The sequence below is a fragment of the Oncorhynchus mykiss genome, chromosome 22, assembly GCF_057628025.1.
Source record: "Oncorhynchus mykiss isolate SJ-2025 chromosome 22, ASM5762802v1, whole genome shotgun sequence".
NCBI lineage: Eukaryota > Metazoa > Chordata > Actinopteri > Salmoniformes > Salmonidae > Oncorhynchus > Oncorhynchus mykiss.
In genome coordinates, this window is record NC_143043.1 from 32,539,850 (window position 1) to 32,677,237 (window position 137,388).

Genomic DNA, 137,388 nt, shown 5'->3' on the forward strand with positions numbered 1-137,388 from the left:
CACCTGCTGAGACCATGAAACTCAACCTGGCCGTAAAAGCAGCCCTCTCTCAGCTCCAGTGGTGTTGCTGAACCTGGCGCTCCCTGATAAACACTGAAATATGCTCCAAACCTGCTTATCTCTTGCTCAACTTTCTTTCTTTCTTTTCTTTCTTTCTTTCTCACTCTTTCTTTATTTTCTCTTCTGTCGTTCTCCGATGGGAGGGTATCTGGAGCGGATGTCGACGCAACGGTTCTGACGCTGTGGGGCGGAGGTGGGTGCTTTCCTAGCAGTCAATGCGAGGCAGCCCGGCCCGTACCTCGGGAAACCTATCAGTGTTGTTTTTTTATGAGGAGAGAGAAGGATAGAGCTGTACTCTATAAAAGTTATTTTAAAAGGTTTTCCCCCTTGTCCCTGGCATGTACGACCTGCACTGGAGCGTGTAATCGTAACACCATGTCCATGGCTGGAGAGGACACACAGGCCAAATTGTCTGTGTCATCGCCCGCGTCTGGCTGTGAAATACAGGGTCTGACATCATCGCCCCTCATCGAGAGGGAGGCAAGGAGGGACTCTGGGTGGGTGGGGGGAACCGTAGGGGAAGTGGGGGGGCTGAAGCTGCTGGGAATGTTGTATCTGCTCAAATCATTACGTTGTATCCCCCAGGTAGACATCTAAAATTATTACCTGGTTCCTTTCTCCCTTTAAATGTTGTTTCCGCTCTCTCCCCAGCTCGCCTCCTCTGTCTCTACCCCCCCCCCCCCTCTCTCTCTCTGTCACTTCCTTCTCCTCTCTTTCTTTTTTTTCATTTGGATGAACTGCAGTTGTCTGTGAGGGAAACTTGTCCTCCTTCCACCCAGCTGTATATCAGGACCTGGACAGACAACCAGAACTGACTGGGCCCTCTGCATCTGAAATCAGATCTGTCACCATCAAAAATGTCATGATCCTAGAAAAGCGGTGCTAAAATTGGTGGTAGAAACGAAAGTGAACGACATCTAATCTGACGGGCAGGATCTTTTGATGTGCAGTGGTGCAACTGTGCCCACTATCCAGGCCTGCTTTCATCTGATGTTTTGTAGATGGACGGCAGCTGCAGCCGCCAGAGAACCAACACGAGGCGAGAGCTGACCTGCCAGCTCCTCAGGACTTTTTTAAAAAGTGTTTGACAGATGACATAGGACAGAGCTTTTCTGCCTTGGCCCTCTGGGACCCGTCCAGAGAGAAAAACATTAGCCATGACCTTGACGTTTCAGATGCAAATACATTTCAGAGGAGACATCTAGTCAACCACCGGATGACCCCTACGCTTCCTATTTACTACTACTTTACCACACACACATGCATACACACAGTACACAAACTCAGTTTGTGAAATCACACCTAATCCAAATAATCACCATGTATATTTGAACTTATTCAGGCTGCGGACAAAGAGAATAAAAACATGTATTTATAAAGCCTCAGTGTTATACAGTATATTTGAATGGGTATGACTCATGGAGGAGTGTCTCAGTTAGCCGCATGGTTCAATTTCAGCAGGAGGGTTCTGTATAGAGCTCACATCGGGAGTGTGCATCATAGCTACATAGCAGTGAAGATGTGTCTATTACATTTTGGATGACCCTCTCGATACCAAATGTAGTCAGCCTCGCTCCTACATCTCCATGTATTCTGCCCCTGCTTCCTGCCCACCTTTTACAACTCTCCCTCCCTCTCTTCATCCCTCCCTCCACACCCCCATGCAGAAGGGTCCTTTTGGTTGTGTACAGCTCCTGCCCCAGGCTCCGTTCACAGGCGCCCAGGGACAAAGAGGTGCCTGACCAGGGAAGCATGGGCCTGTAAATTCAGTCCCCTCTACCCTTAACTCTGACCCAGACCACTAAAACACACAGGGTAGGAAACACCACCCTTTAAGACCCTCGGCCCATGTTCGGAAATGATAGACAAATAACCTACTAACGTTGCTTTTAAGAACTCATTCAACACGTTTATAATGTTCAGTATCTGTAGTATATCATTGTGTTTATAACATACTATATTAACCCCTGATTAATTGTCCCTGGGCTAATGCCTAAGCTTTAGCTTAGCGGGCTAGTACAGTTTTGTGGTGTTCAGTCTCAGTCGGTCAAACAGAGAACCCTATTGTGAGGTCTGGGTCTTTGGACCAGAGTGAAGGCTGTGATTTCAGGTGGGCTGGTTCCTCTGAACAGGTGGTCCACACGTGCTGAGAGCCCTTCACATACTCATATTATTTACAAGGAGGACCTCTCTGTCATCGGACGACTTTTATCAATTGGGGCATTTTGAGGGTTTTTACTTGGGTAGAGGGTGGCGAGTTGTGGAAAAGGGAGGTTTCACTCACTTTTATTTCTATCCCTCTACCCCCTCCATTCCCTTCTCACAAAAATACACATCTGTCAAGATGAATTTTATAAACATGTCCTGTTACATCAAGCTGCTGCTGAGGCACTTTTAACATTTTTTTTAAGCCCCGAAATAAAACATAGAGGAGAGTACTATCTGAAGGAAGAGAACAGGGAACGGTAGGGACCACACGGAACCCACACGGAACTGTTGCCTGCTGGGATCCTTGGGGGAACCCTCAGCGATACAGTGAGGTAATTCAGACCATCTGCAGTAGAGAGGGGCCTTTCTCTTTTAGGAGTATCTATAAACCAGGTTAGGCTAGTGGACAGCCCCGGACAGACAGACAGGCAGACAGACAGGCATGCAGGCAGACCTGATATTTACACAGCACCCTCATAACACTGACGGCTGCTCCACCACTTCAGCAGTATCCTGTAGGTCGACATTCATCACTGTAAAGAGGAGTGGAGCGGCTCCCCATGCTTTTGATACTGTTACACACACACACACACCTACGTACAGTACACAGACACAGACACAGACTAAGAGAATTACACAGGCAAGGCCCCATACACTACATGCCCAGTATAGAGTAGCTGTCACCAGGGTCTGAAGATACGTCCTATTCTGTAATCTATGTGTTGTGTAATTTCAGATAAGGATATGTACAGCAAATGCTTGCTGGTGAAACGTTAGAGAACCCTTTCATCTCATTATTTTCAGAGGTATATCAGTAAGGTTACCGTGTCAAATTATCAGACCACCTGATGTGCCGACATCTCACAGAAAATTGCTTTTTAGGGTACTGCTGTGGACCAAACTCCACAAGGGAGACAGAAAACCCCCCTGCAACCAAGAAAGCAGCCAATCACACACACTACATGATGAGCCATGGGGAGATGTGGCGCAATGTAACTATATATGCACTCGATATCACTGCCATCACTACTTTGCACTTCTCTAAATATATGCAAAGGTTCACATTTATGTTCATTAGAGGTGGGGTAGGAGACCATTTCCAAACACCTTCGCTTGCAAATCTGACGTGGGCGTCTTGAGATGTCCACTATCAAATGTCGGAAAGAATCTTCATCAGTTGTTTAAAAACACACACCTGACTCAATCCATCTCAATTCATTACAGTGTGTAATACTACAACTGTCAATAAGTTCACGCTCACCTCTTCAAGCCCGGCGATCGAATGCTTTTTTTTATTGTCTGTTCATATTCATCCGTATTACCTAAACGATTCGCCTCAGAAAAAAAATACAATTGAATTCATCAGAAAAAAAGAAAATAAGTAAAGAATTGACTAGAATCCAAGTGTTTTAGCACCTGAACCCTAGCGAGTATAATAAACGTCACTGGGATATTTATAGCGTAGTATATGGAGAATGTCCAATTCCCTTCGCAATAACGAGAATGCATCTGTTAACCGTATCAGAGCAGCCCCTTAGCCTGAAGAAAGATCGGGTGAAAATAGAAAAGTACACTGTGTCAGCCCCTCGACGTGCCACCGTACACTTTCTATTAACTTACACTTTAAGCCCCCCGTAACCCAAACCCTACCAACTGCAGCCCGCTTTGCCCTGTTGGGCCCAGGAACCAGGCTATATATAACCTTCAACAGAGCCACGAGAATACAGCACTGAGCACACACAGTCATATCAGCCACATGACCCTTAGCTAATTGTAGCTATAGGCTAATGTATGTTTTTTACTGTATTAAACTGTGGTGAGAAGTTACCAAAAAGTTATATGATAATAGTATAATGTAGATAATATAGCAGTCGTGAACACATTTTACGTAACCCATCATTGGATATAAAACAATGTTGATTTGTAATTCAGAACAGCTCCTGTTGAGGGAGTTGAGGTGTTAGTGATGACCAGTGAGTTTACAGTCAGGCGGTTTCTAGTGTTGTGGAGAAGGAGTTGCTGTAAGGCCCTGGCAGAGTAACACTATGGCAGAGCGGAGTGTGGACCTGGTGTGAAGCTGTTGTTCGGCCACAGTGACAGATCCCTGTGTCCTCACGTCCTCACGGTATTCTGTACGTTTCATCTGTGGCCACAGACTCTCTTCTCAGCCATGAAGAGACACTAAAATAAATAACCATACTGTATAAGTAAATAACTACACTGTGACAAACCAACAGCAACTGCCTGTCTGAGACACTTGAGATTCACACACCCACACATAATTTACACAAATACAAGTTCACATAAAGATACAAAGACTGGCCTACACCAACATTATCAGTTGGGCCGTTCCACCAATTCAATGTCTTTTGAGATATGTATCTTGGCGGGGAATTTTGTTGTTGATTTCATCAACATAAACAACACATGCTCCTGTCATAAACAGCACATACTCCTGTCATAAACAGCACATGCTCCTGTCATAAAGAGCACATGCTCCTGTCATAAAGAGCACATGCTCCTGTCATAAACAGCACATGCTCCTGTCATAAAGAGCACATGCTCCTGTCATAAACAGCACATGCTCCTGTCATAAACAGCACATACTCCTGTCATAAAGAGCACATGCTCCTGTCATAAACAGCACATACTCCTGTCATAAAGAGCACATGCTCCTGTCATAAAGAGCACATGCTCCTGTCATAAACTGCACATGCTCCTGTCATAAAGAGCACATGCTCCTGTCATAAACAGCACATGCTCCTGTCATAAACAGCACATACTCCTGTCATAAAGAGCACATGCTCCTGTCATAAACAGCACACACTCCTGTCATAAACAGCACATGCTCCTGTCATAAAGAGCACATGCTCCTGTCATAAACAGCACATGCTCCTGTCATAAACAGCACATGCTCCTGTCATAAACAGCACATACTCCTGTCATAAAGAGCACATGCTCCTGTCATAAAGAGCACATGCTCCTGTCATAAACAGCACATGCTCCTGTCATAAAGAGCACATGCTCCTGTCATAAACAGCACATGCTCCTGTCATAAAGAGCACATGCTCCTGTCATAAAGAGCACATGCTCCTGTCATAAACAGCACATGCTCCTGTCATAAACAGCACATGCTCCTGTCATAAACAGCACATGCTCCTGTCATAAACAGCACATGCTCCTGTCATAAAGAGCACATGCTCCTGTCATAAACAGCACATGCTCCTGTCATAAAGAGCACATGCTCCTGTCATAAAGAGCACATGCTCCTGTCATAAACAGCACATGCTCCTGTCATAAACAGCACATGCTCCTGTCATAAACAGCACATGCTCCTGTCATAAACAGCACATGCTCCTGTCATAAAGAGCACATGCTCCTGTCATAAACAGCACATGCTCCTGTCATAAACAGCACATGCTCCTGTCATAAACAGCACATGCTCCTGTCATAAAGAGCACACACTCCTGTCATAAACAGCACATGCTCCTGTCATAAAGAGCACACGCTCCTGTCATAAACAGCACATGCTCCTGTCATAAACAGCACATGCTCCTGTCATAAAGAGCACATACTCCTGTCATAAACAGCACATGCTCCTGTCATAAACAGCACATGCTCCTGTCATAAACAGCACATGCTCCTGTCATAAACTGCACATGCTCCTGTCATAAAGAGAACATGCTCCTGTCATGAAGAGAACATGCTCCTGTCATAAACAGCACATGCTCCTGTCATAAACAGCACATGCTCCTGTCATAAAGAGCACATACTCCTGTCATAAACAGCACATGCTCCTGTCATAAACAGCACATGCTCCTGTCATAAACAGCACATGCTCCTGTCATAAACTGCACATGCTCCTGTCATAAAGAGAACATGCACCTGTCATAAAGAGAACATGCTCCTGTCATAAACAGCACATGCTCCTGTCATAAACAGCACATGCTCCTGTCATAAACAGCACATGCTCCTGTCATAAACAGCACATGCTCCTGTCATAAACAGCACATGCTCCTGTCATAAACAGCACATGCTCCTGTCATAAACAGCACATGAACCTGTCATGAACAGCACATGCTCCTGTCATAAACAGCACATGCTCCTGTCATAAAGAGCACATGCTCCTGTCATAAACAGCACATGCTCCTGTCATAAACAGCACATGCTCCTGTCATAAACAGCACATGCTCCTGTCATAAAGAGCACATGCTCCTGTCATAAACTGCACATGCTCCTGTCATAAACAGCACATGCTCCTGTCATAAACTGCACATGCTCCTGTCATAAACTGCACATGAACCTGTCATAAACAGCACATGAACCTGTCATGAACAGCACATGAACCTGTCATGAACAGCACATGCTCAGCTTAATAAAAACACATTTTCCCATCTCAAGAGGTTAAATAAAACAAATGACAAAAAAAAAAGCAACAACGTTTTTCGTCATGAATCTTGTTTTGGAGGCAGCTCTGCGGAGTAGATACTAGCTGGCATAGCCACAGTCATGAAATGTTAAACCTAACCTTAACCCTTAACTTAACCGCACTGCTAAGACTAATGCCAAACCCTAACCTTAAATATTTACAATATAGCCAATTTTGTCTTTGCAGCTGGCCTATCTAGCAGAAATCGCTCAGTTCTGCCTCAAGGACAAGACTCATCCCAATAAATGTCAACCTGCATATTAAAACAAGAGTTCAGTTCAAGTAACTGGGTTGACCTTAAAATGAGGGACAGGTTTTTTTTCTTCCTTAAAATGAATCATTCATCACATGAAATAAAGAATAATCTTCAGAAATGACTGTGTCAAAGCAACACAATAACTAGGGCTTTATAATAATGGTGAAAAGTTGGAGAAATGTTGGGGTTACATGGGGTAGAATCTTCCTGGATGTCAAAGAGGGTGCACATAGGGACATGTCACAATGCAGAATTTGGGCACTTTAGCAAGTGTCTTGTTCATATAAAAAATCTGATTTATTGAATTCATAGAAAATAACAATATAATTATTGTGTGTGTGTGTGTGTGTGTGTGTGTGTGTGTGTGTGTGTGTGTGTGTGTGTGTGTGTGTGTGTGTGTGTGTGTGTGTGTGTGTGTGTGTGTGTGTGTGTGTGTGTGTGTGTGTGTGTGAGTGTATGCATGAGAGTGTGAGTGAGAGAGCATTTGTAGCTTGGTGCCCATATAAATCATTTCAGCACAGCTGCGCCCTGTCCCTCTATCTATCCTCGGATAAGCCTTCTCAAATCTCCCCCCGACATCAGCTGGCCTCGCCTTGCTCACAGGCTGGCCAGCTATCAAACCTCTCTGTGTGTGTGTGTGCATGTATGTGTGTGTTTACTAAGCTCTCAGATGATGAGTAAGCTCCCTATCTTTCTCTCCATCAGCAGCTTCTCTGAGGACAGAAAGAGGATTGATTAGGACCCTGTCTGTCTATACACTCTATGAGTTTTTCAGGACACTATCTGTCTGTCTGAACGAGGCCTATCGGTAGGCTGGACAATAGTAAGAGTCAAAATTCACCCAAGGCTGAAAAATGTCAAAACAACGTTGGCTAAGCTGGAACACTAGTGCGTGCCCATAGCAAATGAATGGAATTGAACATTCGCAGAGCCTATTTTGACTGGAGTGATGCTCAGAATTCCATTTCGCCTAAATGGCATAAAAAAATGCATCCCTTTTTATTTACCACCACAATCTGTTCGTCGGACGAAACTGGGAAAAAAAACTACTCGTGTAGAAAGTAAACATCCGCACCTCGATGGTGTCAACTGTACTTATGTCTGCGTAATGACTAAGTAGGGAAAAAAGGAAAACTTTGTATTATTTATGGTCTAGTGATTGATCACAAGCGAGCTTGCTGCCCAGACTTACATAATTACAAAGAGGAGATTCTCCTGATTAAAATGGTGCCTGACTTGAACAATTCTAAATATACACGTTGCGAGATATTTGGTGAAATAGACCGGCATGCCTCTACAATGTGGGGCGCTCAGCGTTCCAAGGGCAAAAATTATTTTGGTGCTAGCGTTTGATGACAACTGAGCTTGCTGCCAGACTTACATAATTAGAAAGAGGAGATTCTCATGATTGAAATGGTGTCCGACTTGAGAAAATCTAAATATATACTTTGCGAGATATTTGGCAAAATAGACAGACATGCCTATATTTCTCTGACAGGAAACAATGGGACAACCTCAGAGTTCTATGAGTATTTTTTTGTTGTTGTTTACATTTTAAACTATCAACAACGTGAGCAGGTCTCATTGTCAACAATAGCGAAGCAGGCATTGTGAACAATAAGCTGGGAATAGAACGTTCGGAAGGCGAGTGTTGGTGCCACGGTGCTCAATACAACTAATAGGAGCTGGCAAGGTGAAAAATGCCCTAAAATAATTTATTACTTCAAAACGACTGCAAGCAGCTGGGAAATATGGTAATATTATGAAACTGGGCTCCACGGCAGATGCAATGAACTAGTTTTCATCAGAAAAAAGCATTGTTAAAAATGTCATGTATCCAGCCTACTATAGGACTAGGAGATGAGATGAGAGGGGGTTTAAGAAGGTCCTAACATGGAAACTACCTTTTAACACTCCTCAATCAGGTGGAGCAGGGTTGTATGTCCATCATAATGCTTTATGAAGTAGACTTTACAGAAACGTTACAGAGATGTTGTAAAGACTTAATTCCACTGCTGTACAGTATGTTGAACAAAAGCTAAATTTTGGTCACCCTCATTATTTATCCTCCCATCCTCCATTCTCTTCTCACTTTTCTTTTCTTTTCTTTCTTTCTTTCTTTCTTTCTTTCTTTCTTTCTTTCTTTCTTTCTTTCTTTCTTTCTTTCTTTCTTTCTTTCTTTCTTTCTTTCTTTCTTTCTTTCTTTCTTATTTGTCTGTGAATCAGACAGAGGGGCCTGGTGAGCCAAGGCAGTCAGGGCGGAAAGTATGACTTTTACATAAAACTAAATGCACCGGACCCGAGGGAGGGAGAAGAGTAAAGAGAGGGATCGAGAGAGAATGCGGGGAGAAAGTAGAAGGTAGAAAGGGGTGGCGAGAGGGGGGAAGATGGAGGGATTGAGAGAGGGAGTGGTGAGAGAAGACAAGAGGGGGGTAAAGAGGGGAGCAGATGGAGTTTGAATCAGACTCCTGGTGACTGGGCAGTCAGATTTCATATTTCACATCTACTATGTCTTGCTTACACAAACAGAAACACAAAAACACACACACACATCTGCGCACTAGAAAGTCCCCCAACCATATGAGGTCAGTACAAAGTGCAGCAGTTCGAGTGATTGAGCTTCTTTCTCACTGAAATGACCTTTGTCGTCAACCAAACCTCTCCACCACCACCCAGGACAAAACATACTGTTTCTTGAAAATCAAATCAAATTTTATTTGTCACATGTGCCGAATTCAACAGCTGCAGACCTTACTGTGAAATGCTTACTTACAAGCCCTTACATTTCAAGAAACAGAGTTAAGAAAATATTTACAAAATAAACTAAAGTAAAAAATAAATTGAAAAAAGTAACACAATAAAATAACAATAACAAGATTATATACAGAGGGTACCGGTACCGAGTCAATGTGCCGGGTAACAGGTTAGTCGAGCTATTTGTAAATGTAGGTAGGGGTAAAGCGTGACTATGCATAGATAATAAACAGTGAATAGCAGCAGTGTAAAAGCAAGGGGGCGTCAATGTAAACAGTTGTTTAATTGTTCAGCATTCTTATGGCTTGGGAGTAGAAGCTGTGAAAGAGTCTTTTGGACCTAGACTTAGTGCTCCGGTACCGCTTGCCGTGCAATAACAGAGAGAACCGTTTATGACTTAGGTGACAGGCGTCATTGACAATTTTTTGGGCCTTCCTCTCTGACACCACCTAGCATATACTGTAGGTCCTAGATGGCAGGAAGCTTGGTCCCAGTGATGTACTGGGCCATATGCACCACCCTCTGTAGCGCCTTTTGATCGGATGCAGAGAAGTTGCCATACCAGACGGTGATGCAACTGGTCAGGATGCTCTCGATGGTGGAGCTTTATAACTTTTTGAGGATCTGGGGACCCATGCTAAATATTTTCAGTCACCAGAGGGGGAAAAGGCTCTGTCGTTCCCCCTTCACACCGTCTTGGTGTGTTTGGACCCTGATAGTTTGTTGGTGATATGGACATCAAGGAACTGAAACTCTTGACCCACTCCACTACAGCCCTGTTGATGTGAATGGGGGTGTGTTCGGCCCTCCTTTTCCTGTAGTCCATGATAAGCTCCTTTGTCTTGCTCACGTTGAGGGCGAGGTTGTTGTCCTGGGACCACACTGCCAGGTCTCTGACCTCCCCACTATAGGATGTCTCATCCTTGTCGGTGATCAGGCCTACCACTGTTGTGTCGTTAGCAAACGTAATGATGGTGTTGGTGTTGTGTTTGGCCACGCAGTGGTGGGTGAACAGGGAGTACAGGAGGGGACTAAGCACGCACCCTTGAGGGCCCCCCGTGTTGTTGATCAGTGTGGCAGATGTGTTGTTGCCTACCCTTACCACCTGGGGGCGGCCCGTACAAGGAAGTCCAGGATCCAGTTGCAGAGGGAGGTGTTTAGTCCCAAGTCCCATAGCTTATTTATGAGCTTTGTGGGCACTATGGTGTTGAAAGCTGAGCTGTAGTCATTGAATAGCATTCTCACATAGGTGTTCCTTTTGTCCAGGTGGGAAAGGGCAGTCTGGGGACTATGGTGGTCTGCTTGAAACATGTAGGTATTACAGACTTGGTCAGGGAGAGGTTGAAAATGTAAGTGAAGACACTTGCCAGTTGGTCCGCGCATGCTCTGAGTACACGTCCTGGTAATCAGGATGTTGATCTGTTTAAATGTCTTGCTCACATCAGCTATGGAGAGCGTGATCACAGAGTTGTCCAGAACAGCTGGTGCTCTCATGCATGCTTCAGTGTTGCTTACCTCGAAGCAAGCATAAAAGGCATTTAGCTCGTCTGGTAGGCTCGTGTCACTGGGCAGCTCGCGGCTGGGTTTCCCTTTGTAGTCGGTATTAGTTTACAAGCCCTGCCACATCCAACGAGCGTCAGAGCCAGTGTAGTAGGATTTAATCTTAGTTCTGTATTCACGCTTATCCTGTTTTGATGGTTTGTCTGAAAGCCTAGCTGGATTTTCTATAAGCATCTTGATTAGTGTCCTGCTCCTTGAAAACAGCAGTTCTAGCCTTTAGCTCGGTGCCGGTAATGTTGCCGGTAATCCATGGCTTCTGGTTGGGATACATACCTTTTGTCACTGTGGGGACGACGTCTTTGATGCACTTATTGATGAAGCTGGTGACTGAGGTGGAACATATTCCAATCTGTGCTAGCAAAACAGTTCTGTAGTGTATAATGCATGTCATCTGACCACTTCCGAGTCACTGGTACTTCCTGCTTTAGTTTTTGCTTGTAAGCAAAAATTGGAGGATATAATTCATATTTGCCAAATGGGGTGTGAGGGAGAGCTTTGTATGCATATCTGTGTGTGGATTAAAGTAGTTATTTTCCTCTGGTTGCACATGTGACGTGAGATGAAACAGATTTAAATTTGCCTGCATTAAAGTCCCCGACCACTAACAGTGACGCTTCTGGATTGAACCTAGTATACTGTTAGAAAATTAGGTTGTAAACTACCAGAAAACCAATTCAACGGCATTCTCACATTTTCCTGTTCCTGCGTCAGAACATAATGAGTAGACATAGAAGGTGAACACGTTCTCATCAATATTTTCCAGCCAAAGGCCAATACGTTCAAGGGGCTATGCTGCTGTATGAATCAGTCATCACACCCAGGCCAACAACACACACACACACACACACACATGCACACACGCACACACATACGCAAACACATACACACACACACCCAGCTCGACTGCAATCAGCCAGATGCTGCTCGAGGAAAGGCTTGGGTGAGAGCGAGTGTTTTTTGGACTAAGGCCTTTTGCATGTGTAATATAGCGCAATAAGGATACATTAGCCATTACCTTCTCAGCAGAGTGCCTTAATGATCTGGAGAGGCAATAGCATGGAAAGCCAGACTCACACATCACCCACCCAATAAATGTAGGGAGGGAGAGAAAGAGAGGAAGGGAGAGAGAGAATGAGATTGAAATGAAGGGAAAAGTAGAGAAATGGAGGGAGAGAGAGGAATAAACTGGGAAGTGGTGACAAATGGTCTATAGGCTAAGAAAATGTACAATCAATTTAAAGGTCAGTGCTAGGGTTAGAGCTAGTGGGGTTAGGGTTAAGACCAAGGCTAGGGTTAGAGCTAGTGGGGTTAGGGTTATGGTTAAGACCAAGGCTAGGATTAGAGCTAGTGGGGATAGGGTTATGGTTAATGCCAAGGCTAGGGTTAGAGCTAGTGGGGTTAGGGTTAGGGTTAAGACCAAGGCTAGGGTTAGAGCTAGTGGGGTTAGGGTTATGGTTAAGACCAAGGCTAGGGTTAGAGCTAGTGGGGTTAGGGTTAAGACCAAGGCTAGAGTTAGAGCTAGTGGGGTTAGAGTTATGGTTTAAGACCAAGGCTAGGGTTAGAACTAGTGGGGTTAGGGTTAAGACCAAGGCTAGGGTTAGAGCTAGTGGGGTTAGGGTTAAGACCAAGAATAGGGTTAGAGCTAGGGTTAGGGTTAGGGTTAAGACCAAGGCTAGGGTTAGAGCTAGTGGGGTTAGGGTTAGGGTTAAGACCAAGACTAGGTTTAGAGCTAGTTAGGGTTAGGGTTAAGACCAAGGCTAGGGTTAGAGCTAGTGGGGTTAGGGTTAAGACCAAGGCTAGGGTTAGAGCTAGGGTTAGGGTTAGGGTTAAGACCAAGGCTAGGGTTAGAGCTAGTGGGGTTAGGGTTAGGGTTAAGACCATGGCTAGGGTTAGAGCTAGTTAGGGTTAGGGTTAAGACTAAGGCTAGGGTTGGAGCTAGTGGGGTTAGGGTTATGGTTAAGACCAAGGCTAGGGTTAGAGCTAGTGGGGTTAGGGTTAGGGTTAAGAACAAGGCTAGGGTTAGAGCTAGTGAAGTTAGGGTTAGTGTTAAGACCAAGGCTAGGGTTAGAGCTAGTGGGGTTAGGGTTATGGTTAAGACCAAGGCTAGGGTTAGAGCTAGTGGGGTTAGGGTTATGGTTAAGACCAAGGCTAGGGTTAGAGCTAGTGGGGTTAGGGTTATGGTTAAGACCAAGGCTAGGGTTCGAGCTAGTGGGGTTAGGGTTATGGTTAAGACCAAGGCTAGGGTTAGAGCTAGTGGGGTTAGGGTTAAGACCAAGGCTAGGGTTAGAGCTAGTGGGGTTATGGTTAAGACCAAGGCTAGGGTTAGAGCTAGTGGGGTTATGGTTAAGACCAAGGCTAGGGTTAGAACTAGTGGGGTTAGGGTTAAGACCAAGGCTAGGGTTAGAGCTAGTGGGGTTAGGGTTATGATTAAGACCAAGACTAGGGTTAGAGCTAGTGGGGTTAGGGTTAGGGTTAAGACCAAGGCTAGGGTTAGAGCTAGTGGGGTTAGGGTTATGGTTAAGACCAAGGCTAGGGTTAGAGCTAATGGGGTTAGGGTTATGGTTAAGACCAAGGCTAGGGTTAGAGCTAGTGGGGTTAGGGTTAAGACCAAGGCTAGGGTTAGAGCTAGTGGGGTTATGGTTAAGACCAAGGCTAGGGTTAGAGCTAGTGGGGTTATGGTTAAGACCAAGGCTAGGGTTAGAACTAGTGGGGTTATGGTTAAGACCAAGGCTAGGGTTAGAGCTAGTGGGGTTAGGGCTATGGTTAAGACCAAGGCTAGGGTTAGAGCTAGTGGGGTTAGGGTTAAGACCAAGGCTAGGGTTAGAGCTAGTGGGGTTAGGGTTAGGGTTAAGACCAAGGCTAGGGTTAGAGCTAGTGAGGTTAGGGTTATGGTTAAGACCAAGGCTAGGGTTAGAGCTAGTGGGGTTAGGGTTATGGTTAAGACCAAGGCTAGGGTTAGAGCTAGTGGGGTTAGGTTTAAGACCAAGGCTAGGGTTAGAGCTAGTGGGGTTAGGGTTAAGACCAAGGCTAGGGTTAGAGCTAGTGGGGTTAGGGTTAAGACCAAGGCTAGGGTTAGAGCTAGTGGGGTTAGGGTTAAGACCAAAGCTAGGGTTAGAGCTAGTGGGGTTAGGGTTATGGTTAAGACCAAGGCTAGGGTTAGAGCTAGTGGGGTTAGGGTTATGGTTAAGACCAAGGCTAGGGTTAGAGCTAGTGGGGTTAGGGTTAAGACCAAGGCTAGGGTTAGAGCTAGTGGGGTTAGGTTTAAGACCAAGGCTAGGGTTAGAGCTAGTGGGGTTAGGGTTAAGACCAAGGCTAGGGTTAGAGCTAGTGGGGTTAGGGTTAAGACCAAGGCTAGGGTTAGAGCTAGTGGGGTTAGGGTTATGGTTAAGACCAAGGCTAGGGTTAGAGCTAGTGGGGTTAGGGTTATGGTTAAGACCAAGGCTAGGGTTAGAGCTAGTGGGGTTAGGGTTAAGACCAAGGCTAGGGTTAGAGCTAGTGGGGTTAGGGTTAAGACCAAGGCTAGGGTTATTGTTAGAGTTAAGGAGTACTTACACCCCTTATATCCCGGTTTCTTCGCTTTCCTAATTATGCAACACTGCTGTTGAGGATGGGATCCTCCCGTTATTACATAATGTGCTGATTATGAGATTTTTAATGTGATGTACTGTGGCAGATTATATTATGTAATGCTGAACCACTGGTCTGTATTCTGATACAGTCCATTAGGTCCCACCATGGTAGTTGTTAATTGCTTTTTAGGACAACACCCTGGCAACAAAACTATTAAATTGAACCTATATTGAAACCAAACTATTTTAGGAGGGGGGCAACAGAACTAGGCAGGTGGAGGACGTCCCATCATTACAATAGTGGGGGAAACACCACTTCTAAGAGTGTTTCCATCATCTTTAGCTGAGAGCCTCATATTTTAAAGACTTGCCTACTGTTGCATTCTTCACCAAACATGGTCATTAACACGTTAGTTAACCACCGCCGATCCTTCACATCTTGCTCACTGACACACACACGCACACGCACACACACACACACACACACACACACACACACACACACACACACACACACACACACACACACACAAAACACATGTAAGACAGGGAATGCCACTGATCAGCACGAAGTCACAAGTCTTATCGCCCCTCATATTTAACCACTGCGAGATCTGGGCTATTTTGTTCCTTCCCACAGGTGTTAGGAGTTAATGCCACTGCTCATGTGATCGGCGTGGCCTTAGTGCAGCGGGATGCCAGGGAGGCCTGAGGGCTGTGAACAGGCCCGACAGCCTTCAGATGGGTTAGGAATAACAGTGTTAACAACCTCTCTCAGAGCATAGAACAGTGGTGCAGCTTTTCAACAAAACGCAACCCAACATAGTCTTTCAACACAACACAACACAGCTCCTCAACATAACACAATGCAATGCCACAGCCTTTCAGAGACCTGGCACTACTACAACACAACTTTAAGGAGTTAGAACAGTGTAACAAAACACAACAGTAATACAGAGATAAACTGGGCAATATAAAGAAACCAAATTGGTATGACGGTAACACCAGAGAACATTCTCTAACATTTTGTGTTACCTTCATTTTGCCAAACAGTAAGCCATTTAGTGTAATACACCTGAATATGAGGCTGGTGTGAAATATTATTAAGATGGTATAATGGTGTTCTCTGAGTATCAGTGACAAATCAACAGGAGAGGCTGTTTTCCATAGTGTTGCCTTACTGATTGAAATCTAGATCCCACTGGCTCCCCAGGAAGCCTCAGGCTCTGTAGCTGGTTGTGGATGGTTGTGGCACGCGCGCGCGCACACACACACGCACGCACGCACACGCACACGCACACACACTTCTGTAGAGGTATCCAGTTCTTCTTAATGGTGAATTCCCACTCTGTTGGGGGTTATAATGGCATTTCCAGGCTAAATTGAATAACATGTCTTCAGCAATGAGGTGCAGAAACACTGAGGGCGCGGTTTGGCTGAAAGATAAAAGACAAGGAGAGAAAGTGGGAGGCAGAATCAAACTTTTTTCCCCCTATTAAAACGAGGCATGGAAAACAATAGAGTTGGAGGTCGCAAACGATAGCCGGAGGACACAGAGGCGCCTTACAGACACTGGGCTATAAAGGAACTCTGTGATTGGGCAGGATCCACCACTACGACCAAAGGTTTCCCCAGCTCTCCGATAGGGCAGGGCTGATGATGACCTTTGACCCCAGAGTTGGTTGTAGTCCAGGCCAGCAGTATCTCTAGAGAGACAGGGGAGGGATGAGTGGCTGTCTGAGACTCCCCCTTCTGAGATCCAGACTACTCCACATTGCTCTCAGTCCTCTGTGATTACTGTTTAATGTATTCAGGGCTCTTGCTCTGTGTGTTTTATACCTCTCTTTAAGTATAGACTTTGGTATCCTCACTACATCTTCATCCTGAGGTCCCTGGAGAACCTGAGATAGAGACAGATCAACGGCATACAGTGTGCGAGAGGGAAAGTGTTAGAGAGAGAATGTGAGAGAGCGAGAGAGAGAGACTGCCTGTGCAGCATGTTGTTGGAAGATGGGGCAGACAGAGAGACAGGAGGGAATGGAGTGCTGTTCTTCAGTTTGGCTTTATTGAGATGAACACGTGAGGGAACTGGTAGAGAACAAAGGCTTTCTGCTCATGTCGTAACAAACGCACACACGCTGGGAGTGGACAGAGCACTTTTTCTTGGAGAGCCTTTCATACATAAAATGATTATTTGCTTCACAGATGGCTTCATTTTGTGTGTGTCATTATGTCATCCAAGTTCTGAGAAAAATTAATTTCCTTTGCAAAAATGAGAAAAGCAGGAAAACTGCTTTATAAAAAGAGAAGAAAATGCTGGGCTTTTCTCATTCCACAAAAAGGGAAAAAATTGGAAAAGGGACTGCTGAACCATTTACTTACAAGACAGCAATTACCTGTATGATACATTAAGTAAATTAAAGAGAGGCTGTTCTTGTTTTCTGATAGTCAAGTAAGCTGCTTGCTTTCTTGACTTGAATTAATATAGTATGACTTAGATAAATAATATATCATTATATAGAATAACGTTGACTGAAATGATTATGGCGTAAGATGGCCTTCACTGCTGCTGGTATAAAGAGAACTAATGTACATCCATCCAGGAATTTGAACATGCTGCAGCACCAGCATCCACCAGGGGGGAGCTGTGAGTCTACTTTCTCCCAGAGCAGTCTTCATGTTTGCAGTTTATGATACATTTGGCTCTGAGTGCATGTGCCCATAATAGCCATTAAAGGTTTGGACCAGTGATATTGGAATGTTACATTTCATTTCCACAACTCCCAACATAACAGCTTGTCATGGGTGAGGACTGAGTAGTCACAACTCCCAACATAACAGCTTGTCATGGGTGAGGACTGAGTAGCCACAACTCCCAGTGGCCCCTGACCCCTGGGCCTAGAGTACCAGTAAGTGTCTAGTTCTGTTGATAATACTAACCCAGCTAATTAACCCCATGCCAGGCCTTTAATTTGAACTGTTCAGTTCAGCGTCTCATCCAATGCTTGAGGAGCTGGGGATAATGAGAGACCAATAAATTTGACTGGATTTAAGCTCAGGGAGGCAGAGATTCGGTGCACCTGTCACAGCCAGATAGCAGTGAATGCAATTGATGGGCTCGACAAGGTCAATTTTGATTGCCTAGGGCTCCATGCAGCCTCCTCGGATCTCTGGCGCAATGCCACAGGGATTGTTGGACACCTGTCAATCAGCCTGGAGAGAGAGAGAATATCCTGACTTGGCTACAGTGCCTCTTCTGTAAGACGGATAAGCCAGCACAAGGCTAACTCATGATATTCTCACGGAACCCATGTAACAAGATAATGATCTTACAATAATACACCAACATTGAGAAACATATTGCACACTAGCCCATTATGAAGGGTGAATGTGTAACATGCTGCAATACTACATTACGAGGACTGTGTGTGTGTGTGTGTGTGTGTGTGTGTGTGTGTGTGTGTGTGTGTGTGTGTGTGTGTGTGTGTGTGTGTGTGTGTGTGTGTGTGTGTGTGTGTGTGTGTGTGTGTGTTGGAATTAATGTTCACAGCCAATGGAGAGAAATATTCGCAACAGAGCTATTGCTTACTGCCCTTGGTGACAACTTGTTTGTTGCAGGTCTGGAAAAGTCATCATCCAATTCAGGTCAGCGTGTTGAGTTCAATGTCTCAACACTGATCAATGTAATACATACTAGCTAACTGAAATGTGTCTCACTACTACAATCTTTGTGTCATCATAAAAGAAATCATGTCCCCTCTTCATCAACAACAGTAAACATTGTTCCTGATGCACTGTATTGTAGCGTGTGTCAGTCTCACAGGGGGATGAGATGAAGGGTTTAAGCTGTGCTCACATTCGCACAGGTGAGGTCTCAGTCCCACTAGGAAATGGTATGTGTTCAAGGATAAGACGGGACGTCCCGCGAAGCTGAAGGTGATCCCATCTGGGACTGACCTCTGACCTCTGACTGAGAGTGGGGGAGCAGGGGGGGGGGGAGAAGAGAGCGAGAAGGTCACCAAGATTTAATTTTGTTTTCCCGTCGAAGGAGGGTTTGAGGATTTAGGGAGGAATAAACCCCTCTCTCTCCCCTGGCTCTTCCCCCATGGTTCAGGGCCTTGCAGCTGTCCCCTTTCCCTCACATTTTTCTCAGTCAGATTTCAATCTATAATTAGCAGAAAGACCTCTAACTCCACACACACGTGAGTGTGTGACTGCGAGTGCGGCCCGAAACTAATCGACTAAATCCACTCCCCCCCTACCCCTCCCAATGGCTGGAGTGGCAGGTTCACATGTAGAGACTTAAAGCAACTTCTTTCTCAATGGCTGAGGGAGGCAGACTTAAAGGGCAACCCCTTGGCGGTCTCCTCCACCATGCCAGAGCGTCACTAAGCCCCCACTGAGCCTCAGTCCTCCTCGGTTCCCTCAGCATTCCAAATGTGGCACATACAGACAGACCCACCTGCTTCCCATCGCTTTTAATGATGAGTTTTATAGAACACTTGACGATTGTAGATCTAGATTGGAATCTGATCTGTGCTGACTGATGAGGTCACAGGGAGAAGGAAGGGGGCCATTACTCCACCAGGCATGCTGTCTATAGCAGGAAGGGAACACTGACAACTTTTCCATGACATCCCCTTACAGCCCTTCATGCTTTGCCTGGTTGTTTAATCCAAGAGCAAGGTCGTGATTTTATGGGTCAGCAGTTCCCCTCTGGACTAACTAACGTACAGACCTGTTCCCAACGCTGTGATTGGTCACCAGAGCCTTCCCACAAAGCCTTCGACCTCATCTTGATTTAGCCACCTGTTATTATTCTACTGCCCTAAGCCAGGGGAGGTAACAGCACAAAACCAAAAATAACGTTTGATGTAATTTTAGTAAATCTCAACCCTTGGATTATTTTATTATTGTTATTAGAATGTCAATCTTCCCCTCACCAGTAAGTGATGATTCCCAGTGTTCTTCATGTTCAAATGGCACCTCCTGTTGTTGAGGAGAATTTACCTAAGGCCTTTATTAAGCTCACATAAGCATTTTGTGACAGCTTACATTGGTTCTCAAAATACACTTAACATGTATTGGTGTTTAAAGGTAGACTCAGTGATATGACATAGATGCTGCTGAAAGTAAACAACATAGTGGGTCAATTTTCCGCAATAAGCGTGAGGCTCAACTTCTCCACTTGGTCCCGTAGCTACCACGCTGTAACAGTATGAAGCGAACCTGTGCACATGCGCAGATACTGTGTGAGAGCGAAGTCTTGCATCTTTCTCAACTCACTATCTCCAGTGTTGCTGGTGGCTACCTTTAAATACACAAAAACATGTATCAATACTGTACACACCACTAGATGAAGGCACATCAGATTATGGACAGGGTTCAAAAAATAAATATGAATTTCAGTACTTGAGAATGCATCTTTGACATTTTTGTATTTTCAAATAAATAACGAACTACACAACTTAATATCACATTAATTGAATCCTTTTCCTTTGAAAATACCAGACGATATGAATAACAGTCAAATAGAGTAAACAACAAAGGTGACAGATGTCTTGAAAGGTGGGAATGGCCATTACAACGATGCAACAGCTTGAAATTCAAGCATGAGTATTTCCAGTTGAATACGGTGTAAGTCAGCGTGGAAAATGTGACAAATTCTGCATGCATTTCATACTGAGCAATATTTCCGATGAAACATGACACTTATCCTAGAGTAAACTGTGTCGTTAAAGATTTGACAAAGTTATTTTCTCAGTTTCTCACACTTCATTTGGGCATTACTCAGGGTTATGGAGGCTTTCTGTGGTTTATCGAGTTTTTCTGGAGTTTCACTCTCGACTCGCAATGCTTCAATCACACATTATCTCCAAACAGATGTAGTTACCTGGCATGGCGTACAACCCTTACACCTTACATGCTAATGTAACAGTTTTATTGTTTCACTACTGCGCCAGGTGGTACTTAGCATCGACCTACTGGTACAGAATGGTCATCTGACTTTGGGGTAGGATTCAGAGAAGCTCATTTGGTTGGCATCTGACCCCTGGGCTTGTGTTTGTGCGTTTAGTCACGTCAAGTTCTGCGTTACAGCCTTGTTATTGGAGGAGCCAAGGGCACACATTTTCAATCATCATCTAAATTTAGTAATGAAAGGTTGTAAACCGATAAATACTGTTAACTTGGCATGGCAGCAATACCGCCACAACGAGGGAGAATAAAATATTGAATGCGGTCTAGTGAGAAGAAAAAGTTACGCCCATTCAGTTTGATTGACAAATTCATATGGGGAGAACTTTACCATAGACCTTTACCATAGATGGGCCCTCTGATTTTCCGCAGTGACCGACAGTATGAGAAGGCATGTTGGGGGGAGGTGGCAGGGAGGGGGTTTGGAGGGCAGGATGGTCTTAGATCTCCATGTGCCAGTTGACTGTGAGCCTACTGAAATGACTTGGCACAGGGAAAATGTATTCAATTCAGGGGGACAAATAATTAACTGACATCAGCTGATGGATCCGGACCCTCCGGGGAAAGGTTACGGTACAAATATAGCACCTTTTTTCCCAATAAATCGTATGTGGGGCGCGGGATTGACAGAATATGTAGAATGGTAGGCACAGCGACATTGATTAATGTGACGGATGGGGTCTTTTAAGTCTACGCTGAAATAGATCATCAAACGCTTATCTCAAACAGCAAATCACCCTCCTGCTACCAGCTATGAGCCAGCCGACAGTTACAACCAACACGGAGGTTGCGTGTGTCCCTTTGTCGTGTGAGATGAGTTACTGTACAAAGATCAAAGCAACACTGCTCCTATGTTTGGATCAACAAAAAATACATACAAGAAACGGAGAAAGAAATGATCCAATATTTTTCCTGCTCCCATGCACCTGTGGTTGTATTGGATGTGCTTGCTTTGTAATTATTATTGTATTCTTAAAATGTATTTCACCTCACTGGTAATCAGGTAATCAGTTATGTCATGTAAACAATAGAGACAAGTCCTAGTGTAAACAACAGCTGCACTAAATACATCCAGGAAGTAGGAGCAGACTAAAACATAGTTGTGAAGGTGTGGCTATGATAGACTGCACCAGTATAAAACACTGTGAAGGCTGTCCGTAAACACCTTGGCGTAATGTATTAAGGTGTTGAGAGATGTACAGGAGTATACAGTTGACATTACAATATGTCTTTTTATCTTTCTCTCTCTCTCCGTTTCAGCAGCTGGAATGGCTTCCCGTGGGCAGCGTAGTGGTTAAGCGCATTGGGCCAGTAAACAGAAGTTAGCTAGTTCAAATCCCTGAGCTGACTAGGTGAAAAATCTGTCAATGTGCCCTTGAGCAGGGCACGTAACCCTAATTGCTCCTTTAAGTGTCTCTGTATAAGAATGTCTGCTAAATGACTACAATGTAAATAGAGGGGGAAAAATTACACAGTGTTGTTGCTGATTGGACACAGAATTGGCGCAGAAAACTTTTAGCATATCTGCGGGTTCAAGCCTTCCAATGTCATAAAATTAGCACCTTTCCGGAAAGATGGTGAATGTCTGGACTGGAACCAGCCAGAGCATTGGGGGATATTTTGGCAGGTGCTGGGACAGTGGTTAATGACAGAGCAGATAATATTTCTGGTTTTATTGACCTGTCAGGTCTTATCAGAGACTTCCTCTAAAAGCAATCCAAGGTGAGCCTGAGATGCTATCCAGAGATTCAATCTCCAAAAATAGGAAAAATAGCCCAATGCTTGTGTTTACATCAATGCTAAAAGCTTCCTAAATATTCCCTGAAATATAATACAAGCATTTGGCCGACATGCTTTACTCATAAACCTGTGGCCTGTAATGTTGGCTTTGGCAAACGTGTTAACATTCTGGAAAAAGATTAACATAGATATACATTCTCATAAGGTGTAATGTAAATGTATATACACATATTCAAGCACTGACATACATGTTCATATACATTCACACACACAGACAAGCACACAAATGGGTTATGCTCTGCAAATAAGGTACAAATCCTGACAACTTTGCACACAAAGTTGAGCTCACTTTTAGCCTCCAAAGTAAACCATGGTTCTTTGGCCAGCCCTTGGACTTCACAAAGACCCAGTGTAGTTATCACCTAAAGTGTGAACGGACTGCTCTCTCTGCTTTTTATAAACAACGTGGCCAGCCAAGAAAAACACACAATTCACTTGATTTACTTTAAGAAGATGTAATCTCTGGCGGTGGATGTCTCAGAGTGTATCTTTGGCCAAAAAAGGCTGAACTCTGGTACCACTTTTACATTCTTTCTCTTCAACACTTTTATTTAGCTTCCACATTTCTCGGCTTGAAAAACGCTCATAGGGAACGAGATGTTTTTGACTCTGAGGAGAGAGAAAACCGAATTCATACACGATATTAGTGGACATTATCTGTCAAAATGTTGACAGTCCTCAAGGGCAGCGGATTCACACCTCAACAGCTCCATGTCACTCATGGAGATCCACTAGTTCAAAATGGCTGACAAAAACACACCAGCCGTGTTCAAGAGGATCAAAACCGTAATGCATTATGGGTCAGCGCAGTCACCTGCAATGTCGGCTGCGATGTCGTACAAGCCCACTGACTACTCCTGAGATGTAAAGAACCAACCAACCATTTCTGACACAGACAATGCCTATTCATTATCATCATTTCTAGGGGGGTTTTCCTAGCCACCGTGCTTCTACACCTGCATTGCTTGCGTTTTGGGGTTTTAGGCTGGGTTTCGGTACAGCACTTTGTGACATCAGCTAATGTAAGAAGGGCTTTATAAATACATTTGATTGATTGATTTGACATGCTTACAGATGTCCTCACCAACCAAACAGAACCTAACTCCAAATGTACCCCCTCCCCATCACACTCTGCCTCTACTTCAGCACCCCCCTCGTCCCCCAACACACACAAGTACTTACTGTATACACACACATACCATACCCCCCGCCGCTATGCCATCCAGCACAAACACACACGCACACACTAGCCGGGTCCACTCCCTGTGGCGAGGGTGGCTGTAAAGCAGCCTGAGGAGAGATTGATGTGTGCGGTGTGGAATCTTCATGTGATGTGACGATATCTGGAACACATATATGCAGCGACGGCCCACAAGCATGCCTGGAGAGTCTCTAGGTCCTGCTTTTAGATTTCCACTCACCCAGACTTTTAATGTGAAAAGACCCTGCCACTGTAATTTGTGGTCTGCTAAAACTTTGAGGTGATTCAAAGACAAAACATGTGTGTGTGTGGAGGGGTGGAGGGGATAGGACAAGGGGGTTTGTTGTGAAATGTCACAGGGGTTTAGTGAATGTGTTGTAAATGGAGTGATATTTTTCATTGGATTCTTCCCCTCATTACATTGTTTCAACTCAGCGTACGGTTTGCATATTGACTGTGTAGTATTTGCTACAGAGGAGGGTTTGAAAACACCACATGCCTTCATCAATTTAGATCTATTATAATTACAGGACGCATCATTAATCATAGGTTCAAATCAGGTATTCTGAGAAGAGCATACCAAGTTATTTTGGCCACTGCTACACACTGTTACTCCAGCATACTGAACAACATCCCATCACACTGCTACACACTGTTACTCTAGCATACTGAACAACATCCCATCACACTGCTACACACTGTTACTCTAGCATACTGAACAACATCCCATCATACTGCTCAATTAACCTTGATTTTTAATCATGTTCAGTTACTCAATCAACATCAAGCGGATACATTTGCATGGGTCTCTGTCTTCACTCCCATGCAATAGGTTAAAATAAAGCTTTATGCATACGGTAGTTTGAGTGTTCTTTAGATGGTGGATGGATTACTTTATTTGTAGGCAAATACTGGATATAGAGACCGATTACGCTGTTGCTGATTTAATCATTAACCATATAGTTAGGTCTCATCATGGATATAACCCATTTTATCATGGCCATTGCCATTGAGGGCTTTCACCATTTTAAAGCAGTCAACTGGGTGGGGATTCCTATGAGTCAGGTAATGAAGAAGATGAAAATGTACTACTTTAAAATGGAGATAGCATTGATAGTGCCATTGAGGCTGTCACAGACACTATGATGGCACAGATACAAAAATGAGTCCTCTATCTAGCTCTATGTCACAAACTAACCACATTCACAGCCATACATCTGGCAGATTTGATTATGCTGAGCCGCAGGGCGCCGAGCAAAGGCCGGTCGCGTCACTGGGTGAAAGCAGGGAGGGAGGAGAGCCATTCTCAAATCGAACAGTAGTTTGAGCCGCTCAGTGATTTTGTCAACAAGGCACTTTTGCATGGTAAAACAGAGAATCTTACTAATTAGTACACATCCTTAATTATGTAATTTTGTTTTGACCCAACTTTTCTGTCGGCTTTGAACGGGGCACCTGGCTCACGCCCGGGAGGCAGTCCGGATCCAAATCAAATGCACTCAACTTTCAGCCAAGCAAAACACGCCTACATGGGCACTCGGTCAAAATTAATCAAACCCCCTCATCAAATACTTCCTGTTCTCTTCCAACAAATACTAACATCTGACCAATCAGAATACAGCAAAGTAGTTGCTAGGTAGATAATTAATTACAGTTACAATTCCAAACAACTGTTTCACTATATGGTAGAAGTACACAACATTGATTTAGAAAATAATAATATCTCTCATAAAATTAATCTACAATAATGAATATCCATTTCACAATTTGTTTCTGATCTGATTATAAAAAAGATTGTAATCTAAATAGTTTTGAATAACGGATTTGCATAATACCTGTCTGAAAGTCCCATAGAGTTATCATAAAACCATCAATGAAACTCACTTGCTGATGGGTAGATTTGGTGTGATATTTAGAATCATGAATTGCACTAATTAACACAATGCCATCAGACTGGACAATGCCATCAGACTGGACAATGCCATCAGACTGGAGCCGTCCGAAATAAACATAACGACATGGTGACATGATGATTGTAAACTATCAGGAATGTGGCGCCAAGACAGAACCAGGCACCAAGACAGACAGAGAGAGTGAGACTGATCAGCGGACCTTACACTACATTAACCCAATGAAAGAAATGGTCAGATTTATGTTTCTATCAGGGGCCTTGGAATGGGTCTTTAAACCCATAATGATGTCTTGTTTTGGTTTCATTGGAGAATACACAGTCCAAGAGAACATTGTGACCTCTTCTGGTAATGTCATCTACTGGTTTATGCGATTAAAAAAGCTCTGAGCCAACTGACTGACATAAAATCTCCAGGAATGTTCCACTTGACCATCCAGAGGATACCAAGTGAGGACAAGGGGACTGTTTAGGTTACACGGTTCATTACATGAACTGAAAATTATATGATAGAAGGCAGCCGTTGCAGAGCGACACTGTCTCTTACATATGAAAATGCAGCATGTTTTGTTAAAATGTTCCATTAGAACACTTACATTGGGCTACCTAGACAACAGCCATGTATGATATAGCTACTGGCGCACCTCTAGCCCCAGATATACTCTTAAAGAACCTAACGTTACCGTTACTCCTTAAGGTCCAAGGACCTTAAATGTTATAGTCCAAGGTAGACTGGCTCTGGCAGCCAAAACAGCCAAATACTCGTGAATCGATTTTCAATCGCAATATGGTTCTAGAAAAATAAAGCCCTTTCATATCACATCAAAATAATTTTACAAATGCAAAATACACACTTATTGTAGAGTGTTTTAACCGGCCTTATCATAGTTGCAACCAACAGTATTTTTCAGTGACAACATATTTCTTGCTGCTTTCTTCCGTTAGTCACAAGTGTTCGGAGGATGCTAGATAGCTAATTAGCACAGGTGGACCCTCTGTCTTTCATTTGTCTCCCGTAAACAGGTGTTGTAACTTGGAAATATGGCCATGTGGAAACACCAACCCTAACCCAATAGCCCTATTTCAACTTAACGTTTTGTTTTTGAAAATTATTTTGACGCTGATGTGAAAGATAAGGTGCTTTCAAAACCGTACCTTAGGCGATGCGTGTTAATGTTCCGGGGCTCTTAAAAACACTCCCCCCGTACAGAGGACGCCTTCATCAAATGACTCTCATGTGCAATGTAATGGCACTGAGAGTCATGATCAAGGGCCAGGCCTCTAGTTAGTACACAAATGTCTCTCAGCTTTGTAAATATGGGGGCGGCAGGTAGCCTAGTGGTTAGAGCGTTGGGCTGGTAAATGTAAAGTTTGCTGGATTGAATCCTTGAGCTGACAACATAAAATCTCTTGTTCTGAACAAGGCAGTTAACCCACTGTTTCCTGGTAGGCCATCATTGTAAATAAGAATTTGTTCTTAACTGACTTGCCTAGTTAATAATGGTAATTATCTTATCAGTGTAGTATGCAAAGTATATTATAATTTACCATAGCACAGACCTGAATAACCTTTTAGCCAGGCACTCAGGACATGCACATCAACTATGCTAAGGGCCTCTTTGCACTACACTACTTTGACGACACTAGTCCAAGGAAAGATACTTTTGTAGTGTAAAGGTGTCAGCATGCTTCAGTTCGCTTGCGTCTAGCCGAACTCGGCTAGCCGAACCGACCGAGTGTGCTCGCATACTCCCTTGAATAGTCAGAACTAATCTCAGATAACTCAAGAAATCTGTAATTATTGTTGACGTTTTTGCCTAAAAGTTCTTAGTCTTACCTACGTAGGTAGTGTGGGAGACATTTACACCACATACCCCCCTCTGAGTGGTATAGTGTAAAGACAACAACTTTCCCACACCACATGTCCCTGCAAGAATTACCTTAATTACAAGTAACTGTCCAGTGAAAACCATACTTTGAAAGTTCATATTCTGTTAGCTCGTACCCAAATAATGTTGTTGACTAGTCCTACACTCAGCAAATTGGATGCAGTCTATCACAGTGTCATCCGTTTTGTCACCAAAGCCCCATATACTAGCCTGTATGCTCTAGTTGGCTGGCCCTCACTTCATATTTGTCGCCAAACCCACTGGCTCCAGGTCGTCTATAAGTTTTGTTATGTAAAGCCCCGCCTTATCTCAGCTCACTGGTCACCATAGCAGCACACACCCATAGCACATGCTCCAGCAGGTATATTTCACTGGTCACCCCCAAAGCCAACTCCTCTTTGGCCGCCTTTCCTTCCAGTTCTCTGCTGCCAATGACTGGAACGAATAGCAAAAATCACTGAAGCTGGAGACTCAGCTTACAGATCATTGAACCTGTACATTGCCTATCTGTAAATAGCCCACCCAACTACCTCATCCCCATATTGTTATTTATTTTTCTGCTCCTTTGCACCCTGGTATCACTACTTGCACATTCATCTTCTGCACATCTATCACTCCATTGTTTAATTGTAATTATTTCACCACTATGGCCTATTTATTGCCTTGCTAAATTGTAATTATTTCACCACTATGGCCTATTTATTGCCTTACCTCCCTAATCTTACTTCATTTGCACACACTGCATATAGATTTTTCTATTGTGTTATTGACTGTACGTTTGTTTATCCCATGTGTAACTCTGTGTTGTTTGTGTCGCACTGCTTTGCTTTATCTTGGCCAGGTCGCAGTTGTAAATGAGAACTTGTTCTCAACTGGTCTATCTGGTTAAATAAAGGTGAAATACGTTTTTTTTTTAAATACTCATATTTGTGGCCAAATCATATATTGGATAAAAAGCACCTCAAAACCCCACCTGTATCTCAAACAGACCATTTAAAAAATGCTTGCTGTTTCCTCATAGAACATGGTGTCATGTTGGCTCATTGACGAAGCTGGCCAATCAGCTGTCTACTCGCAATAATATTTTTTATGATCGGTATACGCCCACACCATTCGCCCTCAACCGTAAGGCTCTCCAGAGGGTGGTGAGGTCTGCACAACGCATCACCGGGGGCAAACTACCTGCCCTCCAGGACACCTACACCACCCGATGTCACAGGAAGGCCATAAAGATCATCAAGGACATCAACCACCCGAGCCACTGCCTGTTCACCCCGCTATCATCCAGAAGGCGAGGTCAGTACAGGTGCATCAAAGCTGGGACCGAGAGACTGAAAAACAGCTTCTATCTCAAGGCCATCAGACTGTTAAACAGCCACCACTAACATTGAGTGGCTGCTGCCAACACACTGACACTGACTCAACTCCAGCCACTTTAATAATGGGAATTGATGGGAAATGATGTAAATATATCACTAGCCACTTTAAACAATGCTACCTTATATAATGTTACTTACCCTACATTATTCATCTCATATGCATACGTATATACTGTACTCTATATCATCGACTGTATCCTTATGTAATACATGTATCACTAGCCACTTTAAACTATGCCACTTTGTTTACATACTTATCTCATTTGTACATACTGTACTCGATACCATCTACTGTATCTTGCCTATGCTGCTCTGTACCATCACTCATTCATATATCCTTATGTACATATTCTTTATCCCCTTACACTGTGTACAAGGCAGTAGTTTTGGAATTGTTAGTTAGATTACTTGTTGGTTATTACTGCATTGTCGGAACTAGAAGCACAAGCATTTCGCTACACTCGCATTAACATCTGCTAACCATGTGTATGTGACAAATAAAATTTGATTTGATTTGATTTGAGGTATGTCCACTCCATTCCAACACAGAAAAGCTGCTTTTTAACATACTCAATTATTATTTCTATTTTTTACTCATACTGTAATTACTTATAGGTCATATTTCATAGAAACCTGGGAACACTGGACAGTTACTTTAATACCAGTAGACTGCATTTTTGCTCTGTTAGCCAAATTGAAAATATCCATGCATTTGTGAATTGTTGCATTAATCAAGTGTGCAATATGGTTTAGATGAGGAGCTCCTGTATAGTTTGAATTGCTATCCTTATTTTGTTTGTCTATATACTATATTTGCAGTATGCTAATAACTGCACTCGCACATGAAGCATGCATATGGCTTTGGCCACATCACATCCAAGGCTAAAGTAAGGATAGTGTAAACAGACAAATTGCAAATCTGATGTTGAAGAGAGATAGATCTTACTACACATATTTTACTAATGTAAATCCTCCCTAAAAGGTAATATAACTTTGATAACCACCTTTCCATTAGGATACCAGTCAATAAACATGGTGCTGTTGATGAGAGGATAATGTATATCTCCAAGACATCTCCATTGTCCTGAGGCACCCCTTGGTGTGGAGAATAAAGGTGTTAAAACAAGACCCTGATTTATTAAGTACTAATTGTTGGTGTGAATGTCTCTCATGCAGATTGGGGTGGGTTACTGACAGTCTCCGCTGAGTGCAAACATTAATCGGCTGGCAGATTCATTGGGCTGAAACCCTGCTGGGGACGGAGTATTTTTGAAAAGTTGCAAAGTTGTTGCCACCACTCCAAAATCGACCCTCATGTCTTCAAGGGGTATTGTTAGTTTGTTTCACCTCCAACAGGCCTGTGATTGATGATGGTTGACTGCAGAGAGAGAGCGAGAGAGAGAGAGAAAGTCTAAAATTAACCTGGCGTGGGGACGGTCAGGGCTGCTCAGGGGTCGTGCTGGCTGCTGGAGATGTGTGTTCACAGGCCAGCACACGGGAGAGAAAGTCTAAAATTAACCTGGCGTGGGGACGGTCAGGGCTGCTCAGGGGTCGTGCTGGCTGCTGGAGATGTGTGTTCACAGGCCAGCACACGGGACAGGGATAGCAGATCATTGTGGGAGGGACCAAAAAGAGAGGCTCGTCTGGCAGAGCTATTTGTGGAGCAGAAATTCAGCTACTGACACAGACTGTCATCCCATGATGGATCAGTGGGATAGAGAGAAGCATGGAAGCAGGGCAGAGGAGAGGGTGTGACAGGGGACAAGGGGAGAAGTGGAGCAAGGGAGGGGGGATAGGGCAGCTTAATGCAACACTGGGGTTTTGGGGGGAAACATTTTGCCTGACATGAGACCTGTTGCAATAGTGAATCATGTCTGGAAAATCACTGACCTCAGATCTGTCTGTCAGAGTTGAGAAGTTAATTAAAGTCCACAATGCCCCAATGCATACCTACAACTCTAAATGTCCTAACTTAGGCCACAATGTTCCTGTCAACAATGAGTAACACCTCGTCTATACATGGTTTTACAAATAATGTTTCTAATCATAATGTTTCTAATCATGAGATCCAGATAATAAGCTTAGTTTCCATGCACACTTGGTTTCCAATGTGTCATGCCCATTTTACACTAAATATCCCATTTGCAGGTGCCCTTTGGCGTTATTTACCATAACAATATACCTGACCTCCAGCACTGCCATGGACTGTAAACCAATGATTCCACCACAATACACAGCACCAGTAAAAGGTTTGGACACACCTACTCATTCAAGGGTTTTTCTTTATTTTTACTATTTTCTACATTGTAGAATAATAGTGAAGACATCAAAACCATGAAATAACACATATGGAATCATGTAGTAACCAAACAAATGTTAAACAAAATAAATGTTAAATTTGAGATTCTTCAAAGTAGCCACCCTTTGCCTTGATGACAGCTTTGCACACTCTTGGCATTCTCTCAACCAGCTTCATGAGGTAGTCACCTGGAATGCATTTCAATTAACAGGTGTTCCTTGTTAAAAGTTCATTTGTGGAATCTCTTTCCTTCTTAATGTGTTTGAGCCAATCATTTGTGTTGTGACAAGGTAGGGGTGGATACAGATGATATCCCTAATTGGTAAAAGACCAAGTCCATATTATGGCAAGAACAGCTCAAATAAGCAAAGAGAAATGACAGTCCATCATTACTTTAAGACATGAAGGTCAGTCAATATGGAACATTTCAAGAACTTAAAAAAGTTTATTCAAGTGCAGTCGCAAAAACCATCAAGCACTATGATGAAACTAGCTCTCGTGAGGACCACCACAGGAAGGGAAGACCCAGAGTTACCTCTGCTGCAGAGAATAAGTTCATTAGTTAACTGCACCTCAGATTACAGTCCAAATAAATGCTTCACAGAGTTCAAGTAACAGACACAATTCAACATCAACTGTTCAGAGGAGACTGTGTGAATCAGGCCTTCATGGTCAAATTGCTGCAAAGAAACCACTACTAAAGGACACAAATAATAATAAGAGACTTACTTGAGCCAAGAAACATGAGCAATGGACATTAGACTGGTGGAAATCTGTCCTTTGGTCTGATGAGTCCAAATTTGAGATTTTTGGTTCCAACCGCTGTGTCTTTGTGAGATGCAGAGTAGGTGAACAGATGATCTCCGCATGTGTGGTTCCCACCATGCAGAAAAGAGGAGGAGGTGTGATGGTGTGGGGGTGCTTCGCTAGTGACACTGTCATGAATTTATTTAGAATTCAAGGCACACTTAGCCAGCATGGCTACCACAGCATTCTGCAGTGACAGGCCATTCCATCTGGTTTGAGCTTAGTGGACCATCATTTGTTTTTCAACAGGACAATGACCCAAAACACCCCTCCAGGCTGTGTAAGGTGTATTTGACCAAGAAGGAGAGTGATGGAGTGCTGCATCAGATGACCTGGCCTCCACAATCATCCGACCTCAACCCAATTGAGATGGTTTGGGATGTGTTGGACCGCAGAGTGAAGAAAAATCAGCCAAGTGCTCAGCATATGTGGGAACTCCTTCAAGACTGTTGGAGAAGCATTCCAAGTGAAGCAGGTTGAGAGAATGCCAAGAGTGTGCAAAGCTGTCATCATGGCAAAGGGTGGCTACTTTGAAGAATCTAAAATCTTTTTTGATTTGTTGATCACTTTTTTTGTGTTATTGCATAGTTTTGATGTCTTCACTATTATTCCACAATGTAGAAAATAGTAAAAATAAAGAAAAACCCTTGAATGAGTAGGTGTGTCCAAACTTTTTGACTGGTACTATATATCTAACCACACATCACAAGTCCCCGTCTCCCCAAAGTTGTGGTCCATATGGGGGCAAAGCGTTGACCCCCCTGTCCATATGAGTGGTGCTCCCTCTTCCATCCACATGGCCAGGTTTGGAATAGCACCGGCTACCCCCGGGGCGAAAGTCTGCAGATCCCGTTACTGAACCCCCTAAGCCCACTGTGCCCTTTGTGATTTATATATCTGCTCTGAATTTACAGCTTGTGAAATACTCTCAGTTAACAGCAGACGGGAGAACTTAGGGTGGGTGTGGGGGGTTGGGGGCACACAGAAACAATGGATCTGTCCTGCAGGAGTAGGAACCAAGAATTTGAGAGAGAGAGAGAGAGAGAGAGAGAGAGAGAGAGAGAGAGAGAGAGAGAGAGAGAGAGAGAGAGAGAGAGAGAGAGAGTTGCACCTGGTCTGGAGAGGAGCGTATAAATTCCTCCAATAAGGAGAGGGGAAGTGTCGCATAGTTGGGTGTCATTCTTTTTAAGATGTGAGGAAATTCCACTGGGCTTGATTTCTTTTTGAAATACAACAATACCTGATGTGCTGCGTACACTTTTATGGAGGCAGCAGAACCTGCGTCCATCTGTCCTGCTGGTTAAACCAATGATTGACATTGATTCTTGGGTTCTATTACACAAATAACAGGCCTTCACTTTTCCTTTTTCCTTTATGCCTATCAGTAAAACAAACTTTTGTACATTACTAAACCTGACTAAACATAGCAATATTTTACACGGTGGAGAAAAAGTTTACCTTAAGCTGTAGAAGCTGATCACTGAAGAAAAGTACCTCCACACACTTCGACAAAATCTAATTTCAGAAATGTAATGTGCCAAGTTTTCAGTCACAGTAGAGAACCACTACAACTCAAGCACTGGTTTAATGTGACTACATAGATTGTTTAAATTAAATTTTTAAGGGCCTCCTGGGTGGTGCCACCAGAGATTCTACGTTCAAGCCCAGGCTCTGCCGGGACCGAGAGGCTCATGGGGCAATACACAATTGACCCTGGGTTAGGGAGGGCATGGCTGGCAGGGATATCCTTGTCTCATTGTGCACTAGTGAGTCCTGTGGTGGGCTGTGCATGCTGGTGTATGATGTTTCCTCTTCGTTGTGTCAAGAAGCAGTGTGGCTTGGCTTGGTTGGGTTGTGTTTCTTGACCTTTACCTACTGAGTCTGTACAGGAGTTTCAGCAATGAGACAATTGGATATCATGAAATTGGGGAGAAACAATGGGAAACTATGAGAATGCTGGAAAACAAGGAATAATCTTTATAGCAGATTTTGAGAAAGCCTTTGATTCAGTAAATCTAGAATCTGTATAAGAGCCTGAATTTTTTTCAACTTTGGAGAATCTCTCATGGGTATAAGTAATGTACAAGAATCCTTTATGAGGTCCTCCCGGGTGGCGCAGTGGTTAAGGGCGCTGTACCACCAGAGACTCTGGGTTTGCGCCCAGGCTCTGTCGTAACCGGCCACGACCGGTAGGTCCGTGGGGCGACGCACAATTGGCCTAGCGTCGCCCGGGTTAGGGAGGGGTTGACCGGAAGGGATATCCTTGTCTCATCGCACACCAGCGACTCCTGTGGCGGGACGGTCGCAGTGCACGCTAACCAGGTTGCCAGGTGCACGGTGTTTCCTCTGACACATTGGTGCGGCTGGCTTCTGGGTTGGATGCGCGCCGTGTTAAGAAGCAGTGCGGCTTGGTTGGGTTGTGTATCGGAGGACGCATGACTTTCAGCCTTCGTCTCTACCGATCCCGTACGGGAGTTGTAGCGATGAGACAAGATAGTAGCTACTAAAAACAATTGGATACCACGAAATTGGGGAGAAAACGGGATAAAAAAGAAAGAAAATAATCCTTTATGTAAAATAATAAACCACGGTTACTTCTCTGAGAACTTTGAATTGTCAAGAGGCGCAAATCAAGGTTGCCCTCTGTCACCATACCTCTCTCTATGTATTATGTCCATTGAACTTAAAAATCTGAAATAAATCAAATCAAACTTTATTTGCCACATGCTCCGAATACAACAAGTGTAGAATTTACTGTGAAATGCTTACTTACAAGCCCTTAAGCAACAGTGCAGTTCAAGAACAAGAAAATATTTACCAAGTAGGCTAAAATAAAAAGTAATAATAAAAACTAACACAATAAGAATAACAATAACGAGGCTATATGCAGGGGGCACCGGTACTGAATCAGTGTGCGGGGGTACAGACTAGTTGAGGTCATCTGTACATGTAGGTGGGGGCGAAGTGATTATGCACAGGTAACAAACAAATAGTGAGTAGCAGCAGTGAGGGGGGGTTCGGGAGGGGGGGTTCGGATAATTGAAATTCTCAATTATCGCGGATTTATCAATGGTGACAGTGTTTCCTAGCCTCAGTGCAATGGGCAGCTGGGATGAGGTTCTCTTATTCTCCATGGGCTTTACAGTGTCCCAGAACTTTTTGGAGTTTGTACTACAGGATACAAATTTCTGTTTCAAAAAGCTAGCCTTTGCTTTCCTAACTGCCTGTGTATATTGGTTCCTAACTTCCCTGAAAAGTTGCATTTCGCGGGGGCTATTCAATGCTAATGCAGAACGCCACAGGATGTTTTTGTGCTGGTCAAGGGCAGTCAAGTCTGGAGTGAACCAAGGGCTATATCTATTCCTGGTTCTACATTTTTTGAATGGAGCATGCTTATTTAAGATGGTGAGGAAAGCACTTTTAAAGAATAACCAGGCATCCTCTACTGACGGAATGAGGTCAATATCCTTCCAGGATACCCGGGCCAGGTCGATTAGAAAGGCCTGCTCGCTGAAGTGTTTTAGGGAGCTTTAAACAGTGTATTAGGAGGGCAGGTTGGTTATCATGATATCTATGAGGGGGCCTGTGTTTACAGATTTGGGGTTGTACCTGGTAGATTCATTGATACTTTTTGTGAGATTGAGGGTGGATTTTTATAAGTAGAAGCTCAAATTGTTTGGGCACATACCTGGATAGTAAGACAGAACTCTGTAGGCTATCTCTGTTTATATGCCTACTTCCTCACAGACGCTTTTTCAGTTCTGCCAAGAACTGTTTTATAGGATTGAGGTCAGGGCTTAGTGATGGCCACTTCAATACCTTGACAGTGTTGGAGTCGTGCTTGGACACGCAGTTGTGGGTGAACCGGGACTACAGGAGGAGACTAAGCATGCATCCCTGAGGGATCAGCACGGCAGATGTGTTGTTGCCTTCCCTTACCACCTGGGGGCGGCCCGTCAGGAAGTCCAGGATCCAGTTGCAGAGGGAGGTGTTCAGTTCCAGGGTCCTTAGCTTAGTGATGAGCTTTGTGAGCACTATCAGGGTAGGGATAATAGAGTGGGGTGGGAGTATGTATATATAAACACTGGATTTAGTGTTTAAATCAAGCAACATATCACCGCTTCTATCTCACATTTCTGCACCCTGAGATAACAACTGAGTGTTCTGATGGGAGCAGATTATCTTTCTGGTGAAAGTTAGAAGTAAACAAACAACAACAACTCCGGTAAATGTCATGGCCCCCCAACAAGGGTTATCTGTGGGGGGGGGGGGGGGGGGGGGGGGGTGGAAATATCATAAATCAGACAGATTTTAGAATCTAATGACAAAACCTCATTCCTGTCTGAAAAGAGCCGAGCCATCCCCTCCTGACTGTCATCGAAGCCGGCCTATGAACATCGCAGCTGTCACCCAAGCTCGCCTGGACCGCCAAGGACATGCCATCGCACATCTCGCATGCTCTTTCTGTGAGCCAATTCTGGATTGGAGTGGCTGGCGAATTCCACTTTGCATTTTGTCACATTCACCCCCCCCCTCCCAGATCCCCTCCTCCATCCCCACCCCACCCACCGCCCCACCGCCCGCTCCCCCCAACCCCATTCTCCTTCGTGTCTGACCATCTGTTCAAGGGGAATTCCTCATGTAAAATCACTTTATCCTTCTATCGCTCCTAAAACAGGTCGTGAAAAATTAATATGGAAATAGGGGTGAATGTGGGGTGAGGGGACGGCAGAAGGGTGGTGAGTGGTAGGAGGAGGTGGAGAGGGGTGCACCTTGCTAAATGTTGCTACTGTGAAAGGTGAGTAGAGGAGCTTTAGAGGACATTTTCCACTCAACTAAAGCGCCTAACTCACGAATACACACACACACACACACACACACACACACAACACACCATACACAGAAGTTTGCGCGCAGTTGTAACTAAATAGGCCTCAGCGTGTCTGGTCTGTAACCTATACTACTCAAGCTGGCAACTCAGTCGTTGTAGAAAAAAAATAGATATAAAATGACACAGAGACGTCCAAGCATCCTGAGAGCATGTCTCAATGTTCCAAAACTGTAGTGTTTACTTAAACCTCTAAGTGCAAGATGAGCACTATACCAGTCTATAACACAAAATACCCCGGAACTAATGCAGAGTACTCTCTATAGCATTTATATATCCCCAGGTCATTCAAATCAGCACTGCCGACTTCTCTGAAAGACAAAACTATTCCAATTAAAAGTGGATGTAGAAAATGGTAAATAGTGACACTTGATCTAGAATTCCAAAGAGATTCTAAAGAGAAGTCATTATGTAATAGTTAATGTATACTAGTATAATAGTTACCAGGTAAATTGTGAATACATCATATTTAGGAAGAGGGCATCATCTCATGGAGTCTGTGAAGATGGAGAAACCAAATGGAAAAGGTTGTAAGCAAGTTAGGTCCAAAAAACAGATTTTCACCAAGTCAAATTAATTGATTGTGTTAGAGGTTTCATGATGCTTGTATCTAAACTAAAATAGATCATTTAAAGATTGTTCAGTTGGTGTCTCTATAAGCTTCAATATGAGGTCATAAACCTAGAATGAAAGTCTGTCCTTGTAGCTGTGTGGGCTAATATAATCAAACAGTTCAGCCAATGGTTGAGTCAAACGCTAGTTGAGCAAATTGAAGTGTTTTGTTCCCAGGCATAATATAAATTATTATTGCTAGAATATGAGGTAACAAAATGGCTTGGCCTATGTTAAAAGCTTTTTTTTTAAAAGGTACAAAGTGTTTGTTAGGTGTTAAGCCTGTGCTAAAATATGCTTAAAATTATTAAAGACAAAAAAAGCAATCGTGATTGTGTTGAATTCTGCTTGGGAGATAAAGATAGACATGGTTTTAAAAAGGTAGTGGTACTATAGTGCCTTAAGAAAGTATTCATACTCCTTGACTTTTTTCACATTTTGTTGTGTTACAGTCTGAATTTCAAAATGGATTCAATTGAGATTTTTTTTTGTCACTGGCCTAAACACAAAACCCCATGTCAAAGTGGAATTCATTAAAAAGAAACAGCTGAAATGTCTTGAGTCAACAAGTATTCAACCTCTTTGTTATGACAAGCCTAAATAAGTTTAGGAGTAAAAACAAGTCACGTAATAGGTTGCATGGACTTATTCCGTGTTCAATAACAGTGCTTAACATGATTTTGAATGACTCCCCCATCTCTGTACCCCATACATACAATGATCTGTAAAGTCCCTCAGTCGAGCAATGAATTTCAAACACAGATTCAACCACAAAGACCAGGGAGGTTTTCCAATGCCTCGCAAAGAAGAGCACATATTGGTTGATGGGTAAAAATATCAAAAGCAGACATTGAATATCCCTTTATGCATGGTGAGGTTATTAATCACACTTTGGATGGTGTATCAATACACCCAGTCACTACAAAAATATAGCCATCCTTCCTAACTCAGTTGCCGTAGAGGAAGGAAACCGCTCAGGGATTTCACCATGAGGCCAATGGTGACTTTAAAACAGTTACAGGGTTTAATGGCTGTGACATATATACAGTATATATAGAAGAAAACTGAGGATGGATTAACAACATTGCAGTTGCTTCACAATACTAACCTAATTGACAGAGTGAAAAAAAGGAAGCCTGTACAGAAAACAAATATTCCAAAACATGCATCCTGTTTGCAACAAGACACTAAAGTAATACTTCAAAGCTATTCACTTTTTGTCCTCAATACAAAAGTGTTGTCCAATACAACAAATTACTGAGTATCACTCCTCCACTGGTGGAAAACGTGCTCAAAAGTCATACTTGAGTGAAAGTAAAGATACCTCAATAGAAAATGACTCAACTAAAAGTGAAAGTCACCCAGTAAAATATTACCAATCAGAGACAATGACTAACACCTGCCTCTGATTGAGAACCATATCAGGCCAGACATAGAAATAGACGAACTAGACAATGAAACATAGAATGCCCACCCAGCTCACACCCTGACCAACAAAAACATAGAAATATACAAAGTAAACTATGGTCAGGGTGTGACAGGGAATTGGACCATTTTCCTGTCAAAATGTAACAAGTACTTTTGGGTGTCAGGGAAAATGTATGGAGTAAAAAGTACAATATTTTCTTTAGAAATGCAGTGAAGTAAAAGTAGAAGTTGTCAAAAACATAAATAGTAAAGTACAGATATCTCAAAAGTAGAACTACTACTTAAGTATTACTTTAAAGTATGTTTTACTTAAGTACTTTGCACCACTGCACTCCTCATATTTTTTAAACCTCTTATGGCTGGGGGGCAGTATTGAGTAGCTTGGATGAATAAGGTGCCCAGAGTAAACTGCCTGCTCCTCAGGCCCAGAAGCTAAGAAGTTTCTAAAACTGTTTGCATTATGTCTGTGAGTATAACAGAACTCATATGGCAGGCAAAAACATGAGACAAAATCCAACCAGGAAGTGGGAAATCTGAGGTTTGTAGGTTTTCAAGTCTTTGCCTATCCAAGATACAGTATACATTTGGTCCGATTGCACTTCCTAAGGCTTCCACTAGATGTCAACCGTCTTTGGAACCTTGTTTCAGGCTTCTACTGTGAAGGGGGAGCAAATAAGAGCTGTTTGACTAAGAGGTCTGGCAGAATGCCATGAGCTAAGTCACGCGCGCAGCCGTGAAAGCGAGCTGCGTTCCCTTTAATTTCTGAAGACAAAGGAATTGTCCGGTTGGAACATTATTGAAGATTTATGATAAAAACATCCTAAAGATTGATTCTATACATCGTTTGACATGTTTCTACGAACTGTAATGGAACTTTTTGACTTTTGTCTGGACCTAGTACTCGCGCCTTGTGAATTTGGATTTGTGAACTAAACACGCAAACAAAAAGGAGGTATTTGGACATAAATGATGGACTTTTTCCAACATAACAAACATTTATTGTGGAACTGGGATTCCCGGGAGTGCATTCCGATCCAGATCATCAAAGGTAAGTGAATATTTATAATGCCATTTCTGACTTCTGTTGACTCCACAACATCGCGGGTAACTGCATGGCTTGTTTTGGTGCCTGAGCGCTGTACTCAGATTATTGCATGGTGTGCTTTCGCGGTAAAGCTTTTTTGAAATCTGACACAGCGGTTGCATTAAAGAGAAGTATATCTTCAATTCCATGCATAACACTTGTATTTTGATCAACATTTATGATGAGTATTTCTGTAATTTGATGTGGCTCTCTGCACTTTCACCGGATGTTTGTTTGAGACAATGCATTTCTGAACATAGCGCGCCAATGTAAACTGAGATTTTTGGATATAAATATGAACTTTATCGAACAAAACATACTTATATTGTGTAACATGAAGTCCTTTGAATGCCATCTGATGAAGATCATCAAAGGTTAGTGATTAATTTTATCTCTATTTCTGCTTTATGTGACTCCTCTCTTTGGCTGGAAAAATGGCTGTGTTTTTCTGTGACTAGGTGCTGACCTAACATAATCGCATGGTATGCTTTCGTCATAAAGCCTTTTTGAAATCGGACACTGTGGTGGGATTAACAACAAGTTTATCTTGAAAATGGTGTATAATACTTGTATGTTTGAGGAATTTTAATAATGAGATTTCTGTTGTTTGAATTTGGCGCCCTGCACTTTCACTGGCTGTTGTCATATCGATCCGGTTAACGGGATTTCAGCCGTAAGAAGTTTTAAGCATTGTGGTGGCTGCATCATGTTATGGGTATCCTTCTAAACTTTAAGGACTGGGGATTATTTCATAATAAAAAAATAAACGGGTTGGAGCTAAGCACAAGCAGATTCCTATAGGAAAGCCAGGTTCAGTCTGCTTTCCACCAGACACTGGGAGAGTCATTCACCTTTCAGCAGGACAGTAACTTAAAACCAAATCCACACTGGAGTTGCTTATCAAGAAAAGAGTGAATGTTCCTGAGTGGCCAAGTTACAGTTTTGCCTTAAATCTACTTGAAAATCTATGGCAAGACCTGAATGTGGTTGTCTAGCAATGATCAACAACCAATTTGACGGATCTTTAAGAATTTTTAATCACTGCCAAAGCTGCTTCTGCAAAGTATTGACTCAGAGGTGTGAATACTTACACTACCGTTCAAACCTTTTTGTCCATTATAATAACATCAAATTGATCCGAAATACAGTGTAGACATTGTTAATGTTGTAAATGACTATTGTAGCTGGAAACAGCAGATTTGTTATTTTTTTATCTACAATATCTACCATATCTTCTTTAGACTAGTTGAGTATCTGGAGCATCAGCATTTGTGGGTTTGATTAGAGGTTCAAAATGGCCAGAAACAAATAACTTTCTTCTGAAACTCGTCAGTCTATTCTTGTTCTGAGAAATGAAGGCTATTCCATGCGAGAAATTGGCAAGAAACTGAAGATCTCGTACAACGCTGTGTACTACTCCCTTCACAGAACAGCGCAAACTGTCTCTAACCAGAATAGGAAGAGGAGTGGGAGGCCCCGGTGCACAACTGATCAAGAGGACAAGTACCATTAGAGTGTCTAGTTTGAGAAACATAAGTCCTCAACTGGCAGCTTCATTAAATAGTACCCGCAAAACACCAGTCTCAACGTCAACAGTGAAGAGGTGACTCCGGGATGCTGGCCTTCTTGGCAGAGTTCCCCTGTCCAGTGTCTGTGTTCTTTTGTCCACCTTAATATTTTCTTTTTATTGGACAGTCTGGCTTTTTCTTTGCAACTCTGCCTCAAGGCCAGCATCCCGGAGACAAAATGTGGAATAAGTCAAGGAGTGTGAATGCTTTCTGAAGGCACTGTATTTCATTCAGAATATACATTTGTAGGCGGCTTAATGTACCCGGTCCTGTGGCTCAAATTTCTCCAGAATAAGTTGTGCCAAGCTAAGTTTTCAAAACTGTAATGAAATCGTATTATTTCCAGGGATGCACAACATCCTGAAATATGTGTAGTTATCTTTGATAGAAAGAATACTATACTTCCTTTGATGGAGTGATGTTGATTGTAAAAAAAGAGCCCAGCTTGGTTAATTGACAACCAGTTTGTAAAACATCATAAACAAACGACTGAGAATAAAAATCCATCAGAACTATTATCTGTTATTTCTATGGTTCAAACTTCACAGTGAATCACTGTTTTACACCCACCTACAAGTGGTTGAAATTCCTCACTAATTGCGCCTGCAGGTCCAATATCTAGTTGAACAATAATGCTACAAAGAATTATGACTCTGAATAAATGTGTTGCTAACAAACTGGGGGCGTCCCCCTGTCGGGCTGTTTGGATGGAGTGATGGCCGCCACAGGTCATAAATAAGAGGAAGAATGTAGCAGGCCAACTTCCTGTATAATTAAAGAAACGTGCTGCGTGTGATGCTTTGAATGCCTGCTGTTGTGTGTGTGCACCATATGTATGTATGATACACACATACACACACGCACACACACTTTCTCTCTCTCGCCTCCACACATGCATGAATGTGTTTGTATGAATGAACATAAAGCAGTTTCCTGATCTCTTAATAGGGAAGGCTGAGGGCTGAAGGCAGAGCTCCAGCTCCAGTCTGGTTTTATAAATGGCACTTGACCGCATTTGGGGAGGAAAAGGGCTTTACCAGTCATGGCAGTGAGCTGCTTTAACACTGGCTGAATTTAGTGTGGGTGGCTGCTTTCCCCGTTATGGATAGGCCTTTATTATATTATGGCCTTCAAGAAATAATGAATGAGGAAAACTTAATAAAGACTTGACTGGAGCCAGTAGACACAGCCAAGATGAGAGAATAAGCTCTGACCACATAGAATAATCATGCATGATAATGCATTTTGAGTGGAATGGTAATGGAAAATATCCGACCACTGATTGTCATTTCAAACAGTCACATTGTAATTACATGAATAGTTTAGTCTATTTGAACAGGCAGCGGCACCTGAAATATGCTTGACATAAATATTTACGTTGAATAAGGTAGGACTACTGCACATACCAAACGGCCTAGCTTCCAATCTGAAAATGTATGCCAATTAAAGTGTGAGAGGCCGTGTGTGTGTATAGTACGGATGTTTGTCTGGCCCTTGGTCCCATGACCCCAAAACAGCTCCAAAAACACCATCTAAAGCACTGAACTGCCTCTCCAGCCCCGGGACCCGTCAGTCGACACCTCTTGCCCAAATACTAATTGTGTCAATCGTCGCTCTTAGTGATAGAGATACCAGCGCCAAGGGATTTCCAAAGGCAAGAGAAAAAGGGCCTGAGTAGCTGTGATTGTTCTCGGGCTCCCCAACTGGCTCCATTGTCATTTTCAGGAGGGCGATCACAGTAATAGCCTTGTAATTGGCTTTAAGTGGATTAGGCCAGAGGCATGGCAGGCAGAGCTGCTCTGGCCTGGAGAGTGAGACAGCTACACAGCCTGCTGCCTTGGCTGGACTGGACTGAGCTGGGACGATCTGTGCTGTGGTGAATGAGTATGAGGTCTGGGGGAACTAGCCCCTAGGAGAGGGATCATCAGCTAAATTCAGTCACGGGACGATTTCTTCTTGAGCGGATGGTCGGGGGGCCGCAACACAGTTACAAATAATTTGTAGACTGCAAATTGACCGCAAGAAGCCCAAACAGATATAATATTTGACTAAAACATAATCATTTTAAACCTTACTTACATTTGTACACCATCATGTGTCTCTCTGGTATGGTTGGGAATACTTGGGAACAGATTTCCAAAATTAACTTGGTGCCGATTTCCTGGTATTTTTACAATCTTTTGTCCAACAAAAAATAAAAAATAATAATTTGCTCAGAAAACTTGGGAGGGGACAAATAAAACTCAATTTAACCCGCTGGCCGCCAGTTCGGGAACATTGCTCTAGGAGACAAGCGGTGCTACTGAGACCGTTTAGGCCTCAGTCGGCAGTCGGCACCTAACTATTACTTAAGGCATGGGTTGGGGTCAATTAAGATTTCAATTCAGTCAATTCAGGAAGTGAATTGAAGAATTGTTTTCTTTAGGGATTTTTTAATTCCTTAATTACATTTGTATTAACTTCCTAAATTAAGTGAATTGAAAACTACATTGACCTCAACACTGAACTGGGCTGAATGATGTCTTCAACATTGAGCCCTGTTTATTTCTCTATTAACATTAAATCAACCCAGAAGCCTAAGGCCTCTGACTGCATGTAATTTCCTCTCATCAAGTTAAATACAGCTTACTTCATTGATTAGAGAACCCTGTTTATCAACAGGCTCTTTCTAGCAGGGGCGTCATGCCCCCCAAAAATCTGAGGGGACACAAAGTATGTGAGGATGGCTGGAACAGCTTTTTGAAACAGATTTTCCCTGCAATTTAGAGCCATAATCATTATACTTAATTCAATGTAAAAAAAAAAATTATATTGAGGGGGCACGTGCCCCTGTGCCCCCTATGGGCATGACACCTCTGCTTTCCAGTGTGTCTCTCCTTCCTTGCTGTTGTAAATTTAACTTGGCATTCCTTTGTGAAGCAGGTGTTGGGGATTACGAAGCAAACTGCTTGGTCTGAGGAGAGAGGGGGATGGGGCATTGGCAGGGATGTGTAAAAAACAAGACTGCAGGGTACAGTTGTTGTAGGACATCTGAATTTGAACTTTGTGTCTATCCTATGTTAAGCCTGTTTTTTCCTACAAAGTAAGGTCCTCATATTTTCTTCTAGAGGCATTGCTTTGAAAGGAATGCATGAAACATACATCACACAGGAAGAGAGCAATGTGACAAGGACAAGAGTTCAAAGAGCAAACATTATCCTTCAACCATATTAATTGAATCCTTTCTCTAAAAATAGTCCATTCCTCTTTGCCCTGTGTAGTGCTGGTTGTGTGTTGTTATGCTGGAGCCCCACCTGCCACACCTCTCCCACCTGATTCCCTGCTCCTCCATCCCTCTCAGCACCTCTTTGCCCTGTGTAGTGCTGGTTGTGTGTTGTTATGCTGGAGCCCCACCTGCCACACCTCTCCCACCTGACTCCCTGCTCCTCCATGCCTCTCAGCACCTCTTTGCCCTGTGTAGTGCTGGTTGTGTGTTGTTATGCTGGAGCCCCACCTGCCACACCTCTCCCACCTGATTCCCTGCTCCTCCATCCCTCTCAGCACCTCTTTGCCCTGTGTAGTGCTGGTTGTGTGTTGTTATGCTGGAGCCCCACCTGCCACACCTCTCCCACCTGACTCCCTGCTCCTCCATCCCTCTCAGCACCTGCCATCTATACTGAGAAGACAAGTGTTGCTTGTGAACAGCCTAAGCCTGTTGTAACCTCTTGTTTCCTTTAAAAGCCTGATGGATGTGAAACAAAAGCCTCAGTAAGATATTGAGAATCCAAGAATCCAGGCCTCCCTATTCTCTTTCACACTGTAACTGCCTTTGGCATATCACCACACACACACACAAAAGAAAACAAACACACAAATAAACATCCTTTCACATGCTCGGCCTCGGACTGGTGTGTGTATCAGTATCAGTAACTAAGTACTGACACTCACACACATGCACAGACAACCTTTGTTTTCCAACTATCTGCATGTCAGGGACTTAAAATGGGCTTTGGTTGAGGGAAAGCAGTTGGTCAGGGTCACAGTCCTCAGAAAGACGTGGGTTTCAGGCACTTACTGACCGTGTGCAGCAATGCCAAATTCCATCAGGGGAAGGAGCGAGCTAACCCAGCTTCCTGTTTTCCGAAATCAACACACGTCGCAATGTGACCCGGGCCAAGCCCTCCGACAAGCATGATGAGCAACGGGTGGCGAGACAACTTTCAGCGGCCCTGTTACCGGGGATTATGTCTGTGTTGTTTAATAGCGCTATCGTTACCAGAATAGAACGCAGTTTATCCAAGTTATCAGTCAGACCTGTGCTTTGGGAAAGGTCGCCGTGAAATGTCTGTGAAACCATCTTTGTCTCGTTTCTGTCCAATAGATCCAGGTGAGGGTCATGATGGAATGCAGCTGCCAGCCACAAACCTGCATTCAGACACGCACCCATGGCATATGCAGCCTCCATAGATAGATTGATGGTGGGGGAGCCGAGCGAGCGCCGCATGACAGTCCCAAAATCAGCCCCAGCCAGCCATGTTGGTCTTAACACAACAGACACGCTCTTAAGCCCACAGTCCTAGTAACATTTTATGTGACAAGCATTATAAAGGTGATTTACAGTATGCATGTGTGTTGGCAGAATATTTTCCAGAATATTTAGATGGGGGGATTAGCTGGGCATTTTCAAATGCTTGAATGATGGTTGTCCACCGCGTCCATCTATCGACTGTTAAACAAACTTCATCTGAAAATAACGAGCGCAGCGAATGGTGACTCAGAATGCCTATTCTGAAGGCCAGTCAAGGACAAGAGATGCATTCCGTGCCAGAGCTGGGAAATGTGCCAATTAAAAGCATTGTGTTGTTTTACGGCCCTTTTTATTTATTGCACGGAACTTTGCTATACCCCTATAATGCTGGTTATACATCAAGAACCACTTGTATTATTTACCCCATGATCACCCCTGAGATTTCTCAATGTAGACTCAGTGTCCTAGATAACACTTTACATGAAGTTGCTATTTACACCTGTGCAGTAACACTGTCTACTACCACACTCACACTCACACATTGTCATCACAATCTTGAGGAGATCAGTGATGGCATTAAAGGATATCCCTAAGAAATCTCTCATTTTATTGCCACCAATCATCGTATTCAGATCATGTTTGAGCTGCGCAGGCTCCAGACAAAATGAGCTGCCGTTCCTAATTTTATTTTCTCCTGGTGGAGGCACAGGGACACCTGTTTCGCTGTATCTGGGCACCCTCCAACCCCACCTTCCCAGCACACCGTACCTTCCACCCCACCAACGAATTCACATATGTGTGCTATTCCACCACCACCACCCAAGCCACCCCAACACCAGGCCTTTTTCTCAACCAGATCTCTTACTCAAGTGCAGGTTTTGCTCAGCTCTGAAGGCAATTTGAAACCCATAACTTTTAATCGCTCAACATCACTTCGCTCTCCCCTCTGCGTTCATACCTTTTCTCAAACCCTGGCCATTCCTATTCCCACACAGCTCAGTCTGGCCCTTATCGGAGTTCAGTATCCGGGTCAGCCGTCCAGGTCAGTTCCGGGTCAGCCGTCCAGGCCGCTCCGGACCGGACCTCTTTCATTAAGCCAGGGAGGTGACCCGGTGGGACATCTATGTACTCAGCAGGCCACCCGCCACATGAGTCCTCCGGCCGCTTCCATCTAGGCCCTCAGGTTGATCAGAAACACCTGCCTCTGGGGTGATGGTATCTCAAACATCTCTGTTCCCTCCAGAAGAGAAAAATTATAATTTAAAAATAATTTCCTGTTGACCTGTGCATCCACATTTCAGAGAAGGGGTGTGTGTGTGTGTGTGTGTGTGTGTGTGTGTGTGTGTGTGTGTGTGTGTGTGTGTGTGTGTGTGTGTGTGTGTGTGTGTGTGTGTGTGTGTGTGTGTTACCTCATAGACATATGAGCTGCTCTATGCTGTTTTTCTCACACAGAGCAAAGGGAAACCATGAATCACCAACCAGTTGGATCCAGAACACGTTCTGTCCTCCTTCTCCTCTCCTCCCCCTCCTCTTCTCCTCCCCCTCTCCTCCTCCTTCTCATCTCCTTTCCTCCCCCTCCTCCTCTCCTCCCTGAATATGGACTAAAAACTAGAAACAGAGAGGAATTATTTTCTCATACTTCCAGTAAAGTTCGTAAGTCAAATTTGATAGCCGGCTGTAACTTTACATTACTTAATGAAATGAGATTTTGAAAAAGTATTTAAAGCGTTTAATGTGTCATTTAATGTGTCGCAGTTGGCAATGAATCAACGTGTTGCTTTAGTTGGACACTCAGTGCTCAGATCTGCATCTTGAGGTGTTACTCTCAAAATACAGTCAATATGTAAAATAAATAAGGTATGCAAGGTACTTGAAGGCATTGGAATCTCAGTTGTGACATACAGGTGATTTAGTTTTGTAATACACTTGTCAGTTGTACAGTAACACATTGAGATAGTGAATCTGCTGACAGTTAGTGACTCATGATGGGCCAGTAATACTTAACAATCCACGGCAAAGAGGAGAATAAACACAAGAGGGCAATAGTTTACCAGAAATCTTAGCATACTGTCTTATATACCCAACCAGCAGTCCGGACTATAAAAAAGAAAAACTATCCTAGTGTCCCCAATCAAAGCAACGTTTTTTTTATCCATTTTTTTTGCACAGTTTCACTAATGGTCTTCAGCCAGACTTGCCCAGTAGGGTTCCCTGGGGACAGATTGCACGTTTTGGGAGTATGTAAAACTTCTGAAATCTGCTCTGAGAGAAAGATCAATGACTGCAGAGAGCATTATGGGATACCTTCCAGTCAGTGTGCTGTCACTCAAAAAGGGCCTCAAAGCCCAGCAGGCACTGGAACCCTCTCAACTTTGCTAGAGTGTCTCGTAAAATATCCAGCCTGTCAGAAGTGTTTTTGGAATCTTAAATTGTTCCAGTTTCATATTTTACTATATGGCAGGCATACATCTATTAATCAATCAATCAGATTGTTTGCATATTCTACTGCTAATGAAAGAAGCCTAGATGAAAGGATGTGAGGGGGTTGTTATTCAAGCCATTCTTTTCCACTTCAGAACTGATCTGACTTTGGAAGACAATGTTTTGATACGGTAGTGCTGTGCTATAACAGACTGCGGTGTATAATATCCTATGCTTTGTAGATTTCTACTCTGTGTTCTTCTTACCATGTACGTGCCTTTCCTCTGTGAAGCTAAGGTAAGTTTGCGGTGAAGAGAAGTTGATTTTAAATGCTCCTGGAACCGAGTAGGGGGATATCAGACAAATAACGTGAATAATTATTGCAAATAATATTCAGATACATGGAGTTATGCCAAATTATGAAATCATTGCTGCTCTTCTCTCCAGTACATCTACTCATTACTGTGGTCACGGTTGGAAAACAGGTGTTTCCAATAGAGCCCTGTCTCCACGGTCCCAGACCCCCTTCATTTTCTGATGATGGTTCAGATATGATATTTCATGGGTAGAACCGTACTCATGATAGGAAGTGATTGGGCAGGAACATTCTCCTCTGAGGACATCTATGTAATGGATGCTGATTGGCCTGCTAAATCACTGTGGTCTGTAAGACTCTAATGAGGGACAGCACAGATCAAGAATAGAATCATCATAAATACTGTAGGGTTTCCTTCTCTCTCTCTCTCTCTCTCAAATGTTCAAATGATTACGAGCTACTTTTCTCTGGCAGACAGAACCAGCAGGACTGGGCTGTGTTTTTTCAGTTTGATAGATGTGTTGTTGAGTCATTGATTAAAACCAACGAGAGCAGATGTTTGTTTACAGGGCCTTAAGCTTGTGAGAATAAGATCATTCTTGAATACTGTTTCTTAAATACATGATATACTGGTTAATCATTTTCTCTATCTTTACTGTTCCATACTTGAATAGTTATATAGTATTGCAGATGTCCTATGTTAAAGGCACAGTTAGTAAGATGTCCTGTTATTTCAACTAATGAAATAAACTTGCTTGATTTTGAATAATATATCATGCTGTATATTCAGTGCCTTCAGAAAGTACCCCTTGACTTTTTCCACATTTTGTTGTGTTACATCCTGAATTTAAAATATAATAAATTGAGATTTTGCGTCACTGGCCTACACACAATACCCCACATTTCAAAAGAGGAATTACGTTTAAGACATTTTTACAAATTAATAAAAAATTAACAGCTGAAATGTCTTGAGTCAATACGTATTATTCAAGCCCTTTGTTATGACAAGCCTAAATAAGTTCAGGAGTACAATTTTGGTCAACAAGTCACATAAGTTGCATGGACTCACTCTGTGGGCAATACTATTGTTTAACATGATTTATGAATGACTACCTCATCTAAGATACCCCACACTTACAATTATCTGTAAAATCCCTTAGTCGGGCAGTGAATTTCAAACACAAATTCAACCACAAAGGCCAGGGAGGTTTTCCAATGCCTCACAAAGAAGGGCACCTATTGGTAGATGGATACAAAAAAACGAGAGTAGACAATGAATATCCCTTTGAGCATGGTGAAGTTATTAATTTCACTTTGGATGGTGTACTGTGTCAATTCACCCAGTCACTACAAATGTAAAGACATTATTCCTAACTCAGTTGCCCGTAGAGGCAGGAAACCACTCAGGGATTTCACCATTAGGCCAATGGTGACTTTAAAACAGTTACAGAGTTTAATGGCTGTGATAAGAGAAACTGAGGATGGAACAACAACATTGTAGTTACTCCACACTATTAACTTACATGGCAGAGTGAAAAGAAGGAAGCCTGGATAGAATTTTAAAAAATCCAAAACATGCATCTTGTTTGCAATAAGGCACCAAAGTAAAACTGCAAAAATGTGGCAAATAAATTAACTTTATGTCCTTTATGTTTGGGGCAAATCCAACACAACTATTTTTTTTGCATGGTGGTGGCTGCATCATGTTATGGGTATGCTTGTCATTGGCAAGAGGAGACTAGGGAGATTTTGGGCATAAAAATAATCGGAATAGAGCTAAACACAGGCAAAATCCTATAGGAAAACCTGGTTCAGTCTGCTTTCCAACAGACCCTGGGATTTCAAATTCACCTTCCAGCAAGAAAATAACCTAAAACACAAGGGCAAATATACACTGGAGTTGCTTACCAAGAAAGACTATGTTGAATGTTCCTGTGTGACCTAGTTACAGTTTTTACTTAAATCGGCTTGAAAATCTATGGCAAGAATAAAAAATGTCTGTTTAGCAATGGTCAACAACCAACTTGACAGAGCTTGAAGAATAAAAAAAAAAAGAATAATGTGCAAATTTTGTGCTGGTGTGCAAAGCTCTTAGAGACTTACACCAGAAGGACTCACAGCTGTAATTGCTGTCAAATGTGAATACTTATTTAAATGAGATACTGTATTTTTGTATTTAATTTTCAATCATTTGGAATACAAAGGATAAAAACATGTTTTTGCTTTGTCATTATGGGGTATTATGTGTAGATGGGTGAGAAAAATATATATTTAATACATTTTTTGAATTCAGGTTGTAACAACAGCATGTGGAATAAGTAAAGGGGTATGAATACTTTCTGAAGGCACTGTATACCATATATATAGATATATGGTAGAATATCATAGTAATCAAGTTCTATTTGCATGGGAAAATGTCAGGGGATGCATTTACTCTATTGCTTGTGTTTTTGTTAGTGGTCCACTTTTTTGAATATAGGCACATCTTACAGAGAGTGACAGCTGTAAATGAATCAAAAACATGTAAATGAATTAAAATGTTTATTGAACTTTTGTGTGCTTGGCACCTGTATTTACAGTTTTTTAAAAAGGCCTTTCAAAATAATAATTTTGCTATTTCCATTTTTTCTCACATTTGTTTTCATGATAGATTGGCCCATATTATTGTATTATTGCTTGGCACTTAAATACAATTATCTACAACACACCAAAACATACTATAATTACTCTGTTTCCTATTCTATCTTTATAACCTTTCACACAACAACTGTAAAGCTTATGGTTTTTGCTTGCATTCGCCATCTTATATATGCTTTTAAAAAGGTAATCCACTCAAAAATAGTGAAGCCATTCCAGTCTGTGAGGAAAGGTGTTGATAAGATTGTGGTGATTTCACTGTATTTCACTATATGTTCAGTGTCCACATGAACAGAGCTTCTCGTCCAGCGTGTCCACCGAGAGGTGCAGGGTCAACAACTGGACCCCACTGTCAGACACACATAGTTCCTCCCTCACCCTGACCTTTAGTTTTGTGACTTCATCCTTCCAGCATGTGCTGTATTATATTATATTCACCCTCTGTGCCTCATCCATCATCCTCCCATCATCCCCGCTGAGTGGCCAGAGGGGAAAACCTTCATATTGAAGTCCTTCATATATATCTGGCACTGCCACAACCCTCTCAGTTCTCTCCCAATGTTGCCACAACGTTATGGCATAATGTTGGATAAATGTCTTGTTAAAACTAGAGCAGTGGAGGTGAAGTTTCTGGATCACACAGAGCCTCTGTCACATCCTGTCCGGGACTGGATAGAGTCCATAGCAACAAGGCTGAGTTACTGTAGACTGTCATTACTATTGCACCATAATGGGTTCACTCCTGAGAATCCCTCGACAGTAAGAGTATGTGGTCTCCTCTCTTTCACGTATCCCCCTGTATGTCCCCATGGTTGGGGTTAATGTTCTAAACAGCCACATGTGCACTGAGAGCACGGTATATGGTTCCACTTCCCCTTTTTAACACTATTGTGGTAATTAAATAACAGTTCCACCTCCGTGTTTAAAGCATGTGAGGTGAATTGTTATTTTTTTTAAACACAATGAGATGAAAAGTCTGTTTTTTGAAAGGTTCACTTTGTACCTCAGTATTACAAACAACGCTAAATGTAAAATGACTCATCAATAGCATATCTTAGTAGAAGAGACAGAACTTCTTGAAATAACAGGACAGTTTTTACACCATGTGCATTGACATCTGAGAGGAGGAGCCATACTGACGGCCATCACAGGAGCCAGCCCCCTGCTGGCCAGCGGAGGGATTGCCGATCATGTGCATGCTGTCCATGCCACCGTTGGACAGGTACTGGCGCTCGGCAAACACCCCGGCAGAGGAGGAGGAGCACAGGAGGCCACCCTGAGTCTTCTCAGGGCTGGAAGCCAGGCGAGGGGAAGTGGGGAAGTTGTATCCATACAGGTTGTAGGGGTTGTGGAGTGAGAAGGCGTTGTAGGATCCCTGCTGCACGTGGTGGTGGCCCCCGCTGAACATGTGGGCAGAAGAGGGGGAGGAGCCTGAGGAGGAGGAGGAGCCAGAGGTAGAGCTAGCTCCACCCTGCATCACATACTGCAGCTGGGATGCCGGAAACGAGGTCAGCTGACTTCCGTAGGCATCCATCTTCCCGCCACCGCTGCTTCCAGACAGAGGACCATGACCCCCTTGCATGCCTGCAGCGATCAGGGAGGACGTCCTCTGGGGCAGGAAGGATTCAGACTGCTGGGTGGAGGCCACAGCGCTTCCTGCTGCTTGGAGGCGTCCATAGGAGCTGTCGGCCAGTCCCCCGTAGCCCTGCAGGGCCGCCATGTTGCTGCGGGCGCAAGCCGGATACTCAGACAAGCCCATGCTGCACAGCTGGCTCTCCCTGCAACCCACGTTGAAGGTGTTGGGGGCCAGGTGGAAGGTGGGCGGGGAGCAGGAGGGGGACAGGAGGTGGGCCGTGCCAGAAGGGGAGGGGGCTCCTGTGCTGGAGGTGGTGGGAGAGGTGCCCGTACTTCCTCCTGAAAAACACACAGGGACACACACACACTCAACGCAAAGACAGTGAGACAGAGCCAATGCTACAGAGTGAAACAACAACAGAAGCATTGGCCAACAATCACACTCAGAGTATCTCTCATTTCAGCCATTCGACCTATCGCTGCCAGAATGTCTTATTCCAGTGACTGCTGCCGTTTGATCTTAACCGGTCAAATATGAGAGCCCTGTTTAAGGCTGGTACATAAAGCCACTTAATTCACATGTATTAAAGAATTTGATATTACACTTACTGGTCAATTTCAGCTGACTTTACCACTTTCATATGCTCAACATCTGATTTTAAGGACTAATTGCATGACATCATTACTTCTTTGAAATAGTAGTATTTATTGGATCCTAAACCCTAAAATAACAGTACTTGTTTCTGAGCATAAATGTGGCTTCAGTTTGATACAGTACATGTCTGGTCAACAGAGCTCCGAGCTTGCCCCTTTTCTCAAAGAACCATGCATTCATAATTTAGACATGTATTGACGTAAAAATATGTTTTTATCTTGGCACAGGTTTACATGCAATAAGTCAAGCTTTTGGAATTGACGGATAGCTGTGGGATATCACTCAAATATTTCTTTATTGATGAGAATTTGGTCCGCATTAATTTTAATGTTAGAGAAATTCAGTTTGAAACCAGCTAAAGAAAAGAAAAACTTCATGACTCTCTCTTGGCCAGGGTTCTGATTCTGACTGCACCATATGCCTTCGATAATGTTCAGCTCAGTTCTGCAGGGTTCTGTTGGCCAGGAGAGGGGGATATCATAGTGATGTCATATTTTCCTCTCTGGTCGGGCAGGGGTTAGAGCAGCTTCAGCGTTATTGAGGGGAACTGTTGATTACCCCGCTGGAAGGGCTGTTGATTACCCCGCTGGAAGGGCATCTGGTGCCGCTGGGGGGGACAGGAGTGGAGGTGGGGGGACGACACACGCTCTAGCTCCGAGCACTTACTGAGTTCATCAGCGGCGTGAGGACTCTAATTAATGTCTAATAGGTTTGGAGGAGTTTGTGATAACAAACAGATGTCGGGACAGACAAAATACTGAGTGGTGTAACGTCATCATAACCTCGGAGGAAGGAGCGCTGAAGAAATTGGCTTGCTTTAAAGCATCGGGGCCTGTGATACGAGCCATGACCAAGACGCTGAGCTTTCACTGATTCCACTCGTGTCACAAACCCGTCCAAAAGCAACAGGGTTAATTTAATAAAAAGTTCAGCAGATTCCAAGTTAGGTGCCAAAACAGGTGGTGATGACCAGACCGATGAAGAGAATTGATGTGTTGTGAGGTAAAGGAAAGCTATGAAGTGACAGTGAAAGAGTGTATATTGTAGAAGATTGTAGAGATTAGGCCATAGTTTAGAGACAGTTGTACACACCTTGCTGTTTCTGCATGTTGGTGAAGTCCTCAAACGTGAGTGTCCTCACAGGCGGTCTCCAGAATGCATAGGTCTCCATGATCGCCTCTAGCCCAGTCCTGTGTGAGAGAGAGAACGAGAGACTGAAACAGTGGAGAAAAAAAAAAGGGGGTCAGTGTGAGGGACGGATACATAAAACATAACAAAGGCGGGGTAGGAGAAAGAGGAAGGAAGAGTTGTGATGGCAAAACAGATAGTCGAAGAGAGAGAGAGGGACATAGAGAAAGGAAGGAGTGTAAGTGAGAATGAGAGAAGAGGGAGGAAGAGAAGTAGAGTCAGACTGAGAGGAAACTGGAGCCATTAAAATGTGCAGGTTTTTACTGTGATCATAAATCTGAGTGACGTTTCATCTAGAATCTGTACACGGTTCTCCTTACTGCATGATTTACTCCCGTGTGCGCCGCTGGGCCCTGTCCCAGGGAAACGAGGGCCTGTCCCGACCATGTTATTTTAGGGCCAGTAACTCCAGGGCCATTCCAGCTCATTTGCGCGCTACGCTAATCACACTGGCCCTGGCCATCAGTGCGCTCATTCATAGCGCTCAGGACCAAAACCCAACAAATGAGCTCTGCCCTGTTTTACCTCATAAAGTCAAATGTCACCAGTCAAAAAATCTGATTGATGACAATCATAATTTAATGCCTGAGAGAGCTCTATATTAAGATATAAATTAATAGAGGGGAAACAACTCAGTAGTTAATTAACGAATTAGCTTTAGTCATATGTCGTTTTAATTCATTTCAGTTCGCCATAATGTGGAATAACTGACAGCTTAACAGTGATGTAGTAAATTACTATAATGCATTGGTATGAGTAGTTAGGGGGATATGTGTGAGGATAAATACATTTTCTGTCTATAAATATCTTATTTCTACATAATCTTTTCATCTGTAGTTTTCTGCAATGAAATTCTAACGCTAGTTCATAAATCATGCACTGTATTGTTTGAAAAATGAAAAAATATGTCTCAAATAACTGTGCCGATAATGCGCTCCAGATGGGAGGGGAGCTTTCATGTGCTGAGGGTCTGGTTCAGTGTTTCCCCTGTTACATATGATAATCCGGACTGAGAGAGGGAGCGAGAAAGAGAGAGAGCTCTCCCCTACCCAGAACCTGTGTTTCTATCTCAGATCTAGTGGGGTTTTCTTGGCTGGGGAGAGAGTGACTAATTTTATATGGAGCAGCATATGGGATTAGGAGGTATCTCCAGGGGATTATTACCATATTAAAGGCCACGTTGGACAAAAGGACAGATTTGCGGCACACAGCCTGGTGAACGCTGAGACAGGTTGCATTACACGGACCTCGGGTTAGTGGAGGAATGTATACCTGTTTCTACCTGAATCCCGAAATCCTTTAGCAAATGGGTTGCGATCAATCTTTAGTCTAGTTATCTGCGGGAAAGAAAAACATGACAATCAAAACAAATGTCATACATATGACCGATGCACATGTTAGAGAGGGGGGAAATGTATCAGTATAAAGATTTCAAAGAAATCAAAGGGGAAATTAAGGAATGTATGAATAAAGCAATTCATGAAAATCTTTTTTTTAAATGTAATAATAATAATAATAATAATTGGTCATTTTCCATTCATAAACTGAATTTAAAGAGGAACTCACACCGTTTTAGCACCATACAATTCCTTAAAATATGTTTATATACTGTACACCCTTGGGAAGAATATGGTGATTTTTAAAAACTTTTTGACACATTCATAGAATATTTTGGGAATTTGTGAAAATGCTACAGTAATATGAGTGGGAAAGCTGCCGTGCATTTGGGCAATTAATAGAAAAATAAAAACAAATAAAAACGTATCTGTCTTGTCCAGGCCCAGACTCTACACAGTCCGGTGCACCATAACCAATCAGAGTTACAGTTGGCGGTATATGCAAATAATTCATTGCCATACTGGGGTATGCCATTCACTTTTAACTGTATGTTTACAGGCAGCTACAACGACTTTAGAAAGAGCCAGATGAGCTAACATGAAATCTAGTGATGGATAAATGTACAGACAAAAGGGGAAACCAGTATCTTTGGATAAACTGTCAAATGTTTCAGCATGTAGTTGGACTGAGAGGATGGGGAATAGTAGCCTGCTCGCTTGCCCTATTGCAGCCTGCCTTCCAATACCTACTTATGTCCCATAACCTATGTTTTTGACAACTGAATTGGATTTATTAGCTTGCTTGCGTGGCTGCATATTTGATCGATGACAGATGCATTTGATTGACAAATAAGAGTTTCCTGTGGTTAACAGTTGTTCAAGTTCAGAAGCGAGTCACATTTCTTGTTAGCTAGCTAATCAAATGACACCTGCAACTTAGCTGTCGCCACCTAAGCTGCTAAAAACTTTTTGGGGAAAAGTCTGCCATTTACCTACTCGTCCGAATGATGACATTACATCCTCCCAGCAGCTAGCTAGCTACATCAAAGCTCTGTGTTTTTAGCTTGCTAAATATTAGCCACATTATATAGCCACGTTATGACTCATGATCATTGCCCATGATAGTTTGATTGTGTTGAGATATCCACCTAACTTTCACCCTTTTTGCATCAACCAAATGGCTTCAGGATCCAAACAATGCATGATCTGTGATTTACAACCTGATAGCAATCTTTATTTTTGCTGCCAAGCATTGCATTGGTTAATTACAGTTGAAGTCGGAGGTTTACATACACCTTAGCCAAATACATTTAAACTCAGTTTTCACAATTCCTGACCTTTAATCCTAGTAAAAATTCCCTGGCTTAGGTCAGTTAGGATCACCACTTTATTTTAAGAATGTGAAATGTCAGAATAATAGTAGTGAGAATTATTTATTTCAGCATTTATATCTTTCATCACATTCCCAGTGGGTCAGAAGTTGACATACACTCCATTAGTATTTGGAAACATTGTCATTAAATTGTTGCACTTGAGTCAAATATTTCGGGTAGCCTTCCACAAGCTTCCCACAATAAGTTGGGTGAATTTTGGCCCATTCCTCCTGACAGAGCTGGTGTAACTGAGTCAGGTTTGTAGGCCTCCTTCCTCGCACACGCTTTAACAGTTCTGCCCAAACATTTTCTATAGGATTGAGGTCAGGGCTTTTTGTTGGCCACTCCAATACCTTGACAGTGTTGTCCTTAAGCCATTTTGCCACAACTTTGGAAGTATGCTTGGGGTCATTGTCCATTTAGAAGACCCGTTTGCGACCAAGCTTTAACTTCCTGACTGATGTCGGGAGATGTTGCTATATATATCCACATCATTTCCATCCTCAGGATGCCATCTATTTTGTGAAGTGCACCAGTCCCTCCTGCAGCAATGCACTCCCACAACATGATGCTGCCACCCCCCGTGCTTCACGGTTGGGATGGAGTACTTCGGCTTGCAAGCCAAACCGTAGTCTGGCTTTTTTATGGCAGTTTTGGAGCAGTGGCTTCTTCCTTGTTGAGCGGCCTTTCAGTTTATGTCGATATAGGACTCGTTTTACTGTGGATATAGATACTTTGTACCTGTTTCCTCCAGCATCTACACAAGGTCATTTGCTGTTGTTCTGGGATTGATTTGCACTTTTCGCACCAAAGTACGTTAATCTCTAGGAGACAGAACGCGTCTCCTTCCTGAGCGGTATGATGGCTGCGTGGTCCCATGGTGTTTATACTTATGTACTATTGTTTGTACAGATGAACGTGGTACCTTCAGATGTTTGGAAATTGCTCCCAAGGATGAACCAGACTTGTGGAGGTCTACAAATTTTTTTTGAGGTCTTGGCAGATTTCCTTTGATTTCCCCATGATGTCAAGCAAAGAGGCACTGTGTTTGAAGGTAGGCCTTGAAATACATTCACGGGTACACCTCCAATTGACTCAAATTATGTCAATTAGCCTATCAGAAGCTGCTAAAGCCATGACATAATTTTCTGGACTTTTCCAAGGCACAGTCAACTTTGTGTATGTAAACTTCTGACCCACTGGAATTGTGATACAGTGAATTATAAGTGAAATAATCTGTCTGTAAATAATTGTTGGAAAAATTACTTGTGTCATGCACAAAGTAGATGTCCTAACCGACTTGCCAAAACTATAGTTTGTTAACAAGAAATTTGTAGAGTGATTGAAAAATGAGTTTTAATGACTCCAACCTAAGTGTATGTAAACTTCCGACTTCAACTGTATATTAATCATGCATTGATTGCATCCATCTATTCTGCAAACAATACCTGACTATATGTAATGGAATTTTGAGTCAAATATACCCCTTTTTTTTTAAACCTCTTACAAAGTATGTTTTAAGGCATAAACTGTGAATTTGATATTTTGGACTGATATTATGATTGTCTGTTTATTTCATTCATATCTGCAAAGTAGTTAAAACGGTGTCAGTTCCGCATTAAGTTCACTTCCAGAATTGACTCCAATTAAACTTGAATTGACCCTGGTGCAGATAAACCAATTGAGTGGCAACAGCATCGTAGCAACAAAGATAAAAGTGTCTGGCCTCAGACCTGTTGGTTCTGGTAGGCCGTGACGGTGGTGAAGACAGTCTCAGGGAAGCTAAAGGTCTTCACTCCCTCTCCGCTGGGAACAGGCTTTGTGGGGGACAGGTCACTGCTGAAGTCCTTCCTGATCACATGGACACGAGGCTGGTACTTATGCATGGAGTGGAGGATGATCTGAAACCACAGAGAGATCGTAATGGTTACATTGTGAGTGCATGTGTGTGCATGTGCCTATGTGTGTCTAAGCAAGTCTGAGTTCATATCAGGGCTGTATGATTAAGAGGAACACAAGTCCACACTTATGATAAGAGAGGTGGTAAGGTAAGTATTTAACACCAGAGAGCAGAGCCGAGGCTTCAGGCTATGGCGGCCCAGCCTTCCCTCCGGCTCTCTGTCTGCTCTTGATTACAGCCCGAGTGAGAAGCCTCCCTGGAGCCACAAACAACTAAGGGGGTCATTTCAAACAGATTGGTGAAACAGTAACGAATAACATTGACAGTAAATGTAATATTCCAGCCCCCCATCCTCTTCACCTTTCCCCCTGCTCAGCCCAGGGGACCCCAAGTCAGGGCCAGGGTTCTGGGTCAGGTCAAACCCTCCCCAGTCACACATACACACACTGAGCTCACAACAACACAGAGCAGACAAGGGACTTATCTGACGGATCTATTATCAAAACAATACATCTAGTAGTGTCCTTAAAATAAGAGGCCTACTGTAGCAATAAAGTGATTTCAGTTACATATTTATTACTTATTTATATGAATAACAAGCAAAAGCCAATCAGCTTGGTTAATCACCTGTGCGTCAATCTAAGTAACATAAAAAAAAAAACGTTAGTTTAAACTAGAGATATCTTTTTGCATGGGCTGGTCTCAATTCACAGCATCCCCCTATGTCGGCCTTCTGCATCTGCAGTGGAAGGTGGCTGAGCTACAGCGGTGTTTGTCAGACCATGAGACAAAATTGGTCTTCTCACGAAAACATCTATACTATTGTGACCACTATATGGAAAGGGGAGACTCTCTCCGTTTTGGTCTACAACCCCCACAAGTGTCACGGGACTCGTCTGAAGGTAACCCATACAAATGAACGGAAGTATGGAGGTAGTTTTGCGACAACAAAAATAAGGGGTTAAACTAAAATATTTCCTGAGCTTTCTTATATCTCTTAGAGACATAGAACAGACACTTCAAAACCTTATGATACATTTTTTGTCTGTCTTTTTAAAAAAACATTTATTAACATTTATTCAATGCGTTTCTATGGGCTATAGCAGTAAAGACCATATTCAATATTTTATCCCCAAATAATGTATACCTAAAGAGGTCCTAAAGTTCTAAATCAAAAAGCTAAATGATCCATGGTATGACCATCTTAAAACAATTCCATATGTTAGCCCCTCCAACGGCTTAGACTTTTAGAGTTTTTTAAGAACCAATAGCCCTGCTTATGTGATTCAGAGGGGTTGGGTTAAATGCGGAAGACACATTTCAGTTGAATGCATTCAGTTGCACAATTGATTAGGTATCCCCCTTTCCCTTTATTATAGCAACCACTGTTAATGGAGAGGTTTGATACTATGGCAAGACGGAGGAAGAAGAGAAGAGCGATGGGACAGATACCCGCCTATTTGCGGTGAGGTTTCCCACACATGAAGTTCCAAAGTTAATTTCCTCTCGCCTCGATGCCTTCAGCGGAACAAAGGCCTTATGACGCGGCTGTGGGAGAGAAAGGGGCCTTGCCTGACTCCCCCCCCCCCCCCCCAAAATATGTACCCACTGCTGCATCTAACACCCATCTGTTATTACGTTTGTCAGAAGCTGTGCTAGCATCAGCTGGCTGGTCGGAAAACAGGCCCATAGGAGGACCAGAATGTGCCGGCCCATCATTGCCTCCCTAAGCTACATGAAGCCACTGGCATCCATTTTGAGAGAAGATTCTAAAAACGTATGTATCTCTCCATCATGGCTAGGGAGGTTGGGTCCATCTTGAGTAATTACATTACCTGGCATCCCTACATCAGGACCTCTATGGAGAAATGGATTTGCACTGGCTCTTCTGACTGTTTCAACAACGTCAAGGCCCCGTAATAAAAGCAATCTGGCCTGTAACAGCACGGACTTCATGTCATGAGGAGATCCATCTTGTGCCATAACTACATCAATGCCGATCAACTATTTCAGCATCAGTCAATAAAGGCAGCAGTCTTCTTCTCTAAGAATAGTCTTATCTACACATGGGTGGGGTGAAGTAAATTCCCATATTACAATGTAAAACACTTTGAGAAATACTGAAACAGTACAATTACTTATGTCTTTGTATTAGTGTCCAGGTGTAAAGGTGTACAGGTGTAGGAGGGAGGCAAGAATATGGTGTGTCAAGTTAAGCCGGCTCACCGGCTCACTCACATGGCCCTGGTCGTCCAGCTCATTGTTGGTGAGTTTGAGTTTGTCGAAGCTGACCACCTGCCTCATCCAGGTGTCTCCAGAGGCCAGGGAGTCTGGGTGGATGTAGACCCGCGGGGGCACGGGGGAGTCCGCGTTCCCCGCCACCATCCACTTGGAGCTGTGGTACACATACCTGGAGGACAGACACACAGTGACAGACGTATCAGCACCAAACCTTATTTCACATTTGGTTCTCTGTTTTTTTTTTCCACAGGTTTTGCACATGTTATTGTGAAGCATTGAAGTCAGGGAGTTCATGTGTTGCAGATGCAGAGCTTGCTCACAATAGAGACATCAAATATCCCCACACATACTACACATGCTTTTAACGACATATTCACAACTAAGCTCAGTCATAACATTTTATGTTGCATTGCGAGTTAGGGTACAATATGACTGCCCCGCCCAGCATAGAGCATTCCCCTCACTGACTGACTGAAGCAAGAGAGGGACTCCAATCCACTGTAGCCCCAAGCACAGCTGTTTTCCTTTAGTTCTGGCCATGCGCACAGTTGAAAGTGCTTAGCTGCAACATCTCTTCCATAGTCATCACTGAGTGGTAAAACATGGACAAAACTCTAATTTGGCCTCTTTGTTATTGTCTAGCAGCGTTACACCACCCTCTCGGTCTCTCTCTCTCTCTCTCACACACAGAGCCTTGAGCACCCTGAAGACACATGCACACTCTCTCACCTCTTTAGCACACAAGAACACACACACACAACACACACCAGACCAAACAAACACACAGAATGCCCGCCGTTTGTGTAATTTCCTGTTTGGATTGCTGTTTAGGGTTAAGTTCCGTGTAACAGGGAAAGTGTTGAAGAAGAGAGAGACCTTAGCCCCAAACAGGACTGGAAATTTGATTAGCCCCCTTTCATCTTCCATAAATCTGCCATCTGGCTCCAGCACAATCAATAAAGATCTGACTTTATGTGACACCATTCGGACAGATGGGGGTAGCCTAGCCCGCTCACCCAACACCACACAATTTACACACTTTACACACACACAGACACACACACCCCCACACACACACACAGACCACAGACAACATATGTATGCATACAACTCATCAAACAGATATATACTTTTATGGACAAGAAATTCAGACAGACACACATTAAAATACTCACACACACTTGCCAAACCCGGGCTGTACTGTATATTGGGTTACCTTAACTGACAGAGTAAGTATCACTATTACATTTCCCTACAGCAAGGTTCCCCAACTGGTGGTCTGCAGGCCGAATTTGGCCCACACATGGTTTTATTTGGCCCCCCAGGTTTTCTGAGCAAAAATAAGTATTATTATTTTTATTTTAGGGGGGACATAAACGAATGTAAAAACACCAGGTAATCGCCTCCAAGTGATTTTAATGTTTTGAATATTCCCAAATATTCCCTTGCATAATAGCGAGACACGAGCTTGTTTACAAAAGTAAGCAAGGTTTGAAATTATAATATTTTAGTCAAATGTTATATCTGTTTGGGCTTGCAGTCAATTTGCAGTCTAAAATTATTTATAATTATGTTCTGGCCCCCCGACCATCCGCTCAAAACAAAATGACCCGTGATTGAATCTAGTTGATCATTCCTGCCCTACAGGGTTGACTGGTGTGTGTTCAGAGTTTACATCATTAAGTAAAGTCCTTGTATGTGAACATATTTTCGTGTGTGTGTGTGTGTGTGTGTGTGTGTGTGTGTGTGTGTGTGTGTCTGTGTGTGTGTGTGTGTGTGTGTGTGTGTGTGTGTGTGTGTGTGTGTGTGTGTGTGTGTGTGTGTGTGTGTGTGTGTGTGTGTGTTTGTGTGTGTTTTCAAATATAGAGGACAAAGTCAATTTGAAGAGCTAGACAGTGCTGGTGTCTGCACTTTTTGTTTGTGATTCAAATTTAGAACATACCAACTGTCCACATAAAAGACAAGTAAAATATGGAGATTTAACGAGCCCAGTATAAACGAGACACTCCTGAAGAGAGGCAGAGAGCCTAAGTAAAGCAAGTCAATTTCAATAAAGACTATTTCCAGACCCCAACTCTATGAGAACTATGAGACATTCCAGTGACAGCTCGGAGCTCAGTCTGCAAAGCCCTGTGGTAAAGTCCCCAGCCAGGAAGAAAATCCTATTTAATTTTACAAGATCTTTTGGCTTCTCAAAATCCTCCATAATATGTTGGTTCTCTAGACCATCCCCTCGTAGACAAACACTTCAGTCAGTGAGAGAGCCAGGGTTCTACGATCCTTCAATGGCACATTTACATAATCAAACAACTGGGGGAAATAATATGAATGCATTGTTAAAGTGGTTCCTCAGTGTTCCATTCAAAAAAACCAAGTCCTGTTTCTCAAATAAAATGTAAACATAGTAAAAAATATCTGTAACAATAATATAACATAAATGCATGTTATTGATATATAAACTGAAGATGTACACTGTGAAATTAGAAAATAAATGTAACAAATGCATTGTAACCCATCTGTAGCGCTGCTATAACATTAATGCAACTATGACACTTTGCCACTTGTCTGTCGCTCTGCCACGTCACCAATGTATGACACATTGAACTGCGTCCTTCAGCTGAGGTAGTACATTAAAACAATATCTTACGGCATAAAAATTGTATTCCGCCATGGTCAAAGAACCAGGTTTAGGGTAGAAAGATGTTTTGCCATTTCCATAGTGAATAATGCTATCAATATTATGGTCTCACTCTAACCATACACACATATGATAAATAATTTTAATTCTCCTCTCCTATGGTCTCTTTCTCTCCAGACATTGTGCTCTATGCCAGAAATTCATTCAGATACTTTGGCCGGAGATATCCATCATAAAAACCTATCCCCAAGATGGACAACTGTAAAGGTCATTGTTTCAGGTTCCATTCAGATTTATGTGCATATCAGCATACCATTTGAATTTTGCAATGATCTGTGCATGTTGTTTGGGGTTCATGAGGACGACTCTCCATCTTAAAATACACAACATCTATTTATCAGCTATGTTGTCCAAATTGGGGGTAGAGCCTATTTTGGTTTGACTGAATAAGAACATCAATCTCAGACATGGATAGTGTAATGTTCCAATAGCACATGTTGTGTATATATCTGTACATCACCGTGCACACACGATAGTACACACCCATCTGAATGAGTAACGGGAAGATAGGAAATGTTAGGAAACGCTAATAAGTGTGAGCATACCTTAGGAAGATAGGAGCATACCTGTATCTCTTATTGTCCACAGGAACAATATCCATGGCTATGTAATACTGCTGATGGGGGTCCAGACCCACAATCTTTACTCTCATTGCAGGGAACATCCGCCTGAGAGAGAGAGCGAGAGGGAGATTAGCAATATAGCTTAAGTTTAATATTATATTATGAGTATCAGCATTACAAATGGAACCCTGCACCATGTAGACATTAAGTATAATTCCACTCATGCCACTAGAAATATACTATAGTGCGCCATTGGGCATGGTTTAAAGTTTGACCAATGTCTTGCCAGTCATATAGCCAATTTCCACCCCTCATCCACTCATAACAGCGCCACAAACATAATTTTATGATAATTCCTTAAAATGTCTGTATCAACATTCCACGGCTTCATTAAATAAATATTATTCAGATTAAAGAAAGTAGGTCATTTCATCCTCAAAGAAGATTAAAACTGTTTTAATGCACGAGCTGGCAACAAACTCACTCTTCCTTGAAAATATGCACCCAATCATGAGATGTTTTTTTTTTGGTAATTCGATGCAAACCAAACCAGGAAAAACAAAAAAAAAGTCATTAAAAGTAGGACTACATACACAGAGACATTTTCAAGTTAATTCCTCGTTTTACACTTCAAAAGCTGCATTTTTCTTTTCATTTAAACGTCATAAATCTTTGCCCTCATAATGACAAATAAGTTCTGTTTTCTCACTTTCTTTCTCCTCTGAATTTATAGGGTTATTATTAGCAGAGGCATGAAATACACGCAGCTAGTCGTTTAAACTATATTGCCTTTAAACAGACACGGATTATATATATGGGGCTATTAACAACGTAAATCTGATTCATGAATATCACGAAAACAACGTTGATCATATATTGTTTAGGTAAGTCAGATGTATAGGTTAACTGTAAAGTTGGCGTACATGTGTTATTAAAACAGAAGAACAAACGCGAAAATACAATACAACTTTAAAATCTTGTTATGTAATTTGATAGAGGCCTACCAAAAGAAAATTAAACACGCAAACAACTTGGCCCTTGCCATTTCTCCATAAAAACATGTCGACTAATTGGTCAGCTTCAAATAAATTAAGATACATTGACGAAAACAATCAGTGGATAGCCAATCTAGTCTAAGGAAATGGAAAGCATGCTTTTCCAATTAGAAGACTAAGAGAAATATGCCGCATCCCCGTGTTAGGCCATATATAGCCTATACTGCTTTGCCCTAACTCCCTTCTAATGCATGACACATATACAGAGGAATCATCATAGGCCTATGTTTGTTAAATGTGATTAATATCATACTATTTTCTGTTGTTAAACTTCATAATATGTTCTGTTATTAAAGGTAGTAGGCCTATATTAGCCTAAAAGTAATAATAATATATGCCATTTAGCAGACGCTTTTGTCCAAAACGACTTACAGTCATGCGTGCATACATTTTACGTATGGGTGGCCCCGGGAATCGAACTCGCGGCCCTGGTGATGCAAGCGAGATGCTCTATCAACTAAGCAATACAGGACCATACACGGTTACAAATGTGGAAAAATCAAAAGGCTTGATGCTGATTGACATAAAATGGGAGCCTGAAACATACCTAATATTCCAAATTAATTACAACTATTTTGAAATGGGCAACTGGCTAAATCGAATTTCACAATCCAGAGTAAAATAAAGTGGCCTTTGAAACTAAAACCTGTTAGGTTAGATTTAAGATGAACACCATCTATATTAAACCTAGTTTTGAAATAAACAAATTATGCATTATAAACTATAGGCCTACAGAAGACCATATGCTTTCAGTGTTTTTCGTTTGTTTTATGGAGGAAAAAGTCATAACCGCGACCGCTTTATTGCTAGGCCTACTTCGTGAATCAGTCGACTACATAAATTCATCGTCCGCCTATTGCTTGATCGTTAAATTCAAAATGGACGGGAAATACCTGGTGTTCCTGGCGAGGAGGGAAAGTCTTCATGAGAACAGTGTAGGTTAAGTTATATGCTCGGTTTGGGTTGTAATTGCTGCCTGTTACGTTCCCCAGTACGTAACACTGCCCAAAAGAGCAAGAACCGAAAACATGTTTCAAAGAGATTAATTAGAAACAGTTCCTTTCTTCCCCGGCTATTCTCTGACATCAGCCATGGAATACCCTCATACGTCATTTATGGCCTGTGATTACAGAGCGGCCCTCTCGCGTCCGGAGCCCTTGCCCCCATGTGCAACCCATTAGCACCCCTCAAAAACATGCGTACTACAGGGGTAATGCATAGCGCACGGGGATATTTTGCGCAAAAGTAGGCAACATGTGTGTCACCTTAGAAAAAAGGTGATATCAAACCTAAAAGGGTTATTCGGCTGTCCCCATAGGAGAACCCTTTGAATAACCCTTTTTACAGGTAGAACCCTTTTGGTTCGAGGTAGAACTCTTTTGGGTTTCATGAAGAAACCTTTCCACAGAGGAACTAAAAATGGTTCCACCATGAGCCAAAAATAGTTATCCTATGGGGACGGCCGAATGAGCCCTTTGGAACCATTTTTTCTAAGAGTGCATGCATGGTAGGTGCAAGAAGAAAATATATTAATCAGCGGAGTCCTTTAAATCATAAATATGCAGCAGCTGCTTTACCTCCCGGCTTTAGTGATGATCATCTCCGTGCCAATTTCATGGAAGCGCTTCCAGAGGTCCGCGCACTGCAGCTCCACCTGAATCTCCTCCATTGAGGCAGCGGGAGACAGCTCGCAGGCCGCCGGGGCTAGGTCCTCAGGGGAGCCGAAGGAGCACGACGTCCTCTCCGCCAGACCCTCGCCATCTGAACCCGGGCTCGCCTCAGAATCTGTGGAGATTTACAGGATTAGGAAAAAATGTAGCCCCGGTAAAACTGGGACCTAAGGAAAATTAGTTGAGTATTGACCGTTGAGGCGAAATCATCTGTAGCATGAACTCCGAGAAAGCACCGAATCTGACTCACTCAAATCATATGGGTTTGATTGGATTTCAAATAATAAAAAATAAATCTGACTCTAAAACGATTCCATTTACGTTTGAAATGTCATAAATTGTCCACAATAGTAACGCTTGCATCAAATGAAATGCGCATTTTACAATTTTTTTTATATTTTTTACAAAAATTCTAAAAGCTATATTTAGCCCAACTGATTGTCATGCCAACTACAAACTACTATCATTCATATCACTATGTCTACAAATGTCATATATTACGATGTCACATAGGCTATGAAAAGAACCCACAACAAAGTTAGGAAAAAAGTTATATTTTCCCCAATGGAATCTCTGGCAACACAATAAGAACAACAACAATAGCAAAATAAATGTATAACCTGCATATAGAACTTGAATAGTCAAGGAATTTTTCCAGAATAACTGTTCCAGATCTTAACTTCCAAATAAACCTATAGGCTTACATTACTACTGGCTTCAGCATTTTATATTTGACATTGACAACACTATGTAGTGAAAAAAAAACATTTAGCCATGTATCAGCTCATAAATATATATATTTTTAATCTATACAGCACACAGTAAAGTTATGAATTGTATATTTCAATTTCTTATTAATGTACTTGTCTCTGTTATTATGTGCCAATATGTAATATTATATGATTTATTGAGGGCCCTGACATGAGTAGGTTGCTTTGGCAGGACACACCATGCAAACAGGCTTTTATGCAGATTCAGGACTGCTGAGAGACTGGAGTGTGGCCCAGGACTAACCACCAAGTGATCACGACCCCAAAACAAGAGACAAGAGCATGGAGTGGAGACATGAAGACACTGCAGGCAGGACAGCTCTACCCCAGAGACAGAGAGGAAGATGAGAGAGGTCCATAGAAGGGGAGCGAAAGAGTGAGAGGAGAAAAAAATCATTTTCATCATCCTCTTGAGAGATCCTTTCAGTATGATGGCAGTGATGACTCTCTTTGTGTGAGCCAAGGAACATGGTAAGACAGTGCAACTGTTGATTGGCCCATACAGCCATCATGCATCCAGCAGCCATCAGCCACACAGCGGGCCAGGCCAGAGATCTGGGCCTGCTCAGAGCCATCATGGCTGCTGCTGCTGTTGTCTCGGCGCTTTACTGTCATCAAGCTACACCACGTCCATCCACTAGCACTCAGAGTCACCATGCTGTCCCTTACATGTCAACAGACCAGTCCCTGTCCTCCACCGCTATCCCCCTGTCCCCCTCCACACGGACAGCCTGCTCTCAGTCACACCCACTATAACCAGCAGGAACAGAGCAGAGCTACAAAAGTGTGAGAAGAACTACACACATCTGTCCCACATTACACAGGATATTGCTGGGTAGAAAGACGCATGTCTTGAGAGAAGGGGAAACAATGAGAGAGATGGAGTGAGCGACAAATAAATAAATATATTGAAGAAAGTAGCACCTCGTGGCAGCTTACAGATAGAAAGGTGGAAGCAGAGTCAGAAATCTGGTACTAACCTTAAGTGCATGACTAATGCTGACTAACTAGCCAATCATAGACAGTAGCCAACCTCTGCTAAACTGTGGAGAGCAGCAACCACTTTTTCAAAACCCAAATGAACTATCTTGTGGTTAGGCACAAAGAAATCAAGCGGTGAGCCTCAATGGAGAACATAGATCTCCTCAACTGATATGTCTACCAGGTCTAAAAAAGATAACAATAATGCCATTTTCTGTTTGTCAAAGCTTGGGTTCACACAGGAAATCGAGCTAGTTGAATGTGAATAATAACGGCTTGTAGGTGCAAAGAGGAGGGATTTCAGCTAATTATTCATACACAAACTTATTCACTATGTGATTATCTAATTTGGACAAAAATGTTACGAATAAAATCGCAAAGACCTTTCTATGGAAACAAGTTTATGAATAGAAAATGCATTTAATAGAGTTGTAACAGAGTGGGCAAGTAGCAATCTACCAACCTTGAAATTGCAGAGTAACCCAATCCACAAGAATCAGAACCACCTGTTTCCGCCTGTAATTAATTCAGGCCCATGTTAGGGAGAGGCAATAAAATAAGGATTAAACCCTTTTAATAGTACAAACATCTGTTGGCTTGGAGTTAAGCTTTTCTCAGAGGCATCATTTTAAAAGTTGGGTTTCTAAGATACAACATTATTTAGAGACGATCAGCAGCAATTTGCATTTTGTGAAAGAGGAATCATCACCCCAGAAGTACCAAGTGACAATTTATATATCACATATTAGGCTATATCATATATTATTATATAGAATAGGTTAACAATATTGAAACCTCAGAGCTATATGAAGTACGGACAGAATAAGATTAAACATTCTGTCACTTAAAAATCAGTGTCACTCCATAGACTAAAAACATAAAACAGTCTACATGGTTATCCATAATATAATTACAGATTCTGAGTGAGACAGACTACTGTTCAAGCCTTATAGGCCAGTAATAGGTTTAAGAGTGAGATTAAAGATCATCTGTAGTGATATATTTCACAGTCTGGATATTTACATTTATTTGTAAATCCATAAAAGAAAAGCAGTCTCTCTCGCTCAAACTCTCTCTGACACAAGCAAGCGCGCGCACACACACAAACTGCTGACAGTGCTGATGTTTACATTTAAGGTAGGCAATGTAATATTGGAGAGGTTAATTCTGCAGATAGGCCTACATGTGCTTGTCTGAAACAAAGGTAATGTGTCATACATGCTGGCTCTCTGGGAAACGGGATTGTTATTCATCCAATTTAAACTATTGAGTAGGGGTGGTTTTCTTACACTTTATATTTTTTCCCATGACGTGTCTTTCAATGAGAATGTTGTTTGACCATGTCGGTTTGAAAGACTCACATGGAGGCAAAATCATTATGTAAAAAATCTAAACCGCACAAACTGACCACAAAGACTAGCTGTTATCAGTGATGGCTGGTCTATCTATACGTGTCAACTGGAGGCTAGTCAAGATTGGATACTCAAACTACTTGCGACTCTGCCAGGAATATGGCTCCTAAATTACTTGGAGCTCGCGAGACAACGTTCCTTTTCAATCAACGACGACTCTAACTTAATGTAAAACCGTGGAGGATATATAACATTTCCTTAACTGACTGAATCGCAGTCAATGGTAGTACTGAAACCCTGCATCTCAGCTGTGAACAAATTTAGTTCGGTCCTCCGCATTTGTGAGGCATCCCCCAAACGCACAACACTTGCTGCTGCACTTCACGCGTCAGACAAGAGCCTCTGTGCATGAGGTTCAAGTCATGTTGCTGTAGGCAAACCACAAAGCTTTGCAGTTCTAAAATGAACTGTACAATTAGAAAATAAATGTGTAGGCCTAGATCATTAAGCCATGCACGTGACGCTAAATTAGGTTCTAATGAACCAAATAAGATATATATTTTCTATGTATAGGCATATAGTATATAATGTGGGTAGGCTATTAGTTTGAGATCCTTTTAGATACAAAAAAAATGTAGGCCTATAGCCTATTTGATAAAAAGCAGGTGGGACTTCGCTACTAGGCCTATTGTGAATCCAATTGTAATGGGGATTGTAATATTGAGATGTTGGTTTACGTGTCTGTTGAAATTCAATGTAGGCTAAACTGAGCTGAGAGGAGATAGCAATTCATATTAGGATTATGATTCATATTTGCGGCCTGGGAGGGTTAGAATGGGATAGAGAATATATCCATCATCATTCATTGATGTATTTAAAAAAGTAAGGATATTCAAACTCAAAGCTTCGAGATTGAGTCATTCATGCTAGCTTTTGACATAAATATCTCTTCGATGAGTTCAATGTTCTTAAATTCAAACCTACCCAAATCCCCCAAGACTTAGAAAAGACGAGAGTCAATTGATTTTGTGACATATTCAATAACTTATTAGTTCGTTTTAAATTTGTATAAAAATTAAGTCATAGACGTCTTTGTAAATAATTTGGAAAAATCTAGAATTAAAAATGATATGATATGCCCATCTTGAATCGAATGTGACTTGAAAATCGGGATAGCCCAGGCTACTTATTATTACAACATTTGCAACAAAGAAAAGCAAAAACAAATGGTTTACCTAAATATAATTGCCATTTAGGAATATCAAGTGTTTTGACAGTAATAAAAAGCCTGCGTGATTCATAGGCTTTAAAGATTAGCCTGAGCCTTTTGATTTTGCGATTTCAGATTTACAAAATTAATATTATCAATTTTAATTAAATAAACATTGATATCCAATTTGCTTAAATTGTCAAAAATGGACTGAAAGCTGAGTTGATATTTTCCGTAGCCTTATGGCAGAGGTTGCGTGTCCATTCCATTTCATATAGATACATAGTTTAGCCTATATTATTGGAAAAGTAAAGTACTAAAAGATAATAATAAAAATAGTTTAAACGTAGGTCTACGTTTTATTGGCCTATTGTTTCCCACATAGGAAAAGGGATGGAGTTAGCCTATAGGCTATAGATATGCTTCACGAAATTAGAATAGAAAATACAGGGCACACAGGCTAACCAAGTGAAAAGAACAAGCACACAACAGGCCTACATTCAAACAAACTCTCTTCACACGAAAACACACGCATTGTGGCATGTGATGGCTAATTTCTATATATTGTGCCATGCGCCAAAAATTCAGAATTTGCATTGAATCACAGAAACCAATGTAGGCCTTCATAATCTCAGCAAAAAAATTCCCCCAATTCAAAACCATCTTAAGTGAATATGAATTACAACTGACCATGTCTCCACTTAAGTCACTGGCATGGCCAATTGTTTTGTATCAAGAGAGGCACGCGTGAAAGAGAGCCGGAGCAATTTTATGCAGCTAGGCTTCTGTAAATGGAGAAGGGACAATGGCCCCACATGCAACCATCATTTTGTACCCATGTGTAGTAATTTGTGAAACAATGGTAATATAACTTTTAACGTAACCGCTTATGATATTTATGATCATAGGCTGTATCACATCCGGCCGTGATTGGGAGTCCCATAGGGCGGAGTACAATTGGCCCAGCGTCGTCCAGGTTTGGCCGGGGTAGGCCGTCATTGTAAATAAGAATATGTTCTTAACTGACTTGCCTAGTTAAATAAAGGATACATTACAATAAATTAAAAATTAAGGAATATAACTGCGCAAAAATAAAATTAACCGTGCTCTGCTGCAATAGGCTACTGCGTTTTTCTGGGTGCGTCATGGCTTAGTGACGCCTCGATCAGACCGACAGTGACCTTGCATTCTGATACACCAGAAGAACATTCAGTTCCATTTATCCAAATATGGATCAAATTGCATGCGTAGATGTGACAGAAGTACACTGAACAAAAATATGAACGCAACATGTAAACTGTTGGTCCCATGTTTCATGAGCCGAAAGAAAATATCCCAGAAATGGTCCATATGCACAAAAAGCTTATTTATCTCAGATTGTGCGCACAAATTTGTTTACATCCCTATTAGTAAGCATTTCCCCCATGCCAAGATAATCCATCCACCTGACAGGTTTGGCATATCAAAAAGCTGATTATAACAGCATGATCATTACACAGGTTCACCTTGTGCTGGGTACAATAAAATGCCACTCTAACATGTGCAGTTTTGTCACACAACACAATGCCATAGATGTCTCAAGTTGAGGGAGCATGCAATTGGCATGCTGACTACAGGAATGTCCAATAGAGCTGTTGTCAGATAATTTAATGTTAATTTATCTACCATAAGCCACCTACAACATCGTTTTAGAGAATTTGGCAGTATGTCTAATTGTGCTCACAACCGCAGACCACGTTTGCTGATGTCAACGTTGTGAACAGAGTGCCCCATGGTGGTGGTGGGGTTATGGTATGGGCAGGCATAAGCTCCGAACAATGAACACAATTGCATTTTATTGATAGCAATTTGAATGCACAAAAAATACTGTGATGAGATCCTGAGGACCATTGTGAAGCTCATTTTTTATTTTTTATTATCTGTGACCAGTCTGTGAAATCCACAGATTAGGCCTAATGAATTTATTTCAATTGACTGACTTCCTCATATGAACTGTAATTTAGTAAAATCTTTGAAATTCTTGCATGTTGCGTTAATATTTTTGTTTAGTATAGCAGCAAAAGGTGAATGTTGAACTTTTGTTGCACACATATCCAGTAAAAAAAATGTAATTTATGAATAAAGTTTGACTGCAGAATTTATTATGCCCCATTGATGCATTGTCCCTGTCGATCTGACCGAGGTGTGACAGGCCTATTCATTTGTTAAAGTGATGGCATTTATACAAAATCAATAATTTGGGGTTGGTTAACTCCTTTGATAATTTATGCAAAGTTAAAACACCACTATTACGGTTTAATAGTTACGCTTTTTTAAACTACATACATATTAATTATGGACACTATTAGCCTACAGATGTTATTATTCCACATTAGTAGGCCTATCTGAGGAAAAGGTTATAACTAGTTATCTTTGAAATGGTGATGAAATAGTAGCCTTTTCTGTATTCCTCTTTTCCGTGAGATAGGCCAATCCGTAGTTTTGTTTTGGAAGCATAACAATATTCAACAAAAAAAAAAAAAAAATGAAGTGATGGTGGTTATGCACTGACCGGGGTCGATATCCAAACAATGCACAGGGTCGTCGCCGTCTCCTAATTGTCCGTTGTTGGCGAGGCTCTCCATAGACAACTCCAGATCCTTTTCCTCCCAGCCCCGGAGCTTTCTCTTCTTATTTGACCCGATCAGGGCTTCCACCGAAAAGGCGTGCGCTCTTGAGCTCAGAGCAGCAGCAGATCGCCTTCTGTCACTCATTTCTCTCAAGGCAAATCCACCAGAGGGAAAACAAAAACTCCGTCCACGCAGCGAGCACAAGGAAAATGCACACGTCAATGTTTAAAACGGTGCAAAAGTCGCCAATGACGAAAGTAATCCAAAAACTATGTCTAGAAATGGTGTTTCAAACCTCTAAAGATATGATACGCCATCCCCACGGCGCATTTAATTGCTCGAAAGTTAGCATTAAATATATTCCTGGCTATCTACCGCTTTTTGTCTCTCCGTCCTGCTCTCCTGCCTCTTTCTCTTCCCCTTTCTGTCCTTCTCCCCTCTCTCTGATTGATACTCACTTCTGGATAACTTTTTTTTTTAAGCGTTAAGGGCAACCCTTTCGCTCACTGTCAAATCGCACACGTCCAATGAGAAGTTTGGAAAGAGAGAGAACCAAAATCTGTTAACCAATAGCAAATGAGAGAAACACCAACTCCTGAAGCAAGAATCCTAAACCCGACCCTTGTAACTGACCATCCAACACCGAATTAACATCGTCAGGGCTTTATGGGGGAAAAATAGAACTAAACGTATTTCATAAATATTATGGCCAGCTACCTGCGCCCATGTCCCCCTCCTGCCCCCCATCCGAACCTCCTACCCCCTCTACAAATATGTTACTAAGATTTACTTGAATTACCTGTATGAAATCATTGTGCAATGATAAACTGTCACTGAAAGCCTCCATGCACAGCTACTGAATGTGCAAAGACATGTATAAAGGGCAAAGAACAAGTGATGTTTCCAACTAACCACATTTATAATGCGGTATTATACAAAGGTTGGCTATGTTTCCGAATTTGTATTAGGATCCATACAATGTCGGAACACTGTCCACTTACTTTTTATCACCACGTATCATAGTCTACTCTAATGCATAAATAGGGCTTTATTGATTTCAATATTACCAGACTGAATTAAGTTACATCACAGCTTCATGAACAGCTGAAAAACAGAGCGAGCTCAAAGACCGTGACAGGTGGCCTGGTCAGAACCAATAGTAGCCTATTTGACTGAGGGAAAAATATAGACGACAATAGTTATCTTTATTAGGTAATTGAACCCGGTTATAGCCTCTAGTTGTGCACTGTGCACTAAATTGCAGAAGACACTGAAAACAATGTTTTGTTTATAGTTTTATTTGCCTCGGTTGTTTTAATCCTAACTGAACTGGTGCGGTCAGTGCGCAATCGCTGGTAGCCTAAATATTAGAACCAGTTCAGCAAAGCAACCTAAATAGCTTATCTAATGAATAACGTTTACACACTCACACGTTTAAAACGAAGGATAGACAATATTTTCTTATCATATCTTTCAAAGTGGAGAAGATGTAACACAACGGAATATAAAATGGAATTATTGAGTTATACATGGTTTTTATGGTAGACCTAATCATCTTTTCTATTAATCATGACATGAATAAAGTCAGGATTTTTCAGAAGTGTGCCTCTTTAGAAAAAAGAGAGACTGGGCAAACACCGAAACATATATGTCCTATGATATACATAGGCCATGATCTAAATAAAATGTTGAACTAAGAAGTGATATACAGTATCTTTCTCTAGATGTAGGTCTACGCTATACAGCATTTGTACAAACGTTAAGTATGAAATAAAACCACAGCGCACAAAATTGACCATGAATTAACACTTTTAGATTACTGTTTTTTATTGGGAAAGTTGTGGTATTAGACCCCTTGACTTGAATCAAATGAGCGTTCCCTGAGCCAAGTCCGCACTACAGAAAATACAAAGTCGCTTGGTAAACCATTAATTTTCAAACAAGCATAACCTTTATTTTATTATTATAATGAATGTAGGACTATGTATTTTTCATTTTTTCTGCATATAGTAGCCTATTGAGATGCCTCTGTAATGAAAAGTGCTGTAGAAATTAAATTAATTATTCTACAACGTAGTCTATGTCAAAATGTTAACAACAGTCTTTGAGTTGTGGAAATCATCCTAGCCTAAATCCAAACCTGGTGCATCAACGAAACAAACCGGACTACGTGTGTCAGGCTAAATCAACTGAATGTCAATCACCACCTGAGCTTGACACATTATTGATGCATGAATATAGCTATTAATTCAGAGTAAATAATAATTAATAAGCAGTCTAAATGATCATTAACGACAACAAGATGGAAATGTTAATTCATCCTGAAATTATTAGAAAATAAAAGTAGTAAACGAAGATCATTGTAATTCAAGATGTGATTGCTGAATGCCTATCAATGTAGAACTTGAAGTTCATAATGCATTAATTTTGAAAATATTAAAATACAAAATGAACAAAAATACCATAAAAACAGTCAATCGTCGTGGTCCTTTCTCATCCAGATATGAATTTATCGCATAGGCTACAGTCCTACTGAGCTACACGTGAAATTAAAATGATTTGTCAACCATAATTAAAAACGGGAACGAGGTTAAGTAAATAATAGATAGCTAGCCTAATATCTGCGAGGGAAGGTTTGTAATAGGAGTATAACAAAGCGGTGGGTGTAGCAGCATCAACACGGTCATATAGGAAAACAATATTGAAATGATACCATCAAACAAACTTTAAGATAGGACTATTAGCAACATTTGGCAATGTGCAAACGCTTATACCTAAAATGTGGTAAGCATGTTGCCATCATGCCTGGATTTTTAGTGTCTCCCGCCCTACGGTGGCCATGTAGAGTATTTCACACCTATAGCCCTAAAATTGCACAAGGCAAATGTGTGCATAATGTCCAATATTCCAGGACAAAGAGTGTAAATCCCTCAGAGCCTCAGGAAAGAATTGGGCCTATAATATCAAAATACTCGAGCACTGTCGCCCATTCTAAAACCATTTAGATCCCAATTTCTGTTACTGGAAAATGTAAAAATGTCTCACCAGAAAGTATGCAGGATTTCCATTTCAGATGATCATGAGGGTTTTTCATAACGGCCCTATTTGAGCTAATCAGCGGAATAAGATATGGGTTACTTTTCAGTTTTCACTGTAGCCGGATATCATTTTGTTGATTATGAAGTGGCTAAAGACTTCAACACCCACGGTTCACATTCAATATGTGCAAGAAGTCGTTTGACCCCGTGACCTCGGGGAAGTAAACCATGCAACAGAGGAAACATGTCCCGGCGCAGTAAACCATCCAAAATGACGACACATCGGCTGTTTATAAAACTTCCAAATGAACTGGCAGTTCAGGCTATAGGCGACCCGGTCTCCTCTACGTCAACTGACAGGTCAGGTATTTCCAAACACTGAACGCAAAATTCTGAATTAAGGGCCAAATCCTAGAAATCACGCAGATCTCTTCAGTTGATTCGGTGCTTACATAGTGAGCTGCTGCAGGGTATAACAAATGAAAACTCGATCGGGAGGAGTTCAATGCTATTATCTGGTTTCGACCTATGCCTTCAGATAACACAGCAGAATGGCCTATACAAATACTATTTTGAGTTGACCATGCATGGGAATTTTAAGGAGCGTGGAAATAATCAGTTTATTTTCTGAACGTGATTGTTTGCTCCGACAAATATTTCCGTTTGGAAAGAAAATGTAATTGCACGGATGTCAGTTATATATCTAGTTTTGATTTACTTTGATTGAGTCGTCAACTAACGTGAAATACAACAAACAATTTCACCATGTAATTGGATTTAGGTTAAAAGTTAATAAAAATAAAGAAATGTCCTTACCTTGATTACTTTTTGCAAATGCAGTTAGTTTTCCACGTTGATTCAATGTCATCGTTTTGGGGGGGGGTTGAAATGACGTGGAAACCACGTTGATTCAAACAGTTTTTGCCCAGTGGGTTATTTCAGGTTTATGTTATTTCAAACTTCTGAGTAAATCAATAAATATATTACCAATAGGACTATAGTACAAAAGTCAAACACAAATTCAAACATGCATATAAAACCCTCAATGTTTGTTTTTTGTTTCATTGACTAACGTCAAATAAAAATGCACATTTAAATAGGCTACATTTCCTAAACGTTGTATTCTACTTGCACATCATCATCTGCACATCTATCACTCCAGTGTTCATGCTAAATTGTAATTATTTCGCCTCTATGGCCTATTTATTGCCTTACCTTCCTAATCTTACTACACTTGCACACATTGTACATATATTTTTCTATTGTGTTATTGACTGTACGTTTTTTTTTAATCCCATGTAACACTGTTGTTTATGTCGCACTGCTTTGCTTTATCTTGTCCAGGACGCAGTTGTAAATGAGTTCTTGTTCTCAACTGGCCTACCTGGTTAAATAAAGGTGAAATAAAAATGCATTTGCCTCCGTTACGTTTTCAATTTAAATGAAATGAATCTAACACTTCATAAAGTATCTGAGTCCGGCTACATGTGTTGCGAATGAAAGTGCCTTATAGTCCAGTCAGAGTACTTCAGCGGCTCTGGGGGTGCAGGCTTTTTCCAAGTTTTGGCCTATGCTCTGATGGAATATAGCCTCCATTGAGATACATGTACAGCTTTTCAGGTGGGCAAATTGGGCATACACTCCATTTCAGTGTATTATACACATGCCTATAAACCGGACACATTTCGGCTACATATGAAGTCTGGACATAATATAAGACCGAGAGGAGAGAGATTCAGCCGAGGCAAGCAACAAAAACGAAACAGGCCTATATGTTTTAAAATAAATCAAGTCGACCTGCGTAAAAACGTTAGAAATTCGAATCGAGACCTTTATATGTGTACTCAACGACGCTCGATTCCATTAGGCCTACATTTCTATTCAAATTACCTTGACATATATGAAAGGTTTTATAGTCTACGGAAAGATCCTGCAAGTTAATATTCTATAAAAATAGCATATCATACTGTATGTCTTAAAGGTAGAGTCAGCCATGTGATGGAGATCAGGTTTCCTCAATTAGCGGCCCACGTGCTGAATTTGGCCCGCAGGTGGTCTTATTTGGCTCCCCAAGTTCTGAGCAATTTGTTTTTATTATCCTCATTATTATATATTTTTTCATTGTTGGACATAAAATATTAAATACCAGGAAATCAGCTCCAATTGATTTACATTTTGAAAATCGTTTCACAAGTATTCCCACACACATCAGAGACATATACAAATGTAAGCAAGGTTTGAAATGATTGATTTAGTAAAATATTACAGTGCCTTCAGAAAGTATTCACACCCCTTTTCCACTGTTGTTGTGACAGCCTGAATTTGAAATGGATTACTTTGAGATTTTGTTGTCACTAGCGTTGAAGGAAATACATTCCTAGCTTGTGAGGAACGTGTTTGCTGGCCTCATAAATGCTAGCCAGCTAGCAAATAATTAGAAGAAAAACAACGTTTCTTAGGCTCGAGTTATGCTAACCCATTTGCAATCCCTTTAGCAGGCTACAGAGGTAAGCTGGCTAATTAGCTACAGTAGTTAGCTACTGTCATCAGTTGTTGTGTTTATCATGTTTAGCCTATTCCACCGTTTGTAGAATGCATGCTGACATTTGAATATAGAGCGGGAAAAGAGAATCCGGACACACTGTAGACAAGGTATTTAAATGTAGGGGTAGACGCATGACGTGTACGGAATTCCATGATCAGAACTCTATGATCAGAATACTAAAACTGCATGAACTGTCAAGTCTAGACACAGCCTTTGTTATGGTAAGCCAAAATAAGTTCAGGAGTAAGTAAAAATGTATCAAGTCACATAAGTTGCAATAATTGTGTTTAACTCATCTCTGTACGCCACACATACAGATAATTGTAAGGTCCCTCAGTCGAGCAGTGAATTTCAAACACAGATTCAACCACAAAGACCAGAGGTTTTCCAGTGCCTCACAAAGAAGAGCACCTTTTTAGTAGATCGGTTAAAAAAAAAAAAAAGCAGACATCGAATATCCCTTTGAGCATGGTGAAGTTAAACTACACTTTGGCCGGTGTATCAGTACAGTCATTTACAATGACGGCCTACCCCGGCCAATGCTGGGCCAATTGTGTGCCGCCCTATGGGACACTCAATCATGTCCGGATGTGATGCAGCCTGGATTCAAACCAGGGACTGCAGTAAACGCCTCTTGCACTGAGATGCAGTGCCTTAGACTGCTGCGTCACTCGGGAGCCGGTTCATGCCACTGTTGACTTTAAAACAGAGTTTAATGGCTGTGATAGGGGAAAACTGAGGATGGATCAACAACATAGTTACTCCACAATACTCACCTAATTGACAGTGAAAAGGAAAAACCCTGTGCAGAATAAAAATATTCCAAAACATGAATCCTGTTTGCAATAAGGCACTGAAGTAAAACTGCAAAAAATGTGGCAAAGCAATTCAGTTTTTGTCCTGAATACAAAGTGTTATGTTTAGGGCAAATTTTAATACATTGCTGAGTACCACTCATCATATTTTCAAGCATGGTGGTGGCTGTATCATGTTATGGGTATGCTTGTCATCGGCAAGGACTAGGGAGTTTTTTTTAGGGTAAAAAGAAACGGAATAGAGCTAAGCACAGGCGAAATCCTACAGGAAAACCTGGTTCAGTCTGCTTTCCAACAGACACTGGGAGACAAATTCCCCTTTCAGCAGGACAATAACCTAAAGCACAAGGCCAAATATACACTGGAGTTGCTTACCAAGACGACATTGAATGTTCCTGAGTGGCCTAGTTACAGTTTGGAGTTAAATCTGCTTGAAAATCTATGGCAAGATCTGAAAAATGTTTGTTTAGCAATGATCAACAACCACAGCTCTTACACTCACCCAGAAAGACTCACAGCTGTAATCACTGCCCAAGGTGATTCCAACATTTATTGACTCAGGGGGTTGAATAGGCCAACTTATATAAATCATGATATTCCCGTTTTATTTTTCATCTTTAAAAAAAATACATGTTAAAATATTTCTTCCATTTTGACATTAAGAGAGTTTTGTGTATATCGTTGACAAAAAAAGAAATGCAAATGAAAGTCCTGTGGCTACCATGCTGTAACAGCGTGAAGCGAATCTCTGCACAGATACTGCGTGAGAGCAAAGTGTTGCATCTCGCTCATCTCAATATCTGCGGTGCTGCTCGTGCCAACATCATTGCGCTGAGTCTAGAATTAAATTAAATTTGGTAGCTTACAGTCCTTAGTCATTGTAGGCTATTGTTGGCTCATATGAATAGGCTGTATTTTCAGTCTGCTGCTTATGCCACTGCAAATACTAAAGTTGAAATAAACTGCAGTTGGATGTGATCTGACTAGTTAGTTCCCAGGTAAATATGGATCTGGAAAACTACATCAGAGTCCAGCTCCCACAGATGATCTGCTCCATCACCAGGATGGTGTGAGCAAAGAGGGTGAAAATATTATCCTAAGCAGTCAGGATCCCAGGTTAGTCTATCCAAGTATCACAGTGAGGCTGAGCTCTTCTTTATGTTCCATCTGCAGACAAGAGCCCAGAACTGAACAGGCAGAATGCCTACTATTGACAGGGCATTGGCCTACTCATTACTCACTACCCACAGACTGTGTCTGATGACGTGCGTGTGTGTCTGTTTATTGTATTAGAGCTTGAGAGTTCTCATTGGACTTTCCACAGAAATCCCATAGCATATCCTATGCATATATTTATTGTTTAAGTAATCTCCTCCCTGATTGGTGTGAGCCGCACCTCCATGGCCTCGGCGACCAGCTGTTTGTACTTCCCCGTGTCTAGCCCCACCGCCTCCTCCACCGTGCAACCTGCTGCGTGCATCAGCACCAGGTTGGACACACCCAGGCGTGCCGCAGGGTCAAAGGTCACCACGAAGGTGAAGTCTGACGGTACAGCGGATTTTGAGGACGATGTCGTCGGGCGAGTCAATGAGGTTGACGGTGGCCATCTTCTGGGGGTCTGACTTGGACATCTTGGAGGGGTCGCGGAGGGATTTGACCTTCTGTGTGAAGCTTGATTGGGATGAAAAGAGAATAGGCCTTGTTAAGGCTGGGTTGTGTTTGGCAGCGATATGGCTATTATTGTTATTAAGGTGAATGTATGCATGGGATATCATTACATCAGTTAATCATATCCCGATAAGAAGAACCAGGTCCTGGCAGGATGCTGTCAGCAGAGAAGTCAGGGTTGCATGGGGGGTGGCACTGGAGGATGAATGGGGAGGGTCTCTTTCCTGATGAGCTCTTTGTTTCAGGGTGATTTAAGAGGACATCTTTGATTGGGAATCAAAGTGGTGGCGGATGACTGGCAGTTCTGCCAGAAGCTGTTGCTCTGGTCTCTTTCCCACACAACGTCCATCGGTAAACAGCCAAAGACAGCACCAAAAGACAGCATCAATCAGCCTGAGCCAACCACTGTCCCTAACCCGCCCCTGTAATACACACACACACTTTCATCTATCCATCTCAACACGCGGGCGCACACACACATCTCTGAAGTCGTCTTGAGGACATACCCCCTCCCGCCTCCCCAAATCTATTATCACTTTATTTCTCAGATATATGAGGAAGGGAACGGTCCTTTAATCAAAGCTCCATTGCACGCATGGCTGGTTACATCTTGTGCTTTCATGATGGCGATAATGAAGGAGTATAAAACGGAGTGTATCAGAGTGGGGTTAAGTATCCATCAGTAGGACATGCTGGCCATGTGTCTTTGTGCATGTGCATCTGGATGTATGTATCCATACGGGTATATCTATGTGTTGTGTATGAGAGAGAGAAAATGAGAAAGAGAGAGTTGGATTGTGAGTATGTTTACGTCTGAGTGAGTGTCTGAGTAAGAGAAAAAATACTACACTGCCTGCATCCATAGATGTAACCCCTGTGTGGTACACAGTAATTCACTGAGCAGAACACGTGGCTCAGGGAATAAGTCTCCATATGTGTTCTTGAAGATGCGGGCTAGGTCCTGAGCCAAGTCCAGATGTTGGACCTGATCTTATCCTACTGGGATGTGAGTGGACCCGTAACAACATACAACATAGAAAACCTTACACTCAGTGAATTTATTTTTTAAAATATTAATTTAAATTATTTGCTGCTGCACACCCACACTTAATAGAGACTGAGCTCACTTGTAAAGGAGAATATCCGCAGCCTGCAGGACGGGGAAAGACTACAGCCCCACACTCCCCTCATTCTTCTGTTTACTTTTCATCTGGAGAGAGAGCAAGAGAAATAGGGGAGAGGCGTGTAGCAAGAAGAAAGAAAAAGAAACATTGCAAAGAGAGAAATGTAGAAAATGAAAGACAAAAAGAAGAAAAAGAAAACAGGTTAGCTTGTCTTTAAGGCGGCCTGTTCTCTTTACGAGTGAAGAGCTCTCGCTCATACAAACTCAACATGGCTGAATCACAGGACATTTTCCACCACGTTTGACGTGAAGTCAGCTGTTGAGTAAACAAAAGGTGTTTTCAGTGTAGAACCAGAACACTGCTGGCCGTCCTTTCCTTCCCTCTGGCCTTCTAGTAAAACTGCATGTGGCCAAGGAAATCACTGTCATTATGAGAACATTTAAACAGATCTGGCAGGTGAGGTGCTACTATGAGAAACAAACAGGACTAACAATAGTCAGGATGCTGAACATGAGAAAGGAAATAGAGGGAAAAGGAAGGATACCATTGAACTTTCAACCATTTGTAACTTGACTAACAATTTAACTGATCATCAACTCAATTGTGCAGCCATTGATATTAATGCATAATTTACACAAAAAGTCAGGATTAGTCCCCATGTAAACTCATTCAGTGGTTGTATCACTTCATTTCAAATCCTACAGTATTCCCACGCTGTTATGTACCTTTCACTGAGGCAGGTGTCTGAGTTGGGGGAATACTGGCAAGGCAGCCCAGGATCCAGGACAGTTCAGTGTGTTCAGAGACCTGTGGAAGGGAGGAAGACACCACAACCAGTCACTCAACATGTTCCAAGCCTAAATGTTATTATTGGTTTTAAACTAAGCCCACATGTAAAATTAAACATCAAGTATCTTCTCCACCACCTCAAATAAACATAAGTAAAAACCTTCCAGATCCTCACATGGTGGGACTCTTCAGCCCCACCATGTGGCAGAAATAGGAACTATACTGGATCTTCCCTGTGCCCTAACAACCAGGTACTATGTTGCCCAGATGCATAGCCAATAGCCATACTCCATTATACTACATCAGTGACAAGGCATTAGAGCCATTAAATAACTCCAATCTCCTGGACATTAGCAGGGCTGGATTTAACGACTCCCTCTCTGCATCACACTACAGCCATCCCATACTTCTTTCTCTCTCTCAACATGGGTCTCTCTAAAACCTTTGGGCCTTGCCAACATGAAAAAAAGGCGCAAAATCCTTCTGCTTCAGAGACTTAGAGTTTATGGGTGCTGGCGAAGTGACTGCCATCCCTCTCCGCTTAAAACGGATTCGAAAGAGTGTGACGTAAACTCAAGACAGCACGGACATAAACAAACATTTTACACTGAATACTTGTAGCTAGAGAGGGGGGGACTTGTTACATACAGACTATGAACGTGAAATAGGACAGATGTCGATGTCAGCAGAGTGAGGAAGGAGACACTGATATAGATCTAGGTGAAATAAAATACATTTTAGAATGAACATCAACTCCATTCATATTGAATGTGATCTTTCTTCGTAGTATATGAAACAAACACACTACTAGTAATGTTATGGATTATGTGACTATAGGACTAATTTTTTATTTATTTAGGCGAAAGCCAAAATATTCCTATAAACCTCAGAGCTTTGTGGATCTGCTGCTGTTATTCCAGTAAGAAATGGAGCAACTCAGTGGCGGTCGGTGGCGTTTTAATACTAGGGAAGACTAGTTGTTAGGGTGCATGGCCTTATTTCTATTACAGCATATTGGCATGACTGTCATTCATATTCCATTCACCAAGCTCAATATAACATCAATAGGTTTAGGCTGCTACATGATACTCCAATTTGACCTATACCCATCATGCTACAACCTAGCCTATAAATGAAAGTTTATAACGTAGATGCACAGATCGAGAGACAAATTGGAGTAATCAAGGTGACAGATAGTGGTTGTGTCCGAATACCCATACTTGCGTCCTAAATAGTAGGCCGTTGGCATATGCAAAAAAAAAAAAAAAAAATGTTTTATAGTATGTGACATTTCGAAAATCAAGTATATTTTCGATGCCCAAATGTCATAATCATTTCTCCTTTGACAACAGCTGATAATAAGCTGTCAATTAGATATGGAGATGCACTACCGAAATGAACCAAAAGCAGGAAACAACACAATCACACATGACACATTCTCAGTATACAAAAATATGTTTTATAGTATGTCACTTTTTAAAAATAGAGTATGCTGTAAATGCCAGGATGTTATACTCATTTTCGCTTTGCAGCTGATTTGTAGCTGCCTGCTGTGCCTTTAACTAGCTATGTGCTTTAGTAGTTAGCTAGGACAAGAAGTTATAACTGTTCGATCAGTAACGTTTGCTAGCTACATGGTTACTTGCTGTTCACCATCAACTTCAGATTTAACTTTAGCCCAGTTAGCTAGCTGGTTAGTTTCATTGCACATATGGGTGTAATCATTAGCCCAAACTGTTGCAAAATATTCTGAAACTAGTGTTTCTATTGGACAGATTCAGGCAGGTTCACTTTCGTTTGCTGAACCTTTCCAATAGAAATGCTAGTTTTTGTTGCAAAACGTTTTGCAAATGTATGGATAATACACCCTTGTTAAGGTAAAAGTAATGGTAAGCTGCACTCATTACTGTTTCACCTTGGCACTCCAATTTTATAAAGTATGTGGCCATCTAGCTACATAAAGTTCAAACAACTTTACTTTCCTCATGTTTTGGTTAATGTACTTAATCTCATGTCTTTTCAGGATCTAGATAAAGGAGTGTGAGCTGGAGGGGAAGCTGCAAGTGGGTGAACCTTAGGCTTAAGCAAGAATAAATGTGGGCTCCTCTTTCTCCCCAAAGGGTCCAGATGGGGAGGTGGGAGAAGGAGGTGACAGCCTGTGAGGCACTCTTTATGGCCATTTTAGAGGCCATGACTAAGAAGTAGTTTTATGTATTTTGTATGCATTTTATTCATAGCTGTTAATGTATTCATTTGTTACTGTTTTTGGTGAAGTTCGTTTTTTTAAAACCAACGTGGATTTCTGTTCTCATTGAAAGTGCTTCTTGTTTGTAATGTTTTTTATTTATTTGATACCGGTACATTTACTGTTGGTGTGTTTTACTTTCAACATAAAAAAATGCACTCGCACATCTGAGCTATCTTGTTGCAGGTGCATGGTAACAATTAGATAAGTTCAAATTGAAAGGAAACCGTGCACACTGCTGTCGCTTTGGTATAATAATAAATTGAATTTCTTTAATGCTTTTCATAACAATCTCAAAGCGCATCAAAAGCAAAAAACAAACAAGCAATTTCATGAGTAGCCTAACTATAGTTAGGTCAACCAATAGAGGCCAAGTCTTTGAGTGCATATATCCTCCAAAGATGGAGAGGGACAGCTCATGGCTTGATCAGAGGAAGGTGGTCAGGGAGATGGGTGATGAAGATGGAGTCTGGTGACGATCTTGTATAGGAATAGCTACTCTGGGAACCAGCTTGAGTCATGTAGCCACTAGCATCCTTCACAATGTATGGCACCTACCCAGCGCTGGGCACCAGAAATCTAGTAGTAGCCAGTTGTCCTCATTACAAGTCCTTTGCCTCACCACTGCATTCCTCTACTGCTTTTCCCACTCCTCTCAAGCTCCAGGTGACTGCCATTGATACATGTGCAGGCCTACGGTACACTCAAGTTCACTCCAAAGAAGTCATTCCAAATGCTAGCTACTTAGCCCACAACAATAACATGAAAGGTCACTGGGTTGGGCTACAGACCATCCTTTCCGGTTCATATGTGAAGCCGACACTGATGGACCTTGGAAAAAAACCTGCTCCGACTGGGAAAATTAGTTTTGAACGGTCATCCCAATAGTCAGAAACTCAGGCACTTCTTCGCCTTGAAGATCACAGACATCCTGATTTTACACAGTCTGAGCTAATTTTGTTGACGAATTCCTAGTTGTCTTGAATGCACCAAAAGTAAGACGTTTCGGGTGTGGCATACTGCATTCTTTTTCTAAACAGTACGTGCTAAATAGTATGTAGTACAATTAGTAGACAGTATGCAGTTTAAGTAAGTAGTAGGCAAAACGGATTTCAGACTCAGCCAGTGACACATTCAATAGGGCCTTGCACACAAAGTAAGTAGCATACTGATTTCAGAAAATATTTAAAAAGCCAGTTCCACTACCATATTTACATGTGCAGGGATACTGGAGTGATGGAGGTAGATATTGATAGGGGTAAGGGGACTAGGCAACTGGATATAAGATAAACAGAGTAGTAGCAGCTTGTATGTGAATGGGTGTGCATGTGTATAGAGTGTAGAGTCAGATGGAAGAATGGTGCCGGAGGGGATGGCTACTGTTTTACGGGCTCCCAACCAGTTGTGTGTTTTTTTTCGCACTTATTTTGTGCATAATATTGGTGCTACCATCTCTATTGACCAAAAATAGCTTCTGGATATCAGAACAGCAATTACTCACCTCGAACTGGCCCCCCAAAAATTAAATAATGAATCTGACGCAAAGGATATGATATTGCTCCCAGGCAAGGCCCAAATCCCTGTAATTCACATGAAGAAAATGAGGAAATACAGGGGGTGTAGATCAGGGTGTCTTGTGAGAATTAGTCTGCGAGTGGTTAACCTGCCTCTACCATACGTTCTATTAGGTAACGTGCAATCACTGGAGAATAAAACTGGAGGAGCTCTATTCGAGACTATACTACTAACTGGACATTAAAAACTGTAATATCTTATGTTTCACAGAGTCGTGGCTGAATGACGAAACAGATAATATACAGTTAGCTGGGTTTTCGGTGCATCAGCAGGACAGAACATCTACGTCTGGTAAGACGAGGGTTGGGGGTGTGAGTCCATTTGTCAATAACAGCTTATGCGCGATGTGTAATATTAATTATATGGAGAAGCAGCAGAGGGGGAGAGCTAGCTATATTTAAAAAATATATATATATATATATATTTTTTTTTTACCTTTCACTTACTTAGCTAATGCAGCTAATTTAGCCTACTCAACAACCTGACTCAAACAGAGAGGAATGCTATTTCTGTTAGCTAGCTGGCTAAGGCCATCAACACTGCATCTCTTCCAAGTCAAGGTAAGCTTTTGGTTTTATAAATGTATTGCCACCGGTGTAATTGCAAACTGCTTTGCAATTGTTATGCCTGATTGTGCACATGGATTTGATTGTGGGTTTACTAAAGCGTTAGTTTTACTTCAGTTTATTTTAGTAAATATTTCTATAAATATCTTATTTCTTTTTTTTTTCTTAAAACTGCATTGTTGGTTAAGGGCTTGTAAGTCTACACCTGTTGTATTCAGCGCATGTGACAAATACAATTTCATTTGATTTTGAGTTTGTTGAGTATGACATTATCTAATATGGTTACAACGATGGAGACTCTGTAGGGGTTAGCATTTATGGTTTGAATGTTTGGCTTGGAGAGGTTTTTGTGCCTTGTCACAGATTGTTTGTGGACTTCACTGCACAACACAACAGCTAAGGGAAAGAGAGAGGAGGAGAGCGTGCAGATGCGATAAGAAATTATACAATGAGCAAAGTGATGATGCTGTACGTGGCTGCTATGAAAGTGAACTGTGTGTGACTGGTGATCAGGAGTGTATTCATTCTACCGATTCTGGATGGACCTACCTGAATTTGTCCAAAATAAACACATTTTAGACTAATGATTACTCCCCAGATCAGCTAGATGCAGGCAAGAGGTACCGGTGCCGCACGACAAGACATACCGGTCACAGCTTCTATCCCCAAGCAATATGACTGTTAAATAATTACCAAAATAGCTACACGGACTGTCACAGCTTCTATCCCCAAGCAATATGACTGTTAAATAACTATCAAAATAGCTACACGGACTATCTGCGTTAACCTTGCATCTTTATTGACCTTTTATTTCAATCTTTGCACTGTTGTTATGCATTCTCAGATGGTCTTAAACACTCACACACACTGTCACTCCAACACACATACAAACACTCACTCCATAATTTGCTCACTCACACATATATTTATACTCAATCAAATCAAATTGTAACATATTTGTCACATGCGCCAAATACACACAGGTGTAGAACTCACTGTGAAATGCTTACTAACAAGTCCTTAGCCAACAATGCAGTTCAAGAAATAGAGTTAAGAAAATATTTACAAAAATAACAAAGTTACAATATTAAGGCTATGTACCGGTACTGAGCCAATGTGTGGGGGTACAGGTTAAACAAGGTCATTTGTACATGTAGGTAGGGGTGAAGTGACTATGCATAGATAATAAACAGCGAGTAGCAGCAGTGTAAAAACGGGGGGTGGGGGGAAATCTTCTGGCTGGCCTTTTGCTTAATTGTTCAGCAGTCTTATGGCTTTGGGGTAGAAGCTGTTAATTAATTTCTCATGGTATAGGGGATGCTTGCGTCCCACTTGGCCAAAAGCCAGGGAAAATGCAGCGCTACAAATTAAAATAAAATGATATAAAAATCAAACTTTCATTAAATCACACATGTAAGATACTAAATTAAAGCTACACTCATTGTGAATCCAGCCAACATGTCAGATTTTAAAAAGGCTTTACAGCGAAAGCATAAGAAGCTACTATCTGATGATAGCACAACAGTAAACAAAGAGAGTAGCATATTTCAACCCTGCAGGCGCTACACAAAACACAGAAATAAAATATAAAACATACCTTACCTTTGACGAGCTTCTTTTGTTGGCACTCCAATATGTCCCATAAACATCACAATTGGTCCTTTTGTTCGATTAATTCCGTCCATATATATCCAAAATGTCAATTTATTTGGCGCGTTTGATCCAGAAAAAAACAGCTTCCAAATTGTGCAACGTCACTTACAAAATATTTCAAAAGTTGCATGTAAACTTTGCCAAAACATTTGAAACTACTTTTGTAATACAACTTTAGGTATTTTTAAACGTTAATAATCGATCAAATTGAAGACGGGTCTATCTGTTTTCAATAGAGGACGAGAGGAAACTAACACTACTTTTCAAGTCTTGCGCACTCTCAACAGCGTTACCTTTTTCCAAGATGGCCGTACTTCTTCATTGCACAAAGGAATAACCTCAACCAAATTCCAAAGACTGGTGACATCCAGTGGAAGTGGTAGGAACTGAAAACAAGTGCCTAAGAAATATAGTTTCCTAATGAGAACTAGGTGTTCCTTTTGTCCAGGTGGGAAAGGACAGTGTGGAGTGCGATTGAGATTGCGTTATCTGTGAATCTGTTAGGGCGGTATGTAGATTGGAGTTGGTCTAGGGTTTCCGGGATGGTGGTGTTGTGTTGTCACCAGTCTTTCAAAGCACTTCATGGCTACCGATGTGAGTACTATGGGGCGGTAGTCATTTAGGCAGCTTACCAAATCAAATTAAATAAAAACATTTTGGTCACATACACTTGGTTAGCAGATGTTTATGCGAGTGTAGCGAAATGCTTGTGCTTCTAGTTCCAAAAGTGCAGTAATATCTAACAAGTAATCTAACAATTCCCCAACAACTACCTAATACACACGAATTTAAAGGGGTGAATGAGAATATGTATATATAAGTATATGGATGAGCGATGGCAGAGCGGCATAGGCAAGGTGCAGTAGATGATATAAAATACAGTATATACATGCGGAATGAGTAATGTAAGATATACAAACATGATTAAAGTGGCATTATTTAAAGTGACTAGTGATCCATTTATTAAAGTGTCCAGTGATTGGGTCTCAATACAGTATATTACAGTGCCTTGCGAAAGTATTCGGCCCCCTTGAACTTTGCGACCTTTTGCCACATTTCAGGCTTCAAACATAAAGATATAAAACTGTATTTTTTTGTGAAGAATCAACAACAAGTGGCACATGAAGTGGAACGACATTTATTGGATATTTCAAACTTTTTTAACAAATCAAAAACTGAAAAATTGGGCGTGCAAAATTATTCAGCCCCCTTAAGTTAATACTTTGTAGCGCCACCTTTTGCTGCGATTACAGCTGTAAGTCGCTTGGGGTATGTCTCTATCAGTTTTGCACATCGAGAGACTGAAATTTTTTCCCATTCCTCCTTGCAAAACAGCTCGAGCTCAGTGAGGTTGGATGGAGAGCATTTGTGAACAGCAGTTTTCAGTTCTTTCCACAGATTCTCGATTGGATTCAGGTCTGGACTTTGACTTGGCCATTCTAACACCTGGATATGTTTATTTTTGAACCATTCCATTGTAGATTTTGCTTTATGTTTTGGATCATTGTCTTGTTGGAAGACAAATCTCCGTCCCAGTCTCAGGTCAGTCTTCCAGAATGGTCCTGTATTTGGCTCCATCCATCTTCCATTCAATTTTAACCATCTTCCCTGTCCCTGCTGAAGAAAAGCAGGTCCAAACCATGATGCTGCCACCACCATATTTGACAGTGGGGATGGTGTGTTCAGCTGTGTTGCATTTACGCCAAACCAGAGCACCTTCTTCCACTTGTTTGGTGTGTCTCCCAGGTGGCTTGTGGCAAACTTTAAACAATACTTTTTATGGATATCTTTAAGAAATGGCTTTCTTCTTGCCACTCTTCCATAAAGGACAGATTTGTGCAATATACGACTGATTGTTGTCCTATGGACAGAGTCTCCCACCTCAGCTGTAGATCTCTGCAGTTCATCCAGAGTGATCATGGACCTCTTGGCTGCATCTCTGATCAGTCTTCTCCTTGTATGAGCTGAAAGTTTAGAGGGACGGCCAGGTCTTGGTAGATTTGCAGTGGTCTGATACTCCTTCCATTTCAATATTATCGCTTGCACAGTGCTCCTTGGGATGTTTAAAGCTTGGGAAATCTTTTTGTATCCAAATCCAGCTTTAAACTTCTTCACAGCAGTATCTCGGACCTGCCTGGTGTGTTCCTTGTTCTTCATGATGCTCTCTACGCTTTTGACGGACCTCTGAGACTATCACAGTGCAGGTGCATTTATACGGAGACTTGATTACACACAGGTGGATTGTATTTATCATCATTAGTCATTTAGGTCAACATTGGATCATTCAGAGATCCTCACTGAACTTCTGGAGAGAGTTTGCTGCACTGAAAGTAAAGGGGCTGAATAATTTTGCCCGCCCAATTTTTCAGTTTTTGATTTGTTAAAAAAGTTTGAAATATCCAATAAATGTTGTTCCACTTCATGATTGTGTCCCACTTGTTGTTGATTCTTCACAAAAAAATACAGTTTTATATCTTTATGTTTGAAGCCTGAAATGTGGCAAAAGGTCGCAAAGTTCAAGGGGGCCGAATACTTTCGCAAGGCACTGTACATGTGAAATGATTAATGGAAGATATGTAACATTATTAAAATGGCATTAAAGGTGGCGTTGTTTAAAGTGACTAGTGAGTCATTTATTAAGAAATGAATTTGTTCAAAACTCTTCAACTATTGCCTTTCTCTCTCTGAGTCAACTACTCACCAAATGTTATGCACTGCAGTGCTAGCTAGCTGCAGCTTATGTGTTCAGTACTATATTCATGCTCTGATTCTTTGATTGGATGAACAACATGTCAGTTCATGCTGCAAGAGATCTGATGGGTCGGAGGGTGTCCTCTGGAAGTCGTCATAATTACTGTATAAGTCTATGGAAGTGGGTGAGAACCATGAGCCTCCTAGGTTTTGTATTGAAGTCAATGCACCCAGAGGACGGAAAATAGCTGTCCTGTAGGGTAGCACAGTGCTGTTGAGGCTACTGTAGACCTTCATTGCAAAACATTGTGTTTTAATTTGGTGACGTGTATATATTTAGTATAGTTTTATCTAAAAAGCATAACAGACGTTTCACTATTTTTTATCTTTTATGAAGTTCACTGAGTAGGATGGTTTTCCCCTTCCTCCTCTGAGGATATTCCATTGGTGTAACTTTACTGTGGTATTTCTCTCAGACACACATATGCCCACGCACACACATTCGCGCAATCTTTTCAAGCTGAAGGCCCTTCACTTAAGACACTATTGATTTCAACTGGTCACCATTTTTTCAATGAAGTCAAGTGTTTTCTTTGGGCGGTAATGGTATTTGTACATGTGGAACAGACTCTGGTTTGTTTGTTCAATAGGAGATCCCCTTCGCTGCCAAGATATGTGGCATGAAGCTAAATGGGAATAAAAATAGGCCTTGGTGCGTGTGTGAGAGAAATATCACAGATGGACCACACTAACAAAACAAATACGTCACTTGCAGAGATAGTCTGACACACACACACATACAAACACACATTTGAATTGTCCAGGGAGAAGAAAATGTCTATTCGGATTACACTTCCTTTCCTAACTCAGGAGTTTACCCCAAAAAATTCTTATCCCCTTCATGTGGCTTCCTCTGAAGTAAATGGTGGTATGTGTTTTCATAATCCCTGTGAATTTGCAGAGCACACAGTGAAGATAAGGATTGGAGTGATAAAATAAGCGTTTTAAATTGCCTGCATTAGGTAACCATTCAGAGCTTGCCATGATAAAATAAACATTCCAATATGGCCACCACTTCAGCTGACTTTCTTGATGACATGCTGGGAAACAGATCCAAAGCAGCCTGCTCAGACCACCAAGTCACAAACACACTCTCAGCTTTTCCAACTGTTTGCAACACCACATTAGAAAATAGGCTCAAACTCTTTTAATAGAGAAGTGATTGTGTGTGTGTGTGTATGCATGAGTGTGTCCCTGCCTGCATGTGTGTCTGACTAACCTGTGACTGCTGGAAGAGGATAGATGTCTCAATGCCACAGGCCAGCAGGCTGGCAACCATGACCAGTGTGTTGACCCGCAGAAGGGCGAGGTCCTGGGACTGGGTGATGGAGTGCAGGTCCACTATGCTGTAGAGCACTGAGGGGTACTGGCTCTGCAGGGACACCCAGCTCTTCAGAGCCCCAAGGTAATTCCCTAGGTGGGGCACAGACGTGGGCTGGATCCCAGAGAACACATACCCTCCTGGAGGCTCCTGTTGAGAAGCGGTGGAGAGAGAAGGGTTTGAAAAGAGATGGAACTTGAGAGGGAGAAGAAACTTCCTGATGGGCCGCCCCCAGGTGGTAAGGGTAGGCAACAACACGTCTGCCACGCTGATCCTCAACACCGGGGCCCCTCAGGGGTGTGTACTTAGTCCCCTCCTGTACTCCCTGTTCACCCACGACTGCGTGGCCAAGCACGACTCCAACACCATCATTAAGTTTGCTGACGACACAACAGTGGTAGGCCTGATCACCGACAACGATGAGACTGCCTATAGGGAGGAGGTCAGAGAACTGGCAGAGTGGTACCAGGACAACAACCTTTCCCTCAATGTGAGCAAGACAACGGAGCTGATCGTGGACCACAGGAAAAGGCAGGCCGAACAGGCCCCCGTTAACATCAATGGGGCTGTAGTGGAGCGGGTCGAGAGTTTCAAGTTCCTTGGTGTCCACATCATCGAAGTACTATCACGGTCCAAACTAGAGGTTGACCGATTATGATTTTTCAACGCCGATACCGATTATTGGAGGACCAAAAGAGCCAATACCGATCAATCGGACAATTATTATTATTTTTTTAATGTATTTGTAATAATGACAATTACAACATTACTGAATTAACACTTATTTTAACTTAATATAATACATCAATAAAATCAATTTAGCCTCAAGTAAATAATTAAACATGTTCAATTTGGTTTAAATAATGCAAAAACAAAGTGTTGGGGAAGAAAGTAAAAGTGCAATATGCTCCATGTAAAATATGTGCCATGTAAGAAAGCTAACGTTTCAGTTCCTTGCTCAGAACATGAGAACATATGAAAGCTGGTGGTTCCTTTTAACATGAGTCTTCAATATTCCCAGGTAAGAAGTTTTAGGTTGTAGCTATTATAGGAATTATAGGACTATTTCACTCTATACCATTTGTATTTAATTAACCGTTGACTATTGGATGTTCTTATAGGCACTTTAGTATTGCCAGTGTAACAATATAGCTTCCGTCCCTCTCCTCGCTCCTCCCTGGGCTCGAACCAGCAACACAACGACAACAGCCACCACATCGAAGCAGCGTTACCCATGCAGAGCAAGGGAAACAACCACCCCTAAGGCTCAGAGCGAGTAGCGCTCGCTAACTAGCTAGCCATTTCACTTCGGTTACACCAGCCTCATCTCGGGAGTTGATAGGCTTGAAGTCAAACGGCTTGATGCACAACGAAGAGCTGCTGGCAAAACGCACGAGAGTGCTGTTTGAATGAATGTTTACGCGCCTGCTTCTGCCTACCACCGCTCAGTCAGATACTTGTATGCTTAGTCAGATTATATGCAACGCAGGACACGCTAGATAATATCTAGTAATATCATCAACCATGTCTGGTTAACTAGTGATTATGATTGATTGTTTTTTATAAGATAAGTTTAATGCTAGCTAGCAACTTACCTTGGCTTACTGCATTTGCGTAACAGGCAGTCTCCTTGCGGAGTGCAACGAGAGAGAGGCAGGTCGTTATTGCGTTGGACTAGTTAACTGTAAGGTTGCAAGATTGGATCCCCCGAGCTGACAAGGTGCAAATCTGTCGTTCTGCCCCTGAACAAGGAGGTTGACCCACTGTTTCTAGGCCGTCATTGAAAATAAGAATGTGTTCTTAACTGACTTGCATAGTTAAATAATGATTAAATAAAGGTGTAAAAAACAAAAATGGGTTTTCTGATTGTTATGAAAACCTTGAAATCGGCCCTAATTAATCAGCCATTCCGATTAATCGGTCGACCTCTAGTCCAAACACACCAAGACAGTCATGAAGAGGGCAAGACAAAACCTTTTCCCCCTCAGGAGACTGAAAAGATTTGGCATGGGTCCCCAGATCCTCAAAAATTATACAGCTGCACCATCGAGAGCATCCTGACCAGTTGCATCACCGCCTGGTATGGCAACTTCTCAGCATCTGACCGTAAGGCACTGCAGAGGGTAGTGCGTACGGCCCAGTACATCACTGGGGCCAAGCTTCCTGCAATCCAGGACCTATATAATAGGCGGTGTCAGAGGAAAGCCCATAAAATTGTCAGAGACTCCAGTCACCCAAGTCATAGACTGTTTTCTCTGCTACCGCACAGCAAGCGTTACCGGAGTGCCAAGTCTAGGTCCAAAAGGCTCCTTAACAGCTTCTACCCCAAAGCCATAAGACTGCTGAACAATTAAGCAAATGGCCTCCGGACAATTACATTGACCCCCCTTCCATTTGTTGTCTGCTGTCCACTGCTGCTACTCGCTGTTTATTATCTATGTATAGTCACTTCAGTCCTACCTACATATACAAATGACCTCAGCTAACCTGTAGCCCCACACACTGGTATCGGTACCCCCTATATATTGCCTCATTATTGTTATGTTATTGTGTTACCTTTTATTTTAATTTCTTTTTTACTTTAGAAAATTTGGTAAATATTTTCTTAACTCTTCTTGAACAGCACTGTTGGTTAAGGGCTTGTAAGTAAGCATTTCACGGCAAGGTCTACACTTGTTTAATTCGGTGCATGTGACAAATAAAGTTTGACATGATTTGAACAAGAGTAATAAAAGTAACAAGACTTCAAGACAACATCAAGAGAAAGAAAATAAGACATTAAGGAGAGAAAGAAAAAGTGAAGTCACCTGCAGAGGTGTTTGTACTGCATGCTGCCAACTGGCAGATTGGGAGGCAGTGGTCATGGTTGTGTTGCTGTTATGGAGATGCTTAATAAAATCCATACCTAGCACCTCTGTAACAGTCAATGGGAGAACGTAACCCCCAGATGTCCAATAAAAATATAGAACACTCTCCAGCCAGCCAATGAGGCCAGAGCAACAACTACAAATGGCCAATGAAAGCAGGGAAGTGGAAAATAAATCAATAAGAGTTGAAAGAAAATGTAGGTTTAGGTATATAGTCAGAGCAGAAATCAAGTGTGTGGGGTGTGTGTGAGTGAGAGTCTATACTCAAGAGCATCATAAACCACAGCTATCAGAAACAATTACATGAAGACCTTATTTTAAAGCCTTGGTGGGAGTTGAGCAATAGGCTCTTTTTAAAATTGGGATCCTTAACGTTAAGAAAAATCCCTAACCGATTTCAATTGTTGTTTTTTTCCCAAATTTAAAATCACAGTGCAGTTATCACAAAATGTTATTCTCCGTGTTATAGCCTACTTAGACAGTAGGCTATAAAGGCCAGGGGGAAAGTTGTGTAATTTAAATTAAACCAAGAGAAAAAGACAAACTTTAGGCTACTTTGCGAGGCTTACAAAACAAGACGTTGCGATACAGATTACCAAGACATTCTTTCTGTCTGCCCCCTCTTCTCTCTCCCTCACGCTTGCCCACCTGCCCTTGCTCATCGCTAATGAAGCGAGCGTGTTCAGACTTCAGTCTGTTGCGTGTAGAATATCCTAGCCTATTCATTACTGACAGGCCCTGCTTTACAGAAATTGCGAGACATTGCAAGCCTAGTGCAGGGTTTTGACTCCGTCTGCCTGGTGGCCGAACCTGCCCTTACTGTGCCCCTCAGCTCTCTCTCTGTCCCTTGTTGGCTCACTATGAAAGATGCAAGTGCTTGTGTTCTCGGAAGTACGGCAACTAAATCAGTCTCCTCTGTTTCAAAAATACTGACTCTTAGGAGGCGATTATTAGAGGAATGTACATATGTACATCCTACCTCAATTGGCCCGACCAACCAGTGCTCCCGCACATTGGCTAACCAGGCTATCTGCATTGTGTCCCACCACCCACCACCCGCCAACCCCTCTTTACGCAACTGCTACTCTCTGTTCATCATATATGCAGTCACTTTAACCATATCTACATGTACGTACTACCCCAATCAGCCTGACTAACCGGTGTCTGTATGTAGCCTTATTACTGTATATATTCTCACTAATGTTTTTCACTGTCTTTTTACTGTTGTTTTACTTTCTTTACTTACCTATTGTTCACCTAATACCTTTTTTTGCACTATTGGTTAGAGTCTGTAAGTAAGCATTTCACTGTAAGGTCCTGTTGTATTCGGCGTACGTGACAAATAAACTTTGATTTGATTTGAATTTAATCCTGACACCAGAGAGGAAGGGGTGAAGCGAGAGATTTCACTCTCACCAAGATAAGCCCAATGCATTTCTTTGGGCTTGTTTCGGACCTAAACTTGTCACCTGCCTTCTCTCGTTTAGGACGACTCCCATTGTTAGGGCGGAGACATGAGCATCTCGTCATCATATACAGATCTCTGTTGACACTCAGAAATGGCAGTGGACATCCAAGGAGTTGAGGAATCAATTATTTTGTAGTCAACTCTCAATCACCAAGTCATCGTCAGTAACTTTGGAAAAATGCAAGCAACAGCACCAACATCCTGTATGGCAATACTTTTGAGAAGTTAAATGAGAAGGAAATGCAAGCATTGCGAGGTCGAATTGGGGTACAGTAATGGCAGTACAGGTGCAATGCTTAACCATCTGAAAAGGGACACATCGTGAGACCCAAACCATTGCTGGCAGCAGCATTGTGAATTCACATGGAATTTTAACAGAAAGACGATATGAAAATAGTTGTTTAAATGTTACATCCCTATGCCCTTTCGACTCTAAAAGAGATCACTTTTCGCATTCTGATCTGTGGGTAAATATTGTGTTTCTGGTTCTGCTGGGTTCTGGCAGGCTTGAGTCTGGCATTGACCTACTCCATTGAGCCTTGGCATCGATAAAGTATACTGATTCTGGCCTTGGTCCATTCCTACTAGTCATGGCACTTTCCCTGGCCTGTACTAAAATACTGTGTTACTGAGGGGGCAAGGGGAGTGGCATGAAAGGGGACCTGGAACTTTACTAATGACTAGAGAGGTTTCTTGGCTAAATATATTAAACAGCAGCGCAAGGCTTCTGTTATTAAGCAGCGTAAACAAATAGCGTAAACAATTGTCAATTGGAACCATTTTAATATGTTAGAAGAGACTGTCAGCAATGCCTGTCTAAATATTTTCTCTAAAGCCAGTTATGCACAGTGCTTGAAAATGTATCGACACAATACCCTCCACACCACAAGCAAAAACAGCTGTCATAAAATGCGGTAGATATGCGGTTGGGATACCTTGCAACCATGGCTCTAAAGTGCGACCAAAGCACACTCTCCTAAATATTTTGCTGTGTGACCTGACATTTATTCTGGGAGCACCAGTGCGACTAGAAAAAAAATACACAAAATTTTGTAACAATGTGGAGGGCTCTGCATAGCTCCGCAATGACATGATTGGTTGATGGTAGGTGGGGGAGACACATCCTGTATAAATCCTCTCTGGGATAGGGTCTAGTTTCCTGAATTTCCGCCTGACAGACGTGCCCAAAGTAAACTGCCTGTTACTCAGGCACAGAAGCCAGAATATGCATATAATTGGTAGCATTGGATAGAAAACACTTTGAAGTTTCTAAAACTGTTAAAATAATGCCTGAAACTATAACAGAATTGAAATGGCAGGCGAATATCCGAAGAAAAACCAACCATAATTATTTTTTGAGGTCCAAGGCTCTTATAATTGAAACCTATTGTTCCTAAGTAAATTTGTCTCCCAGATTGCAATTCCTATGGCTTCCAGTAGATGTCAACAGTCTTTATTCAAGGTTTAAGGCTTGAAGCACGAATTTAGAGTTTTGGTTAGGAGAACACCGGCAAAATCTGTCTTTCGGCGCGCGAGGGAGAGGGTGCGCGCTTACTAATTTAGCTTTCCTATTGAACATACTACTTTCCCTATTAAATATATAGTTTAATTACATTTTAGAGTATCTGAGGATTAAATAGAAAAGTTGTTTGACTTGTTTGGACGAAGTTTAGCAGTAGCTTTTTGGACTCCTTTGTCTGCATGTTGAATGAGTGGATTACTGAAATTGATGGTGCCAAGTAAACAGACTTTTTGGGATATAAAGAAGGATTTTATCTAAAAAAACAACCATTCATGTTGTAGCTGGGACCCTTGGGGTTGACATCAGAACAAGCATTATACTCCGATTCTTTCCTCCACATAGTGTGAAATACACATAAATAGTAGGCAAATTTTCCTGAGGAGATTCAGGATGGAGATGCAGGTGGGAAAACGGTGCAGCCTTTTTACTTCATGCTATCATGGCAGAGCACCGGGAAACGGACTCCCCAACATCTCACAAGAAGTAAGGTCTTTTCATTTAGAAAGTTGCTCGTAATTAGCTGGATGGCTATAGAGATTAACCCTGAATCACTACGAGTAGTGCGGTGAAAACCAATTTATTGGATGCGTATGTCAGCGCCCCGAAGCACAAGAAGTATGAATGCTCTGACTTTTGTTGAGGCCGCATCCCCGTAATTGAAAACACGAAGCAGACCAAACTCTTTGGTCCTTTAAAAACCTACTGTATGTAAAATAGTGTGCTATACAGTGCATCTGGAAAGTATTCAGACCCCTTGACTTTTTCCACATTTTGTTACAGCCTAATTCTAAAATTGATTAAATAAAAAAAATTCCTCACCAATCTACACACAATATCCCATAATGAAAAAGCAACAAAAAAAATCTACATTTTATTTAAAAAAACAAACAGAAATACCTTATTTACAAAAGTATTCAGACCCTTTGCTATGAGACTCGAAATTGAGCTCTGGTGCATCCTGTTTCCATTGATCCTCCTTGAGATCTTTCTACAACTTGATTGGTCCACCTGTGGTAAATTCAATTGATTAGACATTATTTGGAAATGCACATGTGTGCTATACTGCACCGCTGTAACTCTGCGTTGTGTGTGGTTGATAGACTATAAACGTGGACTTTGGAGATCAGGTAGTTTTAATCAAGCAGAACTGACTCTCTGCATCCTACATCTGCATCCAAAAGGAAATAAAACATTTGTAGAGCACATATGTTCTGAGAATCGTCGCCTCTTTCTCTCTCAGTGCATCAAAAATGATTTTCGAATACAAAAATTAATACACTCTCTCCTTATTATACATAACATATTTTACATTGATAAAACCACATACCTGCATCCAAAAGGAAATAAAACATTTGTAGAGCACATCTGTTCTGAGAATCGTCGCCTCTTTCTACAACAGATGCACAATAGGAGGGACTGGGATCATTCGAGGAGCTAGCCATCGTTCACACATACAATAGCCTGCTAATACCTTAGCTAGCTATTAACCACATGTTGAATTCAGAATGTTGATATCATCCTAAAAAGTACAATTACAAGTGCATCTTAACAATACCATCCACTTATGAGTAGCCTCTAAATATACATCATTATTCATGAACAAAACACTGTGTGTATGACTTTGTACTTAAAAGAATCAAACTTTTCTGAATACAGAAAAAGCGTGCCTACCTCTGTGCATCAAAATGATTTGAGCACGAGCACTCCGGGCAAAACGTAAGTACACACTCCCCTTCTCCCAGGATGCAGGCATGCATAACAAATCAACACAACATATTGATATATGAACCTGGTGAAATTCACATAGTACTTTAACAACTGTTACACACACACCTGTCTATATAAGGTCCCGCAGTTGACAGTACATGTCAGAGCTAAAACTAAGACATAAAGTCGAAGGAATTGTCCGTAGAGCTCCGAGACAGGATTGTGTTGAGGCACAGATCTGAGGAAGGGTACCAAAAGATTTATGCAGCATTGAAGGTCCCCAAGAACACAGTGGCCTCCATCATTCTTAAATGGAAGATGTTTGGAACCACCAAGACTCTTCCTAGAGCTGGTTGCCCGGCCAAACTGAGCAATCGGGGGAGAAGGGCCTTGGTCAGGGAGGTGACCAAGAACCCGATGGTCACTCTGACAGAGCTCCAGAGTTCCTCTGTTAGGATGGATAACCTTCCAGAAGGACAACCATCTCTGCAGCACTCCATCAATCATGCCTTTATGGTAGAGTGGCCAGATGGAAGCCACTCCTCAGTAAAAGGCACATGACAGCCTGCTTGGAGTTTGCTAAAAAGGCACCTAAAGGACTCTGACCATGAGAAACAAGATTCTCTGGTTTGATGAAACCAAGATTGAGCTCTTTGGCCTGAATGCCAAGCGTCACTTCTGGAGGAAACCTGGCACCATCCCTACGATGAAGCATGGTGGTGGCAGCATCATGCTGTGGGGATGTTTTTCAGCAGCAGGGACTGGGAGACTAGTCAGGATCAAGGCAAAGATGAACGGAGCAAAGTACAGGGAGATCCTTGATGAAAACCTGCTCCAGAGTGCTCAGGGCCTCAGACTGAGGCGAAGGTTCACCTTCCAACAGGACAGCAACCCTAAGCACACTGCCGAGACACAGCAGAAGTGGCTTCACGACAAGCCTCTGAATGTCCTTGAGAGGCCCAGCCAGTGCCCAGACTTGACCCGATTGAACATCTCTGGAGAGACCTGAAAATAGCTGTGCAGCAATGCTCCCCATCCAACCTGACAGAGCTTGAGAGGATCTGCACAGAGAAATAGGATAAACTCCCCAAATACAGGTGTGCCAAGCTTGTAGCGTCATACCCAAGAAGACTTGAGGCTGTAAGCCAAAGGTGCTTCAACAAAGTACTGAGTAAGGGTCTGAATACCTATGTAAATGTGATCTGTTTTTTATCTGTAATAAATGAGCAAATATTTCCAAAAACCTGTTTTTGCTCTGTCATTAAGGCGTATTGTTTGTAGATTGATGAGAAAAAACAAACAATTTAATACATTTTAGAATAAGGCTGTAACCTAACAAAATGTGGAAAAGTCAAGGGGTCTGAATACTTTCTGAATGCACTGTATTTACAGGGGTCCAAAAGTTAAAAATCAATATCTAAATGATCCTTGGTATGACTATCTTAAAAACAATTCCATTTTTTAGCCAAGTAGAAACCCAACCCCCGGACCCTTAGACCTTTTTAACTACTACTAGTTTGATGGTTGTATCCATCAATTGTCCCATTAACAATCACACATATTAGCAAACTAATTCCATTTCAAACTTCACATTTCTCTAGTATAGGCTACTTATCGTAATGAATGATATCAGCAAAATGCCTGATCGTTGTAGTCGGTGTCGATAATTTTTGGTTTATCTGTTAATCGTGGTTACTTTACCTATTTCCCACAATTTCAGGGCACAGAAAGAGAGAAAAAGGGATAGCTTCTTCAGGAGATCAATATCATTAGCAATTAATGAATGACTGATGCCGTTAGCACTATTAAATACATTTTATGAAGCAAACATTATTCATTAGGTCTTGCAGAGCAAATACTTCAGTAGTTTAAGCCTATGTTACAGAACAGTGATTATCAGAATATTAAGGTCTTAAGCTATAATTGACTGAGTTGACAAGCCACTGAAAACGATTAATCATTTGAAAATCCCCAATAAAAACAACCATTCTATCAGATCTTTAAGCATTGGTTGAGTTGACGTTAAACAAAAATCTAACGAAGTTGGTTTTCACGGAGTTGACAAAAATGTTATATTTCATTCAAGTTGTATACACAGTAGCAATGTTGTTTTCCTCGTAATCAGTCATTAATTTGACTAAAACCTAAAGAAATGTAGGTCTAACATATTGGAACCAAAATTCAAATTCTATCAGGCAGATGGGGTTATACGTATGGTTGTGACCAAGGTGATTCCAATATTGTCTGATAAAAAGTAGAGAACTTTACAGACCATGAGTGGTCTTATTGCACTACATGTAATGAGGACATGAATAAGGGGTCCTTATGGTATAGCTGACCCTGCTCATTCCTGATTAATTTAGGATTTTATACAAATCTGACGTCTTTTAGGAATCACAATTTTGAGATAAATATTATTTAATGTCACAGAGAGAGGCCTATTGCAAGAAATGACATAATATAATTTGTCATATAATATCCATTATTGTCATTTTTTGGAGAGTTTGAAATGTAGATCCTTTGCTCCGGACAAGGGCATGTCCAGGCATAGAGCCTATTAAATGAATCATATTTAAAACATTTAGAAAATTCCCAAAACAAATATTTTCTCTAAATATTTTCCTTTAAATTACCAAAAACATAACTTGTAAACTCAAATAATGCAACAAAATCGAATTAAAAATAAAAGTTTCCTTGCCGGACAAGGATTGTCCCAACTCATGAATCTCTGAGCTAATTTCCTGCTATTCTGCACATTTTGCCATGAGGCTGAGAGAAAATGTTTTAAAGCTAATTCCCTGTTATTCAAAATATATTTTCATGGCTTATGACGTGTTCATATGCTATCTGGGGGGCCCAACCCCAATTTTTTAAAAATAATACCATTGTGAATATTATATTTTTTTCTTGGGTTCGGGGCTCCCAAAACTCGTGGGCCCCCCACCTTGAAGGGGTTGCAGGAGTGTGTGCTACGCCAGTGTTGCCACGTACAAGACAACTCAGAAACTCAGAGGTAACATGTACATACTTTTTTTTGCATAGAGCTTTCTATTGGTTGATTTTGATACTTTCCAAGTGGGAAACTCCTACCTCATCTTTCTACAAGTTTCCAAGTCGGACATATGGAAGTTTCCGAGTTGTCTTGAAGGTGGGACGATCTCTTGCATGTCTTCACTCACAAACTTGATGCTCTTAAAGAAACCGTGTACAATTTTCCAATGTAATGCATCTCAGTAGGTACTGCTTTTACACAATGTAGAAACTTAATATTTCAACAAATTACTTTGTAATACAGGTTTTTGTATCAATATTTTAGCTTTTTATAATAAACAAATGTCTTTACACTGTTAAATATTAGGTTTTAGGCTTCTAGTGCACAACATGTGCTTCAAAAATAGCTATAATTCATATAGGCTAGGCCCAATATAGGCTATATCTCAATCAATTAAAAAAACATATTTTCGGGTGGTCCTACATTTTATGTTGTGTTTGTAACTTTTAAGTTGGGAGCACCAGTACTACCAATGAAAAGTGTTCATTTAGAGCCCTGCTTGCAACCAAGAAAATCATGTTGAAATCCTTGCTGTGTAACTTGGGCTGCCATCTTTGAAATTCTTTATCTTTACAAATCTTTAGAAACTTAATCTCAAAGTTTGTGCAGGAAATTGTACAGTATTTTATTTTTTAGGTTATCATAACTAATTAGAAAACACTCAGAGGATACTCTCGCTCTTGTAAATTTGGCAAACAGCAATAGTACTCTGAATAACAATCAGTTTATCTGAGGAACCAACAGCCTTCTACGGCCTCTGGGATCAGATAACCACTGTTCTGAGAACAGTCCTGTCTGTCTCGTTTTTTTGGGCTTAAAGGATCAGATATCTACCCTCTGGTATCAGATTTCAGGTCAGTAAAAGGTGATGGCAGGAAGGAACTGGGTGCTTATGTCATTATTACTGAGGGGGTAATTGTAGCAGAGAGCCATTGATGCTGAGGGCCCCTTAAGAGGTGTCAGGAGTGATTTGGGTGCGGACGGCCTGAATCTGGCTCATGTGTGTTCTCACCTCGTGTTGACACGCCAAAAGCATGTTCCCCCCTTGCCCCGGGGGAGGCTTTTAGCCATGCAGACATGGTAATGGTGTCATTTGAGACAATAACAGGCAAACTGAGTCAGTGCTAACTCTTAACTAGCCACTGGGTAATCAGGCTATCACACGTCACAGCGCCTGCCTGACACATCTGCTCTGTGTTGCATTTGGTCAGAGAAAATAAACGTATTTTTAACTTGTGCCACTACAGTTATGAGGATAGAGACAGAGCATTTGGAAAATCTGATAAATGTTGGCAGCACGACAGTATTGGTGTAATTTTAAGGCAAACATAGAATGTGAATGCGGCGTTATTCGCCGTTGCCATTAACTGAAAAGAAAAGATAAAAAGACGATGCAGAAACTCTTCCATTCATGACCAAACCCCCTCAACCTGTCCAACTTTTTCTCACTCCCCCACTCGCTCTTCCTGCACTCTCTCCTTACTCATTTGTGTCTCTCCATTTTCCCTTACTCCATCTCTCCCACCAAATGTGGGCCTGTTGATGACACGTAGCAGCAGCGGTAACTTTGGGTGTTCTCTCCTCATATTTTACTCTGACAGGTGCGTCGCGGTCCTACCACAGTGTAGCCTAGGTGACGAAAGGTTTCTTCATCCACATCTAGCATATGGTGAATACATTACACACTGTGTGCGAGTGTGACATTAATGCCAACAGCTAGAAGGGTTACGTACACTTTCAGGACATGTTTTCACACTTGCAGACACTTTCCGGGAATGTGTGTTCATATATATACACACGTTATACAGTGGGGCAAAAAAAGTATTTAGTCAGCCACCAATTGTGCAAGTTCTCCCACTTAAAAAGATGAGAGAGGCCTGTAATTTGCATCATAGGAACACTTCAACTATGACAGACAAATTGAAAAAAAAAACCCAGAAAATCACATTGTAGGATTTTTTATTAATTTATTTGCAAGTTATGGTGGAAAATAAGTATTTGGTCACCTACAAACAAGCAAGATTTCTGGCTCTCACAGACCTGTAACTTCTTCTTTAAGAGGCTCTTCTGTCCTCCACTCGTTACCTGTATTAATGGCACCTTTTGAACTTGTTATCAGTATAAAAGACACCTGTCCACAACCTCAAACAGTCACACTCCAAACTCCATTATGGCCAAGACCAAAGAGCTGTCAAAGGACACCAGAAACAAAATTGTAGACCTGCACCAGGTTGGGAAGACTGAATCTGCAATAGGTAAGCAGCTTGGTTTGAAGAAATCAACTGTGGGAGCAATTATTAGGAAATGGAAGACATACAACACCCCTGATAATCTCCCTCGATCTGGGGCTCCACACAAGATCTCACCCCATGGGGTCAAAATGATCACAAGAACGGTGAGCAAAAATCCCAGAACCACACGGGGGGACCTAGTGAATGACCTGCAGAGAGCTGGGACCAAAGTAACAAAGCCTACCATCAGTAACACACTACGCCGCCAGGGACTCAAATGCTGCTGTGCCAGACGTGTCCCCCTGCTTAAGCCAGTACATGTCCAGGCCCGTCTGAAGTTTAATAGAGAGCATTTGGATGATCCAGAAGATTGGGAGAATGTCATATGGTCAGATGAAACCAAAATATAACTTTTTGGTGAAAACTCAACTTGTCGTGTTTGGAGGACAAAGAATGCTGAGTTGCATCCAAAGAACACACTACCTACTGTGAAGCATGGGGGTGGAAACATCATGCTTTGGGGCTGTTTTTCTGCAAGGGGACCAGGACGACTGATCCGTGTGAATGAATGGGGCCATGTATCGTGAGATTTTGAGTGAAAACCTCCTTCCATCAGCAAGGGCATTGAAGATGAAACGTGGCTGGGTCTTTCAGCATGACAATGATCCCAAACACACCGCCCGGGCAACGAAGGAGTGGCTTCGTAAGAAGCATTTCAAGGTCGTGGAGTGGCCTAGCCAGTCTCCAGATCTCAACCCCATAGAAAATCTTAGGAGGGAGTTGAAAGTCCGTGTTGCCCAACAACAGCCCCAAAACATCACTGCTCTAGAGGAGATCTGCATGGAGGAATGCCAGCAACAGTGTGTGAAAACCTTGTGAAGACTTACAGAAAACGTTTGACCTCTGTCATTGCCAACAAAGGGTATATAACAAAGCATTGAGATAAACTTTTGTTATTGACCAAATACTTATTTTCCACCATAATTTGCAAATAAATTCCTTAAAAATCCTATAATGTGATTTTCTGGATTCTTTTTTTCTAATTTCGTCTGTCATAGTTGAAGTGTACCTATGATGAAAATTACAGGCCTCTCTCATCTTTTTAAGTGGGAGAACTTGCACAATTGGTGGCTGACTAAATACTTTTTTGCCCCACTGTATGTGTCCTTACGTGTAGAAGGGTATTGCTGGAGTGTGTGGGTGTGTGTGTGTGTGTGTGTGTGTGTGTGTCTTATCAACCTGAGTGAAGCAGGAATGACAGAACTCATCACAGGTGGAAAAAGACAATCACATCTGACATCAAAACAGCACTAATGACATTACACAGGAATGTAACGCAAGGCTTCTATTAAGCATATATTTAAAAATAATGGTCAATTAGCAGACGCTCTTCTACAGAGCGGCTTAAAAACAAACAATCGTTGATTGGACATTTTGAAACTGATTCAGTTAGTTGGGAAAACAACTGTGTATTTTTTTATCATGAGAAGACCTCAGGCCAAAATTCCATGAAGGAGCACAAGTCTCTTCTCTTTCCGCACTCTCCCAGATCTTTGAAACACATGTGGATCACAGCATATGGATGAAGAGAAATGCCAGAAATCTTAAACTTCAGTGCAAAGTAAAGTGCTGTGACATCTTTCCACTAGAATGTGTAAAGATGTCAAATATATTGCTATACAATGGGAGGATCTGCAAGGACAGAGAGTGAAAATATTTCTCACTAACCAGGTTTCCATCCAACTTTTTATGCGAGTAAAGTACATGTCGGATAAAAAGAAACGTAATGACATGCCTGATGGAAACCGAAAATGTGTTGGTAAACTTACCAAATGTTTTCAAAACAAATTACGCTAGACAAGGTGGGATCTTTTTGTGTCTGTAAAATTAATTATGCGAGACATGTCGGTGGTAACGATTTCATGTACAAATATTGATATAACCATCATATCAACGTAATGACATGTGCAATCTTCCAACCACGACTCGTCTGGAAAGCATGCAGTTTATTAGGCTACAGATTAAATAAATTATGATGAATTCACAGGGTGGTAAAAGTGCATGGTGATGATGCTCCTTTTCCAATAAATATTTTGGGTCTTATTTTGGTGACATGATCATCGACGGTTGGCTGCAGTTTGACAAAGTAAAATAATCTTTCTCTTTTGTCCATAATAATCTCATCATGTAGACAATACCAGCATTGTATCCGCAAACTGTTGGCTAGAGCACGTGCCAATACCAGAATGGACACACGCTATATAACGCAATTTATTTTGTGAGTTAAAAATGCGATAGAAACCCATTTAACTTGTATTTTTTATTGTGTACATGGGAGTTTAACCGCAAAAGGTATTTTTTATGTGCACTACATCATCATGCACAGCCTTTTTGTCAATTTGATGGAAACACTTCACTGGTGGGAAAATGTACATGTTGTTTTTATGCAGATTTTAGAATAATCGCATTAAATTCTGTTCGCCAGTTGGTTGGAAACCTAGCTACTGAATGATGAATCTTGTGCTCTTAAGTTACCACAAAAATATAAGTCTGCTTTCTTAACAGTTTTCCAAGCATGTTGTGTAGGCCTACATTGCAAGATCTAGACTTCCAATGTCATTTGAGTTGACTGGCTGCTGTCCAGCCAGCCAACACCATAAATCACCTGAGTCATTGGATTGGGCAAGAGGCCGTTTCTCTTCTCAGGGATTTTCTCCTCATACATCATATCAGAGTGGCTCACTGACATCCCCCTCACAGGGCTTCCAGAAGACCAGCCGCTGCAGTGGCCACCACTCCAGTATGCCAATTTCAACACTTCTCAGAGTCGCCACCGGGGGCACCGGCCACCCTTGCAGGGTACCATCAGCCTCTCGTGAGCCCAGGGAAGCTATCCAGATCAGACCCAGCATGGGGAGCACTGAGCTGGGCCTAAGCAGAGGGGATTAGGCCCTCTCTGTTTCTTGTGTCCGTCCGCCTGGGTCTCTCTCTCTCTCTCTCCAACTGAGACATACACACACACAGGTTCCAGTGTTCCCCCTCAAACCCGCACACCCCATTAAAACACAGACACCATGCTGAACCAACCCCTAAAACAGGCCTTGGTCTAGCCGCTTCTGCTCTATCACTACTGCCTTCCTCATCTCCCCCCTCCATCCCTCTTTCTCTCTATCGCGCATCGAGACCTGTTAAGGCAGGCGATCAACAGAGCCCCACTTCAGTGAGCTATTGAGCAGGAAATGGTGTTTAATGTGCATCCTCCCTTTTAGAGGGTGATAGAGCAGTGTGTGTGTGTGTGTGTGTGTGTGTGTGTAGCCTGTTTCAGATCACACCCCAGCTTGAAACAAAGTGTGAATGACCACAGAGAAAACACAGGGGCAAAATGAAAGAGAGCAATGGAGAAACTAGAGGGGAAGAAAGAGTGAGTAGGTCAGGGTGAGCGAGAGAGAGAGAGTTTATTTTTCTCTGAAAAGTTGGTGTGACTGGTATGGATGCAGGAGCGGGGGGCCCAAACGGAGCGTTTGATTAAATCTGTGGTTGACGTGTGAGACAGGTGAGATTGATGAGGTTCCTCTGTGCGTCACACTGTGCAGAGAGCGGGGATGGGGAGGGGGGGTAGGAACAGAACGTGGCAGTGTGGCGAGCCAGGGAACAGGGCCCGCTCACGCCGTGGGGTCCCCTGTCTGATTAATGGGACTGGAGGCCCTTCAAAAACAGTACTCCCTGCAGACAGACCGAGAGCACTCCAAAAATAACCAGGAGGCAGCCCAGCCCGGCCCTAGCTAACCCAATACAGAGCTATACTGCTAAAGTGCAGGCCCAGGACTACCCCAATAGATATCTACAGCTACGGCTAAAGCCCGGGCCCAGGACTACCCCAATATACAGTTGAAGTTGTTAGTCTACACACACTTAGGTTGAGTCATTAAAACTCGTTTTCAACCACTCCACAAATTTGTGTTAACAAACTATAGTTTTGGCAAGTTGGTCAGGACATCTACTTTGTGCATGACACAAGTAATTTTTCCAACAATTGTTTACAGACAGATTATTTCACTGTATCACAATTCCAGTGGGTCAGAAGTTTACATACACTAAGTTGACTGTGCCTTTTAAACAGCTTGGAAAATTCCAGAAAAGTATGTCATGGCTTTAGAAGCTTCTGACAGACTAATTGACATAATTTCTCAATTGGAGGTGTACCTGGGGATGTATTTCAAGGCCTAGCTTCAAACTCAGTGCCTCTTTGCTTGACATCATGGGGAAATCAAAAGAAATCAGCCAAGACCTCAGAACAATAATTGTAAACCTCCACAAGTCTGGCTCATCCTTGGAAACAATTTACAAACGGCTGAAGGTACCACATTCATCTGTACAAACAATAGTACGCAAGTATAAAGACTATGGGGACCACAGCCGTCATACCACTCAGGAAGGAGACGCGTTCTGTCTCCTAGAGATGAACGTACTTTGGTGCGAAAAGTGCAAATCAATCCCAGAACAACAGCAAAGGACCTTGTGAAGATGGAACAAAAGTATCTATATCCACAGTAAAACGAGTCCAATATCGACATAACCTGAAAGGCTGCTCAGCAAGGAAGAAGCCACTGCTCCAAAACCACCATAAAAAAGCCAGACTACGGTTTGCAACTGCACATGGGGACAAAGATCGTACTTTTTGGAGAAATGTCCTCTGGTCTGATGAAACAAAAAAAGAACTGTTTGGCCATAATGACCATCGTTATGTTTGGAGGAAAAAGGCGGTGGCTTGCCAGCCGAAGAACACCATCCCAACCGTTCAAGCACGGGGGTGGCAGCATCATGTTTTGGGGGTGGTTTGCTGCAGGAGGGACTGGTGCACTTCACAAAATATCATCATGAGGATGGAAAATTATGTGGATATATTGAAGCAACATCTCAAGACATCAGTCAGGAAGTTAAAGTTTGGTCACAAATGGGTCTTCCAAATGGACAATGACCCCAAGCATACTTCCAAAGTTGTGGCAAAATGGCTTGAGGACAACAAAGTAAAGGGATTGAAGTTGCCATCACAACGCCCTGACCTCAATCCCATTAGAAAATGTGTGGGCAGAACTGAAAAAGCGTGTGCAAGCAAGGAGGCCTACTAACCTGACTCAGTTATACCAGCTCTGCCAGGAGGAATGGGCCAATATTCACCCAACTTATTGTGGGAAGCTACCCAAAATATTTGACCCAAGTTCAGAAATGTATAGGCAATGCTACCAAATACTAATTGAGTGTATGTAAACTTCTGACCCACTGTGAATGTGATGAAATAAATAAATAAAAGCTGAAATAAATCACTCTTCTGACATTTCACATTCTTAAAATAAAGTGGTGATCCTAACTGACCTAAGACAGGGAATTTTTATTGTGAAACTGAGTTTAAATGTATTTGGCTATGGTGTATGTAAACTTTCGACTTCAACTGTATATATATACAGCTACTGCTAAAGCCTAGGCCCAGGACTACCCCAATATATATCTAGAGCTACTGCTAACGCCCAGGACTGTCCCAATATACAGACAGCTACTGCTAACGCCCAGGCCCAGGACTGCCCCAATATATATCTACAGCTACGGCTAAAGCATGGGCCCAGGAATACCCCAATATATATCTACAGCTACGGCTAAAGCATGGGCCCAGGACTACCCCAATATATATCTACAGCTACTGCTAAAGCCCGGGCCCAGGACTGCCCCAATATACAGACAGCTACTGCTAAAGCCTAGGCCCAGGACTGTCACAATATATATCTACAGCTACGGCTAAAGCCTAGGCCCAAGACTACCGCGATACAAAGCTATAGTTAAAGTCTGAGCTCAGGCCTAACCGTATGCCTACCCAATCCTGCCAGAACTAGAGCCCTGGTCTAACAAACCCAATACCGCTACGGCCCAGGCCTAGCTAACGCACTACAGGTACGACCCAGGCATAGCTAACCCGCCACAACTATGGCCCAGGCCTAGCTAACCTTATACAGCTTACAGTCCAGGCCTAGCTAACCCGATACAGCTACAGCCCAGGTCTAGCTAACCTGATACAGCCCAGGTCTAGCTAACCTGATACAGCCCAGGCCTAGCTAACCTGATACAGCCCAGGCCTAGCTAACCTGATACAGCACAGGCCTAGCTAACCTGATACAGCCCAGGCCTAGTTTACCTGGTACATATACAGCCCAGGCCTAGCTAACCTTATACAGCTACAGCACAGGCCTAGCTAACCTTATACAGATACAGCCCAGGCCTACCTAACCTTATACAGCTACAGCACAGGCCTAGCTAAGCTAATACAGCTACAGCACAGGCCTAGCTAACCTAATACAGCTACAGCACAGGCCTAGCTAACCTTATACAGCTACAGCTTTGTTGGGCACAACGTGTACAAATCAAGACATTGGACAAATGAGGTCCTTTCCAATAGCATTTGGTAACATCAATAGGCCTTTGCATTAAATAAGGAGGGTTTAGAATTTCTCTATAAAAATATTTCCTCCCTCAATGACTTAATGATGGAGTTGTTTAATTTGACTCCAGACTGGAAAACGAAAGTGGAACTAATAATACAATAAGCACATAAGTCACAACACAGCAAAAATAACCTTCACACACTTCATCAATTATTCTATCTATAATTATGGTAACACTCAGGCCAGGGCCAACCACTGTCAGCTGTCTCTCTCCATCCCTCTCTCTTTCTCTGAAGAGTCCAGTAATTTCCTCCTGCACAGGCAGCATCTGTTGACTTGAGCTTGACCCAAAAGTGCGATACCAGATACTTGGTAAATTTTAATTAAAAGTGTCAGACCTTCTGTCCAACCTCTGGGTCTCCACAGTGTAAGACATGGGATTGGGAAACGTGTAAGGCTCCCTTGGTATTAAGATGGACATATTACAGAGACAGATTTATTCTGTAATTCAGTTTAGGTATGTCAAAAAATGAAATTTGGACAAATGGCTAATGTGCAAAGCATTCATGGGCCTAGCAGGACTGTGACATACCTAATTATCCTGTTTGGAGGGGACTGGTGAGAATTAGTGGGCTTTTCTGACAGGTTAAAATAAATAGGGCAATTAATGAATATACGCAACCTAAAGTCCATGATGTTTCCCTGTTCTCCTCTCCCTCCCATATGGGGCTGGTGAGCTGTTCTAATGGTTTTTGCTGACACCACAGTGAGTGAACATGGAACTGAGCAGAGCACAGAGATGAATTAGAAGTCACTTCCTCCTTCCTGGAGCATTGGGTTGAGATGACTGATATCAGCCACTGGGACCACAGTCAAGTTAAGGAATGGATGGAGCACCATGTTACGCAGAGCTGTGAAGAATCATGTCTACCCAAAGCTGCTGCAAGTCTGCACTCAGGTTAGTCTCTCTGCCCGTATCAACTGATTTAATATCAGTTCTGCCTACATCACATCCTGACCCAAAATAGATTCACCATTATGGCTCTCTCAGGCCAGTTATATATTCAAGTCCATCAATTGCCCACAATCTCATCCTGCAATATACTTAATGAAAATGTGCTTAAACGTGTGGTAAAAATCGACAAATACAAAAACTATGTCACTGCGTTTTAACATCAACCTTAGGGATGCTTTTCCACGTTCTTTTCCAGGTTGACTGAAAATAGCTCTACAATATTCCATACTATAAGCACAAAAAGAGACTCACTATAAGTTGTGTTTTTCAAATAAATGGTTATCAAGACAATATGGCTACAAAGTGGGCTAAAGTCTGATTTATGAAGGTCAAGCTAAAAGGTCTGGTCTGCTCTAGATCCGTCATACAGGTTATAGTTCATCTCTCTATTGGTCTGCTGAGGTTCAGTGACTATTTCCAGCTCAATGTCTTGACACACATCACACCTCGGGCATTGTGTATCTGTGTTTGCGCGCAGCCACTCACATTTGGAGAACATTTTAACAAATGAAAACCAACACTTCATTTCTGATGTTATTTCTGTAAATGAAGCAGTGCTGTGATGCTTTCAGTTCCTCCACTTCCATCTAGCCTCCCGCCTCGACGTACACTTCTCAACATCTCAAGAGATATCGCCTTAACAAAACACAGACGCACCAGCGGTGAGCGCGCATTCCTTTCCTCGGCACCACCAGGCAGTCATTAAGGCGGGCAGTTCGTACATCACCGAGTGAGAAGTGGATCGTGTATATATAACTGGGTCGTAGTAATTAGCGTCCTTACTGTGCCAAAACGCTCTAACTTTTGTTACCTGCAACGAGGTACTAGCTATTGGATTTAACACTCCATTAGCTTGTCCCAGGCGCTCATTCCATGGCCGGAAACCCTGGGTTGAGGAGGTCAGTATTTACAGGTGTTGCATTCACTCTACTGAGTCAAGGTTGGCCACTCTAGGTAATATTCTAGTGACCTGAATTTAATGACAAAATGTATTATCAAAAATGTCATATTTTCTGAGGACATGTCTTTATGCAACAGTCCAAATCATTACTATATAAGCAGATTGAGCATACCAACACAAGCTAAGTGGGTTAAGTGGGCCATGCTGTTCAAAACTCCATACTCCAGTGTGCAGGATTTTGTTCCAGCCTAGTACTAATACACATACACCTGAGGGTTTGCATCAGTGGTACTGGTAGGTTAGAAGCATGCATGACCAGTACCAGGGTTGGTGACTGAACACTGTTCAAGCAAATACACTAAAATAACACTTATTTGAGAGCATCCATTAAATATGACATTGAAGACATGTTCCGGAACGTTGGCGACTACTATGTATATTTTGAAACCTCCTGCTTTGGGATGGATGTGTCAATGTGTAGCTTAGTTCATACATGCATAATCTATGAGCAGAATTATTATCGTACCTCAAGTACCCATGAAATCCTTAGTTTGAAAGCAACTTTGTCTGGAAGCTATGCTGCACCATTTCCCCTAAAATTTTCCCCCACATGGGCCAGCCCCTTAGCAATTCGATTTTAAACAATGAACTTCAGCCCCTCACCATATGAGTGAGGGGCTGACCATATGAAATCTTGCACCCACAACAGAGTGAGAGAGAGAGCAAAAGACGTGCTGTACAAATCTGCATATACAGTATGTGACGTAGTTGGCAATTTTTGGGGACAACTTTTGGCTCGTGAGTGCTACTTTCAGAACTACTGGCTAAAAAGTATACAAAAGTATCAGAGAATCCCTTTACTTAACATGATCATATATTATGAAGGGTTTGTTTATAAGTAGCCTAGTTTATAAATTACATTATAGATTCTAAGTGCTGGTTTCCCAGACACTGATTATGTGAATATGATGAAACTGGCTCTCCTGAGGACCGCCACAGGAATGGAAGACCCAGAGTTGCAGAGGATAAGTTCATTAGTTACCAGCCTCAGAAATGTCAGCCCAAATAAATGTTTCAACATCAACTGCTCAGAGGGGACTATGTGAATCAGGCCTTCATGGCCGAATTGCTGCAAAGAAACCACTAATAAAGGACACCAATAATAAGAAGAGACTTGCTTGGGCCAACTATATTTTGATTTGTTTAACACTTCTTTGGTTACTACATGAATATGTGTTATTTCATGGTTTTGATGTCTTCACTATTTTCTATACAATGTAGAAAATAGTCAAAAATAAAGAAAAACCCTTGAATGAGTAGGTGTTGTAGTGTATATCACTGAGTTAATAAAGCTGTGTACAAACATGGTCTCTTTTTTGTTTTGTTGAGTAAACTACATCACCGCCAAGTCGAAGATGCTGACCACACCGCTCGCGTTGCAAAATAAATGTACACATACATGTTATTCAATCATTGCACCCACACTGCTCCTGCGCCTCAGCGAGCATCTGCATGGTCAGGTTAAAATAGAAATGGGCTATTTTTGTGATGCTCAACATGCTGCAAGTCTGGCCTCTCCCATCTCCTCATTGGTGTTTAGGAGCATATACCCACGTGGGTGATTGAAAGATGAACTGACATCAACACTCCAGTCAGTTATAGAAATACACTGTAAAGTTGGTTGCCAACCGCCATATAAAGTCCAAAGAAGTAAAAAAGAAGCCTGAGGAAGGAAGAAAGATGACGAGGTTTACCGTTTTATCCGTGGATTAATTGTCAGAGTAGAGGACCTTGTGCATTTCAGGTAAAATAACAACCCAATGTTTATATCCCAAGACAAAGTAGCTTGCCACAACAAGCTAGCTAGATCAATTGCTATAAATGTTTAATGCTTTTCGACCTGTCCCCAAATTAATATAATTGGTTCAGAGTTTGTTTTGATATTTCAACCTGCGTGTCCTGATCGTGTCTGTTGTGGGGGTACAAAATCAACATGAGCGTGATGGCTTTGGTTTGGTCCGCCTGTAAGAGTAGACTTTTAAAATTCGAGCCCCTTGTCGGCTGCCATAGAGTTACATTAGAAGTGCCCATCCAAGAACGCTCAAGGCCATTGGCCACAGTATAATGACGCCAAATTATGTTAAATCTACAGACTGATCATGTCAACATCATACTTGAAAAATCTTAGCTAGCAGTCATCATCATGAATTAAGTCGTCAATCTATTGGCAAATCCTTTTTAATCCTTGTCATATGAAGAGAAAAAAATGAAGAGAATTTAAAAATAAAACGTATCGGTGCTCATCGGCCATTGGACAAACGGTACAGAAAAAGTTGGAAATCCCAAATTCAATAATGAGTGGTTTGGAAGTAATCAATGGCTAACTGTGAGTTCAAGACAACTGGAAACTTGAGAAAAATGAGCTACGACTGGAAAAATACATTTTGAACTTTCGTCCATCTCAGAATTGTAAATCGGGAACTCAGACCTTTCTAGAGCTACGACCTGAAGATCACTGACCTCATCTTGATTCAACTGTCACGACTTCCGCCGAAGTCGGCTCCTCTCCTTGTTCGTTCGGCGATAGACGTCACCGGCTTTCTAGCCATCGCCGCTCCCTTTTTCATATATCTATTTGTTTTGTCTTGTCCCATACACACCTGGTTTTCATTCCCTAATCATTCTACATGTATTTAGCCCTCTGTTTCCCATCATGTCTTTGTGTGTAATTGTTTGTTTGGTATTGTGGATAATTGTTGGGTGCTTTACTTATGTCATGTTCCATGTTTTTAGAACGTTATTGTTTTTATGTGCTGTGTACTCTGCTCTCCTGCACCTGACTTTGCCTCCCGTACATACCTTTGACAGAATTACACCCCAAACAATGGAATCAGCAGGAGCAGGTACCCCGGTTAGAGGAGTCCAGGAACATTCGGCAATGTTAAGTCAACTTGGTGCCATGATGGATCGCAATGTTCAAACCATGGACCGCTGGGAGAGACAGGGAGTCTCTGCCACTGTGCACCCAGCTCCCTCAGGAAGGGAGAGAGTAGCTGCCCTAGTTTCCTGTCTCACAGGAAGAGCGCTGGAGTGGGCAAACACCATGTGGAGAGAGGAGGACGCTGCTTTGGACCACTTCGAGGAGTTCACCCATTGCTTCCGGGCAGTCTTCGACCATCCACCCGAAGGTAGAGCGGAGGGGGAAAGGCTCTTCCATTTGAGACAGGGGACGAGGAGCGACCAGGAAATCGCTCTGGAATTCCGGACCTTGGCCGCTGGAGCAGGCTGGAACAACAGGGCCCTCATCGACCACTATCGATGCAGCCTATGAGAGGACGTCCAACGTGAGCTGGCCTGCAGGGATGCCACCATCTCCTTTGACCAACTGGTGGATTTGTCCATCCGGTTGGATAACCTGCTGGTCACCCGAGGATGTCCAGAGGGGGCTCTGTCGTTGCCATCTTCCAGCACCCCTGCTCCGGTGCCCATGGAGTTAGGGGGGGCTGCTCATAGGGAGACTGGAGGAGGAGCCATCACGTGTGCCATCTGTGGCCGCAGAGGACACACTGCCGGTCGGTGCCGTGTTGGTTCCTCTGGGAGTCGAGGCAACAGGCAGGGCACTCTGGCGTCACCCCAGGTGAGTTCACACCACACTTATCCAGAGTCCTCTGTTGATCAACTGTTTGTGCCTGTTTGTTTCCCCGAGTTTTCTCCACATTCCCAGCATAAGGCGCCCGTCGATTCAGGCGCAGCTGGGAATTTTATCGACAAAGCGTTAGCCATTAGTTTAGGGATCCCCATTTTTCCTGTAGTTAGACCCTTCCCGGTTCACGCTCTGGATAGTCAACCATTAGGGTCCGGGCTAATCAGGGAGGCCACCATCTCCTTGGCCATGGTTATGCAGGGGGATCATGAGGAGAAAATCAGCCTCTTCCTCATTGACTCTCCTGCGTTACAGATTGCCTCTTATCCGCTTGTTGTCCCCTTATGCCGCAGTTTGTACATCTCAATTGTCAGCAGAGGCCACATTTCTTTAAGCAAGTCAGCCATATCAGCTATGTTTTTTTTAAAGGCAGTAAATGAGGCTGAATTAACTGTTTTGCAGCCAGACAAGCTGATCCGGTCCCATGTCCTGCTGATGTAGGTGTAGCAAAAAGATCATCTAGGACAACAACCACCCGAGCCACTGCCTGTTCACCCCACTATCATCCAGAAGGCGAGGTCAGTACAGGTGCATCACAGCTGGGACCGAGAGACTGAAAACAGCTTCTATCTCAAGGCCATCAGACTGTTAAACAGCCATCACTAACATAGAGGTTGCTGCCAACATACTGACATAATCTCTGGCCACTTTAATAAATGGATTTAAACTTTAAATAATGCCACTTTAATAATGTTTACATTTCCTACATTACTCATCTCATATATACTGTATTATATACCATCTACTGCATCTTGCCTATGCCGTTCGGCCATCGCTCATCCATATATTTATATGTACATATTCTTATTCATCCCTTTACACTTGTGTGTATAAGGTAGTCGTTGTGAATTTGTTAGATTACTTGTTAGAAATTACTGCAATGTCGGAACTAGAAGCACAAGCATTTTGCTACACGCGCATTAACATCTGCTAACCATGTGTTTGTGACCAATACAATTTGATTAGATTTGATGATTTGAACAGCGCAATAAAAATAATACTCAGCTACTGTAGCCTAGCTGCTTCTTCTTCTTCGGTGGGGTTTAACTGCGGTTGGCATCCAATATGTTGCATTACCGCCCCCAGCTGAACTATAGTATAGATCCATTACACTTTGTTATAAAAAACGGGAAAAATACAAATATACAAAACTTAAGTAGTTGTTTTGGAGTATCTGTACTTTACTATTTATGTTTTTCACAACTTTTACGTCACAACATTCCTAAAGAAAATAATGTACTTTTTGCTCCTTACATTTTACCTGACTACCCAGAGTAAAAAATTGTGAAGAGAAAACGTGGTCATTCCTATTGCCTATGTTCTAGTGGACTTACTAAACACACATGCATCTTCTGTAAATAATGTCTGAATGTTGGAATGTGCCCCAGGCTATTTGTACATTTTAAAGACAAGAAAATGGTGCTGTCTGCTTTGCTTAATATAAGGAATTAGAAATGTATACTTTTACTTTTAGTTTTGATACTATATTTTAGCAATTGGCTTTGATACTTAAGTATATTTAAAACCAAATACTTTTAGACTTACTCAAGAAGTATTTTACTAGGTGACTTTCACTTTTACTTAAGTTATTTTCTATTAAAGTATCTATACTTTTACTCAAGAATGACAATCGGGTACTTTTTCCACCGCTTACATTCCATCTCTGTGGTACAGTTAATAACCATTGCTATGAACGCTAAGAAGTCAACCTTACTGAAACATTGGCCAATCCCTCTGTTTTGGCACAGATCTACTATTCACAGGGATCCTCTCAGAATCCCTCACCCTTGATCCACCATCTTCTACTTTCTTCACTGCCTCAGCCTCGGTACCTTCTGCACTACTCTGACCCTTGCCACCTCAACCTGTCTCTCTCGCACCGGACACCTCTGATCCATAGCGACATAGATACCCCTACAGTTGAAACACACAACTTTTTCGCCGAAACAACACCTTCCTCGGTCCCATGTCCTGCAAACTTCCCACATCTTGGAATCTCCCTCCTACACACTGCTGTGACATGCCCATAAACATGACACCTATAACATCGCAGTGGATTTATAACTCATTTATCCTAACATTACTTTGTCAGGTAAAGCCTTAAAAAAATGTTTTTCCATAAAAATAAAAATAAAGCTCAAAATAACAATGTGTCACCTCTGTTTCACCACTCCCTCCACTGGGTCTGTGTCGCACCAAACGACATGCTTCACAGGAATATTCCATTTCAATTGCTCCACCTCCACACCTAATGTTACCCCAGAAATCACTCCCTTCTGAACAGGACCCACCAAACCTGGGTTTTCCACCCAACCTAAAACCACTCATAGATCCGCCAATTTCACCTCCAGAACTCGAACTGGTGTCCGGCTCACTCTGTTTGAACTTGACACCAATCTTGCTCAACATACCCTCTCCCTTGTTATTGCTAGCTTCAACAGATTCACACCCATCCTCTGCCTTCCTCAGTCTTTTCAACCTCTTCTCTTTCCCTCCAATCCTCCTCCCTTAACCAATTACCCGACTCCTTCTGAAAATATTCCACTTTTCCCATTCAAAATCCCTTTCTTGCCTCCTCGAGGGACATTCTACGCCCTGTGGTGTAATCATTCCCGGATCTCTGGTCTATACTCCATTTTCAAACCATGTGCTTGATCACAAAGGCATGAAGACTCAATCCCAGTATACTTAAAACAGTGAATCCGCAGTCATCCTCAGAAAAGCTGACCTACGCTCAATTGGTCTATTCCTTTGAAATGGGGAGACAGCAAATGTTTGTAGGCAATAATATTATTATTTCTGAGCCATTAAGTTATTTCATGGTTAAAAAATACAATTGAGCCCTTTAATGATAAATGTTTTAATAAACACAGGCTATTTGTATGATTCCTATGACTGTGGTAAAAAAAAAATTTTTTGATAATGAACAAAAACCGTGTATTTGGTAAAAACCCTATATTTTCAATTCCTTTAAAGGTTGTTTGTCTTTTGCATGTCTTTTTCTTGTGTATTGGGTAAGCACAGTATAGGCTATGCTTTAGTTTACGCTATCCTCCTACCATATTTACACACATGAATAGCTGTGTGACAGACGTGTGGTCTCTGTCTGAAACCTATCTCTAATTGGTTGGTGTTGTGTCTGGCCAGCTCCTAAACCTTCCCCAGCAGCTGCAGAACTCTGCTCCATACCTCCCTCATTACAAGGGCGATATGATTATACACTGAGGCGGATTGGATTTCACATGTTTGGAGGGCACACTCGGTCCTCTGAGTCCTCAGAGTTCACTTCAGACCCCTTATTTTGTCCCCGTAACCAACATCTGCTCCTGGTTTTCCCCACCTTTGCATCTGGTTGTATTTGCACAAATATCATTCCATATTCATTATTAGTTCCTGAGGCGCGGAGCTCCTAATTCACAAGGTCTCTGTGGGGATCCTCTCCCATCTGGGTTAGAGGTTGGTGTGGCTAGCAGCATATGTGTGTATAGTAATGGTCATCCAAATAGTTAAAAGGTTTTAAAAACAAGTATAATGTTAAAAGCAATTCTAACCAATGTTCCCTCAAATTTTTTCTGGTACTGGGGAAAATTTCAGGTCTGCTGAGCACAAACTTAAATGTTGTAAAAGTTCTGTGCAACTTCCAGCGCATGTTTACTGTGAACACTGAAGCTCTAGGCTTTAAATTACAGTTTTAACAGTGGCCATGTAGGCTACTGTGGCTATTTGATCATAACGTAGACCTACCAGGATTGCCTACTATCAAAAACAATAGAGAAAATACACATCATAACATTTTAACATGGAAATAGCTGTTCTGTCATTCAGCCTGCAGTAGCAGACAATGTGTGGTGTTCAATGTAGGCCTACATTCCATGAGACTTTTGAAAAAAAAACATACAGGGCTTGACATTAACCTGTTTATCCACTTGTCCTTCAGACAAGGAGGTGACTGACAATGTGGTTGCGTTGTTTGTTGCAAGAAACCACTTTACAAAATAAAATGCATTGTTTTTCCCATACCATTATTATAGAGAATCATTCAAATTTTGCTACCCTCTGCCTATTGGTCACTTAGCTTATTCAAGCCTGTCTCAAAATACAACACTACCCCTTTATGACATAAAAGCTCTTTACCTAACTTGCATTTCAAAGATGTCTAGATATATACATGTTTTGTGCTCTTGTAGGAAGCAATCACTCCCTTATTGCTGACTACAAATGATCTATAACTGGGCTAATAACTGACTAACTAGCGAAGGATATGAACAAAATGTGCACACATGGCTACATGCAGCCTTCGTTTTGATCTCAAAACAAGCACATCTACAGTACTCACTCTACAGTACTCACTGCTCATGCTGTGAACACAGTCCATTTCAAAGTAAATGGCACAGATCCATATATGGTAGTGGTCTGTTGGTCTATGCCACATCGGTCTATGTAAAGTTTTGTTTTGGTTTGTTGCATTGAAAGTGGCTAATATTACATTGATTCTATCACAATTGCCACAGTAAAGGGAAACGTTGATAGTGTTAACAGGGGAAACTCTAGAACAGTGGTCACCTTAACTTTTCTGAGTCAAAATCACTGAGTGATACTTGCCGAGATTTGCCACTCAGATTTCTTTTTAAATGTAAGCCTGTGCAACATTAATAACCTCTAGTGACACCCCATCCCGGATCCGGGAGCGTAATCATCGACTGACACTAATTAGCATAACGCAACGGACATAAATATTACTAGAAAATATTCCTATTCATGAAAATCACAAGTGAAATATATTGAGACACAGCTTAGCCTTTTGTTAATCACCCTGTCATCTCAGATTTTCAAAATATGCTTTACAGCCAAAGCAAGACAAGCATTTGTGTAAGTTTATCGATAGCCTAGCATAGCATTATCTCCAGCTAGCAGCAGGTAACTTGGTCACGAAAATCAGAAAAGCAATCAAATTAAATAGTTTACTTTTGATGAGCTTCGGATGTTTTCACTCACGAGACTCCCAGTTAGATAGCCAATGTTCCTTTTTTCCAAAAATATTATTTTTGTAGGCGAAATAGCTCCGTTTGTTCTTCACGTTTGGCTGAGAAATCGACCGGAAATTGTGGTCACGACTCCGCCGAAAAATATTCCAAATTAGCTCCATAATATCGACAGAAACATGGCAAACGTTGTTTATAATCAATCCTCAAGGTGTTTTTCAAAAATCTATTTGATAATACAGTGCCTTGCGAAAGTATTCGGCCCCCTTGAACTTTGCGACCTTTTGCCACATTTCAGGCTTCAAACATAAAGATATAAAACGGTATTAATTTGTGAAGAATCAACAACAAGTGGGAAACAATCATAAAGTGGAACGACATTTATTGGATATTTCAAACTTTTTTAACAAATCAAAAACTGAAAAATTGGGCGTGCAAAATTATTCAGCCCCCTTAAGTTAATACTTTGTAGCGCCACCTTTTGCTGTGATTACAGCTGTAAGTCGCTTGGGGTATGCCTTTATCAGTTTTGCACATCGAGAGACTGACATTTTTTCCCATTCCTCCTTGCAAAACAGCTCGAGCTCAGTGAGGTTGGATGGAGAGCATTTGTGAACAGCAGTTTTCAGTTCTTTCCACAGATTCTTGATTGGATTCAGGTCTGGACTTTGACTTGGCCATTCTAACACCTGGATATGTTTATTTTTGAACCATTCCATTGTAGATTTTGCTTTATGTTTTGGATCATTGTCTTGTTGGAAGACAAATCTCCGTCCCAGTCTCAGGTCTTTTGCAGACTCCATCAGGTTTTTTTCCAGAATGGTCCTGTATTTGGCTCCATCCATCTTCACATCAATTTTAACCATCTTCCCTGTCCCTGCTGAAGAAAAGCAGGCCCAAACCATGATGCTGCCACCACCATGTTTGACAGTGGGGATGGTGTGTTCAGCTGTGTTGCTTTTACGCCAAACATAACGTTTTGCATTGTTGCCAAAAAGTTCAATTTTGTTTTCATCTGACCAGAGCACCTTCTTCCACATGTTTGGTGTGTCTCCCAGGTGGCTTGTGGCAAACTTTAAACGACACTTTTTATGGATATCTTTAAGAAATGGCTTTCTTATTGCCACTCTTCCATAAAGGCCAGATTTGTGCAACATACGACTGATTGTTGTCCTATGGACTGAGTCTCCCACCTCAGCTGTAGATCTCTGCAGTTCATCCAGAGTGATCATGGGCCTCTTGGCTGCATCTCTGATCAGTCTTCTCCTTGTATGAGCTGAAAGTTTAGAGGGACGGCCAGGTCTTGGTAGATTTGCAGTGGTCTGATACTCCTTCCATTTCAATATTATCGCTTGCACAGTGCTCCTTGGGATGTTTAAAGCTTGGGAAATCTTTTTGTATCCAAATCCGGCTTTAAACTTCTTCACAACAGTATCTCGGACCTGCCTGGTGTGTTCCTTGTTCTTCATGATGCTCTCTGCGCTTTTAACGGACCTCTGAGACTATCACAGTGCAGGTGCATTTATATGGAGACTTGATTACACACAGGTGAATTGTATTTATCATCATTAGTCATTTAGGTCAACATTGGATCATTCAGAGATCCTCACTGAACTTCTGGAGAGAGTTTGCTGCACTGAAAGTAAAGGGGCTGAATAATTTTGCACTCCCAATTTTTCAGTTTTTGATTTGTTAAAAAAGTTTGAAATATCCAATAAATGTCGTTCCACTTCATGATTGTGTCCCACTTGTTGTTGATTCTTCACAAAAAAATACAGTTTTATATCTTTATGTTTGAAGCCTGAAATGTGGCAAAAGGTCGCAAAGTTCAAGGGGGCCGAATACTTTCGCAAGGCACTGTATATCCACCGGGACAATTGGTTTTTCAGTAGGACCGATTGGAAAAATGGCTACCTCTGTATTTTACGCGAGAATCACTCTGAGAGCCATCAGGTGACCACTTACACAATGTAGCCGCTTACGGGTATTCTTCAACATAAAGGCGTAAAACTACGTCACAATGCTGTAGACACCTAGGGGAATACGTAGAAAAAGTAATCTGGTTGATAGCCCATTCACTGCTCAATAGGGACGCATTGGAACGCAGAGCTTTCAAAACATGAGGTTTAGTCACAAGGTTTTAACCAATTAAAAACAGCATTGTAGCAGTGAGGTTTGTGCAGTAAGCTATAGGTCCAATACATTATCACCGCATATTGGCCTTGCTTGAATTGCCCTGCCAATGAATTCATTGTTGTTTGGGCCATTTTGGGGTAGGCTATATGGTCACACCGGTGATAGATCCGTTGTTGTATTACTTGTGAAGCACAGCTGAGTGAGCATGCATTCAAATAATTTTGCTGGGCTGATGGTGCCTGCATCTGATGGTCAGTCTCAGTGGAGGGAGAGAGCAGCAGAGTGAGGGTCCGCCTCTCAACATACCTCCACTCTCTCTTTCCTCCACTGACACTGACCAAAAAGGGACACCATCCTCCAGCTGATGGTGAAACTCAAGTTGCACCACATTATTTCTGCCTCATGCATAAATTCATGTTGTTACTCCTATGAACAGAGAAAGTGAAATATTCATTAAAATTAAAAAAGACACAAGCCGCTAATAATAACAACAACGCAATCCTAGAGATACACTTTCCTACTCATTCATTACTGCTGCAGTGCTGCTTGTAGCGCTGGAAATAGGAAGAACTCTCATTTTATGCCTTCTAAAAGTGTTGAATACAAAGTGTTGACAGTGCTGAGTAAGAACTCACTCATAAAACCACCATTTTGCTGTATTCATTGACATTCTCTCTCTAGTCATGGTTTTGAGATCTAAACTTTGCTGTAGCTTTCTTTTATGCCCACTACATTCCTGTAGACATGGTCATCTGAGCCATCCAATTGGCCAGCGGTAGACCTATAATAGATTTTTTTTAAACATTTTTTATCTTAGAATGCTCTCATATATACATTTTGTAATGGTATCAGGAATTTAAAATATATATTTTGTATTAAAATATAGCTACAGTTGAAGCCGGAAGTTTACATACATACACTTAGGTTGAAGTCATTAAAACTTGTTTTTCAACCACACCACTAATTTCTTGTTAACAAACTATAGTTCGGTTAGGGCATCTACTTTGTGCATGACAAGTCATTTTTCCAACAATTGTTTACAGACAGATTATTTCACTTATAATTCACTGTATCACAATTCCAGTGGGTCAGAAGTTTACATGCACTAAGTTGACTGTGCCTTTAAAGGTGAACTTCTTTGGGACTGGGGGCCAGTATTGAGTAGCTTGGATAATAAGGTGCCCGGAGTCAACTGCCTGCTACTCAGGCCCAAAAGCTAGAATATGCATATTGGTAGATTTGGATAGAAAACACTCTGATGTTTCTAAAACTGTTTGAATGATGTCTGTGAGTATAACATAACTCATATGGCCTGAGAAAAAATCAAACTAGGAAGTGGGAAATCTGAGGGTTTTCAAGTCTTTTCCTATCCAATATACAGTGTCTATGGGGTCATATTGCACTTCCAAAGGCTTCCACTAGATGTCAACAGTCTTTAGAACCTTGTTTCAGGCTTCTACTGTGAAGGGGGAGTGAATGAGAGATGTTTGAGTCAGGTGTCTGGCAGAATGCCATGAGCTAAATCATGCTCGTGGCCGCGAGAGGTCGATGAGTTCCTTTTCATTTCTAAAGACAAAGGAATTGTCCGGTTGAAACATTATTGAAGATTTATGATAAAAACATCCTAAAGATTGATTCTATACATCGTTTGACATGTTTTTACGAACTGTAATATAACTTTTTGAACTTTTCGTCGGAACTAAGCGATTGCGCATTGAGCATTTGGATTAAACGCGCAAACAAAAAGGAGGTATTTGTACATAAATGATGGACTTTATCGAACAAAACAAACATTTATTGTGGAACTGGGATTCCTGGGAGTGCATTTCGATCAAGATCATCAAAGGTAATTGAATATTTATAATGCTATTTCTGACTTTTCTGACACCTCTCCTTTGGAAAATGGCTGCATGTTTTTCTGTGGCTAGGTGCTGACCTAACATAATCTCAAGGTGTGCTTTTGCCATAAAAGCCTTTTTGAAATCTGTCACAGCGGTTGCATTAAGGAGAAGTTTATCTATAATTCCATGCATAACACTTGTATCTTTTATCAATGTTTATGATGAGTATTTCTGTAATTTGATGTGGCTCTCTGCACTTTCACCGGATGTTTGTTTGAGACAATGCATTTCTGAACATAACACACCAATTTCAAATGAGGTTTTAGGACATAAAGATTAACTTTATCAAACAAAACACACTTTTATTGTGTAACATGAAGTCCTGTGAGTGCCATCTGATGAAGATCATCAAAGGTTAGTGATTAATTTAATCGCTATTTCTGACTTTTGTGAGGGCTTCTTTGGCTGGAAAATGGCTGTATGGTTTTCTGTTACTAGGTGCTGACCTAACATAATAGTTTGGTGTGCTTTCGCCGTAAAGCCTATTTGAAATCGGATACTGTGGCTGGATTTACAAGAAGCTTATCTTTAAAATGGTGTATAATACTTGTATGTTTTGAGGAATTTTTATTATGGGATTTCTGTTGTTTTGAATTTGGCGCCCTTCAATTTCACTGGCTGTTGGCGAGGTGGGACGCTACCACCTAAAACAGGGGATTTTTACTAGGATTAAATGTCAGGAATTGTGAAAAACTAAGTTTAATGTATTTGGCTAAGGTGTACTTCCGACTTCAACTGTATGTGTGCCTAATTTACACAATTTGTATATATGAATAAATTAACATAAAGGGGTGGAACAGGGCTGCAACCACCAACAACTTGCTCTGTTTAGGCCTCCTGCACTCACCTGCACGGTCGAGACTGCCTCATTAATTACTGTTGTTGTCACGTTTTTTTGCATAATTTAACAAGTGTGTCAATAGCAGGATACCCTTAGATTAAAAATCAACAGGCTTGGCTCTAGATTACACCTATCTATTCTATACATACTTAATTGTTTGCAAATATCACTATAATCCAAGTGTTCATTTTTGGAAGTTGCTTTAATTTCAGAGCATCTAATTTGTAAACATTTCAACTGTATTAAATGATTACTTTCACAAGAAATTAACATCCATCAAAATGTTCTCATTTCAGCCATTACCAGGATGTTAAAACAATTTTCACAGTCGTCATGGAAATGGGAAAAAACGACAGGCACAGCAGGAGCATGAAAGAGTTGCAAGAGTAAAATGATAGCAATCAATCCAACGAGATTTAAGTGACAAGTGGATTTTGCAACCTTCAAACACAGGAAATAGATGACTGAAAAATACAGATCCTCAGGTGTGCGGGGCATGCGCTTTGCTAGAGTATACAGTATGTGTTTGTGTGTGTGTGTGATGGGCCCGGTGTAGGTCAGCTGGTTTCTCCTGCTCTACCATTTCTCCCACTCTAGCCCCGTTTCCTGGCCCTCCACATGAGGTTGGTCTCTCCTGCTCTACTCTTCTCTCCTCCTCCCTCACTTAATAAGAATTTCATCCCCTTGTATCAAAGTGTGTCTGCAGGTTCTTCCACTTCATCTCTGTTGGTACAGGGAAGGAGGGTTTTGTTTTATCCCCTCTTTTTTGCTATTGCCCTCCTCTCTTCTTCTCACACATGGTTTGTTAAATTAGCACCCAAGTCAAATGTGAGTTTAAGTAAATGTATGGAGGTTGGGCCTTCCTTCATTGACTGCGTACTGTACATTGCCATCTACAGAATTTTTGCAGACTTTTCAATTTAATTCTGAAAGACAGTCCATCTGTGGAAAATGGAGGGAAAAACAACAAGGACCATTTTGTGCTGGAGCCAGCAGATCTCCTGAGGCCCCTCCTGCCTGTCCAGCAGCCTGCTGAAAAGCGGTGCGAAGCTGCCAGCTCGATGAGTGACAGCCTCACCCTTTCATCACTCTCCACAGATTACTAATTGTCTGTTCTTTCACCACACAGCCATTTGGGGGATTTATTTTTGATCCTCGACTCCTCACCCTCCTCCACGACCATCACCAACCTTGCAACGTTGTGGCCCTATCCCCTTCCAAAAGGCTATGTATTTGGGCCTACCCCCTTGTCCAGGCATATGTATTGGGCCTGAGACCTGTTGACCACCCCTCCTGAGCTGAGGAAAGAATGGGCAGGGTGGTGGCGACCGACGGCCCACCTGTGATAATAGAGCCAGGCAGGGGGCAGCGGCCCACCGTGGGCCTGGGCTGGGAGGCCTGGGGCTCTGCAGCGCTGTGTATTGGCCTCAGTGTGGATCAACGGATCCCCGACACGGCTGTATCCTGACACTGAAAGACAGGCCCTCCCCTCTGACACTGTGGCCGGGTGAGACCACGGGGTATCCGCCACCCAAGTGGATGGACAGATGAGTGGAGGGATGGATGGATGGATTGAGGAAAAGGAGGGGGCTGGGAAGGTCAGAAAAAAATATGAATATCACTGCTTTATTTAATGGAAGGTTCCTCTATGGGCCGGCCGCGTAAGGCCTGCAGGAACATTCCCCAAACTCCTTCTATTATTTTCTTAGAGTGAAAGTCTCTGGAAGGATAATAAACATTTTTTGCACTAAAGTATTTTGTGTAAAGCAATGTTTTCTTCCCTGAGGAGGGTCTGGCTTTTATTAAAGCAGCAGCATGTCTGTCTGTCTGTTGTAGCCTGCAGGCAGGCAGCAGAGAGAGACAGGCAGAGCAGAGCAACCGGGCTAGAACCCCCCAGGCCTGACAGAGAGGGGCTTAAAGTGAATTATCTCTTGTCACAGGCAGCATCGGATGTGACTGACACCAGAACACCAACCACACGACCAGGGGTCACCTGGGCCTGGACATCAACCAACCGCCATGAAGCAAGAGAGATCGTCATAGTCTCTCTTTCTCTCTGGCTTTCTTTTTCTCTCTCACGTGTGTGTGTGTGTGTGTGTGTGTGTGTGTGTGAGAGAGAGAGAGAAAAAAAAGAGGGAGGGGGGTAGGGGGTCCCTGAGGGGGGTCTATTTCAGCACCTTGTCTTGTTTTCTGTTGTAGTGCTGACAGAGCGGCGGGGGGACACTCACTGCTACTCAGTCCAGAGGACTAGAACCCTGCTAGACAGCACCGTAACATCTATTTTGTATAGGTATATATTCATTATACAATGAGTGAGCAGGTACTGTAATGTTAGCATGTCTACACCGAAAATTAAACATACAACCTGTTTTGCATTGTGTTCGAGAAATAGGTTACATTGGTGACTTTTCGTGAATCCAAGGACCTTTCCTCATTGATATATCGTCCTTAGGTATATTTCGTTGTTGAAATATTGTGAAAATGGCATTCAACCAGTTTGTCCAGTAGGTTTTCTCTAATGTGATTTTAAGACTATGAGCCTATCTAATAGATGTGAATTTCCATGAAAGCTATTTCTACAAGAGAGGAAGTGTCAAGTCGGATCAAGACAACACACAAGAGTGTGTGTTCGCTGCTCATCTCCACAATATCAAAGGTCTGGGGATGACTACATGTCAGTTAGCGTGTAATCAAAGCCAGCCTCCTGCATAAATCAATGCTCGGGTTTATCAGAAAACGACTGATGCTAGTAGAACGAGACTTCTCCTGATTTGACCACAATTGAGGACCATGATTAGTCAGACTGACATTATTAATTTAGTGTCCATGCAGTAAAATAATGACTGTCTCTTTAGATGTGAAGTCTCCCTGAATCCATGCTGAGACTGGGTTCCACAGAGCCAAACTCAATTTGGGTGACAGTGGGTTCAATAATGTGGGAGGAAAAATAAAATAGTTTTTACAAGATTGTAGCTAAACAGCCTTGCATGGCACACACACAAACTCACATACAGTGAATGAACTCTGCATGGAGCGAGGTACTGTGGTTGATCCCAGCTAGAGAATGGGGTTTACTTTGGCTCAGCCTATATGTCTCTGATGATTAAATCATTACCCTGTATTAACACATGGTGGAGGGCGGCAATGACGACAGCATCGCCCGCCTCTCTCACAACCTGATGACTGATGAAGCGTCAGAACACTGAAAACACTGTTCCCTCAAGTGTCAGTAATCCAGTGTGAACTTGCAGGAGTGTGTGTGTGTATGTGTATGTTCAAGGGTTGCTAAAAACAAACACCCTCAACATTATAACATCTCATTTTGTATAGTTTAAAAGTCAGAGAGGGAGTGAAGTTCAGACGTTTTGTCTCTATACAGATGTTCAAAGCACTCCGTCAGTTTACAGAAAAGATTCAGCTGCAATTATCTAGATTAATTAGTGATGGTTAATTCATGATTAATTAACAACTAATTAACACGATTTTGATATCTACATTATTTTAACTGGTCCCTAGAACGTTACCTGCTCCAAGCTCACCTGGTGCAAAAGTCTAGCATCACCTGGTTCATGGTTCACTTTCATGAGTAAGCACAAATCAAGATGGAGACTGTTTTAAGGTAGTGACATTTGTGTGTATTTCCGTGTGTCTGTCTGTGCACGCGTGCATGTGTGTGTTTACATGTGTTTGTGCGCCTATGTGTAATATATGCTGTGGGGCCCATCGCTGTCAGCACGTTGCTCTTCAGTCTAGGAAGGGTATCGCTTTACACTGAAGTCCTCATAGCTCTGGAACCTCCTCCCTCTCTCTGAACCAAACCCTGTCATTTCAATTTGCATTTAATTTTGGTGTAATCTCTTTACATTCTCCATGTTGCAAACAGACCTGGTGTTATTGTGTGGAAGGGAGTGGAGCGAGGGGGACCATTGAGAACCGACCAGCTGTCAGATGGATGCCCAGCTGCAGTCAGGGCTCAGGGATTTGGGGCCAGATGGTTGTTGGGTCAAGTCCTAGGAGACTGCTGCATGGAGCACAGGTGATTAATGTCAAGTGACATCGTAATGATCAGATTCTTGTGGGAGTAAAGTGTGTTAAGTATTTTGACTTTGCCGAGAACCAAACATGCAGTCTCTTATCTGCCTTCGTGGTAATGTTTGTTAAGGTGTGACATCCTGCTGGGCTAGTATAGGAGACAGTAAATACAGTAAGTTGCATTAAGGCCCAAAGACATGATTAACACTGGATATGAGGTCAATAATCTCTGTCAAATTTCAGGCCACTGTCTGAAAACTTATTTGTCGCTCTCTGCAATTGCCTCTGCTTCTCTCTCTCAAGGTTTCTGATGTGCACAATCAGTAATAAATCGCTCCTAGAAAATGAGTAGGCTTAGGCCCGACAAACACTGCCACCAACAGAAAGAGTCCTACAGTCCTCCAGCACTGGCATGTAATTAGAAATTACAGCACACAACAGATGGCTCTGAGACACAGGATCTGCAGGCTGCTTAGTTTACGGTTCTCTCTCTAATAATGAAGCGTAGAGGAGCCCAGGCATACCTGCCCCAGCTGGAGTTTCTACTCATATCCTAAATATGACTGCTCCCAGATGAACAGGTTTTTAAAACAACTGCAAACATTTCAGATAGCACGATCATTAGTTAACACGATCATCAACTCAAACGTTGTTGTTTATGTTTCTGTCTAAAAGTCACAAGTTCACAGATTGTTGTTCTTTCAATTAAAATTCAGTCTGAAGCTTTGACTTTGTTAGTTTTCTGTTACATTTTGCTCTATATATTTATTGATTACATTTCTTTTGAAAATAAAACATCTCAAATGAGTTAAATGGACACATTTGAGCAAATTTGTATTTGCACTAATATTTTTGCAAAGATATTATTCATTTTCAGAAATTACTTGTGCAAAATATAGATACCAAACTGAAATAGTCTAATAAACAAGCATGATCACACTAAACATGTCTTTTTCTATTGCTATGTTCTTAACAAAGTATTTCATATGTTGACTGAATACTTGATTAAGAACTACATTATGGTCTCAGATAAGTGAATGAAAACGTATTCATAATTTCTATAATAATTATATAATTTAGATCATAGATCATAACTGGCCACGGTCCCTCTCTTTAAAACCAGGAAAGTGTCAGCTAGCGGAAGAAACCAGCCCTTTTACGGATAGGGGGATCGTGTTCTCACAGAAAGGGAAACAGAGAAATGGATCCTATACATCTGCCTGGTCTCAGCAGTGGTGCTTCCTAACAGCCTGCCTGCCTTTGTAACCCACATCCTCTAATGTGACTATATGTTACCCAATGACTCTCTTCACTTAGTATTTCAGACATCTCCCACATTCCTCCAGCCGTTTGTTCAGCTGGGTCCTACCTCAGGTTAAACAGCTTCTCACCTCACAAGGGATTCACACCCACAACCTTCTGGTCCAAGAATCAGAACAGACTGCCTTTGCTACCTGTCCACCCTGCCCACAGCAGCCTGAGCAAAAACGTTAACAATAATTACATTTCCTGATTTTCCCAATTAACCGAGTCACTTCATGTCTTACGGCTGAGTAATGTATTTGTCTTTAGAGTGTTGATTTATTTGATTCATGGAGGTATGATATTTAAACATGTTATAGTTTAAAGAGGAGAGGGAGGTTGGGACCTCTACTGGTTCTGATTGGTCAGCTGGTCTCTCCTGACACTACTGGCTGGGGTTGTCCGAATGTTGTAGTCCTACACTAATGCTGTGTTCACGTGCTAGTCGGAACTAGGAAACACAGACATTTCTGACTTGCTAACTGGTTGAATGCTGTGCTTGTATAACTACAACCAGTCAGCAAGTCAGACATTTCTGAGTTTCCTAGTTCCAAATGGCAAGTGAACACAGCATCAATCCCAAATCCAACCACCTCCACCCCTAAACTTTAAAGGTTAAGTTCTATCAGCCTATCAGAGGGCAAGGTAAAGATATTACCCATTTCATATTTCAATACACACAAACACGCACATCTTTTTCAGATATGTTCTCTGGCAACATGAGTCAGACAGAGATAGTCAGGTCATAAAAGCAGAGACATATTGTAGGCCTACCAGACTTCTACAACCTAAGTCCTCTCTGCTTGTCTCCTCAGTAATGTCACATTTCCTCTGCAGGTTTCCTCTCTAGGAGGGATGCATGTGCCAGCAGGCTGAAGCCTTGACTCCATGCCAGAGGCAGACAGCATGCCTTGGCAGAACACTACTGCAACTATAGCAATGTCAAACAATCATCCTCTTCAGATAGTGAAAAATAACAGCTTTTATCAATTCCCAAATAGTGCAGAAGATGTACTGTATATACTGTAATGCACCATGTATTCAAGTGGTATTCAAATTTTACAAAATCATTATTTTCACTAAAATATTAAATGTGATTGCTGAACAGAGTAAACACATCACGAGTAAAACCTTTACACAATAGGTGGCGTTCCCAATACATGTAGGCCTATGTACTGGACAAGCAGCCGGTATCTTTCCTGTGTGAAGGCCTCCGCCTAGTGGCCAGACTGAGAAGTGCTTCAGAGAGCAGGGCCCGATCCACCGGGCTCTTCCCTGAGCAGAAGAGACAGAGAGAAACAATTAAGTGTCATGAAGAGAGTTTACCATCCATGGCAACGTTCCAACGTTGACCACAGTTTACGGGTGAGAGAAGCAGAGGCATGCTACGCTAATGGAAACGATACAGAATGATCAGGCTTTAATGTGTTCTCAACCCAGGGGGATTGAATATCATAGGGAGGGAAGTGTGTGTGTGTGTGTGTGTGTGTGCAGTTGCGTGTGAGCTTGCATGTGTGAGGGAAGGAGGGGTGTACTGTACTCAAGAGAAGGTGCGTCTGTGTGACACTACATCTGCGCATCAGCAGTCCCATCCCTCCATGAAAACCATCTTCGATCCCGCTAATCAAGGGCCCTTGAAGAAGAGGAATCGGGTCAGCAGCCATCTAAATGGAGCCGGGTTGCCGTGGTAACCGAATACAGTACATGTAAATAATGCGATCTATTGGTGCCATCTGGAATAGATTGGACCATGGTGCCGTCGCTGCCTTCCTCTCTATATGAAGGGATCCATTACGGTATTTATTTGTGCAGCTAAACCCTGGTCGGCGAATGAGATTATGTAGTGGGGGATTGAGAGTATATCCTAAACAAACAGAGCTATTAAAGATGGATCTCAGTTATATCCCGAACAATAATGGATTTACAAGTCATGAGTTTGTCCTTTTCACAACCTCTTCATTTTCCAGAAATGTAAACCAGACCTAGAGAAAGAGAGGGAGAGTTCTTTGCTTTGTGCACAGCGAGGGGGAGGGACCTGGCCAAAGTATTTATCATAGCTTTAAAAATCTGATGTGATGGAGAAAAAGGGATAGAGAGAGAGAAAGAATACTTACAGCATATATGTATGCACCCATACAAGCAAGTTCTGAGTCAATCCAACTTTTTCTGAGTGAAGCTTTCAAACATTCTACATTCCTTATTTTTCCTCCTCCCTTCTACACCTCACTCCTGTTCTCAGAAAAACGCCATTCTCTCTCTCTTCTCATTCTTTAGCATTCTCTCTTCCTCTTATCATATGTGGTCAATAACTCTACCAGTCTATCTTCAGCTTGACTCTTTTTTTCTGTGTTCCTCTCGTACCAACCGATCAGTGTCATTGTTACTGATTAAAAACACAAGCAAACTCGTGTTACACCCAATCACCTCTCAGTCAGCCATAGCAAGAGCTTCCCCCAGTGGGAGCTGTAGTTGG

At 42.0% G+C, this 137,388-nt stretch overlaps 1 protein-coding gene and 1 pseudogene across 4 annotated transcripts; both read right to left on the bottom strand.

Annotated features, from left to right (window-relative positions):
* Positions 1–51,444: 51,444 nt before the first annotated feature.
* LOC110501665 (T-box transcription factor TBX15) lies at positions 51,445–75,198 on the bottom strand. Of its 4 annotated transcripts, none has more exons than XM_021579375.3 (8): positions 74,677–75,198; positions 67,720–67,927; positions 65,091–65,192; positions 61,812–61,995; positions 59,419–59,586; positions 56,248–56,312; positions 54,880–55,001; positions 51,445–53,471 (listed from the first exon to the last, which is right to left on the bottom strand). In XM_021579375.3, exons 1-8 carry the CDS (start codon positions 74,876–74,878, stop codon positions 52,654–52,656), a joined length of 1,869 nt encoding a protein of 622 aa, XP_021435050.2. In that variant the 5' UTR covers positions 74,879–75,198; the 3' UTR covers positions 51,445–52,653. The 4 variants fall into 4 exon arrangements, with proteins under 4 accessions (XP_021435050.2, XP_021435051.2, XP_090071989.1 ...); XM_021579376.3 differs by having other exon boundaries at positions 61,824–61,995; positions 74,677–75,197; XM_090215863.1 differs by having other exon boundaries at positions 54,880–54,977; positions 74,677–75,197.
* A 7,294-nt stretch (positions 75,199–82,492) lies between these two features.
* Positions 82,493–110,583, bottom strand: LOC110502080 (tryptophan--tRNA ligase, mitochondrial-like; annotated as a pseudogene).
* Between the last annotated feature and the right edge of the window lie 26,805 nt (positions 110,584–137,388).

Coding starts and splice junctions, on each gene's coding strand:
- LOC110501665 (XM_021579375.3), bottom strand. CDS start 74,878: ATGAGTGACAGAAGGCGATCTGCTGCTGCTCTGAGCTCAAGAGCGCAC. Junction 67,928..74,676: donor TTGTTTGGATATCGACCCCG/GTCAGTGCATAA, acceptor AAATCTCCACAG/ATTCTGAGGCGAGCCCGGGT. Junction 61,996..65,090: donor GTGGACAATAAGAGATACAG/GTATGCTCCTAT, acceptor TCTGTCCTCCAG/GTATGTGTACCACAGCTCCA.